The sequence below is a fragment of the Ictalurus punctatus genome, chromosome 24 (assembly GCF_001660625.3).
Source record: "Ictalurus punctatus breed USDA103 chromosome 24, Coco_2.0, whole genome shotgun sequence".
Classification (NCBI taxonomy): domain Eukaryota; kingdom Metazoa; phylum Chordata; class Actinopteri; order Siluriformes; family Ictaluridae; genus Ictalurus; species Ictalurus punctatus.
The window spans coordinates 10408549-10516089 of record NC_030439.2 but is presented as its reverse complement, the minus strand read 5'-3'; the positions used below and the strand labels follow the sequence as shown (position 1 = coordinate 10516089).

Genomic DNA, 107541 nt, shown 5'->3' with positions numbered 1-107541 from the left:
AAAACAGTGATGGGATGAGAGATATGACAGCCAAGAGCCTACAAAAATCTTTCTGTACATCACGTCAACAGCTTGCCAATGTTCACAGTCATAAGTCATCTTTCTTCCCACTCTTTCTGTGTCACGCTTATGGAGATACTGGAGGTATTCTGTACTTTCCTGTATACAGAGGAGGAATACATTTTTTAACATCACAATAAAAATAAGCTTTTCCAAGCAAAATATGGCCACTGGGTTTAAAAAAGGTCATAGCATCCCATCTTTAAAAAAAAATGGTTTTAAAGAGTTTTGTTTGAAGCAGGTGGTGAATAAATGATATAATTTCATGTGTTTGCTGAAGGGCTAAAGGAAACGATTTGTTGCTGATCATCCGCCAAGTCAAATTGCCTCTGTCTGTGAAAGAAGCTAGTTCTGGGTCAAATTTACTGCCTGGTTTACTTTAACCCAGTCACATATTAATAATTATATTACATTTTATTATTTATCATATATTATATTACAGAATAATTATTGTATACTATTAAAAACACAGTTTGAAAGGGCAGGTTATAGAGAGTCAAATGAAATGTTATTTCAACTCTAGAATAATAAGCAAGTGATTTTTAAAAGATTGCTCCATCATTTTTTCAACCTCATGTCTATCTAACATGTGTAAAAGATGGATGATTATGGCAAACAATCCTGTAGCCACTTAAAGCTCACTTATGGATGTCTATGGATGTCTAAAAGCAGTTGTTGGGGAAGTCAATAAATGTTCATAAATATTTTTTTGAAGGACTTTAAGAAAGCTGCTTTTTCAAATCATAGAATTTGTGGTGATGCATTACGAGTTTAGCTCTGATTGCACATGGGATCTACGGTTTCCTGTATTGCTTCACTCTTAGAAAGTAAAACTAAAACTACAAAATAGTAGTTTTATTAAGACCTTTCTCTCATGTCTCTTCCTTAGGATTTTATAGCTAAGAGTGCAAAAGGCACTGAAATTCTCAGCAGTGGTGATATAGATTATTATCAGTTATTAATACAGATGCAATAGATCGAGAGCATTCCTTGAAAAGTGTTGTTATCTATGTCAGGCTTTGCTAAATGTTGTTCCACAGTGCTAAAAATGGCAGCTGTGCACTGCTTTTGTTCCCCCGAGAGTGAAAATTGTTCCTGCAAGGTCTTCTCACTGATGATTCATCTCCCACTAGACACTGATGGGCTGGAAACAATTTGTGTTTAAATAAAATCTGTTTTCACTTTGCTCATTGTATATTTTCTATTATTTTAAGTACAGGTTGATGCAGAAATCATTATATGGCCACAGGCAGAAATATGAAATAATTTATTTAGCACTTTAGAATATAAAATATTTTATGTTGGAAATTGGAATGTTCTGTTTTTAAGATTTTTAAGAATTGGGAATATTTTTTTCTGTTCCATGCACAATTCTGAGCATTAGAGCTGGAATTTTCAGGATGTGGACTGTCACAGCAGGAATTTAATCTCAATCTTGCCTTCATCAGAAAATAAACAGTAAATGCATCACAAGATGCAGCAGACATGAGTTTCAGCAAGTAAATGAATTATTAATATGAGTAATACCTGCAGTGGTGTCTTGGCAGATTCTTGAATCTGAAATCAGTAAGCATATTGCCATAGAGGAAAAGGTCACGGCAAATCAATACAAAATTATCATAACTTAACATTTATTATATGATGAATCAGTTCTATCTTGACAGGGTTGCTCTCTTCCAGGATCCACGGGGCACGAGGGCCTGCTGAATTTTTCCGTGAGAATGAGAATAACGTAACTCATATGCTGTGGCCTTTGCACCAGATCTGGACTGATGTGTTAGACAGTGCTATCTACCATCTTCATCAAGTCACCAGGTGATGGAATATCTATTTGAAGAACGGCTTTCATTCTTGCAGTACAGTTTCAGAAACTTGTAGACACATGGTGGCCCAGTGCTGATTGTTACTTTAATTTGCCATCTGTATGTGGAACCCCTGTTAGCTGTAGCTTCAGTCTTCTCTATGGAAGTTAGTGTTTAATAAAGCTTTTCTTTAAAGGTCAAGAGTTAATTGTGTGGCCAAAAGAGATTATTATGGATTCAGAGTGAACAGTAAGTTAAGGAGAAGGTCATAATTCTGATAGAGTCTGCAGATTCAAAAGTGTAGGTGTAAAGCAGAAAGTCTGCTTCACTGTTTACGCGTAGGTAGGAACAGCGTACAGGACACGGGACGCAAATTTCATCATCAGCAGAGTACGCGCGTACTGTACACGCAGGTCGCACATGCGCATTTCATTCTTGTGCAATATTTAGTTCTTCTACAAGGTGGCAACAGTGACCCAGGGTCGTTTATTCTCAAGGTAGTTGAAGAAAAATGGAATAAACTGAAGAGACGGAAACGAGTGCAGGTTAGAAAGTCCCTGCATTAGTATAATTGTAGCCTTAAAGAGCCTGTCTTGTAGCTTATAAAGCTACAAGCTATTCATGATTTAAAATAGCTACGCTACAGCTAAACTATTCTTTAAATAAAAATATGCTTCAAGTAGCTAGCTACACTACAAATTGGACTGAAGCTATTTTGTCAAACAAAATCAACTGTGATATTTTAATTTTATTGGGCAACTACTTTATTGAAAAAAAAATTAAATGTAGTATATAATTCATACAGGACAGGTTTGGCCTTTCTAATAATTATCTACTCTTTGTAAGAAGCATTTGACATCATTTAACTCTAAAACAACAATAATCAAAAACAGAGAGCTCATTCACTACTCTTGGTTCAGTTCTTGTCAGGAAATGTCAACCTAACTATTTAACATTAATGGACATACAGTATTCTATATAACATTAAATTAAATCGCTTTTTTTATGGCTTAGTGGCAATATGAATAATAATGTTTATCATTGCTTGTTATATCATATAGCAGACACTAGCTATTAAACTAAACCATACCTGAAGTCAGCTATCCTTCTCTGTCACCTTAGCCAGCTTGGTAACAAAAAGCTAGGTGCCCTTTAGTCGGTCCTCAGCATTTTGGATGTTGACAGTATTTTAATTTCTGGTTTGCATAGGTTACAAACCAGCAATAGTCTTTAGAAGATGTGTCGTCTGTAGCTGTGGTGCCTTCTATGCTAATCAGAAATTTTGCATTTGCTACCAAATGGACACAATTATTTTGCACACTGCGTTTGTTTCATTCAAAAATACTGCTGATCTGGATATGTGAAAAGGAGAAGGCGGTGTAGTATTTTCATGCTACACCTTGTTATTGGAAAATCCCCATTATTTTGAAATTAGCTTTGCTACTGCCACACTACTAAAATGCATTTAAGCTAGTAACATTGCTGCTTGTAGCTAACTAATCCCTACCAACACTGTATATTTTGTGTATTGTACGTTTATTTCAGGGAAGCTGGGTCACACTTAAAGAGATTAAAGAATTTCACTTAAAGAATGTCGGTTGTGTTTGTTGCCCACTACTGGTGTACAATATTATCCTATTTTATCTGTGCAGTTGGTCTTATACCATTGGTCATACATCTCACCCATCATAAAAACCATTCTTCATTAGCTATGGCCTGACATAAGACCCAGATTTAACACCATTTACTGCTAAATGAAAGACATTTTGGTTAGCACTTTAGCTTATAAATGCTTTCCCTGTTCTCCAGAAGTGTTGTTTTTAGTTGGTTTGTAATTGAGTATTTCAAATGTTTTTCATTTGTGTTTTCATTAAAGTCATGTTAAAAGTGTGTGAGTGTGGATGGACCGGAGTGTCAGCAAATTTCATTTCATTTACCTTCACTTTAACACAGCTACATTGGAAATGCTTATATGAATGAATTAGCCACCGATATTCTGTTAAAGCAGGGAGACAACAAGCAGTGATTATGTATTACCATCACATCCGGTTCCACTGGAGATGTATGACAACTCGTGTGTGTGTGTGTGTGTGTGTGTGTGTGTGTGTGTGTGTGTGTGCGTGTGTGCGTGCGTGTGTGCGTGTGTGCGTGCTTCTGTCTTTGTCAGTAACAGTAATGTTGAATCTGCTCAGAGATAAGGATGGCCCTGCTGGTGTGCTAAAACAATTAGATTGCAGTTCATCCTGTCAGGTCTGTAAGCACAGAGTACATTCACTGCATGTGTGTTCAAATTCACAAGTAAAAAAGTCATATATGTTAGCACACTGAAAAAGCACAGATGTTTCATTATTAGAAAAGATTAGAGTAGATTTATTATGGTTAGATCGGCAGTAATGGGTACACGCAAACCAATTTACTCTAAAGACCGTCTGCGTCATTGATCGAGGGTATATTTTTCATATAAGACCTTATATGGATTTTCCAATAGAGTAAAAATTCATAGGTCTTTTTTATGTATCTGTCAATAGTTTAATTACCTGCAGTATATGGTCAAATTGCCCTGAAGGTCTTACAGGCAATCACATTAATATTAAGTTGTAAATTTACACCACAATGACACTGGCAATGGATACCATTACCACATTTCATGCAAAATTAACAGAAAAAAGAATTACAAATACTGTATAATGACAATTCAAGCATTAATATGTCAGTTTGCAAAATTGACAGAGGATGTAGCATAAATACTGTTCCAAAATAGGGCCATAAAATCTTATATTACTAAAAGCAGTATTGGCAATTTTGGTCATTTCTGTCATTGAAGGAGTCCACCATCCAGCTCCAATCAGTCCCACATTTTCCATCCAAACTTCTCTCTAAAGACACACACACACACACACACACACACACACACACACACACACACACACACACACGTGTATGTTTGAGTATGGTGTGTATGTTCTTCTGTTTATACAGAACAGAACTGGGCGTAATTGCATGTCAATTGTAGTTTTATTGTCTATGTGTATTGTAACGTTATATTTTTCTCATATGAATTCATAGGGGTGGCAACAATTGTTGCACACTTATTTGTTACAAAGTGGGGTTGTTGTTTTTTTTTTTTGATAAACCTGTGTTTTGTTTGCAATTGTTTGATCCATGAGAGCAGAGAATGTTTTTTTGTTTTGTTTTTTTGAACAAAAGATCATATTTACCAAGGGTGCCAATTTTAGTGGAGGACATTATACATGCAGTGCACTGAAGTGTTATCTTTTTTTAGTTAACTATGTTGTATACGGTAAAATATTATAGCTTGAGAGCATAACTTATACATACATATATTATAAGTTATATCTTAGCTGGTGAAGATATCATGAATAAATGCAAAGTTGTCTAATGCAGTGTTTCTCATTTTGAGATGATTATAGAACAGATTATAAGACAATTAAGCCTATTTCTAGAAATATTTACTCATTTCAAGCTTTAAAATGTTCTTTTCTATTGGCAGATAATTTAGCTTCTTTTCAGAAATACATTTTTTTTTTCAATAATAAATGCTTAAAATAAGCAAAAAAAATCTGTCAAGAGAACAAGACGATTTCAAAGATTGGCTTAATAATCATATATTTGATTGCAACCACAATAGCGAAAAAGTTGGGACAGTATGGAAAATGCTAATAAAAACAAAGAGGAGTGATTTGTAAATGTACTTTTACTTGCATTTAAACAAAAAAAAACCTGTATAAAGACAAGGTATTTGATCTTTTATCTAATCAACTGCATAGTTTTTTGAAGATAAATGTTTATTTTGAAATTGATGCATGCAACACATTCCAAAAAATTTGGGAAAGTGGCAATTTAGGACTAATAGCGATGTGACAAGTTGAAATAAGGTGATGTGAAACCGGTGAGACAGTCGTTTAATCAGAGTATATAAGAAGTCTCCAAAAAAGGCCTAGTCATTCAAGAGCGAGGGTGGGTTGAGGCTCGCCAATCTGGTGAATTGGGTTTTCAGATGACTCTTTTTGTTTGTTTGTTTTCTGCATTTTCCATTCTGTCCCAACTTTTTTTGGAATTGGGGTTGTAGATCATATATATATCTAATAAAGTTTTATTTACTTGCTAAGATATAATTTTTTACAGTATACCACCAGCACATACCAAGTAAAGTGTGCCTGTCAAGCAGAAGAAAAGCCCTTCTCTTAAATCAGTTCAGCCCTAAATAAATAAATAAATAAATAAATAAAGCACACACAAATGCTCAATCCCTTTTTTATTGGGTGCTATCTTTTCTGCTGCAATATTTATTTTCTCAGGCTGTTTTCTATAAGCCATTGTCTTCCACTGTTTACTCTGCCACTACTTCCATTAGGAATAAAGTATAAGTAACTTTGCTGTAATCCTAGGCGTATCTCCTTCATCTATCTAGTGCTTTGTTTCATTTATAGCCTACTCTTGTATAAAATGCTCTTGCCTGTGCTAAATAATTGATGAGCTAGGGGCACTCTCTCCATGCAGAAAACTATCCTGCTTGGTTAATATAGGTGTGATATTTTGAAATGACCAAACTAAGGACAGACAAAGAGACATCATGATCAGAGTATCTATTTTAATGATCGCTATCAGAATGTAAAGACAATTTTTTTTTAATGATTAAAACAGCATGTTACCAAGCAACTCATTAGCTTTTGGTCCTCAGGTGTCCATTTATCCGCACGTACATCTATTATCCAATTTACTCCAAGGGATTTGACTATTTCCTATTATTCAAATTGGTCAGAGTTTGATTCTATTGAATTTAACATGACTGACTAACCATGGAAAAGGCAGACGATTTAATATATAGTTTTTTGTTTCAGGAGAATTCTTTCAAGCTTTTTTTCAGAAATAGTTTGCTTGTTGTCATCAGTAAATGAAACACATGATCAGAAGGCTCAGGTCGGGGAATCTGTTGCTGCCACATCGGTAATAAATTGAGCCAAGTTCGCTCGCAGCAAACCATCATGTATCACAAATAAGCTTCTGAATAATAAGCAGTTTTTTTCTCTCTCCAGTTTCCCTTTTCTCACTCTGGAGAACTTGAACTTGGTACAGTCTAACATGTATCTTTTTTTTTTTTTTTTTTTTTTTTACTTAATAGCAATCAGTAACCAGGCCTTCCCATTCTTACAGCTTGACACATTTCTTTTCATTCAAAAATTAAGACATGCTTTTTTTTTTGTAATCGAAGATAATTGGTCTGTACATTTTCTTCTCTCCTACATCCTTTCTTACAGTAAATACCTAGACTAAAGGGTCAGCAACATCTACAAATCCTTTAGTCATTTAGTCAGTCTGATCAAACGCAAATTGTGTGACCACAAGCCCTACAAAAAGCACTTATATAATCAAGGTCAAAACAATCATTTTGCATTAAAATGGGGTTTACATAGTATGCATGGATTTTTTAGTGAGACAAACACGTGTACATCATGGACACTTTCCCATCTGTGTGATGCCCCCAGAGGAAACCCACACAAACATGGGGAGAACATGCAAACCTCTGAAAAAGTATACTATAATATATATATTAGTATATATTACTATTATATATAATATAATAATATAAAATAATATAAATGTATAATCCCATCCATCCATCCATGCATTTTCTGTACCGCTTATCCTTACTGGGTCACGGGGAACCTGGAGCCTATCCAAGGGGGCATGTGGCACAAGGCGGGGGACACCCTGGATGGAGTGCCAATCCATCACAGGGCACAATCACACACATTCACACACCCAATAATATAAATAATATAAATATGCATGTTCATGTATTCATCCTTTTGTAGTAATCTGTGAAAGATATATTGCTACTGTATATCCTTGAGAGTGTTGTTGAACACTTTTTCATCACAATCAAAGCTGTTCTTTGGTCATCCCCTACTGTGTTCTTTCATAATTTACCAGGTTGTTTGCATTCTTGCTTCAGCCTACCAAACATAAGTTAATGTTGCACTCAATTGTAGCTGGTTGTGGAAATCAACTGTCCTTTAATAGCATCCTCTAAACAGATGTACTGTGTATGTAAGAGCTAGAGCTCCTACCAAGCACAACCGGTATGCGTGTACATATAATTAATGGTGACAGTTTGCAAATTAACATGCCAGTGATTCATGTCAAACCCAGTGTTACTGATTACAGATTCAAGACAACCTAATTTGTGTCAGTGTCTGATTACATGCAGTCCCGTCCGAAAGTATTGGAACAGCAAGGCCAATTCTATTGTTTTCGCTATACATTGAAGACATTTGGATTTTGAGATCAAAAGATGAATAGGCTTTCATTTCCTGATATTTACATCGAGATGTGTTAAAAACTTAAAATATGGCACATTTGGTGGCAGACCACGCAATTTTTAGGTGAGCAAAAGTATAGGAACAGGTACTCTTAAAGTAAATTAAAGTAAATAACACTTAATATTTGTTTACATATTGCTTGCTTGCAGTAACTGCATCGGTGACCCACGGACATCACCAAACTGGTGAAATGCTGCTCAACTGTTTTAAGGTCTGGTGATTGACTTGGCCAGTCTAAAACTTTCCACATTTTCCCCCTGATGAAGTCCTTTGTTGTGTTGGCAGTGTGTTTTGGGTCATTGAAAACAGTAGAATTGGCCTTGTTGATCCAATACTTTCAGAGGGGACTGTATAAACTGGCCTGTATAGAGATTCAGTTACAGTTACTACTTGGGTATTTCAGGGTTGGACTGTATTTCGACATCAGAGTAATACACTCATGTTGTTTCATGATTAGAGAATTCTAGAGCACATGGAACATCTACAGACTGGCAGATAAGACAGACGTAAAAACATGATTAATACCACATTTAATCAGCACATTTCATCTTTCCACAATCACACATACTCTTAGCACATTACTGAGTTCAAATCATTTGTGCTTGTTGTCCACTGGGTTGGTCACCACTGCCCAAGTCTGACTCTGCTTCCCCACTGACTTCTCTCCTATGGCCAGAGAACTGCGCCAGAGATTTGGCTGAAGCATTTTGGTTCCTCCAAAAGAAAGATCTGGACAAGTCGGCACGGAATGATGGTGTAAAGAAACCATATATGACTGGATCGCAGCATGTGTTGAGGTTTCCAAAAACAAAGAAGACATGATGAACATAATCAGGGATTACTTGCAGCATCTGTGGCTGGAACCAGTACCAGATTCCAAGGAGGTAATACGGTGTCCAGCAAATGACAAAAGAGGCAACAATAATAATGGTCATTTTTAAGGTCTTCATGCGGGCTTTGGGGATCATATCCGTTCCACTGCGTCTCAGACAAGGCTCTCCTGCTGGAGAGACATATGCAGTTATGTTAGTACACCTTAGGGCATGTCAATTACATGACCATATCAGGAGAGTCACTCACCTTTGTCCTTGCTTCTATGCATCTGGCGGTTGATTTCAACCAGGATACGTGTATAGCACAAGCTCATGACAAGCAGAGGAAACACATACAGTGTGACAAAGTGGAACATGTTATATGCCGTCTCCTGCCAGTGGTGCTGGAAGCTTCCATGTGTAGCACACTGGACAAAGTCAACTCCCTTGGCCTTAATTGCCCGGAAAATGAACAACTGTCAGAGACATAAATGAGAAATTATTACTAAATAGAGTTGAATAGAAACATTGTGTTAAAATACCACTCCATGTTTACTTCTACCACTTATTACTGTGCATATTAAGCAAAAAATGAACCCTGGCAGACATCTGGAGCATCTTTTAACGCACTTATCATGGGACAAGCCAGGTTTACTGTCATTACATAATTCCTAGAGTCAAACATACAGTCATATGCTATCAAACAACAGATGGAGCTACTACAGCATTGCTGCTGCATATAGTGTTTATTCACCGAAGAAAACCTCTTGAATTACACATAAGCTGCACATTTTTATTAGCTAGCAAAGACAGTCAAAATGAGCAAATCTTTCAGTTCAATTTAAAACTAACAAACTAAATTTGACTAATATTAACTAAACCAGCAAAATTTCCCAGGCACATGCACGTGAGCTATAGCAAAATACCTATAACAAGTTAGCTAAGGATAATGTTGTAGTAGCAAGCTAAGGGACAAACTCTCATCTATGGCTCAATACATCCATTCATCCTTTATACTAGGGATGTAAACAAATATGAATACATTATTCAGAATGAACAGATAATGTGTTTAAACAGGCATAGATAGGTGGTGTGAGTATACGGTCAGATAAGACAAGACAAGAAAAGACAAGAAAAGATAAGACCAAGTTCATTTACATGTATTTACACTGTTCATTCATTCATCCTTAGTAACTGCCTGGTCAGGATTGTAGTTGTTTAAATTAGGCTACTAGCTTTTTTATATTTTGGGAAACAAATAAATTAGTTAGAAAATATCACCAACATGCACAAGCAAAATTAATAACTGCATGACTGAAAAAATCAGTTCTAGTCAACTCAAGGATGTAGCTATGGCTGAGCAACTGCCAGAGCCAGAATTCACACAGTGTTTGTTTTTCCTGTGTTTCCTGGGGCATAGTGTCACAGGATCAGCTGACTGAGATACATCATCTCTCTACTTTGTCTACTTTGTAAATAATGCAGTGTTATCACTAGCTTGGTAGCTCGTGTTAGTTAGTGTCGTCAAAATTTAGCTAGAGTTAATGACACATAAATAGAGCCAGATTTGAAAAACACAGGTTTCAAACACAGACTTGAAAAACAGGCACTAATTCCTGAGAATGTGCAAGCACATAGGCTGGCAGGCAGTTACAACAGGGTAAAGCAAAGATAATGGTATGATTAACTGTCAAATTAAAAGCTGCATCATGCCTGGCCTGCTCTGGCAGCTTGGCAAAAAGCCCTTAAAGCAAGCAGCAACTGAAAATTGGGTGCATTACAGGCTCAATAGATCATCACCAGGGAAGCATCTGGCGATGTTTGTGGATCGCAGACTTCAGACTTTCATTGCCTGAAAAGGATTTTCAATTAACCACCTAACATGATAATTTTATTATGTTCATTTGTTCAGTCAACTCCAGTCCTCTGAAATGAATGAATTATAAAAATTTTGAATAAACTAACAATATAGTGCAACTTCTAGAATAAATACCAACCTGAACTTTTCATTTACAATAAAAACATCTGGCATATGATTTTTATCATTCTGTCTGTGTGATTAAATTAGAAAAAGTCACATGTACAGACACACATCTTTGTTAGGAGTAACTATATAGAGACCTGCTTCATCATCTGTTGGGAGTTTATGTGCTAGAATCAATGGGATATTCAAGACCTTTCTGAAAAGGACCTAATGGTTTGAAGCTAATGGTTTGTCTTTGCTCTTTACAATGTTGTTGCTGAAAAAAGTCATGGCAGATTTTTGTCAGAAATAACATTGTAAAGAGCAAAGACGTAGATCATGGACTTCTGAGTCTGCACTGCCAGGACAAAGAACAGAAAATGACTTTATTCATTCATTTATTCACTTTCAGTGAGAACTTTATCCTGGTCAGGGTCACGGCAGATGCAGAACACTGGACGGAAGATGGAAATACATCCTCAACGGGATGCCAATCCATCATTGGACACCATGCACACACACGCACACACACACACACACACACATACACACATTCATTCATTCACACATAAGGGGCAATTTAACATAGCCAATTCAGCTAAAATTACTCTAAATTTTCTTCACAAAAAAATTATTCTATAAAATACTGTAAATTATATAAAGCAGTATTTAATACTGTAATACTAAATAATATTAATACTATAACATTTATTCATTTACAAAAAATAAAAGGACCTGAGATGCATTTAAGCATTTAGTATGCTATGACAGGAAATTTGATTACATAAATTAAAACATTTTGTGTTGTATTAGCATGATTTTTCCTAGTTTTATTACAACTGCAGTTCAATTCATGACAACTGTTTTAAGATATTATGCTTTATTCAGTTCAAATATAGGTCCCATTAAATTTAAGTGGTGAATTATATAGGTTTATAACTATGAAATATTAACTATACTAACTTTGACAGTAGTGGCAGCAATCTCCACCACCATCAAGGTATTAAAAAAAATATTAATAATTTCTTAAGCTGGGACCACTTTGAGATCCATGGCCATAATTTCAGTACTCTTCAAACACATTGAGCTTCAATCATATTGGCCAGTCTTCTGTCTCAGTCTGTCAGTCTTGATTGATCCTCTTAAATTCATATTACCAATAGGCACACTTGTACAGGTACACTTGTACACTAACAACATAACTTTCCTTATGGAATAATGTATAGTATTTACTGAATATACATACTTTATTTCGAATAACTGAATAATAAGGCATGTTTAAGTCAATGGTTCTTAAAGTGTGGCCTATTAAGGCTGGGAGGGCTCTGTGAAGTGTGAAGCAAATCCAGTCTATGATTTATTTATTTTTTGTTACAGTAGTGGAAATCACAGTCCATTATTATAAAAGTTATTATATTTTTAATTAGTCATTTTATATATATATATATATATATATATATATATATATATATATATATATATATATATCATCTAAGCTCAAAAACAAGTCAGTCTATAAATAATGTCAGCTTTGACCTAATGTGTTCAGTCAGTGAAAAACTCAGTAATAAAGGTATTGCACACATTTGAATAATGAGCCTAATATTTGATGATTGGGTTATGTTCATAAAATGAATCTATACTAAGGGGGAACAATTTATAATGTCTTGATTTCAGATTTCAATTCAGACACAGGCATGTAAAGCAAAGCTGCACTGACCTGTGGGGAAGCAAGGAGTAGGCTGAGTATCCATGCAGTCAACAGCATCCTCCTATTCCTGCGTCCTGCGTCCAGTGTGTCCAGTGGGTGCAAGATGGCGTGGTGTCGGTCCAGGCTCACCACCACTAGGATGAACGCAGCCGAGTGCATGGCAAACAGCTTCAGGAAGCACATGAGCTTACACATGGCATCCCCAGCATACCACTGCACCGTCACATTCCACACTGCATCCAGTGGCATCACCACAAAAGTCATGACGAGGTCTGCCGAGGCCAGGCTTGCGATGAGTGGGCGCAAGTGTGAGGCCAAGCGCCTGCCTCGACCCCGCGTCACACTGAGCAGCACAGACAGGTTACTGGCCGCTGCAAATACAAAGAGTACCAGGGTGGCCACAACACGGAACCGAGCAGCTGTGGTGAAGGTCGGGGTCTCCCAGTCAGGCAGGGGTGGTGGAACAGAGACATTCCACACAGAAGAGTTGTCCAAGACATTTGTGGGGCTGGAAAGCAGTGTTGTGTTTCCTGTCATGCTGGAAATAAATTAAAAATAACAAGACAAACCTGTCCATCAGTTTTAACTCCTGGATGAACTATGTAGTGATGTATATTTTCCTCCTCAAAACAGCAAACTGTATAGTCAATGTTACAGATTTTACAAGTTAATAGGTCGGTATGTTGAATGATACCGAAAGAAAACTATGCTGTGAGAACATTATTATTTGATGGCAGTGCAACACAATATGGAAATTTATTCATAGCTACCTTTATGTGAATCATACTTCATATATGTGGGCCAGACTTCTTTCTTTCTGCCTTTTGTCCATTCTACTCCATTGCTGTGTGTCTATGAAATATTATTTGGGCATCTGTGGAATGTTTGCACTGCTCTATGATTAAATACAGTCACCAGGTAAGATGTTAGACCACTAGAACAACTTCAGTGATCCTTAACATAGATTTTAAAAGTCTCTGGAACTGTACTGGAGGATTGAATGCCATTCATCCAATAGATATTATCAAAATGTGTGTTTTGATGATAATGATGGAGAGCGCTACCTAACATGTCAATGCAAAATCTCTCAAAGGTGTTCAACTGGGTTGAGATGGGGTGACTGTGATGGTCATAACATATGAGATACAACATTTTTATACTCATCAAACCATTCGGTGAACCCTCATGTCCTGTGGATGGGAGATTCGTCCTGGTAGAGACCACTCGCATTAGGATATAAATGTTTCATCATGCGATAAAAGTGATAAGTCAGAGGAACTTTGTACTGATTGTAGTGCTGTGTTTTTTAACAGGACAAATGGATCTATAACATGTCAGATAAATTCCATCAAAAGCATAAGAGAGCCACTGTTTTTTTTCCTTTAATTTGGATGACATCTGAATTTGTCATTGAGTGTGTGACTACAGTGTGTATATATATATATATATATATATATATATATATATATAGCCTCTAGGTCTCTTTAGTGTCCTTAATTATTATAACTTTGATCTTAATTGCCTAACACCCGTAAATTGTTAGTGACTTAAGGACTGTTCCACAGGTGCATATGCAATAGTATGGTTAATTGAACAAGCATGAAAAACATCGTTTAACCCTCTCCAATAAAGACCTCCTGGAAAAGGGATGTTTCTTTACATATATACACATATATTAGAGATGCACCGATGTATTGTACATCTACGTATAGGCCGATAAAGGCTATTTATTTTTTATTATACTTTAAAAACAGTTTATTATACTTTAAAAACGGTTATCGGAATAGGCTAAGAAACGTATGTATATTTCCTAGAGGGCAATTGTAAATGATCTTTCCTGGAATATTCCCATATAAGGTTTAGTTGTGGATAAAAGAACTTGCTATGTTTTTTTTTTTATGTATAATACTAGTTGCCAGTAGTGTATGTTTTCATTTTGACATGTCCTTTTGTACCCCCTAGTCACTGTCTAAGATTAAACAACATCCTGGGGACTCTTAACAGCTATTATTAACATTGCTAAAGCTCTGACTCTCAAAATTTAATTTCCTCCATTCAAGAATAGATGACTTAATAGTTCCACAGTGGCCTTTTTTTCCTGCAGCATCATAAACAGTGGGTGTTATACATTATTGTACATCTACATATAATGGCATTGCTAAGGCTGTCCACCTTATTTTGGGCTAATAGTTAATAGTTCCATAAATAGTTAATAGTTCCACACATATCACTTATGAGCTACATGAGCTGTGCTGCAGTCCAAACACATCACTGTATATGAGGATTAAAAAGTAATGCACACACCATGAAGATTTTGTTTGGATGGTATTCCAGCACTTTCCACAACTGTTTCCATTTTCCTTCTTATCATACATCTTGGCTTGATGATCAGTGTGAAATCTCAATGAGGATTTTCAGTCAGTTAGTGCATTCATACAACCCCAATTCCAAAAAAGTTGAAACACTATGTAAAATGTAAATAACTGTCAATAAAAACAGAATCCATTTTTTTTGCAAATTTCTTTTTAGTAACACTTACATTTCCAGCCTTTTGTTGCCCCGTCCCAAATTTTTTTGAGACATGTTACAGCCATGAAATTCAAAATTACCTTATTTTTTTTCTTAAAATGGTACATTTCCTCAGTTTGAACATTTGATATGTTTTCTATGTTCTATTGTAAATAACATATGGGTTTATGAGATTTGCAAATCATTGCATTCTGTTTTTATTTACATTTATATACATTTTACAGTGTCCCAACTATTTTGGTATTGGGGTTGTAAATAACCTCCAAGACCAAATGGGCATACAAAGCATACCAGATGGTAATGGAGACTGAATTTTACCGATTGTTGCTGGGTTTTATTTTTGGCTAACAAATCAGTACTTGTGCAGGTGTATGCTCTGAGATTTGAAGCTCAGGCATGCCAGCAGTGAATATTCAGCCTTTCCCAGGCTGATTTGACAAGGTGACAATTCAACAGCTCCAGACACAATATTCAGTTTGAGCTGTTGCCATCTCATTGCCAAGCCATATTATCTGAATAACTGTCTGAGCCTCTAAAGGGACAGGAAAAAGGCACTCTCAATATACATGGTTGTGTGTGGGTGTGTGCCAGCTTGGTGAAAGTGACTGGTGCTCAGAGGAACATCACTAATGAGCACCAAGTATATTTGCATCAGCAATATTGATATTCCCTCCTTCTCATGTGTGACCTCTGGACGTATTCTATTTTTGGGATATAATAAGTTCCTCCTATCTATTGTCCTTTCAAAAAACTTTTGTTGGTGCTATAGACACATACACATTGGTCCCTATAAACACACACACACACACACACCAATCAGCCATGACATTAAAACCACTTGCCTAATATTGTGTAGGTCCCCCTTGTGCCGCCAAAACAGCTGACTCATCAAGGCATGGACTCCACAAGACCTCTGAAGGTGTGCTGCGGTATCTGGCACCAAGACGTTAGTAGCAGATCCTTCAAGTCCCATAAATTGTGAAATGGGGCCTCCATGGATCAGACTTGTTTGTCCAGCACATCCCACAGATGCTTGATTGGATTGAGATCTGGGGAATTTGGAGGCCAAGTCAACACTCTTTGTCATGTTTCAAACCAATTTTTGCTGTGTGGCAGGACATTATCCTGCTGAAAGAGGCCATTAGGGGAATACTGTTGCCATGAAGGGGTTCTAACACATCAACTTTGAGAACTGACTGTTCACTTGCTGCCTAATATATCCTACCCCTTGACCGGGGCCACTGTAACAAGACAATCAATGGTATTTAATTCACCTGTCAGTGGTTTTAATGTTATGGCTGATCAATATATATATATATATATACACACACACACACACATATATACATATACATACACATATATATTATATATATATATATATATATATATTATGTGTGTGTGTGTGTGTGTGTGTGTGTGTGTGTGTGTGTGTGTGTGTGAATCCATTTTTTCCACAGAGCTGTCGAATGCTCAATTCTGATTGTCTCAGAGACTACTTCCAGCTGCAAGAGTTATATTAATGTACTTGTTCTAATACATTATTGGTTCTGCAGTAACAGCTTACACAGAAACGTAAATGGTGGATGCTCCAAATACATGTTTTTTAAGTGTGTATTGATATGGTGAAGTTGATTGACATGGTGTCAGGAGATGTTTAGTATTTTGGGAAGGAGACTGCAATATCAGCACTTTGTAACAGTCAGGAGGTAAAACTGTAATTTTAGGCTTTCCGGCATGGGAAAGTCTTATTATAGTGGGCTTTGTTGCTTTTGTTTTTTTATCTTATTCAGTCCAAGTGAGACCAAAAAGATAGGCTAATGAAGGAGCAACTCTTTATTGTTGCTATAACTAAAGTTTTGCAGATGTTCAACAGCATTTACATAATATAAACCAATAAAAACATACTATAAATGAATAAACGTATGATCAATCTCTCTGCTGTTAACTATTTTCCTATAAAAGCAAGCCTCTCATATTTTATTCCTTAAATATCTAGCAAACAACAACCTCTTACTGCCATCTCATATGTTACTTGCTGCTCAAATCCCTTTTGATAAAGCTGATTTTCTTGTAATTTTCTGCAAAGGGTCGTATAATTTATTTTTTCATCTGTTTACAACAAGCCTAACAGCCAGAACATTTCTCTTTTAAAATATGCAGGAACGTATCTAATACAGATTGCAACAGCTCTGGATCATCAAAAGGATGGTTTCCTGTAAGAGAGTGTTTTAAATCTTAAGTTAACTTATAATACTTTTTAGCCATTCTTGGAGGCTTTGGAACATACAAGACATCTGTGCAGATTTCTGCTGACATTTAGGGAAAACTGGAGCAGCTAATACATATCATTGGGGAGCACTTTGGCAGCCAAAGCAGCAGATGTTATGTAGGATGCCACAAATCATGAACATTTATCATGTCTTCCTCATCCTTTTTAAAAATGACATACTGTACTACATACAGTACAAAGGATACTCATTATCACTAATTTCACTTGGATTTTAACCTTACTTGCCATTTAACTATATAACATGTTTATTTAAAATTTTTATACCCAATGTATAATACCAACTCTATCCATGTTAAAGATTAGTATATCTGTGATTAATAAAAATAATAAAATACACACTCAATCCTTTCTTGTTAGTTTACCAGGAATTTAGACCTCAAGAATATAGCACAAGCAAACTCTCAGAAAAATAATCTGTATCATTCTTTGTCTTTGGGGTGGTTCCTTCAAACATATACCTTTTGTACATTTAATATGCATCTTTTACCTAGAAATGTGCATGTAGTGTAGCTTTAAACGTTTACTCTAAAAGGTACCTTCATTAATTTTTAAAGGTATACTATAAGATATCCATGCCTGAAGGTGAAAGATACACGTTAAAGGTGTAAAGGATAATGGTACCACCTCAGCAAGGTACAATTTAGTACCCTTTTCTTGTGGGAGTGTACAGGTAATCAAAGTTCTGAACATAAAACTGATATTTAAAATTTTATGTAATAAAATATATATAAAATCTTGACAATCCAGTTTATAAAATAACCACTGCTAATCTGACGATGGGTGGCGGATTTATCTGAGTTTCCTCTTTTCAGGAAAACAAAAAGGTATTAAAATGAAGCTTTAAGGCACAGATCTTATTGTGAGAAGCATTATTAATTTACATAATTAGACATGAATGTGATAGTTTTTACATTTACATGTACATTGAAAATAGAGTACAGGTCATTAACTGTCAGACTAATTCAATTAGCATAAGAAAATCTACAGTCTGATTAAAGGAAATCTATAGATGCTGGTTATTTCATTGGAATATCAAAACTTGAGCCACACCAACAGTTATGCATCTTAATAATACTTTATAGCCTGACTGTTATAGTGGAAAGCACAGAAGTGTTCTGTAAAATCCTGAAACATACCTGAGGGTGGCTGATGCTAGAGATTAATCCGCAGGATGCCCACTTTCCCCAAGATGCTGTTACTCGATATGAAGTATCCAGAGGAAATCTCGGTTAATCGACTAGGAAGAAGTGGGTCACATGTTTTTAACAAGTCCTGGAAATCCCCTTCAGAAAAGCCCATGTTCTGTACACTGCTGTGTTGATGTTATCGCTTCATCAGCTCTGGGTGTGTGATGAGCAGGTGGGCTGTGTGTGTGTGTGTGTGTGTGTGTGTCAGTGTGTCAGTGTGTGTGTGTCTGTGTGTCTGCGCGCATCAGTATGTGTGTGTGTCAGTGTGTGTGCGTCAGTGTGTGTGTGCTTTCAGCTTCTCAGCCTGGAATCGACATCCACATGGAAAGCAAGCCATTCATACTACACCATGGCCAACATATTGTGCAGTGGGCAGTATAGGTTCTAGTGGTGCAGTATGAAGCGAGGGAAAAAACGCTTCCCTGCTCATAGACACAAGCCACGTCCACTACCGCATACTGACTTGCTAAATGGTGTGTACTAGACATGGCGTGCTACTCTGACATAGCTTACTACTCAGGACGATAGCGTGCAGCCTTTTAGTAGCGTCTCAACCACTTAGGGGAAAACGGGGTGAGTTGTAGCTGTTTGTGAAAGGAAACCCCCGATAATATTTATGAAAGGTGTGCTGTACTGTGGGATGTGACAATAACTGTCAAAAAATAAAGATTTTCTAAAAAAAAAATAAAATAAAATAAAAACACCTAATCAGCAAAAAACTTTTTTCGTGGCAATCACATGAGAAAATTGCATACCAACAAAACACTCAGTTCTCTGTAATGAGCACTTTATATCAGATAAGGATGGCTAGTTACTTAAGCGATCTCGCACTAGCATGAGTGCGGTTATACTGAATATCAGCACTATCAAATCACAGCCAATATTCAATATAACTGCAGTCTGGCTAGTTACAACAATTCTATAAACATTAATATTGAGTAAGTGACATCATTAAGTGACTAAGTGCTTATCACATTTGCCTCGCACCTCTGGGGTTGATGGTTCAAATCCCGCCTCTGCCGTGTGTGTGTGGAGATTGCATGTTCTCCCGTTGCATGTGTTTCAGGGGTTTCCTACGGGTACTCTGATTTTCCTCCACTAGTGGAAATAGATCCCAAAGAAGCTACACTCACTTTATAGAGCGTTGGCTAGCTCACTAGCTAGGTCACATTGAATTGTACATTCCCTGTTAAAGGTTGTTCCGGTACAATTGGCGTCCCTTCTTCCTTTTCATCTTCAACCGAAAAGTGTTCATATTTTGAGCAAAAAGTTATATTCCTGAAAAGTATTGTTTGCCATGTCTGCTGATGATGTCGCTAACATTATTGTAGTAACCGTTTCGAACAAGGAGGTGGACTTTTGCTCTGTGACAAAGACAGGCAGAGTGATACACACACTGACACGTCCCAGTGCAGATAAGAAATATAGGCACTCTTGGAACGCCGCACGACCAAACAAATTAGTGGACCAGAACTAACTGTTGTAAGAACCCGCTAGTAATGTTCTCAAGGTGGCTATAGCTACATATTGTCAAAGATTTCCCCTCGCGCTGTGCCAGAGCATTCACCAAGCATGAACTGCCCGAAGCGCCACAGCACACTCTTCTGGTTTTTCACTGACTGTGTTTTCTTTTGACACGTGTGTTATGTTTTGGTTCCTGTCCAGTCTCCACCCTTGTAATGTACTGGTTGTTCCTAAGATGCTTTTCTGTGTTATGTCCTTTGTTTTCATTGTGTATTTAAACCCCTTGTGTTTCATTGTCACTTTGCAAAGTATCGTGTTTCTGTGTTTTGCCGCCAGAGCCATACCAAACCTTTGTTCATCATCCTCGTTTCCCAGTTTTTGATCCTGCCCTCGTTTCCTTGTTTCTCGTCTATGCCCAGTTTATGCCTGTTTGTAGATCGCCTGACCCATGCCTTTTTTTTGACTACTTTTCTGTCTCTCGTTTTGGATTTGCCTGCCTGCCTCAAATTAAAGCTTTCAACTGCACTTGCATCCATCTAGAATCCTGTTAACATGACACGTATGCTAAAGGCTGATTTATACTTGCTATTAACTATATGTAGGCATATGCAAGATGGCCACTTCAAGTATCCTTGTGGTCATTTGATGTGTCGCCAGTGCAGGTCCTCAGAAATGAAAGTGATGGGTCTATGTGGTGCAATATCAACATAAATAGTGTAGCACCATGTAACACTGTGTCCACTACTGAACAAACAAACAAATGTAGTGTCACAAATTGCATACCTATGTACTATTCTAGATTGTTATTGAGTACTTACAGTTTTCCTAATAATTAATATTTGAACTTTTTTTTTAAGAAAACCTCTAAAACCTACCGAAAGGTCTGATCTGCGAACTACTATTTAATGTCGCTGTGCATGAAACCACTAAACATTACAGTTTGGCTTGGAAACCAGATTTACAGAGATGTTTTGGCTCAAATGTGCCATCTAGTGGAAGCCACTTTTAATCCTCCAGATGTACACAAGATATGCAAGCGATGTGAACATATGTGAACATTGCTTCTGGCATTGCAGCTGTTCACACACACTTACAAGTGGTGAAAGTGAAGTATATTTGTGCATTAAGCTAAACAAATTATCCAAGCATTTGTCTGTGACAGATTTGTATTTGTAATGTTGTTGTTTGTTGCTTTTCAGCAGGTTTTCTGAATAATAAATATTTTCTTGTACATATCTACCTAGGCTTCACAGTTCACTGACTAGTTTTAGCTTGCAAGTAATGTCTCTACAAATATTTGTTTCTATTTATAAAGCCTGATAAATTGATACTGTTGTTTACTTACCTAAGTAGAGATGACAATCTTTCAAGTGCCACAGCTTCTTTCAAGTGCCACAGCTTCTCCAACACATCCAGCAACAAAGTACTTGTAGGCCTCGACACTCTTTAAAACCCCCAGTGTAAAAAGATCAGTGGTGGATTGAATATATGTAAATGTCTGAGAATGTTAGGTTTGGCAATGTCTACAAAATGAAGAGCTAACAGAATAAAACATAAAACAGGTTGACTTTAAAATGTCAATTATAAGAAACCTCATTATGTCCTCGTTTTTTAACACATAACAAAATGTTCGTTTTATGAAGTTGCTTCATCAGGATTGTAAGTGATCTATTAAGGTCTGTTGCCACACATGCATCTTGATCTCAGTCATTCATCATCTTTAGTAATCACTTTATCATGATCATGGGGGATCCACAACTTATCCCAGGAACTGGAAACCCACGCAGATGCAGGGTGAATAGTGGTAGACAGATCAGCTTTGCAGGATGGAGCCATGTCATGGACATTTTTTATTATTATTGCCACCATAAATTTAAATCGGCTTGAGATCCGGACTGTTTCCTGGCCATGTCATTGAGTTTTTACTGTTCAACATAAAGTAATCAGTTTAATGATGTAATATGACAAAACACATTCCGCAATAGATTTTTCATTGTAGTCTGCCAAAATAAATTAAAAAAAAAAAAACAGACAAACAAACAAAAAACAATAGAAACCCTCATAGAATGTGTATTGGTTATAATGGGGATTGTATTGGTTTTAATGGAAACTGTAATGGTCCCTGTGGATCTCTACTGGTAATTTGTTGCTTTTTATTGGTGGCATGAAAGGTCTAGTGGAGACCATTATGAACCAGTAATGGTAATAGTTTTAATGGTTAGCTGATGGTTTGTAATAGTATTTGCAGTGGAAACCATTAGAATTTCTCTGACGGTTTCTATTGGATTCTTGTTTGTGTGTTTGTTTGTTTGTTTTCAGCAGGGAAACTATTGCCATGAAATTTCGTTCTTCCACAATTTTGACAGTAAACCTTGAATCTTGAAGAACTTTCAGCTCCATAACAAATGTATCTAAGACTTTATCTGAATTATAGCACATTTCCTGTAGTAAACCGCGCTATACCGCCGGAGGCCAGCAGGGGGCGGCAGCGGTGCACAGTGAGAGCGGCCATTCGGTAGAACAGAGTTGCCTAGAAATCTCCAGGCTAATTAACACGGATTGCCTGCACCTGCCAGGCAGGATACGTAAGGCCAGCCTTTAATACAGCCCTTCGTCGCACCTTTGTAAAGGAGTGACTGGTATGGTATGTCAGGGCTTTGCCCGATGTAAAGGTAAAAGAGAGTCAAAACAAATCAGAAGAGGAACTGAAAAGAAAGGCATAAAGAAAATAGAGAAAAGAAGGAACTAAAGAGAACTAAGGCATGGCTAGGAATGAGTAAAGCACCCAAGGTGAAGGTATAGGACACTCCTGGGAAGAACAGAAAGCTAAAAGACTTTAAATGATCTCTGAATATAGTGAAAACTATATGTATAATATGTTGTGGGAGTCTGTTCCCACTTTGATTGTCTTGCTTTAGTGTAAAAGGGGGGGGGGACATTCTTTAGTTGTTCCCCCACCACCTAAAATCTGCTTTGTAGCTATGCTTGCCCTTACTACAGTCAATCCACCTAGTGGTGTGGTGGTAAAGCACTTGCTTTACCAAAAAAAAAAAAAAACTAGGAATATCTTAATTACATAATTATTCAAAAGTCCTACATATACATGGAAATAGAGGCACTCCTATTTGTTTGTATCTCTTGTTTAGACAAGCAGGGCTTCTGCCATTCAGAAACTGTTATTAACATTTATATTTTTCATGTTATGCCTCTAATAATCAGTGAATTATCACATCCTTAACACTGATTCATGGACAGGTCTGGAAGAATGTTTCTGAGCAACTGAATCTTTTTTTTCTTTTGTGCTTTTTTTTAAAATTTGTTTCCATTTCGTTTTTTAAATGGACTCCTTGCATTCAGTGTTCGTTCCCAAATAGTGCATTTGTTAGTACATCTGAGATAGCAACTTGTCATTCAGGTTTCTCTAATGCACCATCACAATGAGTGTCTGCCATAAGGCATTTAAGACAACCTTTTCAGAACCTAAGAAATATTCTGGGCACTGCTGTGTCCCTTTGTGCATGGAGTGAGATGACGGTTCGTGAACCTACATGGCAGCCATTTCACCAATGTGGACTAACATGAAATATTTGCCCAGGTGTTTATTTCTCTTAATGGGTATTTTGTAATTGTGTATGTGACTAACCATAGTTTGAAGGCCTCTAGGGGCTTTGCAGCTATTTTTACACATCTGATGAATGACATTGGGTGTAATGAAAGCCATGGGCTTTCTAGTAGTTGTAAGCCTTTCTGGACCAAGGTACATAGTTGTAATGGTGTGTACCTTGATTGATTTTATCCATGATTGAGCCATAGTGTTTTTTGTTTGTTTGTTTGTTTTAGGAGAGGTTCGGATAGAAATCACAATGTGGTGAACTCAAAAAGTTGCTCTAACTAACATGTTTCACTTGATACGTCTGAGTATGTCTTAAGGTTTGCCATCTAACCTTGTCTTTGACCTTTTGATGTGCTTGTCTTTATTTCCAAATGTTGCTTCATTGTCCTTGTAGCCTTTTCTCCTAGAGCGCACGTGTTTTTATATACCTATCTAGTCTTTTGCTGTTGATCAATGGCCCATGTTCCTCACAGTTCCATGCATTACTGTATTAAAGTTAGACTTGAAATATGGCCTCACTTATCAATCACTAGTAAAGTTGCACAAAAGTTTCAGAAATGCTGATTTTCTTCACATTCATGTGTGTAAGTTGATAAATGGCAATCATCGTAAATGACCAGGCACATAGTATGCCTGATTTGAAACCCGCAAAACTTGTCACTGAAAGGACAAAATACCTAGTATTAAAAGGTAAAAAAGAATTTCTCAGAGCCAGAAGTGTAAGTACTTTTGACTTGTGTTAATGAGCAGAAAAAATATTTAGCAGCATAGCCAGTCAAGTCACAGCACCTGAAAAGACCAAAATATGGAGAGAAACCAAAAGTCTTCACTGATGTGTCTTGAAAAAGCAGGACTCCATGCTCACATTTTGCAATCTAACATTTAAAAAAAATTTACTAAGTATTTTACTAATGTATTAAGCTTGACTATTGCCACTAAATGTGTGTTTCACGTGCCCAGACATACTGACAGAACAGGATATGTATTTCCGTACAGTTCATGATGGCACTCATGGATTTCATGAAACCTTTTGTGATTCTACTTTGCGTTCCAACATCTCCGTTTCAACATATCTCATCATGGCACTCTTGTTCACACTCCTGAAAGGCAGATGAAGTTCTGACACTAGTGCTAAATAGACCACTCCAGCTCAATGAAAAATTAAGTGATAATTTTGTAAAATATTTCTTTTTAATCAGATCCAGAATATGGTCAACAAATAAATGAGCAATGTTTGTATTGTCCCTCTCAAAGTTTTAAAAGCACGGGTGAGCATTACTTTCAGAGAGGTAATATAGGCTAACCATATTTTGGTTTGTAGCATAATAGGAACAGGTTACAGCTATTTTTGATATTCTATTTATCTGCTATTTTATACGGAATTTGGAGCAACCTTTTAACACATAAGTAAAAGTGTTTTTCAATCAAACACTGGTATGAAGTATGGCAGCGTTCTTTACTGAACACTAGTGAAGGAATGATTTTGTGAAATAAAATTGACCTCTTTTGATGGTGCTCAAATGGTGTGTTGTGTGGCTTTGGTTTTATTTTGTTTTTAAATAATTAAACAATAAATAAAATTGTCTGTGGTAAATTACCACACAGATAAAGTAACCCATATCCTGTACTCCTCAAAAATAATGCAAGGTATGTCAATAAAATGGTGCCAAAACATTTTAAGATTGTTGCGTATTCCCTTCTTAAAATAGCATTTATGCTCCTACATATGAATTACAAACATTTAGATACATTACAGAAAGTGCAATAAATGAGAGCTGACCACTGAAACTGAATAAAATGGAAATAAAATAAAAGGAAAATGCTTCAGCCTACTTTTAATTCTAGAAGGCCGCTACATGCAAGAATAGGCTCGGACCTTGATAACCAACAATATAGCTCAAGTAGATTCACTGTGGTAGGAGGATAAGACTTATTTTTGATCTAATGTTGAAGCAAACCATATCAAAGCCACACTGCATGATCAGTTTCAGAATTACTGAGGTGAGAATGCTCATTCAGTATTTTAGTAATGATGTGGAAGTTGGTTTATGCTTGTGGTAACCCTCTGACAAGCCACTCACATTGGGTCTCGCACTATTCTTGAATTTCAGTGTTGATGAGCATTATATTTTTGCCCAAAGTTTTTGGTATAATTGTTAGTTGTCACTCATGGAGAACTTTACGTTTATAGTGTATATGATACTGATTAAATGCATCTCTTTTTTTTTTTTTTTATACAGTACATCACTATGCTGTTACACATTCTCTATATCAGTCTATGAGTCTTGTTAATACTAGGTCCACTGTTTTACCAGAAACTACCTTACTTAAAACCATAAAACTAGGTTACAAATGAACTGTCACTTGTTTGGAATTTGATGCAGCTCCTTGCTAGTAATTTGGTCATCCATAATTAGACAGTCTAGCCACCCAAAGAACAAAAGAATGAAAGTGTTGTGCTGCCAAGAAAAAAATTTTCATCAGCATCTCATAACCAACCAAAAAACATCTCATTATTACAAGATCACATAATAGGAGAGAAAACGAACACCTGACCGTCACACAGCCTCCTCACCTGACATCAGTGCCTGACCTCACTCAAGCTCTTGTGGCTGAATGGACAAATTCCCCACAACCACACTCCAAAATCTAGTGAAAAGACTTCCCTGAAGAGTGGGGGTTTTTATAATAGCAAAGGGGGCCTTCATCTAAAAAGAGATGTTCAAAAAGCACATAAGTGTGATGGTCAGGTGTCCACAAACTTTTGGCCAAATAGTGTACGCTGTGTGTATGCTGTGAAAATGTATTTGCCCCATCCTGATTTCTTCTGTTTATATATATATATATATATATATATATATATATATATATATATATATATATATATTATACTAAATTGTTTCATAAATTAAAACAAAATCTAAGATAAAACAAAGGTAACCTAAGTAAACACAAAATGCAGTTTTTAAATGATAGTTATTTATTGAAACATAAAATGTATTCAATACCAACTGGGCCTGTGTGAAAATGTATTTGTATACTCGGCACAGAACCTTCCCAGAAGTGACCGACCTTCCAATAGTCCTCCAAGAGCACAGCAACAACTCCTCTAGCTCAGATATTGATAAAATTGGATCATTTTCCTGAATAAATAAATAACCAAGTACAATATTTTTCTCATTGGGTTATCTTTGTCTACATTTAGGACTTGTGTGAAAATTTGATGTCCTATGTCATTTATGCAGATATAGGAAATTATTTCAAGAAACTTTCAAGCACTACTGTAACAAGAAGCTAACCACGCCCCTTATATGATGTCATGTTATGTCTATCAGGCACTTTCACTCATCAGACAAGAAACTAAATGCTGCCAAGTTTAACTGTCCCAATTTAACTGATGTCCCACTAAACCTGAATTCAACCTACTTCGGGGGCTCTTGTAGACAACGACTGTAAAATACAACACAGTGCGAGTGTAGTGGAAGAACCGGAAACGACGGCGCCATACTAAAAATATTTGTGAAATAAGCAAAGTAATTGAAATCTTTTGTGCGACATGCTGCGCTGCTCCCCGCTACCTCTAGAGGGCGCAGTACACTGTTATTCACAAACCCTGATAGAGAGTCAAACAAGGACTTGATTATTCTCGTAAAGGTCTTGATCACTGTCTATAGAAAAATGATCTATTTATTATGACAATAGAAAGGTAATTTAATAGACTATCACCAGTCATTGAGAATCAGAATATTTTACAGTAAATATGCTGTATTACTATATTTTATATATTATTTATATATAATGTAATGAAGGACAATCAGAGCCTTGAATACCTTCAATTAACCAATTTCCAAAAAAAAAAAAACAAGCTTATAAAATAATTTTGGCAGTTTATTAAAGAAGTAGGTCAATAAGAAAATAATAATGAGCGCATTATTTTCTATTTGGGCAAACCAGACAACAGCACTATTACACCAGTAAAATACAAGCTAGCTCCGATCATTCTTAATCAAAGCTACCATTTGATCTTGGCCAGATTAATTAATTTAAAAAAATTAACCTACGCGGCACGTCGCTAATTATGCGCGTGCTAATTGAATATGGCGACAATAATAATAATTTGTTAGACGTTACGGTGGGACATGTGATCAGAGACGTTTCTACAGTTATATTTCTCTTCCGACACACGAGAAGCCTTTGCAAAGTTCAAGATCATCTAACGGTCCGTTGTAGCCTGATGAAGAAGAAGAAGATGATGATGATGATGATGATGATGAGACACGTGTAAAAGCGTGTTTTATTGTTTGCCGTGTTCTTGGGCATCGTTTAAAAGAAAACGTTGAGTTTTAATCGCCTCAGAGGAACAGCGATGCGATCCCACCGCCTGGCCTGCTGGAATGAAGAGGGAGTTAATATGGCTGTCCACAGTTCATCTGCCAGTGTAGTAGTAATCTCGCCCTGCGCCGCTGACACGACGCGCATAACAAACCCGTGGAGTTCGCAGCGTTTCGGAGCTGCTTGTCCCCTCCCCTCCAGACACAGACAACAACATTCACGATAATAGGGGCGCGTCTCCGACACTGCCGCCGACCAATAAGCCGCGTGTCTGGGCAGAGAGCGAGCGGCCGAGCGCACGCCGAGGCCCAATCAGCGCTTTTGTGTTCACTGCCGGCGCCGGGGACTGCACGGGAAAAGAGGTGCCGCAGCGCTTCAGGATCGGAGAGCGAGCCCGGAGCCAGAGCAACCTGAGGCGGTGAAGGCGAGTCAGGTGAGTCCGGGGCTCCAGTTGCGGCCTAGCCGGGCTCGGATAAGATTTTTTGAATATTCAGAGGCGGGTTTTGAAGCGTCTGAATATATGAGCTAAAGCGAAATATATTCCCTGCAATAGACGGAATGATAGTGCGTTTAAAACCCTACCGAACGGCATTTAGACAATAGCATGGCTAGCTTTTCAAACAGTTTAAAGTGGCTTCGCTAATACTGTTTAAAATGATCTGGGATCAGGTCTGGGGCATAGCGCGCCTCAGTGGCGCTCATTAAGCGGCTTTTTTAATCAACAGCAGCACAGAATAGATGCATGCACACAGTTTTGTAACATTTTCCTGCGTCTGAAAAGCCGTTTCATTGTTTCACCTCGAGTCTCTAGGGGTTAAGGCGGAGAAAGCCGAGGCGTCCTGGCTAAACGCGGAGGAACGCTACAGTTGCTCAGTGAAAGCCAGTCACTGGTCACTGCGCTGTAATTTATCCGCGGATTGTATTAGTGAGTTCATGCCGAGCTCGTCGTGCTGCTCAGAGAGCTGGGCATGCGGGTGAAGTGTGCTGAGGGCACACGGAAGCGTACGGTGAGAGCTGATGTGTGTATGATTTGGAGGTGGAGGAGGAGGAGGGGGGAGCAGATCCGAAAATGCATCAGCCATTTACGTAAGTGAGGACGCTGTCTCACTCTCAACTTGCTCCATATGCACGCAAATGGCTGCCCAGCAGCACTTTGACAGGCGCGAGGCAGTCTTCAAAATGAATCCCGGCGCAAATGCATGTATTGATCACCACCAAAATACAGGCACTGACAAACGGTTAGAGATGACTTTCGGGAAGAAACTCTGATCAATAATGTTTTTTTGTTCCCCCCATACTTTTTCCCCCTTGATCCCTGTAGACAATGCCAAAAAAAAAAAGTGAGAGGCGTCTGATTTTCTAGTCTTTTATTCTCCAGTCTGTTACAAATCTAATCATAGTCTTAGCTGTTTTTCTCCTTTTTTTTTTTCTTTTTCTTCTCCTTCTTCTTTAGAGGCGTTAAAAAGCTCATTTGCTTGCTGAACTTGTTTTTTGTTTTTTTGTTTTTTTAGCATTCAGCAAAATGAGTAAAAGATGGTTCTGACATGCATTTTTTACAGAAATAATTTTCTTACATTTGTTCATTAGGTTAAGTGTTCTGCACACGTGTAGAAAACTATGGATTTATTATTTCAGAACATGTTAAATGGGCTTTAGTACATGTTTTACCAATGGCTTTTAGTCACTGCAGGGACATTTTTGTGTGTGTGTGTTTCTAGCTCCAAGAATATTTTTAGATTCGCACTCTAATGCTTCTGACATTTTAAAACTGTACAGAAGGACTACTTTGGCATGTTATAAAGTTAGTCACTACACCAATGCTGGATCTTTTGAACATGGATTACCCCACTTTTTTCCATTTTCACTGTCCAGTACCTGAAACTGGACCGATGGTGAGATCCTCAAACTACTACTACTTCTTTCTTTTTTTTATTCTTTTGTATTTGTCTATTGCCAAGTTATGTGAACCATCAGAGGTATGATCACAAGCATTATTGACAATAAATATACCACTGGATCACATCAGAAACGGTCAGATCTGATCTAATCCGATCCAATACCAATCTAGTGTTACTTAATCTGCATCAGATCAGTATAGCCTTCTTCTTCTCATATTATTGGATGAAAGAAAGGTGTGGAATTATTCCACTACCAATTCTACAATTCAACACTTTTCTGTATGGTGGCTCATTAAGATTGTGTCTTTGTTTTCTGTCTTCCTTCATAAACAAAGTCCTACTCCTTCGTGGCCCAGGTGCCTGTGAGTCATCTGATTTTTGTTCATATCTGCTAAGTTGAGTGGGTTGTCCATCTCACCACCCTGTCATCTGCAGCTCAAATACATGCTTATCCAATCACGTCCACAACAGATGCATCAAACAGGAGCCGATTGTTGTTTTCTTGCTCTGCTCATTTTAATAGCAGCTACTGCACACTGTGAGGGCACCCCACTAGTATTACATCCTCAGGAGGGGTCCAAACAATGTTCTTATTGACTCTTGTGCTCAGAGACATTTAGTTTGGACTGCTTTCTTCTCCTTTCTCTACAGATGCAAGATAGAAAAGCAGGGTCGTATTTGTTTCTTTTCTGTCTACGTTTTTTAAGCTATTCATCACTTCAGTCAACGCACCCCAGCTTGTGGTCACAGTCTGTGAAGGGATTTCATGCAGTGTGCTCTCTTTAATTTCCACGGTGCATGGTTGCCGTATCTCAAGCAACTGCCTGCTGTAGCTAAACCCAGGAGATCTGCGTTACGTGTCGCCAGGTGATTAGATGGAATGCACCGTGCTGGGGTACAACTCTGTGGGCTGTCTAATTTTTATCAACATAAATTTCACGAATGATGCATCCCACTGTAAAAGTGATCTTTCTACCAGATGTTGTGGCGGTGCAGTTTCATTCAGCACTTCAGAACAATATTACACCTCTCGTGCATGATGTGACCTTATCAATAGAATATCTGAACTGGACAAGATATAATGCTGGTTATTTGTTTTCTAAATAAAACATTATTTGTCAAGTTAACGCGTCCACGTAATTCTGCTTCAAAATGATGTAACACACTAGAAATAGACTGTATTTAGAATCGCTCTGGAGGCTTGGCATCCCAGCACAGACACTTGTCCAGGCTAAATAGTCTGAAAAGGCAGTGTTTAGAATTAGCTGTGTCCTCTTGACAAAGATTGCTACTAGACCCAACAGTATGGCTTGTACCATAAATATGCACAGGTATTTTTATAGCCATGAAAAATGACAAACTCTGCTAAAATTTTGAAAATCAACCAAGTAACTTCTGAATGATAATAGGATTTACTTTTTTGCCCCCATATATTGGTCTTCTAACACTTCAGCATTTAAAATAAATTAATAAATAAATAAATAAATATCCATCCCTGAACACTTTTGTCATGTGAGGTTCAGTGGTGTCCAAGATTGGTGGTATAATGAAATTCTAAGCTTACTTAGATTGTTTTTGTTTAAACTTATTTCATCAACATGGTTTTTCACTTTGGTTAATGGGTTCCATTACCCGCAATGGTGCTTAACTACCTTCTGATAGTGGTGCCAGTAATATTTAGCCCTCACATCATCTCTACCTAAAGAGAGTAATGCAGCAGCACTTTAGACCTTTTAATCTGTCCAGCTCTCTCCCCCTGTCTACTGTACACTCTGCTTAAACTGAATGCTCCAAAGCTTCAACTTTCATGCTAAAAAATGATGCCATTGGCAGCAGTATGTCATCTCGTAGATTGCTAACTAGCCGAGCCGAGACTCTGCTGCAGATCGGATCCGTTGGCTACGCTGGATTTCTCATTAATGACATTGAAAATTTGAAGTAAGATGATGAGTGAGAAAAGAAGCTCTTGCTGTTTGTTGTTTTCCATGCTAAACGGACAAGTTTCACCATCACTTATGTTTGTGATCAAAAAATTTTCTTCTATTATACACCATTGTAAATGCCTTAGCAATATTCCTCTGTCTGAACAGCACACAACCACTAACTTTTTTTTTTTATTTTATTTTTTTTATTTTTATTTTTTTTTAAATATAGTACCAACCAACAAATTAGCACCGGAATCACTAAGCACGTCACGAATATTTCAAGGTATTCAACGTTTAATCGGGTTCCAGATAGCATTTTTCTTAAAGTATTTTTCTTTATGGATGAACTGTTTAGCCTTAATTCACTGGTGCTTTGATAAGCTACAGTTCTCCGTCATTCAGATGAGGCCTGTAGGTTTTGGCATCAGGGTAGCCATAACATGTCCTGGTGAATCTATAAGAAAAAGTGGGGAAATACACAACAGCTTTTCTGTTGATTTCACACTGCAAGGGCCATGCTTATGGTTAAGAGATTTTGTTGCTTGTCCAAGAACATTATAGTTGGTATGTTTATGCATACCTACTGCATTATTGATTTGGATTTTGGGGTTTTAAACTTGAGTTAATACATTATTTTAGGTCTTTTATTTTATGTCCCCCCCCCCAAAAAAAAGACCTATATAGCTGTATATGTCAACTCTCAACATGAGAGGAGCTGAAAAGACCTGTGTATGCATACTTGGACTACTTCAGTGCACTTGAATGATTGAGCGCAGAAGTTTGTATACTCTTAGGACAGACTGAAGAGATTTATTTGAACCAGTAAGACATATAGTGTGCTAGCATTCACAGATCTTTCATTATTACAAGGAACAAACTTGGATAAATAATGTATGGTACAATATTAAATAACTTTTTTTTAAATTCAGTTCAAATGTTTGTATGTGCCAGTCTCCCACCTTTTGCCGTGACTGTATTTCTGTACGTTTTTAGACACACTTCTGTCCTTTTGGTATTTCAACAACTAGTTCTTAACACAACAGGAGACAGTCCAGTCCACACACAGTCCATGCCATTTTGAGATCCAAGCATTCCTAATCTTTTCATTGAAAAATTGTTCATTAGCATCATGAAATGAACATAATTAACTCATAATTAAGGAAAATTGTATCGCGTTTCTATCGCCCTCAAACCCTGAAATGAAACCCTCTCTCTCTCTTTTGAGGGTGTGAAGCTTTGTCGATTGCTGTATGTGCTGCTAATTGATGCTAATGAACACGTGTGAAGTTTAGTGATGAACAAGGATTTCATTGCCTATAGCAGAATAAAACAAAAGTCATTTGTGAAATATCTAAATGCTGTTTTGATTTGCCACAGTGTAGCAGGTAGAATGCAGTGGAGAACTATACTACCTGTTTCGCAGTGACGGTGATTAAGGTTGTCACATAGATTGTGAGCAAATTTTGCATCCACACTTGTTTATGCCCTGCCCCATTTGAAAAAGCATCACCGTCTGATGCCGCAGGCTCTGTAATCTCACTCATACACATTTTGTGTGTTTACATTTTTGTGTGTTTACAGAAAATCTAGAGGTGTTCAATTACCATCTCTTTAGAAGTCTCTCTTCTTGCAAATCAGGAGTGGCAAAAACCACACACGGTGTCTTTGATGGATATGAAACCTGCTTCTGTGTAATTCTGAAGAAGCATCATGAAGCATCTCAGCTCCATGTTGGATATTTTAATATATTTTGCCTTGAGTTGTCTGGAATCAAACAATGAGTGAGTCTGGGATTGCATGTGGATCGCTGGTTATTTATTGCGGCTTAGATTTCGTGGCTGTAGGATGATGAATACAAACAGTTGATGCACTTGTCTAGGTTGTGTTGTACTGTGGCGTTGTAGCGGTCTTGTCAACACCTGAATGAAGTGGCTGGGTTCGGCAGGCCTCATGCAAGCATTTTTAAACCACACGCAAACAGTCAAGCCAGATGAATGGTTCCCTGTGAAGTTTAATTAGATGGCCTTCCTGATGACTGAGCTAGATAGAAAGTAGCAGGAAACATGCCTGCAACCATGATGGAAGAGGAATTCATACATATGAGAAGTAGAACTAAAGATGCCTACATAGTGAACCACAGGAATTGGTGTACTGGTCTTCTCTCACAGTGTAGCATGAAGGTTTCTGAAAGTACCTGAAGGTTCAATAGTTTGTTCAGATTCTGTGCTTATTAAATATGGGTACAATTTGAGGACTGAGGGTTGAAATTCAACATAAACTGGTGGGACACTTCAAATGATGAAAGAATTAAAGGAAAGTTTTTGATAAGGATGGGGAATATGAAGACATTTCTACGATACACAATATACACTCGGCACCACTTTATGGAGAACACCTGTACACCTGCTCATTCATGCAACTTTCTAATCAGCCTTTGGTCATACAGGTACAGCTCGAGAACTTTAGTTAATATACGGTCAGATAAACCACTCTTAACAACCATGGTGAGTAGAAAAGCGTCTTGTAATGCCCTGCATGTCAAACCTTGAGACAGATGGTTCCACATTGGGTTCCACTCCTATCATTGGCACAGGCTCAACAGACATTGCCTGGTCACTTCACCTAGGCCCACTGGTAGCCTCAGATTCCTGTTCATGGCCTTCGAGAGGGGCTGTGGGCTTTCCTCACTTCATAAGTGTTGCCAGGGTGTTTATGCTGAAGATTGCTTTTGCGCAGGTGCTGCTCGAAACTCTGTATTTAATGCCACTTTGACAGAAAGGAATTTCCTGCAATACATTAAGTTTACAGTCCAACAGTATGGCTATTACTACAAAATGTTCAATAATAATTAATGTGTAGGGGTTGGAAGAATATTTGGAGTACTGGACTTTGTTTTGGACTTCTTTTTAAAGCAGACAAGGCAACCCAGTCAAACCAGACAAAAAACAGCAGTGAATGAGGCATAAAATGTGACTAGGAAAGGCGTTGGATTATTTTACAAAGCAAACAACCAATAAGAGATGGACGAGTAGGTGGCATGTTTGAGTTTGGGTTTTTTTTTTCCCCCCAGAACGTGTTTGTGCTGCTTCATTCAGAACCGCAAGCTAACCATAAACCTTATGTAACGTAATCTTATATATGGTCTATTAAACAAACCTACAACTAGGTGACCTAGAAATCAAACTGCCACCCTGTGCAATGATCAGGCCACATGTGATATTTAGACCCATCACAGGCAGGGGGACAGGTCACAGCCAGGTCTTGGAGTAAAAGACGGTGTTTAGGTGTTGTTTGGAAGTCCATAACTGGCTCTTCGTGTCTCACGTTGGTTTGTTTTAATATCTGACAGTCTGTTTAGTTACTGTAAGGATGTCTAAATCAGATGATTCTCAGAGCACTAATGTTAGTTTTGACTTAAAATTGGGAGGAGGTGGGGGTGAATTGCTTTTATTTCTTTTTAACACTTTTCATTAGATCTGTAATGTGGACTTTAGGGCTTCTTCCTTAATATGCAATTTTTTCCTATAAACACCTGTATGACTCTTATCTTATGCGTGTTAATCATTTTCTGTAAAATCGGCTGAATGCAGGATGACACATCCTGTCATCTTTGGCCCATACACGTAAGGGTCACTTCTGTATTAACGTCTCTTACTAGGGATAGCTAGGTGTTTTAAGTTGATTAAGTTCATTTACTAGGTCAGTAGTTTTCATACTTTCACAGTGTCTTTTCTGGGACATTCTGGTTCTTCACGCATGACCTTTACAGAAAATTGACATCACCTCGACTCTGATTCATGTTCCTCTGTTCCCATGACACACATAAAATTCCTGCGTATATCGGAAGGATCCACGGTCCATGACTGTTCGTGTTCATGTGAAAATGTAATCCTACAGCTGCTTTATGAGCTAGCAGAAACTTTTGCGTCTTTGATCGCTGCTGGTCTGTGCTGAGCTTTTCAAGTGACTAAACGATAGTCATAAAGCTCCTCTGCTGACTGTTTAAAAGTTGTTGCTCTTCTGGTACCTCTATTTTGTGATTTGGGGCCCATTATGTAGGTTACACCATATTATTAATTTTCATAACATGACCCCTTTGGACTAATCACACACTGCTACTTCATCTCTTCTTCTTGCCTCGCAACGTTTTACAGCAGTTCTGGGACGTTACTTTGCCCTTTTACCCGTAGCAGGTTCTCCAAGTTGGCACCTTCTCATCACCTCAGGCATCTTTCCTTGTGCAAATCTGTCATCTTTGATGCTCACTGACCTTTTCCATAAACTTCTTATTCCTGCTCTGAATATGCCTGTCATGCCACTGTTACTGTCGTAGTGGTAAAATTCTTTTAGTTTATAGATCGTGTTTCAGATCACAAGTGAGAACTGAAGTGTATTTCATGATGCTTTTTTTCCGCCTGTGCAGGTACAGGGTCTTTTCCTGACTAGGGTTGTTAAAGTATTACACAGTCATCCTGAATGAACGGATAGTTACTTTTTTCAAAATATAGATTAAAATCTATTTGTCTATTTCATCTGTATGTGCATCTTTTTTTTATATATATATATATATATGTTTGTTTGTTTTTTTAACCTCATCAAATTCCCTACCAGTTCTCATCCCTTTTGTGTCTGGCTGTGACTCCCTCCTTCTAGACCCCTATGTTGTACTACAGAACCCTCTGTTTCTCGGTGCGGAGCATGCAACAGCACTGAACCCGTTGGCTTTGTAATCCACTACAGTTGTAAACATCTTGCATGTTCAGAACTTAAATCATACACACCACCTATTAAATTCACAGAAGGACTTGGTGACCAGAACTTTCAAAAAATCAACAACTGCTATCTATTTTTGTCTAAGCAGTGCTGCAAAATGTCACGCTAGTTAGATTTCTTGCAGTGGATTTATGGATAGACTTCATATAGATCACTTTGCTGCTGGACAAGAGAAGTGCATTGCTTTTCTATTTGTATTAAGAATTCAGGATATATTTTTCAGTGACATTTTCTCCGTGAGTGGTTCGGTTTTAAATGAGCAATTTTTACTATGATAGTGGAATACCAGGATATTTTTAGGCTAGGTTATCCTACTGTGAAATTTTCAAACCGTAACATCCCTATTCCTGACTGCCTTATTCTCTGCACAGCTGTCTGTATTTGTACAGACATATCCACCACTTGATCGATTTTTTTTTTTTTTTTTTTTTTTTTTTTTTTTTTTTTTTTTTTTTTTTTTTTAATTCCCGATTGAATAATCTATTTTTAAGCTTTCTGGAAGGTGTAACGCAACCAAACTCTGCGTATCCTCCCATGCAGTTCATTTTCATTTTCCAGCATGTCTGTTAAACCTTGTTACTTTCATGTTCGCAAGGGTTCCTTAACAGATTTCTGCTCAACTTATTAAAGCACTGGCTCCATTAAGTGTGAGTGTGTGTGCGCGAGTACGGTTTTAGACTGTCTGCACTCATTCTGTGCTTTTGATTAATAGGATACACATTCAGATTAGATTGCTTGTGTGTCATTTCATATGCTTAATTGCATTTGCTGGTTCTTGCTCGATTTCTTTGTTTCCTTCAGCATAGTCTCCTTCCCGCTTACCCAGATCAGCCCCATTTTAGAATCTCTGTGCTACCTCACTCTCTCCAGATGGCTCAAGTTCCAGCATTTTTTTTTCTCCCCCCCCCCCCCCTTTTTTTTTGTTTAAACAACGTATGCCCCACCCTGTGGTCTGAAGTTCCGCAATGAGCCTTCTTGTCAAGGTGCCAGGTTTTAGATTCAGCGTCTTGTAAGAAGTACATTTTCCTCTTACTGCCCTGAAAGCACAGGAGCTTCATGCCCCTCCCCTTACTCTCATGCCCCTTCCCTCCCGTTCTCTTTTTTTTTCTTCTTCTTCTTCTTTTCTCCCTTTCTCTCTCTCTCTCTCCCTCTCCCTCTTTTTCTCTGTCTTCGTCTGATGTCCTGACCACTAACGGCTACATATTAAGAGATAATTCCATACCCCGAGGTTACAAACCGGCTTAGACTGGCTCTCTCGCATTCTGACTCCATTGGGTATCCTGCGTTTTTAAAAAAAAAAAAAAAAAAAAAAAAAAAAACATATTGTGACTCACTGCCTTTTCTTTTTTTTATTTAAAGGAGCAGCAGTCTAATTTTCAACTGCACAACAAGGTACAAAGCCAGATACATTATTGATGCAGTGTTTTGCATGCACGTAGAGCTCAAATTTTAGGGAGACTCATTCTGGTTCATTACCTTGTATCAGTTAAAATGTACTATAGCAGCTACTATACTGTATACAATAACTCGGCCTAATCTGGTGCAAAATTCTGTGCTCTACTTGCATCAATCGTTTTCTCCACATATGTTTGCTGTAGCATTTTTATGGTTTCATTATGAGCATCAGTGCATACTCCAGAGATCGGAGTATGCTGATTCAGAGTCCCATCTAGACTCTTTGCTTGAAGCTTGTAGTATTTCAGTCCCCAAGTCTTTTAAATCATCTTGTTTTTTTAAAGTGTCCTTCCATTGAGTGCACCTTCAAGCATCTTCGTGACGTGGAAGCATGGCAGAGGTGTTCAAAACGGCTTTGGATATTTGTCCTTCAGTGCGGTAAAACGTCTGCTGGACATCGTTCACTTTTGTCTGTACATTCACTTTATTTTCTTCAGCAATTTCTCTTGTTCTTGTTGCCATGTTCAGAGTCTTTTCATTCATTCACGTTTTATCTCGAGGAGACCGTCCAGTCAGTGATGAAAATGCGAAACAGCAGAGTCGGATATGAAAGTCGGACAGAACAGCAGTGGCCTCTGTCCTTTTGGCACCCGACATACACCCAGACGAACCACAGCAACAGTGTCATATTGAAACCGCATAAATGAAAATTAATTTGAATATTAGGTTATGCAAGACTGCTGAGTCTGTTCGGAGCTGAGTAGGATGTACAGGACGTGTTCTGCATCCTCATGTACCTGCTGTCCATGTGTCTAGAAGGGCTTCCCTATTTGCTCTGCTTAGAACTGGGGAGGGGGGTGGGGGGGTTCTCTCTCAAGCATTCCCTTACAGAAACTCACTTGTGCCTTTCTCTGTCTGTTTTACTCTCATTCTAGTGCTTCTTTGTCTTGAACTTCACCCCCCACACAGCCTTCCTCCCCTTTTGGCCCGTCTCCTCCACCCTTCTCCCAAACATCCACTCCCTCCCTCGGGCGACAGCAGAAGAAGAATTGATTAGTGGCATGGCGTAAAAATAGAAGGGCCTGTTGTCATGGCAACGGACACAATGAGCTGTTGTCTTGTTTAATGAAGATCGGGGTCTTAAGTGTTGTGGCTGAATGAGCATGTGCAGGAGACACTGCTCATGTCTAGGTGCATCGAACACGGCGTACGTTCATGCTGGGAGGCAGATTTGCTCGTTTAGACCGCAAGGATCGTACCATATTTCTATTTCCTTGTGTTTTACATGTACGCAGATGTGTGGGTCTGTGGTCGGTGATATTTTGGGTGAAGACCTGTATCATGCATTTGCAGTCGTAAAGCACGTGTAAACCCGCATTCTGTTATTCCCAACTCCTATAAATTGGAAGGCGACCAATTACAACTCTCTTGCTGAGGATGCCTTCCTCTTAATTGGCCTAATTAGTGTCAGAAAACTGGCCGTGTGCGATTTCTGGTCCCGTTTCTTGTAGCCCCTCCCTTGGAGCGATTTAAACAGTAACAGTAGAAGAATACGTGGGCTGGTCAGGTCCATGGTCCAATTAGAGGAGAAACCAATGAGCTTTGTTTCGGTTCTCAGCAGCATTAAGTGATTAGTGTTCTTAAAACATGTCATTCAGTGTCCTTGGTGCTCCTTCTTACCAATTCTGTGTACTAGCTTGATTTCAGGTAACTGTTAAGAAAGAAAGAACACCGCTGTCTGACTCATCTGGTTTAGATAACCTCCCTTTTAATTGATAATTGTTCACTGATGGGACTTGTGATTTGCAGGCAGGACAGTCAGCAGCCGTTCTGAGAGGATACAGCAAGATGGTTTTTCTTATTTCTAAGAAGCGCATGGTTTTTTTCTTTTCCTCCCTGCTTCAGCGTTCCAGTATATTTGTGAATACTGGTAATCCCTTTTTATCAGATTTTAGTGACTGATTATGGCGCTTTTATGTTACTGTGAAGAATGGGGCTGAGCTGTTCTCACCCTCACACGCTTTGCTTATTTTTAGCATTCCATTGAGGTGCAGGCAGTCGTTAATAGAACGCAGGTCCCATTCACCGGGTTTTTATATGCATACTCTACACGCTTAGGATTTAGGCATATTTTAAAATGTGAGTCTTTCCCAGATTCCTCAATAGTCTTTGAAAAACTTCACTGCCTGACTCGGGGTTTCTTAAAATTGGAATCATATGTTTTTGTGTGTGTACATTATATAATTTTGTACACTGCAGTCTTACTTTTTTCACAGATCAGTATAACAGCTGGTCTTAAAATGTGATGAAAGACGGGTTACTGGTCAGACAGGCCCGGCATCAGTTCTGAGTGCAGTGGTGTTCATCACTTGTCCCTCTCCCCTGGAGCTGTGAATGTAGCATTGGCTGCCTCATGATCTCATAAGTGCATTGCTGAAGTCGTATTTCTGCTTTTGCACGCCCTCAGGGAGGTCACACTCGTGCTGGAGTGCTGCTGTCTGTGAAAGTGAGCTCATAGAGGTGACTACAGCACAAGGGAGCTCACTGCCTCGCTGTCATTATAACATCTGAATCGCAGAAAGGTAAGTGAGGGTATCACCACTGTGGGAACAGGAAAAGGCCTTGTTCAAAATTCTAGCATGCTTAGAGGAAAGTGCTATCTAACCTCTTGCGCATACACAAGCTCCCAGATGCCCCCGATTAGTCAGTGATGCTGTGATTGAACGGAGAGTAAGTGTGCCATCCCTCCCACCCAGAGAGCATGGCCAGATTTGCTCCCTTGCACTCCCAGCAATAGATGTGGCAACGTCCGAATTCAAACTCGCGCTTCTGGACGATTGTGTGAAGGTTTATTCTATTGTGCCAGTCAGGAACCTTAAACAGTCTTTTTAGTGGTTTTGTCTGGTTCCATCTAAAGTAGTTGATGTATAGCTAAAATGTGAACATTTTAACCCATTTTCCATACCACTTATCCTTCACAGGGTCTTGGGGGAGCCTGGAACCTATTCCAGGGAACTCGGGACACAAGACAGGGAACACCCTGGACTGGGTGCCAACACATCACAGGGCACAATCGCACACCCATTCTCACACCATGGACAATTTGGAGATGCCATTCAGCCTACAACGCGTGTCTTTGGACTGGGGGAGGAAACCGGAGTACCCAGAGGGAACCCCCGAAGCACGGGGAGAACATGCAAGCTCCACGCACACAGGGCGGAGGCGAGATTCGTACCCCCAAACCCAGAGGTGCGAGGCAATCGTGCTAACCGCTAAGTCACTGTGCCCCCCTTGATGATAATTACAATCTTTATCAAATGTTTTTTCCCTGTTACACATTTCTCTGTATAACAAAAGTGAAATGTTTTTGTGGACATTAGCTGTGAGGATAATGCAATTTGTCTATCCAGGCTCGGTCTCTGAAAAGTCAGACTCCAGTATTGTGACTACAGTGTAGCTCATTAGTGTGAAATGATGCTGTTTATTGATTAGGATGCTGTGGCTACATATTTAGAGGGAAAAGTATCTCAGAAAGCATCACACCCCTAAGTTCCCATGCTGACCTGTTAATGCCAGGTCTTTGCTAACAGAAATTTCTTGAAAGTTGAGGCTTATTGCTTGTTTTCCAGCTTGATCTTTAAAGTCTTTTCTAGGGTATTACGGCTGCATTTAGGGGTGTGAAATATAAAATTGCTTCAGTTTAAATGTGATGCAATTTTGGCATATTATATTCTGTCATGAGCACAATGTGAGTTTTGCCATGTTTGCTTGCTTTTCCAAAAAAAAAAAATAATAATCCTCAAAAATTTGGACTGAGTACCATGTGCAAGACTAGATTCTGAACTGTGCAGCCTACCAATATGACTTAATAATATTTTGGGCCACATCCTGCAATAATTTTTTGCTTCTTTTGTAACCAAGTTTAAAAGTGATTGCTGTATTGGATTTTCTATTAGCCAGACTTTCTGCTGTTCAGGTATGTCAAGGACATAAACTCTGCCTGTGTTCTTGCACCTTGTGTCTAGATTGAGTATTTTAACGCTTTCCAAATATTGAATAAGTTAGGAGAACCAGTACTCCTTGACAAAAAGCTTACATTGGAACTCTGGTAAATACCAAGCATGTCACTCATGCTCATAACAAATAATAAGAAAAAACAAATGTCTGCGAGTCGTGCCCCAAGTTCCCTGGGATAGGCTCCAGGCTCCCCGTGTAGGTTAAGAGGCACAGAGGATGGCTGAATGGGGATGGGTGAGGGTGCAGAGAGTGGGGTCAGTGCTCACACCGAGGACAAATTAGTTCTTAAATTAGGAGCTATTGAAATAGTTCAGCTACACAACAGTGGTCTCCAAAAACTTTCAGTCAGCACACCAAACCAACTCAGACCACCATACATGGGAGGTATTTCACAAAGTGAGCTTAGAAAATCCAGACTTATTCAATGCAACCTCGCTTAAATTAGCCAGACTGATCACTCAAGACACAGTGTGTTCCTTTAGCACAATCCAGGTGCAGCATGTTCCTGCTAATCCAAGTAAAGCTGAAGTAATCAAGACTCAATCGATTGCAGAAGTAGCAGAACCTCAGTTAAAGAGCAACGTTTTTCTTCTCTCAAGCAGAAGTTGTTTACTATATATTTTTACTAGATATTATTATTATTATTATTACGAAAAAAAGGAAATCTTATAAATATTAATCAAACGAGATTTGGCTTGCAGAAAATAGTCAATGGAATACATGATAAAACATTAGCCTACTTTATATGCTAATGTAGTGAGTAGGCAATGACCAGACAGGGATAAGATCTTTAACTGGACCAAATAAGAATTCAAGATGGCATTATTTAACAAGTGTTCATCAGTTATTCTGGACTTAGGAGAAGCAGAAAACCGAACATGTTACAGTATGAAAATGTGTGTAAATATTTTCAGAAACCAATCACAAGATATTTCATATTTTTTAGCAACAATTAATAATGCTGCCTCCTAGTAGTAAATATCTTGATTATATGCTTGAATCCAAGGAAAGCTTCAAGTTGGAACTGCTAATTTCACATCAAACGTTACCCTACTGCATCCTAATAAAAGAAAAAATGTGCCACTGAGACACAGTTTGGGACATTTTGTTTTCAGTATAGCTATCCAGTGATTCTGGAGTGTTTAGTGATCATAAGATCCCTTTAGGAAACGCTAGAGGATCTCTGTGCCGGAATGGTCTGGAAGCCAGTGGCCTAAACGCTTTTTGTAGACCGTAGCCAATCAGATCCATTATCTGGGAAATGGCTGATATTGGGCGAACGGTTCAACTGTGACCTGGCTGCTTGCTATTTTCAGCAGTCTGCTTATTTTTAGAGCAAATACGTGAGTAGCCTTTGTCATTTTGCTCAGCATGGGTGACTAATTTGCACCAGTGTTTCATTTTACACCATTATTCCATCCACCACCATTTCCATTTAACGACAGCAGTTTATTTTAATCGCTTATCCCTTTCAGAAAGTTAGTTGTGAGAATGTTCAAGCTTCAAACCTGAACTTGAACGTTTCATTTGAATTATGAGAGATGGAAGAGGGTATCTAATGTGTCCTTATCTATAGTAGTATAGTTTTGTGGGGTTCATCTTTATCGCTTGTTTAGTCTGGTACTGGTTGGGGGCACGGTGGCTTAGTGGTTAGCACGCTTGCCTCGCTCCTCCAGGGTTGGGGGTTCGAATGCTGTTTCTGTCGTGTGTGCGCACAGAGTTTGCATGTTGTTCCCGTCCTTCCGGGGTTTCCTCCGGGTACTCCGGTTTGCTCCCGCAGTCCAAAGACATGCATTGTATGCATTGACTGGCATTTCCAAATTGTCTGTAGTGTGAATGTGCATGCGATTGTGCCCTGATGGGTCGGCACACTGTTGAGGGTGGCCTCTGTCTTGTGCCCCGGGTTCCCTGGGATAGACTGAATATTTCAATAAGATATTTCGGTTCCCCTTACATTTTTTTTCCTCGATACTAATCGAGCTTTTTCTGACCGGTTGTTTTTAAATTGGTCGCATTTGCGAGGTAGACTCCTTTTTTTTAAAAGAAACTTTTTTTTTTTTTTTTTTTTCTGGTTTAATTCTGAACTTTCCCACCTGCCTTCTCACCAGCCTGTACACATCCTCAGGAGAGCATAGCAGTGTAAAGCTTGAACAGAAACGCCAGCCATCATATTTCTTTTCCAGTGTTGGTAGTGCTTACCCTGTGTGACCCTGTACCAATCCTGCTCTTTGCAGCTTCAAACTGGGTTACTGCGCCAAAGGCTTCTGTTTGCAATAAATCATGCTCCTTACATTTAAGGTCAAGGAAAGTATTGTGTGACTGCACTCAATCACGGGGGATTTGAGAGCTTCAAGCTGCATGTTTGTTGCTTATTGGTGAGCACCGCTCAACGTGCAACTGTGCTTAAGAACTTATTAGCATGCTTACTCACATTATTCTAAGCACACACCTCAGTAATGATGCAGAAGCCATTTTGAGATCTGCGAAGCTCTGCATCAGATGGCGCAAATGGGGAAGGCTTAATCTAGCCAACTGAGCGGGTGGCTGATCAGACGGGCTGGATCAGCGCAGGCACGTTTGGGATACAGGCCAACACGGCTGGGGTGGCAACCCCTGCACACTCGTGATAAGCCCTGCGCCCTGGGACGAATTGCAGTGAACGTTTGGAAAATTAAGAAGATGCTCCGGTGCTCTTGCGTGAACGAATCAAGATTTTTTTTTGTTTGTTTTTTTGAATGATGCTGTGCTCTGTGTGCACTCGTGCTGCCCTATGTGAGGGATGTGATGCCATTAGCACACGGGTTTGCGAGGTGGGGTGGGGGGTTGCATCAGCCAAATGAATTGTCATGATGCAGATCATGCGTGAAATGAGCTGTGGATTCCACCATTCACTCACAAATGGCCTTATTATTATTACACCCCATCGGCTGGCGTTTGGCCTGCTTTTACCGACCTTTCCAAATCTGTTATGTCTTAGTGTCAGACTGGGAGCCTTCACGCTGTGTGTGTGTGTGTGTGTGTGTGTGTGTGTGTGTGTGTGTGTGTGTGTGTGTGTGTGAGAGAGAGAGAGAGAGAATGAATCTAGGTTTACGGGGTCTTCAGGGTGTGATGGCGTTTGGAGAGAGGGCAGAGGGAGGAGGACATCTTTGTTCACGCAGCGATCTGATCGACAAGCAGCCGTGGCGTGCGCATAAAGAAAGCGCAATACTGGAGGGGGGATGGGCAGATGAGGGGAATTAAGGTTTGGCATTATGACAGGGTAGTATGTCAGGAGAGCGCACTGCGCTATTTTCTTTTCCGTCTTTTTTTCCATCCACAGCCCTCAGTTTATTATTACTGTTTATCCTCACTCCCCTCGTAGGTATACTCCTCCTTTTATTATTTAATTATTATTATTATTTTTTTAATCTCATTGCATCATAAATGCACAGACTATGGGGGGGGGGGGCAGTCAACTCGACAGTACCTTAAAGGGGCCCCCAGAAAGCAAGCATGTGTGTTTATTTTTACAACACAGTGAGGGAAGAAATAAGGTGGGTGGGGGGTGTGGGGAGGAGGGGTGCAAAGCGAGGGAGGGGCGACTTTTGGCTTTGTGGCTTGTGGCACGGCTGAAACGGAATGGTAAGGGGGGCTTAAGGACACAAAAGACAGCCTTATATTGGTATGGTCTATGAAGACCTCTGTGCAAAAAAAAAAAAAGGCACATGAAGATCTCCGTGGCTATGCGGTCAGTAGCATCCTCACTCAACACTAATAGTCACACACATACAATGCTGTAGTATCAATAGCGATGTAACTTGTGTCTCAAAGGGCAAAAAATTAGGTGCCTGACTGTGTAGGAGCACAAGTTCTGACTGCACTACTAATAGGGTTTTGTTTTGTTGTCCTGGTGTACCCAACCCCCCCACCCCGTAGGTACACTGATATCACAAACTTCAGTCTCTTCTTTAATCAGGACTGGATCTTGACTCCTCAGTCTCCTTCTTTCCTGCTCAGTTTCTCTCTCTCTCTCTCTCTCTCTCTCTCTCTGTCTTTCTTTTCATCCCCCCTGGCTGCTGTTGCGTTTGTTGGCCAAGGGCCCGGCGCTGTGAGTGTGTGTGTGCTGGATTGCGCGTGTGCAGGTTTCTTGGGGGGGTGAGGGAGTGAGTGTACAGGGTGCATGGAGATGCACAGGAGGAGGAAGGGAGGAGAAAGAGTCTGGTTTTTGTAGCAGCTGACTGAACTGAAACAGTCATTATATTATGTAAAGGAGGGGGGCCGGGGTGTGCGTGAAGAGTTTTCATGCTGACGCGCAGCGCAATGCCTTTTTCATTGGCTGGCTGTTGCCATTGTTGGTTGCATGTGTATCTCTCTCTCTCTCTCTCTCTCTCTCTCTCTCGCTCTCTCTCTCGCTCTCTCTCTCGCATGCGAGGTGGGTGGTATTGAGTAATGGCATGGCATTACATAGCCAAGCTATTTTTTTCACCCCTCTCGACCATTAAGTCAGTATTTGTGGAACGCAAGAATAATATTTTGCTAAAAGCAGGAGAGCGTTGCTTTATGTCGAACTGTTTTTCCAAGAGTTCTTCTTGGATAGCGATCACGGTTCCCTTTGTGTGTCTGTGTTAATGAACCTAATGTAGATCTTGCAGATATTCTGCTGCAGCAGCGTGACAGGCAAGAGACCAAGCACGATCAGAGTGCAGATATGGAGGGCTGTGAGTGATAAAACGATAGAACGCGCAATAATGAGATAATCGAGCTATGATTAAGTGATCAAGGGGCCAATTACAGCCGTGTTTAATTTATAATTGGGGATGGCTGTACAATGTGGCATTTTAAGACCAGTGAGACGTGGCTCCCCAGAGCTTAATTGCTTTCAGGGTGCAGTTTGGCAGCGAGGGGCTCTCATTAACACGCCAGCTGATTGGCTCTCTCGCAGCAGTACAGGCGTTTAGGGGGGTTTGTGACGTCGCATTTGGCGAGCGGTTTGATTGGTTTGCCTCCTGCGTGATCTGGTCACACGATGTTAAGCTTTCGTGACTGGGTGTGTAAAAGTTTGGAATGTTTCTGTGGAAGTGGTCTGTCGTTGGCATAGATGGTAGTTTTGGAAAGGTGTCTCAGATCTAATGGACATGTCCACTCAACCCAGTTGCTTTGTTATTGCAAGGTCACGCCGACTGCAAGAGGCTATGCTATGCTTGCTCATTAGTCATATCTTACAGCGGGAAGGAAGAATACAGCTCATGCACTTTTTAGAGCTGGAACTAATATTAGATACCCTGGAATGCCCCCCCTCCCACGGCCATCTCTCAAAAAAGCGTTTGTTTGTGCGTGATTACTGCTCTCCCCTGAGGACTTGCAGTAGGGTTGGTGCAGTGCACCCGTTGCCGCCTCACATACACAATCGTTTGTCATAGATTTAGATAGGAGCTCTCTCGCTCGCTCCCTCTGTTGGGAATTTAATGTAATGATTGCATCAAGGAACATCGCTGTAGTCTGACATGCAACATAGCGATACGAATTACATGACCATAGCATTGCAACTCTTGTGTTAGAAACTTCTTTTCTTGCGAGGCAGATCCCACAGCGATGTCTGAACACCACACACTCTGATTGAATAAAAAGCTACAAACCTTCCGAAGTGCAAACTAGGGGTGTTGCGCGTTGAAAGTTTCGCGGTATGAGGAGTCCGGGTAGAGGGAGGTGCAAAATATTGGGAGTGTCGCAGCCAGATACGAAAGGGATTAGAACCGCTTAGTAAGGAACTTGATCGGATAGAATCTGAACGTTTAGACGGGAATAGGTAGAACTGTGTTTTAAGCTGTATTATGGGCAAGCATCATCATAACCCTAGTAGAAATGCATAACGGAGGTGGTTCTTTCACCTGGAGATATGTACCTGTAAAACTCATTGAAGATGTATAATTGGAGCTTAACCCCCACTGTTGTACATTTTGAAGAGTGGATTTATATTGTTTGTGCTTTGGGTAGCAAAAATGTGGCTGCACAGCACCTTTTCTGTGAAGATATCTAAAGTGAGGGATGAGTGTAGCCTGAGTTTCTAAATTTAGTCCCTTTTTTTTTTTTTTTTTTCCCTCCTTCCACCATGAGGATGTCAGTATGCAGGATCTTTGGCACACACGGATGCTAAGAGTACTTTTTTCTTCTTTTTTTTTTTTTTTTTCCCCCGTCTTATACGACTGCATGTGCATTTATGTACTGCGTTTTACTCTTTTTATACTCTATTCACTATAATGTAATGATGGATTTGGCTTAAATTAGAGCTATAGAGTGAGTGTGTGTGTGTGCGCGTGCACCACCAGATCTAATGTTAATGGCCTACCTTATACTAGCTGCTAGGACCAGAATACAAATGCATCAAACAGATAAAGAGGTTCCACCACCAACAATAGCCCACAGTGTCCACTCAGTCTCCACTGTTCTATACTTCCCCCTTTGTGTGTGTGTGTGTAAGGGAGAAAAGGGGAGGAGGGAGAGTTTCTGTCTTCCCTCTGGCCACGTAGGGCTCGCCCATGCGTGTCTAACTCTTCGAGACAAGCATACACACACACATGATCATTTAGATCGCTTGTACGTGACACGTGGCCAAACCTGAACAGACTCCTGTGTATATACACAGATTCACAGACACTTGATTATTTATGATCTCCCTTTCATGTGCTTCACAGGAACACACACACACACACACACACACACACACACACACACAGAGTGGCTCAATTAGGCCTGGGCCTGTGAGCATCTCCTCCCTTGTGGATGATGTGGTGTGGTTTTGTCCAATTTTAGGCTAATGACTGCCTGATAGAATGCAGCACTAGAGACCGGTGCAGTTTCATCCTGCTTCTGTTTTCCACTTCATGACCATGCATTCTTGATTAGCCTAGCTGAGAATCTCTCACGAGTAGTAGCCTGATAAGCAGCGAGCATTCATCTTGTTTGTGCTACTTCATGACCATCCTGCAGTCAGCAAGCAGCCTTGTTTCCTATAGTAAAGGAGATCTGGAAGGTTAAGTTCTGAGGTTTGTCAGCAAAAAAATTAGACTTTTGGATTTGTTTTTGTTTTGGGATGGTTTCAGAATGCTCAGAAATACAGCAATGGAGAAAGTTGGTCAAACAAATATTTGGCATTCGAGTGTAGGAATCGTGGAAGTCAACCAAGGATGAAGAACACAGCTGGCACACATTTTAAAAAATAAATAAATGATTAAAAACAATAGACTTGCCCAATTCTTAATGAAAGAACAATTTTATATTTATTTGTTTGTGTACGTAATATATATATATATATATATATATATATATATATATAATAAAAGGAAGGAACTCCTCATTCATGATTTTTTTGGCCAATTTTTATTAAAGGAGCAATATGTGTATTTATTAAATTCTTTCATCTATTTCAAATTTAATGAGTAAATTTCTTTATACCTTTTTATATTTGTATAATATATATAAATGTATTACTATAACACACTGTAGTAGCTGCACTTGGTCTGCATTTTGAAATATTAGTTGTCTTTACATGTACATCAATGTTGTAGTAATTAGAATTTGGCAGTATTCTAATTATTTGGTGTCATGTAAATGCCACAGTCTGATTGGCATATTCAGATTCCCACCCCTGGAATATGCCTGTTTTACTCAGAAATTTGAAGCACATTATTCGGAAAATCCACTGCAAGGAGATCAATGCCCATGCTCAGTCTGCAAGGAATTGTGGGTGCCAACAGATGCTCAGTTGTCGGCTAGGTATTTAGTAATGGCAATATTCTGATGGCTGTGGGCATCTGAACATCGTTTTCAGAATATGGCTGCAACCCAAATATAGACCTTAAATGAATTTGATGTGCATGTAAACGTAGCCAGTGATTTACCGGCTTATTTGTACTGCTGTAGCCTAGATCTGGTGAAAAAAACGGTTTTGATGAAAATCGGCGCCTTAGTTGTTCTACATCACTGGCAAGTTTTGAGCGAGACAGCATGTGCAGCCATGACTCACTCACCACATTCATTCATGTCATACGTTTAGTCATCATTTGTTTTGTTAAATAATTGGGAATTCAACACTCTGCATAATATTAAACATTTATTTAGGACACATTTGTTCTTTCTCATTGCGAGCAGGCATGTGGGTCATTTTAAAATTCACTCAGCTTTTCTTCTGTAGACTTGTAGTGCTTCAGGTGTGTGCATGAGGTCATGTGATACCTTTTTATGGTCTTTGGTCTCGGTGAATAAGGGGGACTAGTGGCACTTGCCCAACTGCTGATCTGAATTAAATTACATTAAGAAAAGAATCATGGTTGTGATGTTAATACTATTTTTGTGTAGCTCTAAAAATACTAAGTACTGTAGCCAGCATTTATTATTTTTCTTTTCCCTGTCCAGATGTCCTGAATCGTATTTCTGCAGCACTACAGATGTCCTTTGGCAGTTTGCACATCGCAGGTCACTCTAGTAGCTTGCATAATAAAAATGCTGCTTGCAACCCAAAATACACAGCGTATTCAGTTCACTTCCTGCAGTTGGGTCAGTTCAGGGTCAGAATTTCTCTCTCAGGACAATCAAACCACGCAAGAGTTCACTTAGAATTAGAAGTCGATCCGACAGTCTTGGAGTGGTGCTTGTTTCGGTTCTTACCAATTGTTAAAATCGAGTATAACGCAAGCCCATAAAGCACTACCAGCTTTTACAGACTCTGTTCATCCAGTGTGCTTTGCTCGTTCTGCTCTTGCTGGTTTTGCTTCCCAGTTGGATTAAAGGTAGATTTGGTTGTCCCCTGCCTTGTGCCCCCAGTCCCGAGGCTTCCTGCTACCCCGTGTAGGATAAGTAGTATGGAAAATGTATGGCTGGATGTTTTATGAGGGAATTCCCCATAGATTTTTTTTTACTTTAGAATATAAATAGAAACTCTTACCACTTCTCTTTCATTTTGGGCATTGGTAGTAATGGAGTATTAGTGGCACTGTTATCGCTTAGTTTCCAAGAAACTTCTATGTGATCTCTGTGCTCCAGCAGTTAAAAATACATGTTCATGGTGTAAAATACAGAATTTGACTGGATTAAAAAAAAAATAATAATAATCCAAAATAATACTTACTGTGATTCAGACCAGTATCGGTCCTGATACTCACTGTTGTCAGTCAAAGTAGCACATTTCAACCCCCAGAAGAGTTTCCTTTGTATTTTAAAACAAAGTTGTCACCCTTTTTAAAATTTTCAGTCTTCATACAAAGGCCTTGGGCGTTCGTTCACTAGCAAAGGGTTCGTTCACCAGAGAACAGAGACTCGTGTAATTAGATTCCTCAGATAAGAGTTAAATTCTCAATCGCAGTAATTAGAAGCCAGGAATATGATCCCTTGTTGGAAGCTTGAAGGTCACCCTTTTTATCCAAGTGCACTGTACGAGTTGGGAGCAGAAGGGAGCTGTTGGGGAAAGACCGGTGGTTTCTCCCACTATGCTGCTGGGCTGGGGACACACTCTCGCACAGACAGCTGAGACCAAGAGGCAGAGAGAGGTTTAGAGTGTGGTGCTTTCATTCACTCAGCCCACTCTTGTCGGACCATGAAAACTAAAGTGATTTGATTGTAATTAATTAATTAAGTCAGGTTCTTGAATGCTGCAGCCTCTTGGCCCAGTGAGTGGCAGTCTGTGTGTGGGTGTGTGAGAAGGAGTCATGACAACATGCTCACTCTGTCTCTCTCTCTCTCTCTCTCTCTAGCAGCTCTGTCACAGCACTTGGTCAGGAAAAGCTTCAAAATAATTGACCGATTTGCATTGGGCTCAAGCATTGTTTGTAAAATCTGAATCGATCGCAGGTTGAATGAAGACGCTCAAACATGGCTTGATTTTCTGAGTAACAGCATACGAGACTGTTTTGTGTGTCGTCATCTGAGTCTGTCTGTGTATACAGGATGGAGCGGATGTCTGAGGAGGCGTTGAGGTTGAACTTGCTGAAGCGGGGTCTGGAACCGGCTGACGAGAGGGAGGAAGCACTGGCAAAGCGCCTGAAAATGGAGGGTCACGAAGCTATGGAGCGACTGAAGATGCTGGCATTGCTCAAGCGCAAGGACCTCGCCGCTCTGGAAGGAGCCGCTGTGGCAGAGGGGAAAGGACCTGGGGTCAGCCAGGGGCAGATGGGTGCCTCAGTGGTGTATGAGGAGAAGCTGAACGGGAACCTGAGGAGCACAAGTCATGGAGGACCCAGCAAGAATGGCAAAGAGAACATGATGGACGAACCTGTGGACATGAGCGCCAAGAGGAGGTGAAGAAGCATGACTAGGGGCAGAGAACCACGTTATTGTATGGCTGACACAGTTTTGTTAGATCTTCATTCACAGTTGAAAATCATGTTCTTTGCAAGGGTTGTCCTATTGACCCAGGCCATCTGTACTGATTTTATAGCTATGTATTTTTAAATGATTCCCCATATTAAAAGTTTAAATAATATTTATGTAAATGACTTTAAGTTTGGAGAATCTCCAGAGAGGTCCTGGAGTAAAAAGTAAGTAAAAACTCACTCAATTTCTCAAAGGTTCATTAGACGTTTTTAAAATTAGTTTTATGTTTATTAAAAATTGAAAATGATAGTCTAATTCCTCTATATTCAGACTAGAGGTAAACCGATAGCGGATTTTATCGATACAGATAACATAACTAAGTCGGGCGGTACCTCCCGATAACAGATTAATCAACCGATAGGTTTACTCAATTAAAATATTGTGAACATTATTACAAAAATAAACTGTACTGATGTACTATACTTTTTTCAGTGATAATTATGTAAATATTAATATATTAACTATTAATAAATATTACAGTAAATGAGATTTACATCCAAACTGAACCAAAAAGTAACAATCCAAATGACAAATGGAAATCAAGACATCCAAAATGAATTTAAAAAAAAAAAAAAAACTTATAACAGCAAAATTTGTCAGTGCTAGGTTTTTATTTCACCTCACCTCAAAGATGCCTTTCTCGTACTGTATAATGAGCGGGGAAAAACTATCGGTGTGGATTTTTTTCGGCCGATTAATCGGCAAATCTGATCAATCGATCGACCTCTGGTTTAGACTAGTCTTAGCTTTTCATGCACTTTTCTGGCCATGAGCTTCAGAATCTTGAAAGCTGCAATCAAATCTGAAAACAAACCAGATCACTTGATTTAATAATATTACAAAAATAATGTAAACCCTGTCTTGAAAAGAGCTTTGTTTGAAGCAGTTGGTGGAAAGTCAATGAGAGAAACTTGCTTGTTTGCTGATTGATTACTGGAAAAGGTCTGTGGTTGGCTATCATATAAATTGTTTCTTCTTGTAGAAGCAGGTTGTTCTTTGCCATGTTTATTTACAAAATGTACCAGACTCCATAGCAAAACAATGAAGTCTTGTGCGACTGTGTTCAGAAAGGCAGTTTGAAATTCTGGCAGATCTGATTTCAGCAGGAAAGAATTTTATTTATTTATTTATTTATTTATTTATTTATTTATTGTGTGGCAAAAAAATACATGTAATCTATGTTTTGCTACAGATTGCTATATGTGCATATGCTTTCTGGACATGTGACACAGTTGGACTAGTAGAATTGGATTTCATGTTTTTTCATCATTCAGTGCATCGTTCTTGACGTTCGAGATTTGCGGCAAGAATGCAATGCAGGACAGGAGGACCTCAGTTTTTGTCCCTGTTATTTGTAGTGAATCTTTTTAGACCTGGACATAATCCTTGTTTAAATTATGATCTCCATGTTTGTAGCTAGATTAACTAGGTGTCTTTCACCTGTCCTGCCTTTTATCCAGTGCACGCACACATACCCATCAATGCAACAAACAGATTGTCACTTGTCATTTGCAGTGAAGACAACAGAATGTTGGGTTTAAGAAATAAATCACATTTCCCCTGCTATGTGAACAAACTAGAGTTTACTAAACATGTATTCACAATTTTATTTATTTTTTCCCCCCTGCTCTTTCTCCTTTAGCGGTGTGGAGCGAGAGAGGTGTACTCCATCTCCAGATGTGATTATCTTGTCAGATAATGAAGCGTCAAGCCCGAGGAGCACTCCGCACCCAGAGGAGCGCCGCCATCACCCCAACCTAGACATGTTCAAGGTACAGTGTTCGTCACCATGACCTCAATCCTGCTATTCAGCACCGCTTTTGCTCCAGGATCTCAATCAGTGACTGTACTACACTCTGTCTCTGCACTGCATGCGCTGTAGTTGGGCTGTCTTAGGGTTAGGGCCATATGATTTCATTCCATAGATAACAAAGCTGTGGGGCATCCGTGTGATTAGAGCATGAGACAGTCAAACCATCTCCTGCCCATGTCATGCCACTGACTAAACAATATATTTCATGTTAATCATCATAACCACGCTAGTCTTTTGTAATATTGATATCTTGTGATCATGACCGACATCGAGCTTGAGGATAACTTTTCTTATTGTCTGCAGTATTGGTGTGATCCAGCTGGTGTGTGGGTAGTCATTTAAATGCAATAGGGGTTTTTTTTTTTTTTTAGTTTTTTTTTTTTATTAAAGAATATATATATTTTTTGTTCATATTGTGCAGCCATATTACTTATGCCATGCACCTGAGCTGAATTCCTTAGTGAGTACTTGTCAGCGATCTTTTTCAACACTTAAGGTTACCGTCAGTTCTGAATTTCTGTAGAAATAAATCTGAATGGGGTGACACAGTGGTGTAGTGGGTGGTATTGCTACCTCACAGCTCCAGGGTCCCTCAAGGGTTGTCTATGCTAAATTGCACCCTTAGGGGCATGTGTGTGCGCATGGTGCCCTGCAGTGGACTAGCATCTCATTGAGCTTGTATTCCTGCATCGCGCACAGTGTTCACAGTATAGGTTCCAGACCACCATGACCCTGACCAAGCTAAAGCAATTTTTCAGCTGTAAAGGTTTTTTTTATTATTATTATTATTTATTTTTTGAGAATAAGTGATTTCAGCAAATGTGTGCTCTAGTCAATTCATGGCTACATTCACATATTCAAAGCTGCATAGTGATGCACTAAATACTAAGTCAAAATAGTAGGTCATCTGTGCTGCCTAACTTTATCAATTTTATTAGCCACAGCAAGGCTCCTTATCACTGTCTCCAACCAAACCACCATACTAAATATTATGTCAAAGACTACACCATCTGTGCTCACATTTGGATGGAAATATACCTAATCAGTGTGGATTGGCTACAGGCCTCTCAGCTCTTGTCTCCAGTGGGCAATTTGCTTAGTGCTCCTGGCCAACAGCTGCTATAAATCGACAATATTTGGACATGGCCTTAGTGCTGCTGCAAAGAGCATTGTTGGTTATATTTGTACATTATAGACTTGACTCTTGTCAGGCCTGGTGTGCAGATGCAATCATAGTTATCCATGTAAGGATCATTGTCTGCATATCTCTGACTGTTCTACTGTGTGTGTGTGTGTGTGTGTGTGTGTGTGTGTGTGTGGTGCTCTACAGGGGAAGACGGACGAGGAGAGGCAGCAGATGATCAAAGCCCTACGTGAGGAGCTGAGGCTGGAGGAGGCCAGGCTCGTGCTGCTGAAGAAACTGAGACAGAGCCAGATGCAGAAAGAGAACGTCGTACAGAAGGTCAACACTCCCACTCCCTGCCATTAGCTCCACTTAGCACTGCTGCTAACACCAGCTGGCCAGCTGGCTCATGCAGGCTAGATTTTCACAGTGAAATGCCAAGATGCACATATGACCTGAACATTTCTGCATGTGATCAGTCTTAACCGAGTTACTCTAAGGAGCTCATACAGCTAGCAGTGTTATTAGGAAATCTGCTTAGCCCCTTCACTACAGGGTCACTGCGATTAGCTCATTAATTCCAGTTGGCATGAGTGTTAAACAGCTTGGGGGAGGACAAAACCATGATTACTGCACTGTTTGCTGACCATTTCACTTTATAGTCAACTTCAAAAATGATTGCCACCCTTCATGACACAGTGATATTTCATGCTTGATCTTACAGGGGCACTGTATTAATACTTGTAACACAGAGGTGATTTCCTTAACCTGATTGGCCTGAAGGTGTTGAGAATAACAGCCCTGGACCTCTTCCTATAAGCTTTTAATAAGGTTAAAGAACACTTGAAGAGGGGCCATGTCTTCATAGAGAACATTTTCAAACTGATTAGTATCCATGCATGTGGACTGGCCTTTTCAGTTCAAACTACACGTGTTCAATAGGTTTCCTATTCATAGACACCTATTTATGCCCAGCACTGCCACCTCACAGCTCCAGGGTCCCCAGTATGATCTTGAGATCTTCCCAAGTGTGTGTGTGAGGTTCTCCAGTCTCGGTAGTTCGATTGGCTTTGTATAAATTGCTTGTGTGTGTGTGTGTGTGTGTGTGTGTGGTGCCATGTAATGTACTGGGATCCTATCCAGGATGTTTTCCTACTTCAAATCCAGTGTTCCTGGGGTGGTCTTCGGCTCCATCACAACCCTGACCACGATGAACTGGCTACTGAAGATGAATGAATATTTATGCACAAAGGAAACAGGAGATCTTGGAGACAGAACATGTTTAATTCGGAGTTTTAGAGTTGTCAAGGTTTTATTTATTGAGGAATAGGAAATATTGGTACTTAAAAGAAAGCAGTTCATATGAGAATTATTTTTGTTTGAGAAAAAAAAAATTGTTTCTGATGATCTCTGAAGCCTTCAGAGAACTTCATTATTCTTGTTCTATTTTTTTGTTGTTGTTGTTAAGGGTGACAATCCTGTCGAGTATAATTGTTAGATTTATTTATAAATCCACAAAGTCAGATATTTGCTGAAAATATAGACGTAAGGTAGAGGATCCGAATGGGAAAACCACACAATAAGTGAATTAGACCTTAAGAAGAAGAACAAACAGCTGTCAATAATACTGCCTCCAAATATGTCATCATGTTGCATGATGAATAATTGAGGTTTTCATGTCCATTTCCGAAGACAAGGATGGTTAAACTGGGGCTGTCTCAGAGAAAGCAGAGAGCAATGGTGTTACTAAAGCTGTGTGACGGCACTGATGTTTGCTTTAGGGCCACAGCAATCATGTGTTTAGGCTTTAAACTCTTATTCCTCTGTTTCTCTACATACATGGGCATATAGTAAAGGTTCTGCAATACGTACTGTGGTTGTGAACATGTAAACTGGTTTGTGGTGTTAATGTGTGTTTGTATGTCACACTCTAGGTTCCAGTCGTTCAGAATCCCCCCTCCTCCGTGCAGCCCTCAACCATTCACCACTCACAGGGGCTGACCAAACTACCGGTGCGGCCTGGCATGCATACCTCTGAGCCACAGAACCTCCGCACAGCACAGGTGTGTGTCGTGTCAGTGGTGCTTTTTCTTGTATTCTGGTGCTTAATGATTTCTCATTGCATTTGCCATTTCATTTCTTCCTTAAATGATCTTTGTTGACTGATCTTCCTGAATACTCAGATTTTTATGATCAAGATACATCATAGCCTGTTTTTTACTCCAGCAAAAGGCGCATCTGTTGTGTATAGATTAACCAGCTGATCTATATCTGGTATTGTCCTTTTATTAAATGTGACATTGCATTAATGAGAAATCGGGCAACTGCTGATCTCTAGTGGTCATCCATTGTACTGCATGTCTTTTAATTTATTTATGTGTTTGTTCCAGGGCCACACGGTGATCAGGTCTGCAGCCAGTGCCTCTCTGCCCCCCATGATGATGTCTCAGCGGGTGATTGCTCCTAACCCAGCCCAGCTGCAGGGACAGAGAGTGCCCTCTAAACCTGGCATGGGCCGGCCCTCCACAGGGAGCATGAGCAATGCAATCAACTACCAGCAGGTACGAGCAAACTAACAGCCCTCAGCAAGGATGCCAGCTTTAGAGCACAGGCAAACATGCTCTACATGCTGAACAAGAAACAGCACCACATGGATGAAGCTGTTTATGTATAGATATGAGGAGCTGCAGTGATCTTAAACTACCTTGAAAATGAACTATGCAGTTCCTCTACAGTGTTATTACTCCACTGCAGAGACTGTGAGCATTATGTAAAAGTTACGAAGATTTCACTAAATATCTGACAAAAAACACAGGGAACAGGGAGAGGTTTAAGACTGAAGCCTTATTGTTTTTTGCTTTGTTGTGCAAATGAGATGTTAACATTAGCTTTTAAGTCAGCTGTGCACACACGTGGTTTCACCGTTTTGAGTTTTTTTGTCTCTCGCCTCAGGTGGTATGTCAATACAAGCATGTACACACTCAAGCATGTCTGACGCCTTGAACTTTGCCAGTTGTGCCACACTGCAGATATAAAGCCAGCTTTAGTAATCAATTCTTAATTAGGTGTGGCTTTTTAAAATGCTGAGTAAGAGGTTTAGTCAGGATTTGTTGGTCAGATCAGTACAGCAAGCTCCTCCCCACTAGTTTTGGGTTCACATAAAAGTTTGTGTTTTAAAAACATTACTGGCATTCGATTCTGAGGAAAATTAACAACAATGTGTCCTTCTTAGTCACTGTGGTAGTATCCTCAAGAATAAATCTTTTGTATCGTTAATAGGTCTCTTTAACCTAGCAAAGTGGATGTAGTTGGCTTTTAAATCTCATTTAAGGTGAAGACTACTTTAAACACCATTTCATGGGGTTCTTAACTGCTGTTGAGGAGATCCACCGCCCTGAAGAGTTTGGCATTTTCTGTAATGCTGATATACCTGATTTAACTGATCAGTTAATTATCAAAAAAAAAAAAATCATTGGCTGAATCAGGGTACAGAGGAAACATCGAGCTTCAGGACAGCGCATACTCACAACAGGAGTTACTTTATAGAAGTTTTAAAGACGCACAACCTTTACAGCAACAAACAATTTGGTCCTTTTTAGAGCTCAGAGCCCAGGAATTACAATCGGCCCAGTTCCTTTGGTGGAAGTGCACCTTACTCTGCATTTTCTTCACATCACTTGCAAAGTTTCTTCCACTGATGTGCATCAAACTGCGAATGGGAAGTAATTGCAGGCGAGTGGGGTAACCGAAGAAATGGCAGATTATACGCACCGCACCGTAAGATTTGTCTGAGGCATCGTTTAAAGGAATGATTAGGTCAAGGATCAAGAAATGATTCAAGGAATCATTCATTCATTCAATCATTTAATCATTCAGGTTCTTGTTTTGTCACTTTACCACACTAATACCTAAGGATTTGGAGAAAGTGTTTTCTTGTTTATATCTGTATTTAAACCATCACAGGTTATCTGTACTGTACTTTGGATCCTGACACTGGAAGGATTTTTAATGAGTACACTCACAGCCTTGATTATCACTGATTTACTCAACTCGCACACAAAGCCATCATTGTGGGGTTTTTTTTTTCTGAAATCATGAATAATGCTTTCTGTGTTGCATTACAGGCTGCTAGCCAACAGGTGGCGGCCTCACAGCGTTCCAGCTCCTCCGCGGCCATCTACATGAACCTGGCCCACATGCAGGCGGCTGGGGCAGCAGGTGTGCCAGGCGTTGGGGTGGGTGTCAGTGGTGTGAGTGCAGTTAGCCCCTCCGCACTTCCCGGCAGCTCTAGTGTGGGCTCTGTGGGCACGATGAGTGATCAGGCCAGCAGCCAAGCAGCTGCCAAGCTGGCCTTGCGCAAGCAGCTGGAGAAAACGCTGCTGGAGATCCCTCCACCCAAACCTCCCGCACCCCTGCTCCACTTCCTGCCCTCTGCCGCCAACAGCGAGTTCATCTACATGGTGGGACTGGAGGAGGTGGTTCAGAGCGTCCTCGACAGCCAGGGTGAGACTCTCATAAACACATAACTGATGGAGAAAATAAGGAGTGAAAAGAAAGCAGGATCTGTGTGTGTGTGTGTGTGTGTGTGTGTGTGTGTGTGTGTGTGTGTGTGTAGAAGTGGCTGGGAGTTCTGGGCAAGACAGGAAAAATGGACCCTTAATTCTGAATTGAAATTGAAAATACCAGTGCTCATATTCTATTGTATTTTGGCATATAGGTGAATAAAAAATTTTTTATTCTATTTATGCAAAATATGCAAATTTAAAGATACATGGGCACGGGTAAAAAAAAATAAATAAATAAATAAATAAATAGCTTGTCATAGTTGGGGGTAGTAAATATGTCCAAGTTCAAGGAAGACACCAGTGTTGTCGGTCAAATCTCTTCCTCTGTTTTGGTGTGAAAGCAAAACCCCTTTGTTTAGCCTTCCGAAAACAGTGGAAATTAGGAATCGGTGGTTACTGTTTATTTATAAAGCTGTTCCTGAGCAGTACAACACAAACGTTTGCTTGTGCACCACACATTTTTATGAAGGACAGCTTTCTGAACCTGGGACACCAGTCCCATTCACAAGGCATGAGATTTTCTCGGGATAGAATTATGTTGTGAGAGAACAGCTTTTTGTTCTGTCATGATCATGAGAAAACAACAAAGAAAAAAATTTATAATGCATGGCTGCTTAGGGATTCCATATATCTGTAAGTTAAGACAGTTATAAAATCAAAACTCACCACTGTGAAACATTCTGCTCAGGTCGTGCTTGCAAATTTTGGTTCCGGTTGATCTGCTTGATCATCCGCATTTTCTAAATCTGACTCTGGCTCGAACCGATGCGGTAAAACCGACGGCAGTATTAACTGTGTTGCTTAGAATTGTTTTAGAACCCTTTGAAGCTGAAGTCCGCCATTATACTAAGGGGCGTTACATTTCCGACACACGCTTGAGGTTTTTGGCCAAGCACAACGCAGTGGGTCAGCTGGCCAATCAGAGCACCCTGGGCTTTTCAGAAGGAGGGGCTTTGGAGAAACCAGAGCGTTTCAGGCAGCATGGGAATAGAGATAATGCAATAATGTACAGTATGTGAAAAATAATGTGGTTTTTAGGCATCAAAGCATGTTAACCTATCATACCTATTATATTACACCAAATAAACAAAATAATTAACATTTCAAAAAAGGTTTAAAAAGCATCATATGACCCCTTTTAACATTTTGTCTGCTGTCATCTGTACTGTGTGTGTGTGTGTGTGTGTGTATGTGTGTGTGTGTGTGTGTGTGTGTGTGTGTGTGTGTAAGCGCTCTTCTGTTTTGATGACATGACAATGCAGGAGTATCATGGCCATTTATACAGCCTGTATCTGATAGCAAACTGAATTGATTAGACTTTTGTGTGTTTCGATGTGGCACATAGCTATTCAACAACTTTATTCGATCATGCGGAAATCACACTTCGCAAGGTTAAGACATGATTAGGCAAACTGATTGCATTTCCTCTTGCATTGGTTAACCTGGCTCCTTAAGCAGCATGATTTGTGCAAGCTGATCAAGATGAAAAAGTATATTATTGTCCAAGTATATTATTGGTAGAAAAGTCAGTATTGTATGGTGGTGGGTTTTTGTTTTTTTTAAATCAAAACCATGTTTTATTTGTCTAAATTCTCCAGGCCACCATGTATATAATGTGAACTGTAACAGTAGAGATCTTAAGATGAGACCGATGTGAGTCTTACCAGAGCTGTTCTTGCATATTTAAAAAGAAGAACTATAAATATTTCATAAACAAGATTTTTTTAAAGCATTGATTGACTGCTGCACAACTGCCTTTAGACTTCTGTTACAAGTAAGGTTGGCTCTTTTGATCACTTTTAAATATGTTTGGTGACTGCCCATACCCTACAGATGTGGTAGATGGATATTGGGTAAAAAAAAATAAAAAAATGTATAGTGTATATAGCCATTAGTAAAGTGGTGTCCTATATACATTAATGTCAAGTTATTTAAAACATAACAGGAAGCAGGACTCAGTGGCCTTTGTGTGTTGTGGCAGGTAAAATGAGGGGTTCGCTATCACGCATGGAGCCGTTCTTCTGCGCCCAGTGCAGGACTGACTTCACCCCCCACTGGAAGCAGGAGAAAAGCGGCCGCATCCTGTGTGAGCAGTGCATGACCTCCAATCAGAAGAAGGCCCTAAAGGCTGAACACACCAACCGTCTGAAAAATGCCTTTGTCAAGGCACTGCAACAGGAGCAGGTTCGCTTATGGCCAAAATCCATATTCACACACATGATGCACATCATCAGCTGAAAATATCTGATATTTTCTTTCTGTTGGGGTTTTGTGTGCGGTAGGAAATCGAGCAGAGGCTTCAGCAGCAGGCGGCGCTGTCCCCGAGCGCGGCTCAGACCGTCCCCAGCGTTAGCAAGGCCGAGAGCATGATCCGACACCATGCACTCCGACAGGTACCACCCTTACCATCGCGGCATGTCATGTGATAGTGCAAAAGCGGTTGGATTGTTTCCTCCTGACATGTAACCAGGGCTTAAAAAAGATCACCGATCAGACGCAGGCACATTTCTGGGGTTGTTAAACAAATCAGTGTTCAAAAGAGCTAGACAATCAACACAAATTGTACATAAGATTGTTTCTGGTCTCTAACTGTACATGTACAAGGTTTCCCAGCATAAATATTAATGTAACTTTTTAATATGGTCCACGGTGTCTAAAAGGTAACATTTATCTAAAACAGGCTAAATTATTCAATTGATTGTCTATTTTATAAGTAACTGCACATGTATGTTACATTTGAGGTTGCAATGGTTTGGTTTTAGTGAAAATACAGTACTGTGGCAAATACAGAACCTTGTCAACATCTGTAAGTGTAAAGGGAGATGGGGAAATACAGTTCATACATAGGTCTGTCGAATTCTTGAATCTGATAGGTCAGGAAGTGTTTTTTGTCATTCTGTATTACAACAACTCTGACAGCAGTGCTGGTCCAAGGCAAAGATCAGTGCTTAACAATCATTTCTATAGAAACCGTTAACACACAGAAACTTGTATGGCAGATGTGCCACAGAAACTGATTTAAAAAAGTATTGATATGGTGAAGTTATACTTTGCAGTCTCCTGTGTCAGCCCTTTATGACGTTCAAAGGTAAAGCTGTTCAATTTTTAGACACAGGAAAGTTTTCAGGACTGATGCCTTGGCAGTTTCTTTGTAACAAGCTAGAACAAGCTGTTTTATTTTTTATTTTTTTTGTTTGTTTTTTCAGTCCTGTTAACTTTGAGAGAGGCTAGCGAGAGAGCGACTGATTGTAGCTGTTTCACAGACATTCCACAACATTATACATAACTATAAATGGATAAAGAATACGACATGTCACACTGGTGGTAAAGAGTCATGGTACAGTGCCATGGAAAAAGTATTTCTTCTGTTTTTATGTATCTCATACTGAATAGTTTTGGATCTTCAAATGAAATGCAGCATAAAACAAAGGCAACCTGCGTAAACACACGACACAGTCTTTATTTTTTTATTTATTTGTTTGTTGAAGCAAAAAAAAGTGATCCAAAACCTATCACCTATGTGAAAAAGTAATTGCCCCCTTAAACTTAAAATCAGTTTGTGCCACCTTTAGCAGCAATAACTGCAACCAAATGCTCCCGATAACTGGAGATCAGTCTTTCACTTCTAGGTTTTACTTTGATGCTTGGATCATTGTCTTGCTGTATAATCCAGTTGCCCTCGAGTTTCAACTTATAGACTGAAGAACGGACGTTCCCCTTTAGGATTTTCTGGTAGAGAGCAGAATTCATGTTTCCCTCAATTATTGCAAGTTGCCCAGGCCCTGAAGCAGCACAGCATCCCCACACAATCACATTTCCACCACCACACTTGACCGTAGGTATGATCTTTTTGTGGAATTCTGTTTGGTTTATACCAGATGTAACGGGGTTCCTGTCTTCCAAACAGTTCCACTTTCAGCACATTAATCCACAAAACATTCTCCCAAAAGTTTTGAGGATCATCAAGGTGTTTTTTTTGGGGGGGGGCAAAATTCAGATGAACCTTAATGTTCTTCTGGGTTCGCAGTGGTTTTTGCCTCGCCACTCTTCTATGGATGCCATTTTTGCCCAGTGTCTTTCTGACAGTGGAGTCATGAACAGTGATCTTTATTGATGCAAGAGTGTCCTGTAGGTCCTTTCATGGTGTCCTTGGCCCTTTTGTGACTTCCTGGATGAGTAGTTGCTGTGCTCTTGGAGGAAATTTGGAAGGCAGGTCACTTCTGGGAAGGTTCACTACTGTGCAGAGTTTTTCCTTTTGAGGATAATGGGTCTCACTGTGGACCTTTGGTCCTAGGGCCTTTTGAAATCGCTTTGTAACCCTTCCCAGTCTGACGTATTTCAATTACTACCTTCCTCATCATTTCTGGAATTTCTTTCAACTTTGGCATAGTTTGTTACTGGCTAGGACCTTTTTAACCAACTTCATGCTGTTGAAAAAATTCTATTTAAGTGTTTATTTGATTGACCAGGCCCCGCCTTCTGCCTGATGCACCCTGGGGGTAGGCTGCAGGTTCCTCGCAACCCTGTAGGATAAGCAGTATAGAGGATGAGTGGATGGATTGACCAGTTGAACCCCATTATGAATGCAGTTTTATAGATCTGGGGAATTAGTAACTACGGGGGCAAATACATTTTCACACAGGCCCATTTGGTATTGGATAACTTTTTTTTTTTTTTTGCTTCAATAAATAGGATTATTTAAAAACTGTATTTTGTGTTTACTCAGGTTGCCTTTGTTTTATGTTAGACTTTGTTTTTCTTTCTGAAGCAATGTAGTATACTATATACACCAAAACAGAAGAAATCAGGAAATACAAATACTTTTTCAAAGCACTGTATAAGAGGAATAAAACCTGTTGGGATCTGCTGTTATAAGAAAATAATGAACTTTTGGGTGGTTCGGTGCATCACAACACCTTGTTGTTGATTTCATTTTCATATAACAGCACACCTGGTCGTGTTTGATTCCTTACTTATTGTATGTTTTATATCAACTACAGTTATGTGTATATTCTTAATATAGAAAGAAAATAACTGATGAGCTTAAAAGAGCTCCAGGCAAAAACAGTCACGGTATCATCATTTTTCAGGCTGTTTCAATCACCCTTCATTGCTTCTTTTTTTTCAACATTTTAACCTCAGCCAAGCAAAAAAAAATCTAAATTCAGCTGTTTCCATTCATGGGTGCAAAATCAAAGTTCACACACATACTGGCTATTCAGCAGCATAAACTCATTACTAACAGTGGAATCTTTTTAATTTTTTTGCATGTTAGGCTCCTCAGCCACAGGCAGCTCTGCAGCGGGGTTTATCCAGCTCAGCGCGTGGCGTGCTATCTAACTTTGCCCAGGCCTCGCAGCTCTCGGTGGCTGGTGGACTGTTGGGTATGACCAACAAGCGCTGTGGAGGAGGCAGTGCCAGCAGCAGTCGGTCACAGCACGAGAGCCGCCGACAGATTTACAACATCCCCGGTGAGCACGTGCAGCGCACACACACGCTCAGACACACAAACACTGTGTGAATTCTGTTAGATTTGTTCTCACTTTTTGTTTATTCCCTCCTCAATTTGTGTCCTCTGTCCTCTCAGGCTTGAATATTGCCTATTTGAACCCAGGCCATAAGGCGTCCAGCCTGGCAGATCGACAGAGGGAGTATCTGCTGGACATGATCCCCCCACGCTCCATTTCTCAATCCATCACTGGCCAGAAATGAGCTGTCTCTCACTCACACTCACTCACACTCTCACACACACACACACACACACACACACACAAACACACACACACACACACACTGCAACCATCACCCCTGTCGCATGCAGTGCCTGTCCGTGTGCCTACCCAACTAACCCATGAGAATAACTCAGCCAGACGAACACCAGACTCTCAACTTCCATTTCCTACTATAACAAAGCTCTTTATTTCTTGCTATTGCTCTGTCAGTTATCACCTTTATTATTATTATTGTTATTATTATTAATAATAGCATTATTGCTTGTGTTACAGGTATTCTTATGTTTATTAGTAGTTTTAGTGACTTGTGGATTTTTTTTTTTTTTTTTTTTGGTTTTGTTTTTTTCCCTGTTTGACATTTTTATTTATTTCTTTCTCAAGGAAGGGGCTAGATTTCAGGGTTACTTGAAAATGTGTTGCTCTTATTTTCCTTCTTAGCTTCCTCCCTTTTGCACCCTGTAAAATGATGAGAGGTTGCTCTCACATTTCAAAAGCCCTTTTTTTTTTTTCCTTTTTTTTTTCTTATGTAGCCCACGTTGAAGCTTACGTCTATAGAACGTGAACAGTTCACCTATGCCATTTGGTAAACAATCTTTGTAGCAAACACATTTCAAAGAGAAAGAGTCCTGGTGGAGACTGCGTCTGACAGAATGACGGACTTTTATAGTAAACCAATCCTAATGCACTGAGACGCTGACGGCTGTTCTGCCTTGAGAAGGCAACGTGATACGAGAACACTAGGTGCTGTGTGCAGAATCATTGAAGGATGTTTAGGTCACGTACTACACGGCAGAAGGACGGTTGAAAACGAGCAGCGTCAGAAGCATCGTGATGATCAAGCTAAAACCATGCAGCGTGTTTCCGATGAAGGCTGCCGTTGAATATACAGGATTTACAGCACGTTTGGAGGCCCGGATTAGCGCATCTTCCACGTCCCCTCAATGCCTTTAATTTCATGACATCGATGCTGTGAGATCATCTCTTGCAGTGCCATGTGTTTAGCTGCATATGGAGGAAGTGAGCATCCGAATGAACCTAATTTCCTTTGTCAGTCTCAATTCTCCTTCAGCGTCCTTAATTTTCTATTTCTCTCTTTGGCGGCGTCTCCTGCTGAAACGGTTGCGTATCTGAGAGGTACTCACCACAGGAGACGATAATCATCAAAATGGTAAATGGACAAAAAAAACTATTCAAATATCTATATGATTTTATGTATAGATTCTTAGCATGAGATAAGGTTGGAAAGATGGAGGTCGTATATCTATTATAGCATAGGCAAGGATCAATCACCGTGATGGGGCAACTCATGTGAGATGCCTTTTTCTCCAGGAGCACTTTTTATTTTTTAAATCTCGAACTGTTTAAAAAAAATAAATAAATAAATAAAAAAATGGTTAGGACGAGGACAAGAATGTTTCAGCTCCCAGGCTCTTGAGGTATGGATGTCACCAGACCGTCTCAGAGAGAGTTAGTAGAGACCTTGTTGTGAATCTCAGACCATCGGTTCATTTCTGCTCTTGATCCTGTCAGTGCCTCGGGTCCTCCAGTACATTTCTGTAATATTTTGTAACCGTCTACACTTTTTTCTACATTTCAGGCCAGAATACAAACAAACAGGGCAGTATGGCAGATGTTGCACAAGATGGCAGCATTTGCAGTGTTTGGTCAGTATGCAGTATTAGATTCTCCTCTAAGTTTCAGGCTGAGATCAAAACACTTTGTTTTTCGGTGCTAGACAGCATCCAAACTGCATTTTCTCACTCTGCTAGTGAATTAGCACTTAATTGACTCTTATCAGTTGCTTTATTGAAGCAGTATGTGTAGATTGCTCAGCAAAATACAAATGGGTGACAAAGGGGGAAAATAAAAAATGGTGGTTCTGCTATGCTTTGAAGGTTTTTACTTTTAAATCAATACGAAGCTCTTCTGACTGATCACCTTTATCCTATGGTGAATTTTTTTTTTTTTTTTTTTTTTTTTTTTTTTTTTTTTTTTTTTTTAAATAAATAAATCCTGATGAGTGATCTCTTCCCCCATCCACAGGCCACAAGGGCTCACTAAATGGTTTGATGTATATGAAATGCTGTAAATCATATGGCTTTCAGTCACCAGATCTGAACTCAAATCATCACCTTTTGGAGAATTTGGAGAAAGAGTAAAGCGACAGCTTTCTCCACCTGCCATTATCAGAATACCAGTTGAGGGAGTATCTTTTGGTAGAATGGTGTTTATCCTTCCAGTACAATTCCACAGACTAGCGTCTCTTACATTTTTAGATGGTTCTGGTGTTTCATGGTGGTCCAGCAACTTACAGAGACACTTAAGGTCTTTATCAGTGTGGCAGTGGATCTGGAGCTCATTCTTGGAACACGAGCAGTGATGATGGTGTGCACCCTGGGTATGATGCCAGTTTTTTTTTCCCATTAACTTGTCACCCATTTGGTCGCGTTAAATGTTATTGTAATTGTTGGCACTCTGCAAGAACTTGGGTAGTTCCATTAACATCAGACTACAACACGCACTGAAATCATGTTACATATGAGCGCTGGCTCATAAAAGTGCTACTTTTTGTTTTGTTTTTGGTTTTTTTGTTTTAAAGAAAAGTGACAAAATCAAGTTCACCAATGTGTGTTATGTGGTTCGGGGAAAGCATTGTTTTAAAAGCTGTGTGTATTGTTCTTGCTTGGGACAGAAAGAAGCAACTTTTTAAACAAAGTCATTAGCTGTGTTTCAGATTGCGTAATTGTGCACCATCCTAGACGGTTTTTGACTTTTTGTCTAGTGTGTGTTCACATTGAGAAATGCCAACACACCCCGGCTGGTGTACTGTACTTGCTGAACAAATGAAGTGTGGACACTTTTTGCACTAACCTGTCCCATCATGCACCACAGAACAAAGCGGAGGGGCTTGCAGCAGACAACAGCCGTATGTGCGTCTACGGTGTCGTTTTAAACATTCCCAAACGTTTCATTTAAAAAGGAAAAAAAAAAAAAATTACGTAGCACAGCAAATGCTAGTTAAACTAGCTAGCTAACATCAGGTAGCACTGAACCCAATCTGGCACTGTTGTTTATATTGTGTGTTATTAATGTCATTTCCCTTAAGGACAAAACGGTTTGTATTTGAATTTATTGATTGTCATGTACAAACAGTCATAGACTTGAGACACAGCTATTAAAACTACCTTGGCTTTGATTCACAGGTGCAATATTAAATGATAAAGTTTACGCTTAAGAGATTTCTTAGTTTCCAGTTTTGCTGACTATAATCAGTCCCCTTTAAAGGCATATGATGATTTGCCCCTCTGATTTGAGTGTCTTGTAGGCTGTGTATAGTCAGTCTCCCTTCTCTCTGCTAATCTCTCTGCCAGACTGTAATGGATGCATCCATACACGTTTATTTCGATCTACCAGTCGGATTTTGAAATGTCATTTTCTAGGGTTTTAAAACGAAACTTCCTTTGGTTTCTTGCTTTAGTTTCCTTTGATTTGTTTATTTAATTTGTGAATTTCATACAAAAAACTTACATGTAATCAAACAAAACAAAAAAAGAGCTATAAGATGGCAACACAATATTTACTAGGTCATAAGTAATAATGACTTATTGTACATACGCTTTTTTCTCCTTTGAATTAAAAAATGAAATTAAAATGGTTGTATATTGTGTAGAAACGCAAGCAAAAAGCCATGAATATTGTGAAGCTTGTCATTTTGTTTAGTGATCACTGTGTATTATTGTGTAACAAATGTGCAAAATGTATGGGATTATACTTCTCTTGTTTTTGAGCTCTTTTTGATGCATTTTTCTCCCAGGCTGTATGTTTTTGTAGTATGTAGTATTTGCAAAAGGAAAAAAAAAAATGTCCTGGTGGAGCATTTGATCCATTCTCCAGTCTTAGGACTAGGACATAATGGGATAATCTTGTATATGTTATTTTTTGTGTGTGTTGCTTTTTTTGTCAATAACATTGAAGTTAAACCAATGTTTGGTGAATGCATTGATTTCTCTTGTTATCCCATGCAAAGTGTTGGCCTCACACAGATGCAGTGGATCAGACATTTGACAGTATTACCCCAAACCTGACCAAACCCAAAGCACTCAGCTGTAGATATGACATGAGACAATGCACACTTCATTTACGTTCATTTACCTTGAGTTCAACTACAGGGTGTCCTTTACACTTTACACTTTTGGGAGACAATGTAAATCCTCATTTTCTACTTCTCATGCTATACCATCTTATTTCATTATGCCTTTTATTGATGTCTTGCCCCGAGTGGGGGATTTCAAAATGCTCTTAATTTTCCATGGAAGAATTGTATACATTTGTATACGTCCACAGGTTAAGGAAAATGTTTGCCTTTGACTGTTCTATTGCTTATTGCTTTCAGTTTAGTACATTTTTAAGACAAAAAGAGTAAGACAACTTTGCACACTTTTTAAGTATTGATTATAAAGAGTGTGACCTTTCAATTTTCATTATCATAGACTAACTGTCCGTAATTCCTTGATTGGACAATCAGCTTTTCTGGAGACGAGCATTTTAGTTTACGTCTTTCCACCATGTAATGTCTCTCAAGTATTCAGATCATTTGTTTCACTTTTTCTTTTCTTTTTTTTTTTTTTTCTGTGAATTCCCCCCCTTATTTAGTATTTGTGGCAAAATACAAGTCACTTTTAATGAAGTGTGGGAGAAAGTGGCTTTATATCATTGTGGGGTTTTTGTTTTTTACGAAACCTTTTTTTTTTTTTTTTTTTTTTTTTTTTTTTTAACAGACTCAGCTGCAGTTCCACCAGTTTGAATACTCAGAACACTTGGCAATATGTAAACATGTTTTTGTTTTTAAAAAAAAATAAATAATAATAAAACCTTGTAATTTGATTTTGAAAAACTATTGTATGGAGAACTGGGGATTGGCTTTAACAATAATGAATTTGAATCAAGGCTAAAAATGTGCTTTTTGTCGGTTTTTATTTTTATTTGGAACATTTAATCCAGACCTTTTGCACATCCTTGATATTTAACTGTCTAAAAATGAAGCTGAAAAAAAAAATGCTGTTTGATTACTGCCGATTGATTAACAATTATGCGTTGACTGAAAAAAAAAAAAAAAAATAAGCTAATTTTGGAGGAAATAACTTTGTAATATTTATCTCTTGCAAGCTATGTTTAATAAAGGATGGAACAGTTTACCTCTGTGAGTGAGTCACTTCTTTATATGTGGTGTTATTTACTGTATAAAAAATAAATCCTGCCTGATATTACACACATGAAATTACATGTAAACTCCAATATGTTAGCAGTTTTGCTGTGTGGGTGTTTGTGAATATTGAAAGCTCTAGATTATGTGTCTCCTCAAGTCCGGCAGTGGAAAGCAGGAGAAAGCCTCCAGGGTCAGAAGAATGCAGAGGGTAAGAGTGATTTAAACGGTCATGTTCACTTGGGAGTAATTTACCATTGTTTGTGTGCAGTTGATGTGTGTGAAATAGTTGAGAGTTCTCAGTGTATTCCTTTTTGCTCGAGTTTGCGGAAAGGTGTGATTGCTAGTTACCCTAAGTGATTTTGCAGGACACGGCGTGTGAAACTTTGCCAGTACTGTTTGTTCTCCTGGTGATTGTGTGAGAGATTTTTCATGTCATACTACACGTACTATATTCATAAATGCATACGCTCACTGGTCACTTATATGAACACTTCTACACTTGCTCACTCATGCAATTGTCTGATCAGCTACAGGTCAAGTGATTCAGTTAATGTTCACATCAATTTCAGTGATTTCAAGGACTTCACATCTCAAAAAACAAAAAGTAATCCAGTGGAAACACCTTGTTGTTCGAGGTCAGAAGGGAATAGCCAGACTGGTTCAAGTTGTTCGTAATGTAACTCAAATAACAACTCTTTACAACTGTGGTTAGCAGGAAAGCATTTCGGACAGATGTTGAACCTTGAGGCAAACACTAAAGCTACAGTGGGCATAAGCACACTAAAACTAGACAGTTGAAGACTTGGGGGATGTGGACTTTACAGACTTCAACAGTCCAGCTGGTTTACACGAAAGTTAATTTTAGTAATGGTACTAGGGGTGTAACACAGTGACACTATCTGTATCTGTATTCAGATTTTAAACTGAAGTGGGCAAGGCCTAAACTGGAAGGATGATGTTTGTTTTTATTAAATCTGAACCTTACTAGTATGGTCCTGGAAACAATGCAAAAAGGCCTGAGAGCACAACAATGTAAAATAAAATGAGTTCACTCAAACCGCTGTATTTGTTCCCTGCATGTTTTTTTTTTTTTTTTGCATTACACACGTACAGCAATTCTTTCCAGGAATCCCGTTCACCAGAGTTATATCTCTGTGGAATGGTGAGTTTCAAGGTAGAGTATCATTCAATATTTACTTCCACCCACCTGTTCCACATTGCGTAACCGGCTGCATGCCTCAAAGGAAGACTGCTGAATGCCTGTTGGAGCAAAGCATTTCCAGTGTAGAGGTGTTTTTGTCCCACTGAGGGGAGTGCAATGTGTGATTTTCTGACCTCCCGGGCAAGTGTGTGCGATCACCCCACCTTTAACCCCCTAGGTATGTGGATCCTGCAAAGAATCTCAACTATTATGTAATCAGAGATTGTGCAATGAATATGAATGAATATAATTTCTTTATATTGTAGAGTATAAAACACCAGTAGATTTTTGTTTCAAGAGTGGAACATGGTAAAATGAGCAGCCTTGTTGAAACATTATTCAATGAAAGAGAAAAAAAATGTAGGAATATTGCTATTCTGATATCCCGGTCAAAGTAGGGTATCATCATGTAGCAAACCAGAGTGCAATTAAGGCAAGACAAAGTGAATGTGGTGATGTTTTTAAATAATAAAAATCATTGTTTATATTCTGGTGTTCTGAGATTTGTTGTGTTAGAATGTTTTCAAACATTTGCATTTATTTCTGCAAATGAGGCATTGTCTAATTAAATGTGTACATTTTCTTACTTTAAAAATTCAACATCTATTCTTTGGACAATGTTAGAATTAATAATTCACGGTGAAGGTATTCGCAGCACCTTTATTGTTTAGTCAACACAATTCAAAAAGTTTTCACTATACTTTTTTTTTTCACTATAAAATCTAACAAATTCAACAATTCTCAATTATTTTTTAAACTGATCTTTGTATATATATATATATATATATATATATATATATATATATATATATATATATATATATATATATATATATATATATATATATATATATATATATCTCCACATTACTGGCTTGTTACATAAGCCCTAGACCACTCAAGCCCCTGCAGGCTCTAATACAGAAATTGGTTAATGTGTACCGTTTGTGTCTTAAGACAGTTGTTTGTGTGTTAGTCACTTATTGATTTCAGAAGTGCTGGACTGTAATTTTCATGTCATTCCTGTCTGCACACTAATTTTCTTCTGACTAGCTCCCATTAGTCATCATGCATCATGAAGGTGGAGACTGTCACCGTTTTAAGATTACAGCTTCCAGTGGTTAACACGTACAGATATGAAGCCAGCTGCTCTACTTCAGACCTACAACAATTCAAGACCTGCCACTATTTGCCTGTCTGATTCGTCCCCTTTCTATTCAGTATCCAGTATCCAAGTTCATTCCATTCATACCAAATCACCTACTGAGCTTCTCTAGTCATGCGCTGTTGAGTTTTCCCAATGTTCATGGATGTTTAGTTTCATGCTTTGCTTATTCAGTATTCACTACAGCCTTTGTCTTATTGCCATTGAAGGGTAGCCTTGAACTTTCATGGTTGTCAAGTCTTGGGTATTTTTGCACAGCAGACAGGTACATTTTTGTTTTGTCAAGGTACAAACAATGTAAATGTAACCTCATATATATATATATATATATATATATATATATATATATATATATATATATATATATATATATATATATATATATATATATATATATATATATATATATATATATATATATATATATATATACATATACACCAGTGGATATAATGCAGCAGTAGAAGGAGCTATAATGGACCAATAGTACAGTTTTCATTTTGCATCTACAAATGTAATGACTTTTGGAATTGAAACATTTACAAGTGCTCAGATATATGAAATTACAATATAATATTTTTTTAGCTCTTTAGTCTCCTACACACATTAGACAGGATGAGACCTTAACCAGTCTGAGTAAGTGAACTCCTGTTAAGTCAGGTCATTTTAACAACTAACTTTATAGACATATGACTAATTTTATACCTTAATAATGTCGAGTGAAAAGTCAAAAACAAGCAATGTGCTCTATCTTTTTATTTACTTTGACATTTTACCTCTGTAACTTGATGAGTGAGGAGTAGCATTGTTGCTACAATACAAAAAGCTCTGGTTTTAAAGCCGTATTTTTAAAAAAAATGAATGTACCCCTTGTGGATATATTATTTAAAACACTCATTGTAATACCGTAACTACTTTAAGAGAGATGAATGTGTGTAACCATGTGGTTGAGCCTCACCTCTGACTAGCAAACCGACGACATGACTGATGATGAAAGCAGAATGTTTACAGACAGCTGGATTGGAGCATATGTTTATTTCCCCCACTTCAAGTTCAAAACATCTGTACAGAGTGAATGGGGTTAATTAAAAGTAGTACTGTGCAGTGCTCTGAAACAAAACACAACAGTTTTTTGCTTATAGTCATAAACCAATCATTAATGGTTAGCTTCTGTCAGCGTTCAGTCCTGTTAGCCTTATTTTCGGATTGTGTGCTATTGCTTCCTAACATATAGGTTATTAAATGATGTTGGTAATAACCTTGTGGTGGGGGGATGTTTACATTGTTTTTAATGTGTGTGTTAATGATATTGCGGTTCTGTTAAGCTAAATCTTTCAACAGTTACAGTCTGGCCATATCTAACTTTAAAGTGGAACAAAGTCTTGTATGTCCAATGTATGGTTTACTTCTACTTGTAATGTTTACCTCTCTGTCAGCTTCTGGTTTGATTTTGATAATTTTTGCAATAGTCTCTCATATTTGTCTGATTTTATAAAGCATTCCATAATCCAAGCATTTATCCTGAATATCTACAAGCTATTCCTCCCACGTTCAGTCTAACAGTGTGACACTGAAAAAAAAATGGCTTTATGTTCAGAAAGGAATGCAGCAGTGCATTAGCTATGGTTATGGACAGGCACTTACAAATATCCTCACATGCATTTCTAATTCTCAATCTATGGAGCAGTTTGGGTCTTTTATCTTTCTATCCCTCTCTATAGTAGAAGCCTATCCTGTGAAAGACCAGACGATGTTAGCAGCTGCACAGGTGCCAGAACCCATGAAGACTATTCACATTTCACATTCTTTAGGCTGTGTCATTCCTTGGTGTCAACAAGTCGTTCCTAGTTTAAGTATCCAGTAATAAATCTCTTCCTCTCTGCCCCATAGTATAATTTTTTTTAATTCCTTGCTGAGAAACTGTTGAGAGAATAGATGTTTTATTTACCAGAACATCAGCCTAAAGGTAAGATAAGACTGGCATGGAAGAATTTACAATGATGGAGAACCACATAGGTGCTGCAAGAAATTAGGTAAGAAAGATTGAGAAGTTTCATCCAAGCAGGATGAAATTTTAAATTGTGGAGTACAATTGCAAGTGGATTGTGCTGCAGCTCAAATGGTGGACTCATCGGGTTATTTATGATCCCCCAGTTACATTTCTTAATGGACAATGATTTGTCTGAGCTATCAATCTAGTAATTTACCAGATTATTTCTTGTTTCTAATATTTACACAATCGTTGTCTACTTGTATTGCATTAAACTTGAACAGATTGAATGAGGCCATTGGAAAATTGCATTTAACCAATAGTGCATAGCAGACCTGGGGGTTCAGGATGACCATAGAGCTATGGGGGGATTTGGGAACTCCACTTTGTCACTTGCCCAGGAGACATCTAAAAGGCTTTTTATTGATTTCCTTTCAGTTCAATTATCAAAATGCTTTTTATTGTGTAAAAGAACAGATGCTTAGTGTTCAGTGCTGTCACAGAGCTGAAGTATATGTCCATTAGACTACTCTTCTGCCAGGATTGTTTCATAGATGACAAGATTAACATGTACCTTCATCAAAGAATTTAAGCCTAATGCTTCTATTGAGTTGACATTTAATGAAATCAATTAAAGTTACGTTGCTGAAAGCTTCTCTCTAACACAATCTTGTCCTCTATTTGGCAGAGACTCATGCACAACTCATCTACAGAAAGTTTTGGTGGGGTTTATAGCGATCGCTGAAACTTTCCGCTATTATATAATCACCATCCTGAAATGGTTTCCAGTGTACTAGGGAACAAAGGAAACATAGACACCTTGTTTATCACATTAGTGTATTGTTAGACGAGTACGCCAATATACAGACGAGCACGCCAATATACAGTGCAGTTTTACTGCATTCTCTTCTTTTCAATACCTTGTGTACTGCAGGATATATGGACTAACCATGTGATTATTCCCAACACATTGCCCTGGATCAAGGTGGAGTTTGGTTTATTTGACATGCCATGCTGCCTCAGGCCCAGTTATGTTGAGCATGGCTCCTTGGAGAGGTCCGCTGACCCAGATGCCTTTCACCTTGGATTCTCCAGGTCACCTGATATCACAAAATTGCCATGCACCTATTAGTAGGAATGAATGTCAAACCTTTCATTTGCTGTCAGGTTAGGATTTACCTTGTACACAATAGTGTAAGTTGTGATCCTTTTTCTAATTGTGAGTTACACTTTCCCAGAGATGGGAAATGTTTCTTATTTTATGCTTGCTTCGTACAGCAAGGGAATATAAAGGCCCTCTCATGCAAGCATCAGACCTGGGAATACTGGAACTTTGTTTCTTCTTTTTGGCTCTCTCCTCTCTATTGTTTTCATTAGTTCTTTTATGTTTCCATTGCACCCACAGATAAGCATATCTAAGTTATGCAGGAACATTCTGGAGGTCAGTATGGCCTAGGCATGGGAAAGAGCTGACAAATTGTCGTTGACTAAAGATAGGACAACATGAGACAGCAGGGGGACTAACTGTGGTACTGGTTCACTTTGTCGTTGTCTGGTGATATCTTTGGTGTTAGTTACTTATAATGAATGACTGAAAGCATAGTAATAAATCAGGGTCACTGTGGATCTGGAGCCTATACCAAGAGCACTGAGCACAAAGCAAGTGAATTTACCCCAGACGGGACCCCAGTCCATCACAGAGCGTTACTAAGCTTGTTTAGCCCTAATCATGTTGTACAGTATATAGTTCTTCCATTTTGCAATCACTCCAGATGCTGGACATAATCACTCCAGATTTTCCGAAACAAAAGCATTTAGACCATGCAATGGCTGCATTAATAAAATATTTTGGTTATCACATACTGATATCATCACTGATAGAGAACACTACTGATACAGTACACCTTCATTCCTGTGACCTGAGTTAATGCAGTGCAGTAGCTTGGCCATGATATAATAAAATCCTGCTAAGCAGAGAGTATAGCGGCTGTGTCCTAAATGGCGTACTACCCTACTACACAGTAAGTGAAAAGCAGTTTGCCAGAGGGCTAGTATGTCAGAATTCTCTGTAGCCGAGAAATCCCCGGATGGCGTACTGATTCCGGCGAGATTTTGAAACTACACTACACGACATTGCACAACACTACACGGCACCACACGAGTCCATACACAAAAAACTCATAATGCAACGGGACTGGTGCGGACGAGCTCAGAAAACAAAATGATTAAAAAATGAAACCGTGATTAAATAGGAGTTGTTCAATAATATCTGACTAAATTGTTAACTTGTTGAAAGTTTAAACAAGGTTTTAACCCTAACCCTAACCTTTTTTGTGATCTCCATCATGCCATAGCCATCCAAGCTAATGGCAACAAATTTACCTCAGTCACTGCCCACATTAAGTTAATAATTCAGTCAACTTTCCTGATGCTTTTTGCCATTAGTGTGGTTGCTTTCATCTGGTGGCCCCTTTAAAATGTTTGTGTTTATGATGACATCAAAGGTCACATGACAATGCCAACATGGCAGACGTAGTATGTCTGTGATTGTATTCATACTGCACACGCATACTGATTAGTGCGTACTGTTTCAACAGTAGGTACTGTCACAGTACGCGATTTCGGACGCAGCCAGAGTCTCTATTCTGGACACATGGTGGAAGTTCAGCATTATGGAAGCAAGCTGGGGTGGCATATCAAAATGAGATCATTGAGCACTTTAAATGTGAGCTGTTTCAAAGATTTAAAAGACATCATATATAATAAATGTATAAAATATTCATATAAAAAATATTGTTGTTTGAAGGGTTTCTGAGCAACGTTTAAGCATCAGTCCCGTTGGGGGTAAATAGCAACCACTACCACAATGAACTCGGGTGATGATTATCTCAGTCTCTCAAATACATTACAGTTCTGACCCAATGGGAAGTTTCTGAAATGGATTTTCTGTGTCCATCACTATGGTAACTGTACATTTTAAGACACGGAACACAATGCTGTGCAGTTTGTTCCCCTCACAAGTCCCAAGCTGACCCAACCCTGATGATCTGCAGCCTGCCTCACCACTGAACAATGGCTTTACACAGAACTCTCCATAACACTGTCCCACACACGGGCCAACTCATCACTTCCTGTCAATCTTGAGAGTATCAGAGAGTAGGACAAATTGGAAGTCAGTAAAGACACAGTTATAGTAAACAGCATGCACACAGCTGACTAAACAGCTTATCACAAACATTGTGTCCCACATTTGTCTCAGATGTGCTTTTTGATCAGAATTGAGTACAGTGTTTTACAGCATCGTATGTAGATATACGATGGGAATATAGGGAATACTATAACTTTTTATACAGTGAGGGAGATGAGTATTGAACATGTCAACATTTTTTTTCAGTAAATATATTTCCAATGAGGTTATTCACATGAAGTTTTCACCAGACATCAGTATTAACTCCAGAAATCCACAAATATAAAGAATTCCCAACATTAATGTCCATAAATGAAGTTATGTGTAATAAAGTGGTATGACACAGGAAAAAAGTATTGAACATGCTAAGAAAAAGCAGTTCTCCAATGCAAGGTAAGGCAAGGAACCAGCTGAAATTCGTAAGTAGTTAGAAAGTAATTATACCTCCTATCTGTGCAAATTAATATCAGCTGGGTTAGTAAACTGATGGTCTATAAAAAGGCTTTTCCATTACAAGGTGTCACACAAGAAATATCTCATGATGGGTAAAAGCAAAGAGCAAAGACCTTCGCAACCTTATCGTTGCGAAACATATTGATGGAATCGGATACAGATGTATTTCAAAACTTCTGAATCTTCCGGCAAGCAAAACTGGGGCCATGTTCCACAAGTGGAAGCAACATTACTCCATCATCAACCTTTAATGTTTGGAATTTCTTTATATTTGCAGATTTCTTGAGTTAATACCAAAGTCTGGTGAAAATTTCATGTGAATAGCCTCATTGGAAATGTATTTACTGAAAAAAAATGTTGACGCATTCAATACTTATTTCCCCCCATGTGCATAATGTGAAAAAGATAAATCTATACAGTTTATGTTAAACCTCAAAATAAAACGTGCATGTGCATCTTATTCATTTTAAATATCCAGATTTTCTCATTTTGGGTGCCATGAAGGGTGTCGAGTGGACTGTTAAAGGAAATGTTGATTCATTGCCCAGGCTGACACAGGGAAAAGGTGAAATGTTTCATCAGCAAAATTTCCTTCTTTAAATTCTTAAAATATCCTTTCTTGACTTTCATATTGAGTCAGTTGTCATGCTTGTCAAAATGACGATGAAATATGGCACACTCAGCTGACAAAACACTCCTGATCTTCTGTGCTGTTTGGGCAAAATTGGGCAGAGAAACCATGACACGCATGGTATGCACGATGCTGTTACACATCTCTGTGAACCTATCACACAGCGATTTCCTCTATAATCAGCTTTTCATAAACACACATGCCCACTGGGTTTGAGTCTGTGGTATGCACTTTCTGTATTGTTCTCCTAAACAGTTACTGCAAGTCTATTCATGTCATGTCCCCTACTTTTACCTTGTCATTAGAAGAGGTGCGTGTCTGACATTCTCAGCTGCACTGTTTCACCACAGAGTCAATGATTCTCGCCTCCAGCCACTGGCATTCTATACAGCCTCACATGCTTGTTTAGTAAAAGATTTTTTTTTCTGTTATTTTCCATCTGCTTGTATTCTTTTCCTCTACAAGCTTCTAATATGCAAAGTAAAACACATCAAAAAGGCACTGTACTGAGTGTGGTAAAAGCGACACATGCATGGGCATGTTGTGTTTAATACTTTTTTTTTTCTTTTCTTTTTTTTTTTTTTTTGGGCTTTAGACTTGCTCACTCATGCTCCACTACTCAGCATAAAAACAAACCTAATCATACATACTTGCATTATGATAAATATGATAACATCCTAATGTATTACATAATAAAATCACATATTATTTACATTTATGTTTATTCATTTAGCAGACGCTTTTATCCCAAGCAACATCCAAATGAGGAAATACAAGCAAAACGATATATCAAGCAGAGAGCAACGCAAGTAGTGCTACCATACAAGATCCATTAATTGAGTTCCAGAAGTGCGCAGAGTAGAGGTGTAAGTGCCAGAGCAAGGGTTTTCGTTGTTTTATTTTTTAGGGGTTAGTTAGGTGTTCACGGAAGAGGTGGATCTTTAGCTGTTTTTTGAAGATAGTGACAGATTCTGCGGTCTGGATTGAGGTTGGAAGTTCATTCCACCACTGAGGAATAGTTTGAAGGTTCTTGAAAGGGATCTTGAGCCACGCTGAGGTACTACTAAGCGTCGGTCATCGATCGATCGCAGATTGCATGAGGGAACGTAGGCCTTCAGGAGAGAGTTGAGGTAGGGGGGTGCTGTTCCTGACAAGGTCCTGTATGTGAGAATCAAGGCCTTGAATTTGATACAGGCGGCTTCAGGAAGCCAGTGGAGGGAGATGAAGAGGGGTGTGACATGGGTTCAATTGGGCATGTTGTGGACGAGGCGTGCTGCTGCATATTATATTGTAGCAGTGGATACTGTGTGACTAAAATCTAAAGGGATCCCTGCACTAGGGATCCATTCTGATGATGAGGGCAACAAATGTGGAGGATAAAAAGACTGTAATTAGTAAGATATGTCTTTCATGCGCAAGAAAATAAAAAGAACATGCTTGCCTTGTGTTTTCAGAGAACTGGCCTCAGGTGGTGCTCACTCATACCCCCTCTGTGAATCTACTCAACACCAACCCTGAGGGAGCACCTCACACACTCAATATCTGTCAGCCCATCACCCCTCTCACACTCGCACTCCCTACTCTCATAATTAATTTATTCTTGTAAAAGCATTCAATTGTTGATGCATCAAATACTATATACTATATTCATATATACTTTAATTCTGTAGTAACTGTGAAGCTTTTCAATCACCAACGTCACTGAATTTTCAAGTCCAGGTATTGAACTGGGTCAAGTGGGGACTCGGATACATGGCCCCATCACTAGTCATCTAAAACACTTATCCTCTTTCTGTACATCACAGTCATTGTAGGGGTGTACCTTGTCTTTTAAATCTACACAGACATGGAGAAGGTCTATGCTGAGATAATGTTTCGGTGTATATTTGGGCAAACAAACTTTATTTATTAGGCATTTTCCACTGAACAGTGTGGTAAAATACAGTATAATAAATCAGTGAGCCTGCATTTTACTGTTATTTTCAAGTGTTTTGGATGGAGCTAAAAATATTACCACTTATTGGCTTCCGAGGTGCAACAGAAAGTGTTCACCCTATTGTCAGAATTTGAATCCCAAAGATGCCACAGCCATCCATGGCTGGGAGTGTAAGAGAGCATAACTGGCCTTGATCTCTGGGTAGGAAAGATGACAATTGCCTCACTCCTGTCAATTAGAGTGACACAAACTAGACACTACCATAAATTGGCCAAATAAAATTGCAAGGTATCATCACCCAAGTCAGACAAATGCCATTTTGAACCCCCCCTTTTTTTTACTGGACCTTGCAGCACAGGAATCGTCAATAACTGACAGCATTTTTTATTGTGTACAATATTGGGTTGAGAAGTGCAAGTCCTCATTAATGTGTGGTCAGAGTAAGAGATCCAGCAAGATCTGGAATCCAGTATATCAAATTAGAAAGTCTATAAGGTAATTTCTCAGTGTTTGTTGGAATTCCACTGGTCAGCTAAACACTGAAATAAAGAAACTGAAACGAGTTTGAAATCTACTGTGCAAGAATGCAAGGTTTCTCAGATAACAATGTTGTTCTGTCTGATCTGCTTTTACATTCCACCTGTCACACCGTTGTTCTTGTTTTGTTTTGTTTGTTTTTTTTGCTGTTTTGAGGAAAAGCTGTTTTTGAGACTCTTGAGATTCTCTTTTTAGTACTGAGTAGATTCTTAGACTGGTTGTACTTTACTTTAAATATTTAAGGACTGAGATATCTTTCTCTCTTGCATGTACTCAACCACAAGTCAATTACTTTCTAAATGCCATATCAAAAGTTGCACATCATTTTTGTGAAATATATTTATAGCTTCTTAAAGGTGATGTGTCAAAGTATGTTATATAAGAATAAAACGATTATGACCTGTTTTGTCAACCATAGCATCTGCTGGGGTTTCCTATATACAGACTGAAGCCTTCCTTTAAGAGGACAGTGCTGAGCTTCTTCCTGTAAAATCTGACAACACTGGAGAACACTTGCTAAGGGTCCACATTTTGGACTACTCTTCTATACAGAACATTTTAAAGCTGTTTTGTTGTATTTGTACTTCTTCCTCTCGATTTATTCATTGTTAATATCTACTCACTATTACTTTACTAGTGCACAACAGCTACCAACCAGGCAGAGTGCAGGGTAGCATGTGACCTGATACAGGATGTACCCGACATTACCAAGTCATACCTACAGATAATTTGCACATTACCTTAAATTGAATAATACCTCACTGCATGTAAATATAACCAGAGTGCATTTAATCTTTTTTTTTTTTAACCACCAATGCTATTTATAGCACAACTTAAAAAAAATTGATCTTTATCTATTTAGTTAGTTGTTTGTTTTTGTTTATTTATTATCCTTTTATTTTATTTTTTTTACTCCACCATCCATGAGAACCAGCAAACTAATAATTTCATTGTATAAGGACCTTGTGCATATGATAAAGTTCTTGCATGTTGAATTATCCTGTTGAAACCAAATGATTAATGGCTAAATGATAACATCATTTCTGAAAACTAAGACATTTTGAGCGGTTAGCACTTATTTAGAACATTAAAACAAAGTTATGAAAGATAGAAATAGACATATATTTTGGTAAACAGGAGAACACTTGTTAAAATAATCCTTCAAGACTGCAACAGTGGACACCTGGGCCCGTTCTTCGTACATGGATTACTCAATTATCTTGATTTCACTATTGATGATTTGACATGATCCGGGATTGTTTGGCTCTTTGAGGCTCACCCCGGAGTTGCTGTCATAGCAACAGGTCCATGAGCTCAAACCTGCTCGGGAGCTGGCATATTTTGCATAAACAGGATTAAACCACAGCTTTATAAGTGGAGTTGATACAGGAAGTCACAGCCATGTCCTCTTCATTTAAACAAGAGAAACCTGGTGCACAAATAATATGTAGAGCTTTCAGATTTCAGTGCAGAATGTTTTACTTTTAGAGAGATAACATTCTTGTTGCGAGGAAATAATTTACTTATTAATTTGTTGGAGCCTTATATGAAAAGTTGGAGCCAGGCTTTAACATCAGCACAGACAGTGTGCATCGGCTTGAGATTCTTTGCGTGACACTTTCTTGTACACTATTGGAGATTCCAAAAACTTTTTCAGAGAACATACATTTGGAGGGGTTTGTGGTATTTCCGAGTCACGCCAGCTTGTTTATGGTGCGGTACATCTAGTCAGTGGAATGTATAGCATGAATACTGCACCACATAATTGTCATTTCTTACTTATGAAGAGGGAATGTTTGATGTGAAGAGTTAACTCTAACACAAGCGGATTCGCTATGGAAGTAGAGTGAGTGTTTTTCCATGATTATGCGTTTCCATGTGCTGTCCTGGACTGACGTGCACTGCTGTGTGTCACAGGCTGCTGTGGCCTGATGCAGGAGAACGAGCCTGATTGTTCAAGAATGTGTTGATAATGTCCGCTGCATTACTTCTCATCTCAAATATCTCAGCCTGGCTTCACTCTATTTACCTCTTTCTCTCCTTCTCTCTCTTTTTCACTCTAACTGCGACATGTCACATGTCTTCATTCTTCTTCTTGTTTTTTTTTTTTTTTTTTTTTTTTTAAAGAGTTGGAAGGTCAGCCCCATGACTCATTTCTGGCTTGAGTACCTCAATGCACACTTGTGAAATCTATATAATGTGATCATATTTTCTTGTCTCCCTGACTCATCCCTGACACATACACTATGTAGTTGCTTAATCACTGAATCACATCTTTGTGACTGAGTGAGTGAAAGGGAAGGGGTGGTGAGCACTTGAAATTAACCTCAGCCTACACATTCTAACAACTGTCTCTTGTGACTTTACAGAAACATGATGCACATTTATCATAAATATGTCCGTGTAGGTGTCAGAACAAAGCAGCCGGTGTGGACCCTCCGCTTCCTGGAAGGTTTGCAATGTCAGAACACTGAGATTTGGTGTGGAGTTTTGACAAATTGCTGAATCAAATTTAACAGCATACAATACAACACAGCCAGTACTTGTTTTTGGGAGGTAAATTAAGTTTTTGGTCAAAATCTTCAGTCAATCATATAAATATAAAGCATATTTTAGTACATTTAGTACAAGCCAGTCTACTCTGGTGGCTAAAAGTCACTTTCACCTTGAAAAAAAAAAACTTTTCCTAGTCAGCATTTACATCAAAAAAAAAAAAAAAAACACTTTTGCTAGTTAGCATTTTTTTTTGTGCTTAATAAAGTTTAATTCAAGGTTATTTTGAGGAACATGAGTAAAGGTCAAGATTTACCAGTTCAATCCTGAGCGTGGGTTACTGTCTGTGTGGAGTTTGGCATGTTCTGTGTCTGTGTGGGATCTTCATTTTCTTGTCAAAAACATGGCAGAAGGTGGATTTTTCTAGACATATTCCTTCTTCACACCCAGTGCTCCTGGGTTAGGCTCCAGTTTAATCCCAACCCTGACCAGGATAAAGCTAATACTGAAGATGAATGAATAAATGAATGAATAAATGGGTTAGTAGAGGGATGGATGGAAGGATGTTTTAAACAATTACTTGCAAATCCTGTAGCATGAATCATTATCCATTAATTGCATTTAACTGGCACAGTAGATCTTATCAATTTCACTGGCAGCTACACATACTCACATCACCATGTTTCACTAACAATGTGGTAAAATGGGGATCAGGAGCATGTCACATTTTTTTCGCTTTAGAAAAAAATTGTCTGCCAGAACTACAAACTTTTTAAATGCATTTTTAAGCAGTATATAACCTGATCTTTGGGCTTTCTTGTAAAACCGAGGTTGGACTTTAAGATCATTATGGTAATCTTTGACACATCTATGCGTACATTACATACATTAGAGTGGTCTTGATCTATTCTTTATTATTCTTTCTTTATTATTAAATATTTTCTGCCATCATTTTGGCTTTTTAAACCCCTTAAAAACATGTTTTGATTTAGTCTGATTTTTCATGCTCATGATCTGCTAATGCAGAGATCTTGCACAAATGGGGTGGGGAAAGAATGAAGCATAGGAAGCGGAGATGGGAGAATGAGATTGTAATAGACAGAAATAATCAGTTGTGTGTATTTTCGATATATATATATATATACGTTTATGGTTTGCTCTCTTGTGTGTTCACACGTGTGGGCCTCTAGGACAGTGTTTATTTTGGCTAATTCTTCATGTCTGTGATAGAAATTGATTTGAATGTGACTGTGCTATTTCATTAGTTTTGTTAGACATTTTATTGATGAAGTGTGATTGTAAAGAAACATTCTGATTCACCTTAAGTTCTTTCTTGCATTTTCAGAATACATTATTAAGAACACTATACCAATACTGGGTAGGGCCTCCCTCTCAAAACAGCCTCAATTCCTGGTGGCATGCATGGCATTCCATCTGACTCCATGGAGTCCACAAGATGTTGATTCTGGTCCATGATGATATGATTGGAATCACGCAATTCCTCCAGATTTTTCAGGTGCACTTTCATGAAGAACACTGAACTCATTGTCATGTTCATGAAACCAGTTTGAGACGACTTTTGCTTTGTGACATGGTGCATTATCATGCTGGAAGTATTACACAATTACACCACCTTCACCAGTCTGGATTGTTGACACAAGGCAGGTTGGGTCCATGGATTCATGCTGTTGCTGCCAAATTCTGACCCTACCATCTGTGTGTCTCAGCAGAAATCAAGATTCATCAGATCAGGCTACGTTTTTCCAGTCTTCACCTGTCCAGTTTTGGTGAGCCTGTGCCCAGGGAAACTTCACCTGAAGCTGCTGGCCCGTATCTGCATGATTTTATGCACTGCGCCGCTGCCACAGGATTGGCTGATTAGATAATTGCATGAATGTATAGGTGTACAGGTGTTCCTAATAAAGTTCTCAGAGTGTATATGTATTGTATTTAGTTAGTAGTTGGATGAATAACAACATATATTGAAGTAGACCAGGATGTAGCAGGCTGTATGAAATGGGGCAGTCAGGAAAACTGCTTTGTGTTTTGTGTGGGGTCGGTTCACTTTGACCATTGACCACATCTGACCACAAAAATAGTAACCGAATGTGAACTGACAAAAATTGGCCAACCAAGTTAGCAGTACACCATCATTACACCATTTTATTGTGCTTGTGCCTGCATGAACCACAGACATACTGTAGCGCTCTTGTGCATGAACTAAAGATGACACAACACATGCTGACACATTCCATCTGCTGTCCGGGACTGATGTGCTTCACAGGCTGCTGAAGCCTGATGAAAATGAAAAGCATGATTGTTCTATAATGAGTTAACATTTAACTACTTCTAATCTTAAAAATCTCTTTCCAGCTTGGAATCATGGAATCATCATTTTTAGTAACTGGATTGATCTAGTTCTCTATTATCTGTCTTCTCTTCTTTTCTTTTTTTTTACTGGAAATGTGCAGTACCTTGTTTAGCATCTGAAACAAACTAACATGCGTATAAGCAAACATATAATTACTGTTAGTCAAATAAAATAGGAGGAATACCATTTCAATATCTAAGCGACCTTTTGGTTTTATATGATCCGCCACGCCTACTTAGATCAAAAGATGCAGGCTATCTGACGGTACCTCGAATAGTGAAGGCTACAGCAGGGGGAAGAGCTTTCTCTTATAGAGCCCCACAGTTATGGAACAGTCTTCCTATTAGTGTTCGGGACTCAGACACAGTCTCAGTGTTTAAGTCTAAGCTTAAAACATATTTGTTTAGTCAAGCCTACCCTGACTAGATTCTGTTCTACTACTTCGCAGTCATAATTATCTTTTTTCTCCCTCTCTCCTTTCGCCGAGCCCCACACGAATTTATGGAGATACTAGAGATCCAGATCCTTTCTGCCTCTGGATGGAGCTCAAATCTTCTCTAATTCCAGACTGCTGGGACTACGGCTGCTCCTAAGGCCATACAGACTTCATATAAATCCATAATGAACTTTTTCACACTAACTGTTGTTACCCAGATGAGGATGGGTTCCCTTCTGAGTCGGGTTCCTCTCAAGGTTTCTTCCTCTTAAAACATCTTAGGGAGTTTTTCCTTGCCACCGTCGCCACTCAGTGGCTTGCTCAGTTGGGATAAATTCGCACCTTTAATATCTGTATACCGTGTTGATATTTCTGTAAAGCTGCTTTGAGACAATGTCTATTGTAAAAAGCGCTATACAAATAAAATTGAATTGAATTGAATTGAACCATTTCTACATACAGTGGTGCTTGAAAGTTTGTGAACCCTATATCTGCATATTATCTAAAGCATTATCAGATTTTCACACAAGTCCTAAACATAGACAAAGAGAACCCAATTAAACAAATGGGGCAAAAATATTATACCTGGTCATTTAATTATTGAGGAAAACAATCCAGTATTACATATCTGTGAGTGGCAAAAGTATGTGAACCTCTAGTATTAGCAGTTAATTTGAAGGAGAAATTAGAGTCAGGTGTGTTCAATCAATGGGATGACAATCATGTGTGAGTGAGCGCCCTGTTTTATTTAAAGAATAGGGATCTATCAGAGTCGGATCTTCACAGCACATGTCTGTGGAAGTGTATCATGGCACTTCCATGATACAAGGAGATTTCTGAGGACCTGAGAAAAATAATTGATACTCATCAGGCTTTAAATGATTACAAAACCATCTCTAAAAAGTTTGGACTCCACCAATCCACAGTCAGATTGTGTACATATGGAGGAAATTCAAGACTGTTGTTACCCTCCCCAGGAGTGGTCCACCAACAAAGATCACTCCAAAAGCAAGACCTGTAAGAGTCTGTGAGGAGCCAGGGTAACTTCTAATCAACAGGCCTCTCTCTCATTGGCTAATTTTAATGTTCATGAGCCCACCATCAGGAGAACACTGAACAACAATGGTGTGCATGGCAAGGTTGCAAGGAGAAAGTCACTGCTCTCCAAAAAAGAACATTGCTGCCCGTCTGCAGTTTGCTAAAGATCACGTGGACGAGCCAGAAGGCTAAAGGAAAAAAAGTTTTGTGGATGGATGAGGCCAAAAGAGAATTTTTGTTTAAATGATAAGGCTTATGTTTGGAAAAAGGAAAACACTGCATTCCTGCATAAGAACCTCATCCCTATTTGTGAAACATGGTGGTGGTAGTATCATGGGGGCTGTTTTGCTGCATCTGGGCCAGGACGGTCTGCCATCATTGATGGAACAATGAATTCTGAATTATACCAGCGAATTCTACAGGAAAATATCAGGCCATCTATACATGAACTGAATCTCAAGAGAATGTCGGGCATGCAGCAAGACAAGGACCCTAAATGCACAATTCGTTCTACCAAAGAACGGTTAAAGGAGAATAAAGTTATTGTTTTGGAATGGCCAAGTCAAAGTCCTGACCTTAATCTAATAGAAATGTTGTGGAAAGACCTGAAGCAAGCAGTTCATGCGAGGAAACCCACCAACATCCCAGAGTTGAAGCTGTTCTGTACTGAGGAACGGGCGGAAATTCCTCTAAGCCGACGTGCAGGACTCATCAACAGTTACCAGACATACTGTTATTACTGCACATTTGTTTACATCCTGAAAAAAAAGTCGACAGCCTGCACTTTCTCTATTTTCTCAGTCAATACAGTGTGCTGGAGGGTAGAGCAAAAAAATGTTGCACTGCCTAATCATTGTATAGGATTGTGTAATAAAAAAAAGATTATACTGTTTATTCTGCCTGTAAGCAAGTACGTGAAAAAGGACAGATCAGAGCAAGTCACTTTGTGTTGAAATAATCATTGCAACATGGAAAGAGAGGCGTGTTGTAATCTGTTTACATACCTGCATCCAGGCTTTAAAAAAACTGTAACTCACTGAATTCTCTGATTAGTCAGTTATTCATCTTCATGCTCAGTATTCAGTACCTACAATAAAATATTTAGTAAGTGCAAATAGGACAAAAAAACAAGACTTTAAAGACTACAATTCTGTACCTGTAAGTGGTTTCTGGGTGTTTAAATTAAAAGTTAAATTATACACTGATATCTATGACACACACATAATCTACAGTTCTTATTTTACACTTTAATTACTTACTGTATCTTTCCGTCTAACTAATATTTGTCAACTTTTTTGCTTGATAAGATTTTTACTCAGTTGTCTTGTTTCCTTGTGCCTGTGCAAAATTTTCGCCCATTGATTTGTTGACCATGGCACTACTCCGAGGAAAAGTCTGTCTCTACATGCCCTCTGTTTCGTTTTGTTTTTTAACAAACGGTTCTGGAGACTTCACTATATGACTATTGCCAGGTTTCCTTACAATGTCTTTAGAGCTTTAAATCAATATTTAAGGCAATGCAAGGTCCTGATACACTTCTCCCCTCCAGACCTGCCAGAGACAACACTAATGCATGATCCTGATGCTCTACTTCTGCTTCTCTTTTATTCTCTTTCATTGCTTCCACATCTGGACCTATTTGCACTTATGATTTACCTTCATTCTGCAATGGATAATCTCACCTGTACACCCAAAAGATTATCTAAAGCCTGCTGTTGTGATTATTACCTGTTCCAGTGAAACTACATAAATCGGTATTATATTCACCTTAAACTCTGATCCATCCTCAGAATATTCTGAATGTTCACAATATTCTCATACTTAATATTCTGAATATTCTGAATATTATCATCATATTCAGTTGACCTTATCACTATGTGACTATAACGATCATAGTCGGTCTATCTGAAGTCACTTTAAGAGCCATTTCAGGATGGTTTTACAATTAAAACAAGCGAGGGGAAACTTATAGCCACCCGTTTAACCTTGTGCACATTGCTATTAAGTAATCTTAAATTGATTTCTGTGGTACAAAAATATACAAAATATGTTACAGACCTCGAAACCGAACTGAATTGACTTCTGATAAATATTTCCAGTTTAATTTGATCTAATAGATCTAACGTACTAATGTCTTGGCTACTTTTGGCGTAATGGGTAGTGTGTGCATTATTTTAAACTTAGTACAAGATACAGGTTCAGAGCTTTGGGCGGTGCTAGTGCAGTTGTCTTACTGACCACCAGGAGGTGAGTCATGCAAAGTCATATATGAGAGAGAGAGAGAGAGAGAGAGAGAGAGAGAGAGAGAGAGAGCTTGGCTAATGAGACAGTAGTAAGTAAGTGAAAGGAGGAGAGGTCCTCCCACCTTGTCTCAATATAAAGCCGAGCAGACAGCTGAGAGGGACTGAAAGGTAGAAGAGGAAAAAGAACTGAGAGAGACTACAAACACTCGTCTATCTGAACTTTGTCCTGTTTCACTTCTGGAATAAAACAGCAAAGAGGATTTATTTCATACAGTGACAAGGTACAGTAGGAACACCCTTTTTTCTTTTATTCTTTTGTGTATGTGTGTGTGTGTGTGTGTGTGTGTGTGTGTGTGTGTGTGTGTGTGTGTGTGTGTGTGTGGCTCCCTCCCTTTCTCCACACCGCAGACAGGTGTGTAGATACAGATAGTGACTGACTAACCCCCTGTTTAATAAGGTTAAGAGTGGGAATTCAACACGTGTAAAAAGTCTTTACATCAGAGACTCATTTTCAACTGAGTGAGCTCTCTTAATTACAACTTATTTATTCAGATCTTCAAATATTGCCCATTATATCAGTTTCATGTAAGCACATTTATACACTCCTCTTAGTGAGATGTTTAATATTCACAGTGCTCGAATTGCTGAGACAAAATAAATATTTCACTTTCATGTTCTGAGAAAGCAAAGTGTAAATGTATAGTCCGGATGTATGGACACTAAATTAGAAATTCATTTGGGATATTTGATTTGCAGTGCTGGTAGTCTTTCAGTGAAATATACTGTCATTTTATCTATCTATCTATCTATCTATCTATCTATCTATATATATATATATATATATATATATATATATATATATATATATATATATATATATATATAATTTATATGTGAATATGATCAAATTCACTACTCTGTCCTAACCAGTTATAGTTTGCAAGTATACATTGGAGTATTAATCCCATTTTTTAAACACAATACAGCTTTCAAAAATTTATTATTTTTATTACAATACAATTTATTGTTGCAGGTTGATGTCTGATGTCTGATGGTCTGTGGGGCTTTGTTTTTAGTTTAAAAACACATGAATTTAAGTAAAAATTACAAAATGAGAAATGTTCAAAGAACAGTAAATAAATTGGGATTAAGAAGTGTCACTCAGTTGGGTATAAAGCCTTTTTTTTGTGTTTTTTAGTGTGAACACTGCCTGCATGCCAGAGAAGGCTTCTTTAATTTAGGTGGTATTATAAGAGCCAATAAGCTGGGGATTTCTGGTTGCTGTTGTGTCATTGTTCACATGCATAGAACACTCTAGAAATACTGAGAAGCTCTAGAAAGTCTAGTGCTGTTACTCTCTTCAGCTGAAATCCCTTACTTTACTTTATAGAATGTTTGAAAGCATAGAGTATTAGACACTTATGTTATTCAAAGCCTTGTTTCTTGTAACACTTATTTAAAACATTCTAAACTTTTCATGGGAATATTTGAACATGCTTGCCGGTGGTCAGCACTTGATTTGTGCAGTGTGTGTGGCTGATAACTGGTGGACTAAACAGAGCTGATGTGAGTAGAGACTCCAGCAGACCCTCATCTCATCATCAGCAGCAACTTATAGCAACTTAAACAGGAGGTGCTTATGGGTCAGTAGCTCAGTTTGGACTCGGAGCAGCTGGGTTTGGACCACTGAGTGATTTCAGCCACATTATGGTGGTTTGAAAAGAAGGACAGATGCAGCCTGCTGTACGTCCTAGGACATTGTGACAGTTTATTGAAAGTAGATGCACTCATAGAAAAAAAGATAAAGATATAGAAAAGATTTCTAGATATAGTTAATGGTTCATATACAGAATATTCATAAATGTGTTCTACTTGAGACCCTGTCTGATGTTGTATGGCTTTATTGTCCCAAATGTCAAAGCAAAGAACCGTATAAGCATCTATAATCAACTAATAGTGCAAAATCTGCATAATTCCAAATGAATCATTTTACCTAACTGCTTTACACTTTTATAGTCCTTGTGGGTGGTTTTGATGCACTTACATCAAAGTTTAGTGGCAAGTAATATGTTATAGTTATCATATATTTTTATATAGTAATCTGGCATAGTTATCGCATATTATTATATAGTAATGTTATAGTTATCATATATTATTTATAGTAATATGGTATATTATATCACATGCTACACAGTACTGTTACTGACTGTTACAGTGCACTAACACTCAAGCCTCCTTCTATAAATGTTACATAAATGTTATATGTTGAATGTGTGTTAAATAAATATTATCAGATATATACTATTGGTGAAACTTATCCCCTTCTGACTAATAGAAAATTCAAAAGCTATGTGGTATAATTTTATTGAACATTTACAAAAATGTCCTTTCTTCATAACACAGAGAAAGAGGAATAAAACATCAGTACAAAAATATATTTAATATTCAGTAGGCTAGGCATTACTATGATGTATTAAAATGATACTCTTAAATATTTTTTTAAGTTAACGCTGGAACCCTAGATGTAAAAGGCTATATGTTTTGTCACTCTAAGGGAACTCTTAAAGGTTCTATGTAGAACTCTATCATTAAATATCAAAACAAACGAACTAAACTCTCATTATGAGTATGCTGTGAGGTCATTTATCACAGAATTGATATATTATTCTATCACCCAGCCCTGGTGAACATCCTGTCTTACTGCTTGTTGACACGTTCAGTAGCCCATGTGCTGTTTCTGGTCAGAGGTCAGATCACGGCCAGTTACTGTTACACTGGTTTTTATCAGTGAGGTCAAAATGCCACCCTCACTGCCACTCTGCTGCTGACAGCACTGAATATGACAAACTGAGTTCATCCTCTTTTAGTCCCTCTGGAGTTTTTTTCTGCCTCGCTGCTTCATGAAAGTCAATGAAAAGGGCTTTGGTCAGAGACCAACTCTACCATCCCACTGTGTGTACAAGTGTATATGAGAAAAACCCTGTGTTGACTGACTAAAGGCACAGTCATGCAGAAAACTGTAAAGCAATGGCTCCTCTCAGTACAGCTGTGGCATTGTGACTGCTGTTGAGTTGATTAGATTTAGATTAAATTATTGGAGCTATTTATGTAACTCACAGTCGTCCCTGTGTCTTTGTCAGGACTGTCTTTGTTTGCTTGCAACCTGACTCCAAAGCAAGCACTTCAAAAGCAGTCATGTGTGGTCTTAAGCCATTGTTCCCAGTCCGGGGCTGGGAGAGAACATGAGGGCCAACAGGTTGTGCTACAAATGACCAAAGCTTGAGCAGAGACGCCACAATGCTCCTCACAGAGATGCCCAGAGGGGCCATAAAAGCCATCAAATTAAACCATATAAAATGGACATATTAAACCTGAAACCTGAGTTATTCTTGCTGCTCCTACAGTGAGTGCATGCATGAGTGTTTAGCACCTGTACGTATTCATACCTTCCATAATGCTGTGGGTTTGGTTGAGTTTGACAATAGGAAATTGCTGTTTCCTCTTCACTGATAAGGTCAGACTGCATTATGTTGATGGTGGCAGTACACCCCCTGCATAACATCTACTTTCTCCCCTATTTAGATTAATGATTGCTTTCCGTCCTACCTGAACTGCTTTCTTTTATTACAGTTAATTTACTGTGTAATCAATCTTCTTTAGATCTTTCAATCCTAGCACTGCACTATGATAAGGAAATAGCCATCTGTTTAATGTTTAAGCCATCTGTTTAATAACCCATCTGGGAGGGGTTCATCATAAATATACATACATATATATATATATATTATTATTATTATTTTTTTTTTTTATGTGGTAAACGTGTGAAACAAGTTAATTCCTGTTATGCATTAAGTTTTAGAATGAGATCTCTCACCTGAAGTTAAGAAGACAGAACACGAAGCCCTCTGTTCTGAGAACTTTTTGTGCCAGAAAACATAAACACATTTAACACAGACTATTACAAAAGGCTGACCCTGGAGACTCCTTCCAAAAAAAATGTTAAAGGACTGTCTCAGTACAGAAAACTTTAACATGTTTCTTAATCCGTTTGTGTGAAGGTCCCTGTATAAGCTGTTACTCTAGGAACAATAACACTGTTTTATATAAACCTGTGAGTTTCTTTGCAGCCAGCGCTCTAGTCAGAGCCACGCTGATGTAGAAATTGAATCAACACTTTCTGACCAATCAAATTTAAGAATTTTAAATTATTCACAAAGAGCTTACTGGGGTAATAGCCCTACAGTGCATTATCTTTAAAAACTACACACAGAATAATGAAAATGAGCTCAGAGTGTCTTACATTTAACTAGTCAAAGATGAAGTGGATGTAACGTGTACTGATGAGTAGAAAGTACACAAATAAAAGAGGAACTAATTGATGATATATTCTTTATAGTGATTCAGTATCTTTCACATCCACTTTCTTTTCTTAAAGTAGACTTTTTACTCTCACTCAGCTTCGTGTGCCTTCAAACCAACAGCATTCATGAAGGACGTGATGAACTTGTGTTAATTAGTTATGTTTATATTCAAGAAAAGTCTGTCTTCCATTCTGTCATTATATCAGATATATTTGTGCAGTGAGATGGAGGAAAATGGTTCGTATTGAATGTTATTATCCAATACGAGCGTCTAAAATGGTCATGTTTACTGACAGTATGGATATCCTTTACAGGTGATTAATGATGATGAGGATGAGGCTGGTTGTGGTGATCAGTGCTGTGCTTCTCCTGATGGTGGACAGCAGCGTGATGGAGAGGATTCTGTCCCGCAGCAGGAGGGAGCTAGCCAGCCCGCTGCACGCTCGGGGTATCCGGGACCCATTCGGTTCCTACTGTGAGAGGAGAGGGGGCTGCTGTGAGGGCAGGAATGATGAGTGCACCATGCCATACCTGGACACCATCTGCTACTGTGACTTGTTTTGCAACCGAACAGTGAGCGACTGCTGCCCGGATTTCTGGGGCCACTGTCTGGGAATCCAGCCCCCTCCCAGAGGTCAGTGAAGCAGTAATGACACGCTAGTAGAGGCACAGCCTTGTTTGAAGTGCAATTAAACCCTTGTAACTCTTAAATATTAAACTTTATTAAATCTATAAAAACATGCATTTAACCACTCAAAAATAATATTTCTTTCTTTAACAAAAGTTCCTGATTTGTTTTTTTTTGTTTGTTTTTAGCAAAAAGAGTTAGCAAATACACAAAATGCGGTTAACAAGCCTCCATGCCGAGAGCATGAGGACAATTTATAATTAGTGGTCTAATCAGTGACCTCATCAGTCCATATCGAAACGAATGAGAGAACTTACTTTTCTTCTTCCCATAATCTTTAGGAAATGCAGATGATGTGACTTTATGTTGCACATGTGACTGTGGAATATCCCAAATATTCCATAGGGGTGAATGTGGTCAGACATCAGGGATCAGTGGATATTGTCTGACACACCCAAAATGTACATTTATCATCCTTGAAATAGGATATTCCAAGCATGAGACGTAAATGGATTAATGCATTAATGCAAAGATAATATATATAATTGTTTTTTGATGTACTTTTGGATTCTGCTGTAAGCTAAAGTGTAGTTATAGAGGGTTGGGTTAGGCAAAAAATGACAATTTTTATAGATTTTTATTAATGCTTTAAGTTAGTGTCGGAATCATGCACATAGATTGTTGTGAAGGACATCTACCTTTACATTCCATATATATATATATATATATATATATATATATATATATATATATATATATATATATATATGTATGTATGTGTGTATGTGTGTATGTGTAATTGTAATATCAGTGGGATACATGTGGCACCCCAATCATGGAATCACCCAAACATGATCATGACATAATCAGGATCTTCTTACAGACTCTATAGACTTTCAAACCAGTTTCTGTGTGATGCTAACCACCCTAACCCTTATTCACCCTATCTTGAAAAGTGTGAGCGAATCAGAACAATACAAGTTAATATCGCCGTTATAGTTTAACCTGTGTGTGCTTTCCTGCAAGACCCCTTTTGTAGTTGAAGTTCTGGGTGCGAGCTGTAAAAGGTGCTGGGTGTTACCTGAGAATAAGGAGAACAGTGGCCTTCTTATTAACACAGAGGGACATTCAAGGAAGTGATGAATGCAGGTCAGAAAGAATGCATGTAATGCAGAGGGAGTGATTTGAGGCAACAGGAAAGGGCCAAAAAGATCAGAGCGGGAATGTCAGACATGTGTTTGCTGAAGGAGAGACGATCACATCTACAGGTGTGATACGACCTCCGGCCTCCCTGATTACTCACACACCACACACAGACTGAACATGTGTTCTCAGCAGTGTGGCTCTGCTACATCTCGTCTAATGACTCAGCTAGAAAACACCTACTCAATCCCAATGATCCCTGAACAAAATCTAATTAACATTCATTTACTGTTCTTGCTATGTACAACTTAATCTACACATCTACAGTACTGTGCAAAAGCCTTGAAGCAAAAGAAGTGCTGTAGAGCAAAGATGCCTTCAAAAATAATGAAATTAAATGTTTGGACATTTAAAAAAAAAATACTATAATGAGCAGTAAACAGTAAGAAATGAAACAATATTTGATGTGATCCTTTGCTTTAAAAAAAAAAGTCTCAGGTACAGTTAGTGCAGTTTTATAAGGAAATGAGCTGTAAGGTTTATTGAGCATTTTGCAGAACAAGACACGGTTCTTCTGGAGACTTTGACTGTCGCACTCGCTTCTTATTTTTGCAGCAAAACCGCAGCAGGATTCTTTACTGACACACAAACATTGTTGCATTCTGTAGCATTTCATTTTGTGCTGGAAAACTCGTGTTTGGAAATCTAAAATGTTTTCGTACTGACTCGACAATGTACAAATCATGAACTAAAAAACTATAACACAATTTGTAGTAAAAATAAATAAATAAACAAAATAAAAAAAAGATAAGGTGCCTAAATCTTTTGTGCACAGTACTGTATATCTTCTAAAATGAAAGAAATAAATAGTTTATCATTTAAAGTTAAGATCTTTAATAAATTAGAAACAAAAAAACCCACCTCTGAGTTGATTAATGTCTTATAACAGCATGCCATGTTGTGATTTATTCATTAGAGCATATTAGTAGCATTCCTTTCTAGTTACAATTTCATTTGATGTGATTTATATCTGTTTTCATGTTGAGGTTTAAATAAAAAAGAAGAAACACACACACACACACACACACACACACACACACACACACACACACACACGCCCCTAGCTATCCTTCATGTGCATTTTTCACCAACTCGGCTGATTCTTTGCCAGCTGTAAAAAGTATTCCCCAACAATACTTACATTAAAAGCAGTGTTGCTATAGCAGTACTAGCAATAATACCAATGTGCACAGCAGCAGCCCTGCTTTAGATACATTGAAGGTTCCTGGACTATGTTGTGCCTTAATGCATGAACAATAACATGATGTAAAAAGTTTTGACAGTGTGTGTGGTCATTAGATAATTGCTGGGTAAAGCAACAGGGATAAATCTAAATCTATATCCGGATTTCTGTACAGCTGTTTGGTGAAAATGTCCCCTGTTAAAAACACTATATAAATCAGTCCATGCAGGATTTTGCAGAGTGTTTGTGATTGTTGTGGCGTAAAATAATCGATTCTGCCGCAGCTTCTTTTTTTTTTTTTTAAATTTGCTATGCAACTTCCAGAGTTTTTTGTTTGTTTGTTTGTTTGTTTGTTTGTTTGTTTTGCAGCAAACTACTTGAATCTGTGAAATTGCAATTCCATAAAATAGTCCTGCACTCAATAGTGCTGTACTCATGTTCGACGGACGTGAATCGAAGAGGGCTTTGGCTGAATACGAGTGCGAGAGGGGGAGTTAGTAAAGATGCCTCCGTGGCCTGACTGGGTAAATGTTGTTGGTTTACGGTTGTATTTTCTCTCATTTTGGTGTCTGGAACACCACGGAAACCAACATTTCTCATTAGAAAACAAACCCCCTTCATAGTTATGTGCTCCAGACTGCTTGAGCTAAGGAGTACAGTGTAGAGTCTTCATTACAGCATGTCGAGAGCTGGGAAGGAGGGAGTGTAAGTGTAGTGTGTGGGCTTCACACAGCGCTGCTTACTTGCACCCAGGCAGGCAGTGTAGCTCTCATTTAGCTAGTTATGGCATGAAGGGAGCTGGTCTCTGGGAAAGCAGAGCAAGGCTAGTGCCAACATTTCTGTGCCAAATCACTGAGGCTCAAAGTGCATTTTAACCTTTAAAGCAGACCAGGAGTAGTGTTCCTCGTGAGCTCTTCAGCACTGTAGGAATGTCACTCAAGCTGTGTGACATTTGTTCTCTTTTGCTGAAAATCAAGCAGATTCTCCTGCGAAGTGATTCACTGTAAATTTTTTTTATACAGGTACTTGTGAGAGAAATGGCCACCGGATCCACTCAGGTGCAACCTACAAAGAGAACTGCAATTTATGGTGAGACTAAACTGTTCTCACACACACACACACACACACACACACACACACACACAGACTCTGAGCTGTGGGGCCGTGCATATTGTTCTGTACGGTGCTGGGTATTTTATAGGATTTATTCCTAGACCACAAGTTTAGTGAGGCACATTCCTCAGCTACCGCTGTCTCGTCATTCTTCTTCTTCCATCTGACTATGATTCCTATCTGTAAAAACCACAGGCCGTGTTCCATTTACGACAGATACAGTACGACATGTCCCTGCACTGTGTGTTTACATTTCTCTCCACTTTCATCTTGAACATCGCCTTCTTAATGAGAATAGATTTGTTTATAGTATTTGTCTTTTATGCCAGGATTTCCTTTAATGATGTACAAATAGTCCCTGAAAACAAACTTTTGAATGCTATTATACAGTATTTCCATGACACATATTTCCTTCTTCAAGGGTCAGCTGAAAGAGTGTTGTTGCTGTTGTTTTTTCACACCCTTTCCTTTTAATCCCATGGTAAAATGACCCTCGGTGTTATTAAGGTGCTACATAATTTAGCAGTACGTATTCTCGTTACTGGTGGTATTGACCTGAAGTGCACAGGATATCTAGGTTGTTAATTACGCCCTTTATTTATTGTGAATGGGTTTCATGATCCGGGTTTGCTTTGCTGATGTTCTGTGTGTATGACTTAAGGTGTGCTAAGCCATGAAGGAAAGGGTTACTGGGCAGAGAATGAACTAAAGTAATTCCTTACTTACGTGCACAACCTCTCTGGCACCTAAGTGCCATGAGTCATGTTTCCATGAACAAGTGTGCACTTGTGGCTGATTTCAGCATCTGTCTGGGTTTTGAGTGTGTCCATGTGCTACTATCATGTCAGTAATATACTGCCATGTCAGATAGTTCATTTCATCACTACAATCCAGACATCTCTGCACATCCACTAGGGGGTCCACAGACAGGAGGTTAAGTTATATAAAAATATCTAGAGCACACACATCCAAAATACCATTAAATCCCAGGTGGCAGAAAGAGATTAAGTAAACAAAATAACCTTTAGTCATGCAGAACTCACAAACATAATATATTAAAGCCATAGTGAAAGCAGAATTGATCTAAACTCTCCCCTGCATTGTTCGTGCTCACACATCCTCTCTGGCCAGCAGTCCAGTACACAGGCTGACACTCTGGGTGGAGATCAGGACGTCCGGCTGTTCTTATCCTGCTCGCTCTCCTCCGCTCGCTACTCCAGCTGGCCCGAGTCTCTCCTCCTCTGTTCTTATCTCATACACGAATATATACAACCTCCCTCTCATTCCACTCCTCTCTCCTTCGCATTAACGTCTTGTCATGAGGTCCTTTCTTTTTAAAGCGCTCATTCTGTTTTGATAAACTACTTCATACAAAAATATTAAATACTAAATGAATGTGTCCTGTGGACTGGTTTAATAGATTTATAGATCCCAGATTTATAGATATGGAGCAGTTTTACGGCAGGTGTGTTTGAGCTCAGTGGCTGTTGGAAATGATCAGCTGGTCTGGTGATAGTGTTAGGATGCTTCCTGCCTCCTCAGCCTTACCTTCATTAACCTTATGGGGGGGTGGGGGGGGAGTGTATGTGAATAAGATGGGATCACATGAAAATCAAGTTATACCCTGAAAGTGCACATGACCTCAAGTAAATTCATGCCACCTGGATAATATGAAAATTGAAACCACAAGCCCTGTAAGTGGAAAAATGACATTCATTCATCTTCAGTAAGCGCTTTATCCTGATCAGGGTGATGACGGATCTGAAACCCACAATTCCCCACAAGGCCAGAACAGCAGTCCATCACAGGGCATCATGCACTTACATTCACACGAGTGTTATTTAGCATAGCAAATGCACCTACAGTACGTACTGCGTGTTTTTGGGAGGTGGGAGGAAACCAGAGAACGTGGGGAGAACATGTGAATCTACATACAGACAGTAACCCAACCTTGGAGCTGTGAGGAGACAGCAAATGCACATAAATGAACCATGGGTGAAATAAATCATGTGGGGAAAAATAAAACATGCACTACATCCTGTGATTATTCACATATGGACAGCAGTGATGGACAGTAATATAATGCTTGTGGACATACAGGAGAGAGACACACACACGTCTCATGCTCATTTTAATTTCCGTATGTTTCACTTAATTATAGAATCTGTTATGTATCGTTTCCCTGTGTAATGTTTTGCTGCCATTTCTAATTTCTCAATAGTTTTTTTTTTAATCTAATAATTGTTAAATTGTGTGCATATGCATGTCCCCCTAGAAAATAAGCCATAATAATGAAAAAAAAATGAATGGGTGCATTATTCTCTCAAATAAAGCTTAGCAGATGTTTAGACTATATACCTGGCAGGTCTCACTGTTATCAGACTGAAAAATGACTAAATCTCTGATGCATTCAAACATGGTAGAAATTTCTGAATACGGTGAAAGACGTGAACCTGGGTTCATTTTGAAGATTGGGAGCTCAGGCTGTTTCTAAAGGGTATAAGAACATGAGACCTATTGTACTTCTAACCCTAGTTTTGCTTATTTGTGCTAAAACAGAGTAGTCGAGATCAATGTAAGTGTATGATCATAATCAGAACTCCTTTCACTCATTCCCACACACTCGCATCACAAGGTCCTTCAAAGCTCTGTATACTTTTATATATATATATATATAAAAAAAAAATTTTTATTTTTTTTTTACAAAAGGTGAAAGAGCAAAAAAGGTTTCCGTTTGGTTACTGAGGTTAAGGTTAGTGTAAGATTTGTCAGTATAGTGGAACAGACATGTTCACTGGGCTCCACACATGGGTCAGGATCCTGAACTGAACAGTTGTGGTGAACTGACCGGGAATGTGAAACATGTTTTTTTTTTTTTTTATTGACACAAGGCCACCTGATGCCTCATACTCTAAAGACCAACTGTTTTTGCATGTTAGTGTGTGAATTTGTCTGTGCAGACGTTGGCACCAGGGACTTTTTCAGCCAACAAATAAAGGGATCAGGAACTTGTGTGCTTCCCCCAAATCAAATTTAGCAAGCTTTCCTGAAAGTGACCAGTTGTTGTTGGGTTTGGTTGCGTCGCCCCCACCCCCCGGATTGTCTTGATGCGTACAGTTATGTACGGTTAATCTGGCCTTGACGGGGGAGTAACTTCTGAATAAATATGTTTCTAGTTCTATGACTGTAAAAGTACTTGGAGTAATATTTTAGATTTACTTTCAGAGTTATTAAAGTTCATAACCATTAGAATTTTTGGAAATAAGTTTCTCTGGAGAGAAACTCCCTCATGACTAATTACGCTTCTGGACCATGCAAAATATTCCATCACATCCAAAAGATCCTTCAAATACCACACTCAAGTATGCTGCCCCCATCTCTCTCACACACTGCCTAAAAATGGGGATTTATTTGAGCACTACAGCCATAAAAGGTTTAGCATTTCAGTCATCATCAGCCCACTTCTCCTCAAGCTCTTCAAGGCAGTTAAGTGATATCTTTTCTATTTGTCTCTATCAGGGAAATTCCACCAAGGATTTATTTTTCTATTGTTTCTATTTCAATGCGCCTTTATCTGTGTGTGTTTATTTGGGGCCTGCATTAATTGAATGCCTATATTTGTAAAGGAATGAGAGAGTGTAAGATAACCATATCCTGGTGTGTGTCTTTTTAGTACATGTAGCGCGACGGGCCAGTGGGTCTGTGAGCAGTACGCCTGCCTGATAGAACAAGACATGATCCAGGCAGTGAACCGGGGGAGCTATGGGTAAGAACCATGCACTCACCGACCTTCTGGAAATCTGCCTTTCGTCCAACTTCACTAATGCCACACACATTCATGAGTTCACATTTCCTTTGTGTCCAAAAACTGTCCTTCTGTTGATCTTTTACATAATAGATCGCTTGTGTCTTGTCTACTTTAGCTGGAAGGCGGCTAACTACAGTCAGTTCTGGGGTATGAGTCTGGACGAGGGTTTGCGCTACCGGCTGGGCACTCAGCGGCCTTCCCGAATCATCATGAGCATGAATGAGATTCAGGTGAGCAGTGTAGCTGATGACATATTCGCATTCTTTATCATTTGTTTTGTATTTGGAGTACCAGTGCATTTAACAATTCAAGCCTTGGACCACTGAGAGTTTCTTTCACTCGTCCAAGCCAGTGTTTCTCAAATGGGGTTAACGTGCCTTAAGGGTATTTGGATATGCAGCAAAGGGTACTTAAGAGAAAAGGAAAATTCTTTTTCTCAGCAATTAATTAAATGTATTTAAAACTATTAATACAATTAAACATAATAAGTAACGATGTAAAAACTGTGTCTAGAAATGGCTTTATAATTAAATCTTAATGTACACAGTCTAGAAAGTAAGTATGAATGTGTTACATGCTGTGATGAAAGCAAAATGGAAAAGTGAGTTACCTGGGGGGAAAAAAAACAATAAAGCACCACCTTCTACAAATGACAATGCAGGATCAGAGAAAAAGAGAACCAAAAGTAAAACTCAGAAATATAAAGTATTGAGAAGGATATGTAGTGATGAAGAATTTACATCAAACTAATTTTATTCATCATTACACAATCATGTTTTAGTTTCTAGCTGATATTGCGCAGTGCAGAGTACTCCTTTTAACGTGTTGTGTTTTCCCTAAGAGTTTAAAAAACAATAAAAATAAAAACAACCCTAGTTAGCTACGATTTTTTTTAATTTTTTTTTTTTATAAATGTCTCAGATAAAGCAAGTGTTATCCTTCAACCTCTCCATCCTTCCAGTTTGGTATGACAACAGCTAGTGTATGAATAAACTGGAAGAAAATGGTGTAAAACTAAATCAATTTAAAGTCATGGCTCCTTGAAATGTCTGCCTAACATCTTGACTACCTCAGGCGCATCAGGTTAAGCCTTTACCCACAGTAATTAGTGTAATGCAGCATGCTCATTGGAAATCATTCATGTAAAAACAACATCCACAATCTCTACACTTGTTAGATCTCTGTGAGATGTCTGCTTTAGTGACTTATCCCGTCTGCTGGAGAATGTAAAAGAGCTTTAATGGTATGGTTGGTTGGGTGCTCCCTTATCCTTCCTCCGGCTGTTTTGATCACACTCAATGAGGCCTTCAGTCTCCTGCTAGAGCAGCCTGCGCATTCTCCATAAACAAGCATGAGAGAGAATGCTCCAGACGAGAGGGGAAATGAATTGGAACGAGATGAGAGAGAAAACGCAATAGCTTGCCCAGACACTACAAAACATCTTAACACCCCTCTCCTCTAACATGTCTCCACCTGCAGCATGTTTCTACACACATCCATTCATAAAGCTCTCTATCTGCTCCGTGCACACACTCGGGATCAGCACTCATACTACACACACTTTAACACACTCATGATTTAAAACACACATTTTTCACATCTTTAATCTCAACAAGAATGACACGTTTCTTCAACTGGACTTTGAACCGTGATGCATTCCAAAGGTTTATGTCTAATAAATGTCAGCTTGAATGATTAAGATATTAACAAAAGGAATGCAGGAATGCATGACTGGGCATTTCTAAAGGAGAGTAGCAAAGTCCAGTCATTTCCAAAGTTAACTTTACAACCACTTCGTATCGATGAGCCGAGACAGCTGGATCGTTTCGGGTTGAAGAACGTTACGTAACACGGTGTTAATGATTAACGCGACCCACACAGAAAACGAGACGTCGGCTCATTAAACCGAGAGATTTCAACTTTTTAAATTGCAAATATTCACACAATGAATGATAAGCAGCTAAAACCATAAAACCTCTCTCTATCTATATCTATCTATCTATCTATCTATCTATCTATCTATCTATCTATCTATCTATCTATATATATATATATATATATATATATATATATATATATATATATATATATATATAGAGAGAGAGAGAGAGAGAGAGAGAGAGAGAGAGAGAGAGAGAGAGAAAGAGAGAGAGAGAGAGAGAGAAACCCTTCTAAAACTACCTCGGTCTAGACCACGGTGTTCTCACAGCTAGGTAGGCCATGCTTACTTTAGATCATACCTTTATTATTGTAATTCCATCTTTACAATTACTCTGGCAAATGTTTTTAAATCAACTTCACTATATTAAAATCTAGCTGTTAGAATTCTTGCAAATGTAAATACCCTAAAAGCATATTCAAAGACCACCATGAATTATTCAGGCCATACAGTGAAATGAATAGAAAAGGTATGTGGTTACATCTGGACCTGCTGACAGGTTCTGGCAGTTATAAATTGCTCGATGTGGCAGTTCCACAAAGAAAGGTCATTACACGAGAGGAAAGCTTTAACGCTCATAAAGAAAACAGCATTTGTTACTACAAATCACTGCACCAACTATTTGAGACTAAAAACGTATAAAGTTTAAGGTGCCTTGCACTGATTTTTATTACATCCTTTGCTCATTCATATACATTCCTTAGATGAACATGGATAATAACGAACACCTGCCCAGTTATTTCAATGCTGCTGAGAAGTGGCCAGGAAAAATCCATGAGCCACTGGACCAGGGCAACTGTGCTGCCTCGTGGGCCTTCTCCACAGCAGGTGAGTTACAGGACGTGTTGTAATCTACGTGTCTACAAGCTCATGCAACCTTACAAGCTTTCCTTCACTTCATTTTTCTCATCTCCTTTTATCTCTCCAGCTGTAGCATCAGACCGAATCTCTATTCAATCCATGGGAACCATGACCCCTCAACTGTCTCCCCAGAATCTGATTTCCTGTGACACACGTAACCAAGGCGGCTGTGCTGGAGGGCGCATCGACGGGGCATGGTGGTACCTGAGGAGAAGAGGGTAAATTCTCTTTGCAAAACAATATTCTTTTTAAATGATCCAGTGCTGGGAATACCTTTCATCTATAATTACTGCTATACCTAGTGTGTTTTCTACTTGCTCCACTTTCTAATCCTCTGTTTCAGGGTGGTGACGGAGGAGTGCTATCCATTTAATCCGCCCCAGCAGACCCCTGCTGAAGTGAGCCGCTGTATGATGCAGAGTCGCTCAGTGGGCCGAGGGAAGAGACAGGCCACAGCCCGCTGTCCCAACACTCACAACTACAACAACGAAATCTACCAGTCCACCCCGCCCTACAGACTGTCCTCAAATGTAAGAAAACACACTCCCAGAGCACGCAATATCCTTACACCCAGTTTACCTAGAGCACACTCCCTGATCTTATCTAATAGGTTGGTTTGCATAAGACACACTTGACATAATCTGCCTCACATGCTTGGTTTTCTCAATATGACCTCCTTTGGTGATAATAGCAGTAATACCTCAGTGTGCAGAGATTTAACCAACGCACGTAGACATGAATAGTCATTTAAAGCAGCATCTTCAATTATGCAAACCTACATCCCATACAGTATATGCCTATAGTCCTTCCTTCTAATGCACAAAAACACCCAACAATCAGCAACAGTTACTCAGATGTTACACCAGCTCACCCATAATGTCTTCCAGTATCATCCTGAAACTCTGTAAATATGTATTGAATTCTCATTTCTGATTGGTCAGACAGTGGTCATTTATTTTGTACAATTAAAAATTGTAATTGTTGTCAAATTGCTGTGGTTTAAGAGGATGTGCAGTTATCAGAAAAGAATCAACTTCAGGGTGGGAACACGCCACACACCGATGTTAATTTTGGAAAATTATTTTACAGCATGCCCCATCATGTTTTACTCCTTACTGTACAGTCCACCAGTTTATCAACTCAGTGAACTCTGTCCTTTTTCACTCATAGGAGAAGGAGATAATGAAGGAGATCATGGATAATGGGCCTGTGCAAGGTATGGGATAACGTGGAGCTGTACAGTGCTCTTGTTAGCGCTTGGTATTCCAGAAATGCCCTGATTCTCTGATTAATTACCACAGATAATCAGTAGCATGCAGTAATGAGTATGCAGAAAGACATGAGTTTCCATACTGTGCAGAGGTACTTTGAGTCTGTGCCAGTCTTCTGTTGTATTGTTTCTCTCAGGAGGGAATTTTGGCCGTAGGCCACTTTTTGCCCTATTTTTCCCCTCTCTAGCTTAATAGTAAGAAATGAGATGGATGACACGTTTGATATTCTGCTGTTCAGGTGCTATAATGTGTATAAATGCTGTGCATTTCTTAGTGTTTGCTTTCACAGCTAGTTTTCAAACAGCGTGATATCTGAACAAACTTTCCTGACTTTTAGGACTGAATATTACAGAAAAGCCAAAAGTGCTTGTGCAGTTTAGCATTCATTATATTTTGTATTAGTATCTGTCGTTGTAGTATATATCCAAGGCCAATCAGGTAAAAATAAATAAATAAATAAATAAATAAACTCAATTCTGAACTATGGCTGTAGTCTCAAAGGTCAGCGGTTGGTGCATGAGTGACCTCAGCAAAACACCTCTATAAACAGACTCACCACTGAAAAGCAATTGTATAAGAATAAACCCTGACA

General features: G+C 38.9%; 3 protein-coding genes across 6 annotated transcripts in view; 2 read left to right on the top strand and 1 right to left on the bottom strand.

Moving 5' to 3' along the window:
* Positions 1 to 7490: 7490 nt before the first annotated feature.
* gnrhr1 (gonadotropin releasing hormone receptor 1) lies at positions 7491 to 19332 on the bottom strand. Its single transcript, XM_017454021.3, has 4 exons — positions 18651 to 19332; positions 12702 to 13230; positions 9287 to 9494; positions 7491 to 9209 (listed from the first exon to the last, which is right to left on the bottom strand). Exons 2-4 carry the CDS (start codon positions 13227 to 13229, stop codon positions 8794 to 8796), a joined length of 1152 nt encoding a protein of 383 aa, XP_017309510.1. The 5' UTR covers position 13230; positions 18651 to 19332; the 3' UTR covers positions 7491 to 8793.
* Positions 19333 to 27918: 8586 nt separating this feature from the next.
* gatad2b (GATA zinc finger domain containing 2B) lies at positions 27919 to 70890 on the top strand. 4 transcript variants are annotated; one of them, XM_053675328.1, is made up of 14 exons: positions 37808 to 39808; positions 39911 to 40031; positions 40569 to 40683; positions 41083 to 41350; positions 52036 to 52386; positions 54105 to 54234; positions 55606 to 55737; positions 57333 to 57461; positions 57789 to 57959; positions 59523 to 59901; positions 61945 to 62147; positions 62246 to 62356; positions 65239 to 65434; positions 65551 to 70890. In XM_053675328.1, exons 4-14 carry the CDS (start codon positions 41196 to 41198, stop codon positions 65673 to 65675), a joined length of 2082 nt encoding a protein of 693 aa, XP_053531303.1. In that variant the 5' UTR covers positions 37808 to 39808; positions 39911 to 40031; positions 40569 to 40683; positions 41083 to 41195; the 3' UTR covers positions 65676 to 70890. The 4 variants fall into 4 exon arrangements, with proteins under 4 accessions (XP_017310531.1, XP_053531302.1, XP_053531301.1 ...); XM_053675327.1 differs by lacking the exons at positions 37808 to 39808; positions 39911 to 40031 and adding an exon at positions 27920 to 28543; XM_053675326.1 differs by lacking the exons at positions 37808 to 39808; positions 39911 to 40031; positions 40569 to 40683 and adding an exon at positions 27920 to 28543.
* Positions 70891 to 90669: 19779 nt separating this feature from the next.
* The window catches only part of tinagl1 (tubulointerstitial nephritis antigen-like 1), a 20610-nt gene continuing 3738 nt past the window's right edge, over positions 90670 to 107541 (top strand). The window contains exons 1-9 of the mRNA XM_017454344.3: positions 90670 to 90863; positions 95258 to 95577; positions 98980 to 99046; positions 102744 to 102836; positions 102994 to 103108; positions 105522 to 105645; positions 105746 to 105896; positions 106022 to 106208; positions 106849 to 106894. Coding sequence (XP_017309833.1) covers positions 95265 to 95577; positions 98980 to 99046; positions 102744 to 102836; positions 102994 to 103108; positions 105522 to 105645; positions 105746 to 105896; positions 106022 to 106208; positions 106849 to 106894 — 1096 coding nt within the window. The 5' untranslated portion in view covers positions 90670 to 90863; positions 95258 to 95264. The remainder of the gene's footprint in view (positions 90864 to 95257; positions 95578 to 98979; positions 99047 to 102743; positions 102837 to 102993; positions 103109 to 105521; positions 105646 to 105745; positions 105897 to 106021; positions 106209 to 106848; positions 106895 to 107541) is intronic.

What these genes read in the sequence shown, in the direction of transcription:
- gnrhr1 (XM_017454021.3), bottom strand. Translation starts at nt 13,229, where the DNA reads ATGACAGGAAACACAACACTGCTTTCCAGCCCCACAAATGTCTTGGAC. An exon ending in TACTCCTTGCTTCCCCACAG is followed by an intron (nt 9,495 to 12,701) that starts GTCAGTGCAGCT and finishes TGTCTCTGACAG; the next exon opens with TTGTTCATTTTCCGGGCAAT. An exon ending in GCATAGAAGCAAGGACAAAG is followed by an intron (nt 9,210 to 9,286) that starts GTGAGTGACTCT and finishes ATGTCTCTCCAG; the next exon opens with CAGGAGAGCCTTGTCTGAGA.
- gatad2b (XM_053675326.1), top strand. Translation starts at nt 41,196, where the DNA reads ATGGACAATTTGGAGATGCCATTCAGCCTACAACGCGTGTCTTTGGAC. An exon ending in AAGAGAACGTCGTACAGAAG is followed by an intron (nt 55,738 to 57,332) that starts GTCAACACTCCC and finishes GTCACACTCTAG; the next exon opens with GTTCCAGTCGTTCAGAATCC. An exon ending in ATGCAATCAACTACCAGCAG is followed by an intron (nt 57,960 to 59,522) that starts GTACGAGCAAAC and finishes GTTGCATTACAG; the next exon opens with GCTGCTAGCCAACAGGTGGC.